The sequence below is a fragment of the Hesperophylax consimilis genome, chromosome 11 (assembly GCF_061612785.1).
Source record: "Hesperophylax consimilis isolate HC1 chromosome 11, BYU_Hcon_1.0, whole genome shotgun sequence".
Lineage (NCBI taxonomy): Eukaryota > Metazoa > Arthropoda > Insecta > Trichoptera > Limnephilidae > Hesperophylax > Hesperophylax consimilis.
In genome coordinates, this window is record NC_142846.1 from 14,938,770 (window position 1) to 15,082,948 (window position 144,179).

The 144,179-nt window shown below is 34.4% G+C and overlaps 4 protein-coding genes across 4 annotated transcripts; 3 read left to right on the top strand and 1 right to left on the bottom strand.

The window, feature by feature from the left end:
• Window positions 1-5,671: 5,671 nt before the first annotated feature.
• On the bottom strand, window positions 5,672-29,790 carry Ctr9 (RNA polymerase-associated protein Ctr9). Its single transcript, XM_089637340.1, has 18 exons — window positions 29,637-29,790; window positions 29,453-29,551; window positions 29,073-29,312; window positions 27,836-28,104; window positions 27,119-27,314; window positions 25,725-25,952; window positions 22,666-22,872; window positions 21,906-22,228; window positions 21,196-21,410; window positions 18,544-18,830; window positions 17,530-17,792; window positions 16,842-17,046; window positions 15,912-16,129; window positions 14,661-14,790; window positions 13,724-13,902; window positions 7,038-7,247; window positions 6,553-6,779; window positions 5,672-5,808 (listed from the first exon to the last, which is right to left on the bottom strand). The coding sequence occupies exons 1-18, from the start codon at window positions 29,676-29,678 to the stop codon at window positions 5,804-5,806; spliced, it is 3,543 nt and encodes a 1,180-aa protein (XP_089493466.1). The 5' UTR covers window positions 29,679-29,790; the 3' UTR covers window positions 5,672-5,803.
• A 219-nt stretch (window positions 29,791-30,009) lies between these two features.
• LOC149419850 (acylphosphatase-1-like) lies at window positions 30,010-30,827 on the top strand. Its single transcript, XM_089637059.1, has 3 exons — window positions 30,010-30,337; window positions 30,415-30,524; window positions 30,664-30,827. Exons 1-3 carry the CDS (start codon window positions 30,119-30,121, stop codon window positions 30,785-30,787), a joined length of 453 nt encoding a protein of 150 aa, XP_089493185.1. The 5' UTR covers window positions 30,010-30,118; the 3' UTR covers window positions 30,788-30,827.
• Window positions 30,828-38,842: 8,015 nt separating this feature from the next.
• Window positions 38,843-56,128, top strand: LOC149419851 (small ribosomal subunit protein mS39). The gene is made up of 14 exons (XM_089637060.1): window positions 38,843-39,022; window positions 39,150-39,338; window positions 41,443-41,671; window positions 42,493-42,731; window positions 44,527-44,623; window positions 47,327-47,488; window positions 49,308-49,479; window positions 50,179-50,306; window positions 50,603-50,806; window positions 51,282-51,468; window positions 52,134-52,332; window positions 53,117-53,303; window positions 54,263-54,447; window positions 55,755-56,128. Exons 1-14 carry the CDS (start codon window positions 38,988-38,990, stop codon window positions 55,888-55,890), a joined length of 2,349 nt encoding a protein of 782 aa, XP_089493186.1. The 5' UTR covers window positions 38,843-38,987; the 3' UTR covers window positions 55,891-56,128.
• A 2,772-nt stretch (window positions 56,129-58,900) lies between these two features.
• narya (RING finger protein narya) lies at window positions 58,901-61,926 on the top strand. The gene is made up of 8 exons (XM_089637553.1): window positions 58,901-59,059; window positions 59,250-59,314; window positions 59,426-59,545; window positions 59,724-59,898; window positions 60,179-60,288; window positions 60,558-60,638; window positions 60,734-60,819; window positions 61,811-61,926. Exons 1-8 carry the CDS (start codon window positions 58,954-58,956, stop codon window positions 61,869-61,871), a joined length of 804 nt encoding a protein of 267 aa, XP_089493679.1. The 5' UTR covers window positions 58,901-58,953; the 3' UTR covers window positions 61,872-61,926.
• The last annotated feature ends 82,253 nt before the right edge of the window (window positions 61,927-144,179 follow it).

Sequence of the window (144,179 nt, forward strand, 5' to 3'; positions counted from 1 at the left end):
TTTAAGGTACGATAAACGTCTGACCATAATTCCAGCTGTAGGAATATTAAATTAGCTTCCAGCATTCTGACGTACTGCTCCTACACAAAATTATACATGCATCAGTTGATACACCAAACATTTTATCCCAAATTAACATCAATATACCATCAAGAAAATCAACAAGGAGGATGAAAGACATTTTCTATATTAAAGCCTACCACACAAATACAGGATATTTTTCCCCTGTACCGCGAACATTAAGAAATTATAACATTATACATGGCTCTAATAATGAAATAAACAGTTTTAATGACCAATTTAAACACTTAAAAAAAATGTATTACCTTTAATCATATAAGCGCACTTGAAGTGAAATGACACTAAACTGCGCTATATAAATTCCATGTTATTATTATTATTACTAAGCTGATATTGTGATGAAGCCCTTTATTTAAAGAGAAGCAACATTGTACCTACCTAATCAGTGTCTCGCGATGTCTGGATGGGAACCCGACTCTTTAAACTACTCAAATATGTCCAGGGTATTTTGAGTATGTGCATCCATGTTAATGCTTTGATGTGTCCAGGTTTCCATGACATGACAGAGAATAGAGAAACAACAAAGGCTTCTATCCATGTTAATGCTTTGATGTGTCCAGGTTTCCATGACATGAGAGAGAATAGAGAAACAACAAAGGCTTCTATCCATGTTAATGCTTTGATGTGTCCAGGTTTCCATGACGTGACAGAGAATGGAGAAACAACAAAGGCTTCTATCCATGTTAATGCTTTGATGTGTCCAGGTTTCCATGACGTGACAGAGAATAGAGAAACAACAAAGGCTTCTATCCATGTTAATGCTTTGATGTGTCCAGGTTTCCATGACGTGACAGAGAATGGAGAAACAACAAAGGCTTCTATCCATGTTAATGCTTTGATGTGTCCAGGTTTCCATGACGTGACAGAGAATAGAGAAACAACAAAGGCTTCTATCCATGTTAATGCTTTGATGTGTCCAGGTTTCCATGACGTGACAGAGAATAGAGAAACAACAAAGGCTTCTATCCATGTTAATGCTTTGATGTGTCCAGGTTTCCATGACGTGATAGAGAATGGAGAAACAACAAAGGCTTCTATCCATGTTAATGCTTTGATGTGTCCAGGTTTCCATGACATGACAGAGAATAGAGAAACAACAAAGGCTTCTATCCATGTTAATGCTTTGATGTGTCCAGGTTTCCATGACGTGACAGAGAATAGAGAAACAACAAAGGCTTCTATCCATGTTAATGCTTTGATGTGTCCAGGTTTCCATGACGTGACAGAGAATAGAGAAACAACAAAGGCTTCTATCCATGTTAATGCTTTGATGTGTCCAGGTTTCCATGACGTGACAGAGAATAAGAGAAACAACAACGAAATAATTCAGATTAATAAATGTTTTAGACTTAGGTCACAGTTACAAAGGTGTTTTTTTCATAAAGATACAATCTCTATAGTTTGCGCAGCGATTTCGAGTTGAATTTTACTCCCACTCTACCCATAGATTGTCATACCACTTGACTGAAATCTGTAGAAGTTATCTGATATGTTTCATGATTGAAAATTTTACAAGAGCACACTTTTACTACTGGGGAATGAATGTTTGTAGTCGACTAATGTAATGTGATTTAGTTTTAAGCGTGAAACCCGAACACGAGGCCGGGACTGTCATTTTATTAAATATAATTCATTTTGCTAGTCAAATCTACTGAAATACACAATAAATACCTACTGTTAACAAATGATAAAATGATATGTTGATTGTTTGTATGATAATAAATAATGTGAGAATATTGTTTTGGTTTTATTTATTAGGTTCCCATTATGTCGGTTATGTCGATGAGGCTCGCTATCCATCACATCGCCAACCCTTCGGTGGCGCAAAGAGGAGGAAGGAACTCGAACAATGTTGAATTGGTACGTGGAATATTAGAGGAGGTATGGAAAGAAAGATGAATGAATTGTGTGACACAATGGTTAGCAAATGTTTGGACATACTTTGTGTAACAGAGAGTATGAAAAAAGGAAGCGGTACAATGCAGCATAATGATAGGCTCGTCATTTGGTCTGGGAGACCAGATACGGAGAGGGTGTCAAGGTGTTGCAGCAATACTGTCTCCCAGAATGATTGAATGTATGTTGCAGTATGAATGTGTAAGTCCGAGAATAATGTGGATCAGGTTCAAAATCGGATTGACAAGGGTGTTTCTTGTTGTTTGTTATGCCCCTGTCAATTCTGAGAGTGACGAAGAGAAAGATGATTTTTGGACTGGTGTGAATGATGTAATGAGACTGAAAAATATTAATGAAAGGATTATAATGTCAGGCGATTTGAATGGGTGGGTAGGAATTAGACGTGACGGATTTGAATCAGCCTTAGGTATGTTTGGGGATAAAAGAACGAATGACAACGGGAACAGAATACTTGAAGTATGTTTAGAGTGGAACCTGTTCGTATCCAATACTTTTTTCGATCATAAAGGTATCCACCAATATACGTGGGAAAGAGGAAATGAGAGGTCAATTATCGACTTTGTAGTAATTGACTCTAGGTTGAGAGCCGTTACCGAGGACACGAGAGTTTTCAGAGGGGCTGAGGTTGAAACTGACCACTTTTTGGTGGTGTCGAGAGTAAACCTCTTTCGCGGTTGGCGCTCTAAAGTGAAAACGGTAATAACTCCAACAAGAGTCAAAATAGAAAAACTGCAAAACGATAATGTGAGAAGTAAGTATGTGAATTGTGCAGAGATAAGATTGAATGAAAAGAAAATGGACGGTCTAGGCATAGACATAACATGGAACCACATAAAAGTGAGTCTTTGTGAATCTGCTAGAGAGGTTTGTGGTATAAGTACGCAAGGTAGGAAGAAAGGTGATGCATGGTGGGATGATGAGATTAAAGCACTGGTCTCAGAGAAGAAGAAAGCATGGTTATGTCTGATTGCGGCTGGCAGTGCTTCCAGCGAAGAGAAGGATCGAGCAAAAGAAGTAAATAAGGGATGTAAGAAAAAAGTAAGAGTGGGAGTGAAAGAACGAAAGAAACGCCTGGAAGAGGAAGAAGGAATGAAAATGACAAACCATTTCCAAGAAAACATTAAGTTGTTTTGGAAGGAAGTCAAAAAGTCCCGGTGTGGCCCAGAAAACGGAAGCATGAAAGTGATAAAATCGAAAGATGGAAAAATGTTGACGAATGAGGAAAAAATAAAAGAGAGATGGATGAAGTATTTCGAGGAAGTCTTCGAAAGCGAAGTGAGTGACAGTGATTCCAGCGGCGAATCAAATATGAGTGATGATGGAGTGAATGTTACCGAAATTAGCATGGATGAGATAGATAGATCAATTAAGTGTATGAAGAATGGTAAGGCTGTCAGTTTCGACAATATTGCTGCTGAATATTTTAAAGGAGGTAGCCATATAATTCTCACATGGTTGTGCAATCTTTTTAACCAATGTTTAAAGGAGGCTTACACGTCCTTAGATTGGAGAAGGGCAGTGATCATGCCATTATACAAAGGTAAAGAGTCACGTATGGAAAGTGGGAATAGGGCTATTAGCCTGCTAAGTTCAGTTGGCAAGCTGTATGGTAGAATTTTGATTGAAAGGGTAAGAAAGGAAACAAAGGATAAAATATGGGATGTGCAAGGTGCTTTTATGAGTGGAAGGGGGTGCATGGACCAGATCTTCTCATTGCGTATGCTCACCGAGAAGTTTCTGGCAAAAAACCAGAAACTTTTCTGCGCCTTTGTAGATCTACAAAAAGCATACGACCGAGTCGACAGGAAAAAGCTATGGAAGGTGTTGTCCAAGTATGGAATGAATACGAATCTGACTCAGGCAATTGCGTCTCTGTATGAGGGAAGCGTTGCATGTGTTAGGGTGAACGGTGGTTTTACGGGGTGGTTTTGGTTTGATATCACAAAAGGTGTTAAACAAGGCTGCGTAATGTCACCATGGTTATTCAATCTATACATAGATAATTGTATGCAAGAATTGAAAGAGGTGGGATTGGGCGCGAATTTGAGTAAATTGAAAGTATATTGCCTCTTGTATGCTGATGATGCGATGCTGATTGCTAATAGTATGGATGATCTGCAGTCTCTCATGTCTAGGATGAACGAAGTATGCATGAAGAATGAGTTAATGATGAATGTAAGTAAGTCTAAAGTAATGGTGTTTGAAAGAGAGAGTACGAATACAGTGTGCAATATAGCTGTGAATGAGGAATACTTGGAGCAGGTGGATGAGTTTGTGTATTTTGGAAGCATGTTTACGAGAGATGGGAAGGCTGACAGAGATATTGAAAGAAGAGTAAATGCAGGTAACTCCATTAATGGAGGACTAAACGCAGTTGGCGCTAACAAAAAATTGTCCAAAGAAGCGAAGTTAGCAGTCCACAATGGAGTGCTGGTACCTACCCTGATGTATGGAAGTGAGGCATGGAACTGCCAAAGAAAGGATGAAAGTAGATTGTATGCTGTTGAAATGAGATCCCTGAGGCGTATGTGTGGTAAAACCATATATGATCGTGTGAGGAATGTGGAGATCCGCAAAGAGTGCAAGGCTGATGTAAGCGTAATGAGTAAGATCAAGAAAGGGACGCTTAGATGGTTTGGGCATGTAGAGCGAATGAGCGAAGAAAGGAGTGTAAGGAGAATATACGATGCAAATGTGAATGGTAGCAGAAGTCGGGGACGCCCGAGGTAGACATGGCACGACCAAGTGAATCAGATACTTGAGTCGGGCCATGTCAAGAGTCAGAACAATAGAAGAGTATGTATGAGATGATGTATGAATGTGAATGAGGCAAGGAGTGTGTGCCAAGACCGAGTTGTTTGGTGGTCCGTCCTCTCTGTCTACCCCTGCGGAGAAACGGCGTGATGGTTAGTTAGTTAGTTAATATTTCCTCATGAGGCTCATACAAAACTCAAATAAAAATATTTTATCAAAGTTGTTCCTCAATTTCAATGTCACCCTATTTGATGGAAATGAAAAGTATGTAATTTTACTTAATGTAGAGAAGAGCGGACCGTTTGATAGATTCTTCTATTTTAATAGCTTCGTACAGACCTGCACAAAATGCATGTGAGCTACTCCCAACTAGCGAATAAATAGCAGTCAAAAGGGCAAGTTTATGAAATCAATTATGACTATAATAGCGTTTTTCCCATCCAATTGTCAAGTACATATTTATTTATTTATAGTTACTTTCTTGCTAATTGGGAACGGCTCATGTGCATTGTGTGGAGTGTCTGTACGAAACTAATGTATAGATTGCCATAATAATCAGATACAGGCTTTCTTAGAACTAGCATCATTGATTTGCGTGCCCAACAAGGTACATAGTACACGGTTGACATTTCCCACGAGAAGATGAGTACTTTTCACGGCTCATTCTCGTACTCATTGACTGTTGAATGGTTTGCCGATATTTATGTTTCATTCCTCCACTAGCACGATATTGTGTTATTGAAGGAATGGAAAGTGTTATTGGATTATTCGTTTCCATACAGCATGTGTTAGCTATGACATCTTTATGCTGTGTGAAATTCGTCATTTTTATGGATAATATATATGTAACTTTTTGGTCCTGACAATGTATTAGGACGAGCTAACCCCCAGTACAAAGTAAAAATCGATAAATTGCGATAAGTAATATTTATTGATTGACTGGTTCACAAAATATCTATGAAGAACATCAAATTGTTGTGGTCACAAAATAGTAGAACAGAGGTTTTCAACAAACTAATATAAGCCGTAGTAATCAGCCATAAGTGTGTCTTCAACCTGAAAAGAAAAGTAAAATACATTTAAATTAAATTCAAGTAAATGGTACTTATGGTTGTTTGTGCAAGTGATTTTTGTTGATAATAAGATCATTTTTGGCTCTCAAAAAGGCATCCTACATTATGATTATTGCAATACGCAGTAAATACATATATCGACGGTCCCGAAGAACAATGTCGGATGTGCGAATTTGTAAGTTTTGGCAGTATAGTTGTTTATAGTTTTGTTTCTGCATTTTTACAGTATTTAATATAATATATTTCTTCAATTAAATAAATAGGGATTAATGCAAAATATCAAACAACAAAATATTTCTTATTCTAAAAAAACAGTAAAATGCAGAAAGGAAACTTTAAACAGCTCTACTGCAAAACTACAAATTTGCACATCCGACATTGTTCTTCGCGACCTGATATGCTTTGGACAACTTTTACTCAGAGCTTTATGTTTCGCAACCAGAGTTGAGTGGAACACAATACTCAAATAGATGATTGTATACACTTCTCCCATTCTCACAAATAACAATAAATACCCGCAGGTAGAATTGTACACAAATATCATCATCACATCAATACACAATCCCAAGTTTTTTTGCTTATAAGCGTGCATCGGAATTCAACAAGTTTAACCAAAATTTTGAAACTCCAATTACTAATAAATAAATTTTCACAATTTGAGAATTGAAGAACACAATATATGCAAAAAAGCAAAAACTCATAGGACTTGAATTTATTTTATTCTTACCCTCATCTTCTGATGCAGAAACAGACTTCCTCGAGATGGGGGTGTCGGGCCTCGATCCACCCGACCCCTTTGAATCCCGAGATCCGCTACGAGACCTGGACCCGCTCTTGGATCGGGACCTGCTCTTGGAACGGGACCTGCTTTTCGAGCGGGACCCGCTCTTGGAACGTGACCGGCTCTTTGACCGGGAACCACTCTTCGACCTCGAGCGGGATGCTCCTTTGGATCTGAAATAGAATGCAGATTTTAAATAAAATAATGTATTGTGGACACATGCTTATGATCTATGGTTATGTTGTGTTGCCATTTTTAGATAATTAAGTACTGTCGAAAATATTATTTCTTCTTTAATGGCATCTTCACATGGGTCTGTTATTGTTTCCACAAGGGGACCACTAAACATTGTGTATGTCTATATATTACATAATTTATCATACTAAAAGTTAATTAAAACAGTAAGCTTAAAATAGTTATTATGAACCCACCTTGATCTAGAGCGAGATCCACTCTTTGACCTAGAACCGCTCTTTGACCTGGAACGGGATCGTGAACCGCTCTTAGATCGTGACCTGCTCTTGGACCGTGATTTTGATCTCGATCCGCTTTTGGACCTGGACTTTGATCTCGATCCACTCTTAGACCTGGAACGGGATCTGCTTCCAGATTTGGAACGACTGCGAGAGCGACTCTTGGATCTACGGAAATAATAATACAAATTAAAATCAATTCTGATAAATGAAATAACCCTATTAATAATGATGCATCTTTAATTTATTAAAGATAGGTATAACTCAACGCAGGATCAATCCGCACCAAATCATCCAGAAAATTTTGGATTTGTCACCCACCATCTCAGATTGTGATGAAACTTTAAATTTTTAATCCTTCCATATAGATAAGAAAATATACCAAATTTTACCTTCCTACCTCAACTCGTTTTTTTTTTATGGGCAGTTGAAGTTTGGGCAAAATAAGCGTTTTTACATATTCCGAGCACTCCGGAAGAGCTTGTACCTTCAATGAAAAAAAATTGTATCTTTGTCATTTATAGTGCAAATGCAATGAAAATTTTCAATATTATCAAGAAAACTATGCTGATTGCAGAAAAAAATAAATAAACCCTTTACATTTATCTACTTGACTTTAAAAAATTACCAAAAGTAATTTTTTAAGTAATTTTTGGGACGGAAAAGGTACTTTACAAAAAAGCAATATCTCGGGAAGGTACAGTGTTAATGAAGTAATTTTTTTTTTATTCATATCTACAAATAGCATAGAATCACATACAAAAATAAAATTCATGGCATTTTACTTGCTTCAATAAATAAAATCCATTTTAAACTTTTTTCAAACTTTTTGTAATTTTTTTTTTTATTCTTATCTACAATAAACATAGTACAACCTAAAAAAATAAAACTCCTGGTATTTTGTGTGCTTCACAGTGTAGAAACGTTTTTAAAATGAGAAATCTTAATCATACAGAATTGTTCCAAGTTTTTTAAAATCTAGATACTGTATTTGCAAATAAAAAAAGTCAAACTTATTCGGTCCTTTACAACATGCTGGTAAGCTTGCAATGTAAGCTTAAGGCACCAACAAAATAATGTACCTTGTTCCTTACCCTGAATGCATACACCATAGCAATATTTTATAACAAGATCAATTTTTTAACTCTTTTCAATACAAAGTTAACTCTTTAAAAAACAAATACAATAAAAATAAAACAGGCAATGTAGGATTAGGTTAAATGAAAGTACATTACAATAATATTGTTTACAAATAAATGTTCAAGTTCATTTTTTACTTTTATTCTTGATCTGACCCATAAGATGGTTGAACTTTTGATCAGCATGATGAACGTCTTTTTCAAGAAAGTAGTAAGCTCTTCCTGAACCTTTTGTTGTGGGAGGGTCAACGATATTAAAAATATTTTGTAGTGGAACAAAACAAATATCTTCTTTTTGATGTGGCCAGTAAAAGGATGGAGCTGGGCCAAAAGGATGCATAAACTTGATTGATACATCACACTCGTCTTCATTTTTGGAAACCACAAGTCCAAAAAACCAATGGTTGTCATATACGCAAGCTACATAAGAGTTTGTACAAATTTGTACCATACTTAGTTGCTCAGAGCGATTTCGTTCCCCACTGAAGTTAAAAATCAAAGCATAATCTGAATCTGAACTTATCCTTTTTGTGCCAACTTCATTTTCAGACAGAGGAACAAAGCAGTGGAAACCTCGAGTGCCTGGTATTGTTTTAGCTTGTGAAAAACGCTACTGTAATTGTTGCCTGCAAGTGAATAAGCTTTCTTTTCTCAGCAAGTAAAAATATATATTTTCTACTCTCGACTGACAAAACTTAAAAGTTTTGTCTACAGTTGTGATAGTGTTGCCAGGGCCAAGTTGCAAACTTTCTCTAGTTAGAAGACGTTTTACTGTTCCACCTATTCCATCACAGGGAGATTTCCCATGACTCGTAGCAAAAAACGACCAACATGCTTTCAAGTTGAAGTCTTTTTGATGGTGACACAGATTCAAAAAGTTTTTGCAGTTTTTATATTGCGCTGCGCAACCATCAGTAAAATAATGAACACTTTGAATTTGGGGAAATTTTTGATTTAAAAATTGAGCAACAATTTTTTGAGTTTCGTAAACGAAACTTACATCATGTTCCAAGTCATCTGAAATTACACACAAGCTTGACACTGTGAGATCTTTGCCAGGCTCTTCACAAGTGTAAATTACCACTGGGTGGAGTGAACAACTGTCTTGCGTCCAGTGGTAACCCTGGACTTCATTCTGGATAACATAGGAGAAGTTTTCACTGAAGTCTAATAACACAACAGCTTCATTTATCTGAAGCTGTGCTTTTAGGGACTCTTTGAGATATTTTGATTGAGACTTTGTTATAAAAGAATGAGGAAGAAGTTTTACAAGACTCTTCACAAGATGTTCTACATATTCATGAAAGGGAACTGTAACTGAAACCTGCTGTGTTCTATCAGTAGTTACCCATGCACTGTATGTAATTTCATCTTCTTGGTCCCATTCTTCAAATTTTTCTAACAAATGTTTCTTAAGATTTTCACTAGATGTTGAACACTTATCGCAATGTCGAAGCATACAGTCTCTATTGTTCTTTGAGCACACTAAGTAGTCCATTAAATCATTGTACGTTTCTTCACTGTCACAAGCATTAAGAAGCAACACTACATTTTGATGAATTGCACAAACGCAGACAGAATGAGAGCCTGGAGAACCTACTGGCACACACCATTTGGGACGCAACCAACAAAATTTCGAAATCCCAATTTTTGAAGCAGGGTATTCAAACTTGAAGGTAGCATAAAGTTCATTCAGGTTACAAAGCAATAGTCTTTTTTGTTCATAAACATTTTTGGTTATGCTAACTTTATCTTTTTTCCCTGGCATAACACGAGAAAATTCATCGTTTTGGTAGAAATTTTTAACCAAAGTAACTGTTCCTTGGTCTAATGGTTTTCCTTTTTTTGGATCAGGTAAAGCAATGATACCATTTTCATTTAGTAGCTCTCGTGCTTTACGAACTGAGTATTCACCAACACTGAATTCTTCAGCAACCTTTTTTCTACTCCACGAAGTTGGAGCGAGAGTTAGAAGCTGAATTCTCTCACGGCGTGTAACTTGTGTTTCCAATTTTTTTTTAACCAACTCAACAAGCCTGTCCATGTCATTAGCTTTTTCTTGAATACATCTTGGTATTTTTGCATCACATTTTACTGGGGAAAATTCTTTTTCTAAAACTTTACTTACTTTTTTCTTTAAGGTTGAACAAGCAGAATCTAACTTCCGTTTAGCGTAACTAGACTTACTGTGGGATGGTATTCCATGTAGTTTAAATGGAGATTCTCCAATGTCAGTTAAAGAAGTGTTGATTTCTTGTAAAAAAATTTCTTTGTTTAAAACATTTTCAACTTCACTTATGTCTTCTTGAAAAGTGTTAAGCTCTTCAATTTCATTGTTAAGGTTTTGGCTCTTACTAATTTTTGCTCTGCATGCATTACAAATTTTTTGTCCAGGGATTGCTTTATTAGTTACTTTTAGAATGGTATTAATGTTCTCTGAAAATTCCAAGGATACTGTTCTTAAAGTTTTTGTAATTTTCCTTTTGTGGCTTTGGAACGGGTCAAAACAAGCTTTTTGAAATGTTTCATATTTATTTAAGTTAAATATTCTGTGGTGCTCACAAATGTTGAAAACCAAGTCTGTAGATACAAAACTTCTTTGTTGAATAAGCTTTTTTTCAAATTCACTTAACAAATCCACACTCGTTAATTTCTCTGACTTAGTATAACTTTTTTTGTGACATTCAGTACCATTATGTTGTCCCACACTACATTTAACTAAACTTGTTTCGATTAGAGACATTTTAACAACGTACACCATAACATGAAACAACTACTGTATTTATATAGATGATCACTGCTTTGAAGCTGACTCAGAACTAAGCATGTCAGAGGAAACAAAGCATGTAGTATCCTGCAAACTTAGTGATGAGGCAGATAGTAATTTTCATGTTCTGTCTTGTTCTTGTTGCAGATACATCATTTCCATGTAGTGACTTGTCTCTAGGACTGTTTCTTTGATATTAGTCCATTCATTCAACCTATATTACTAGCTATATACCTAAACTATAACTTGCCCAATTACAAACTAAAAATAGATATAAAAAAAATCACAAAAAGTTTGAAAAAAGTTTAAAATGGATTTTATTTATTTTTGTATCTAGATTTAAAAAAACCTAGAACAATTCTGTATGATAAAGATTTAATAATAATAATAATTGGATAATTTGTATAGCGCCGTTTTTGTGAAAAATCACCTCAAGGGCGCTGTACAATTTATTTCCTAGGATCTACATTTGTTATTTAGACCAACTGTGCCAGCACGAGGTTCGTCATCCGTTCAGGCATGTGTCTGCCGCCAATATAGCGCTGACATGTATCTGCTGCCAATAAAGAGCGCTGACACAACATCCTCACATAGACAACAAACCTTGGCAGCACCGCTGTGACGCTCGACGAAGACAGAAGATGGAGACTCTGCTGCAAGAGTCCTAGGTAGCGAAGGAACTGTACCAGCTGCTGCAGGGAGAGAGACTACCCCGTCCACCAACTGTGCCAGCACGAGGCTCGTCATCCGTTCAGGCATGTGTCCGCCGCTAATATAGCGCTGACATGTGTCTGCTGCCAATAAAGAGCGCCGACACAATATCCTCACGTAGATAACAGACCTTGGCAGCACCGCTGTGCAAAATCACTTCATCCTAGTTTACCTTAGTCTCTCCAGTCACCTCCCAGCCTTTCATGCCACCTAGTGCATCCTCTCGACCCTTTCAGACTCCTTCCTGGCTCCAATACATTCTTTCTATTGTCGTGATCCGACGATTTCACACCTCTGTCTCAGACCCTTAGGGCTCGCTTATCGCAGGCTATCATAAGCAAAATCTTGAACCAAAGTCAAAGTGAAGTTTATTAGTGTCATCTGTAACAAAATACATAAACAAAAACAGAAAATAAAAACAAAGACAAAAACTTTAAACAAAATATGGCTTATCTGTCCTCCATGCAGACATCCTCGGTTGAAAAGGTCCCGTAATTCCCAACACCACTTGACACTTGAGTCAGGTATAAAATCTTCGACTGCATTGAGAAATCTTCGTTCTAGCTTCACTTTTAAAAATTAATCGGTTTAAAATGCTATAATAATTGCAAATTCCGGCTAAACGGTAGAAGTTACGCACATTTCGTGAAATAAGAAGGTAAGCACTATATAAAACACGGATGCTGAACAATTTTCAGCGATCTCTTAGCAAGGGAAACCTTCTGAAAGGATCAAACAAACCGGAGCGGTTAAAACACGTCCGCCTCACAAAATAACTGTTGCAGCTTATTTTAAAAACGTTTCTACACTGTGAAGCACACAAAATACCAGGAGTTTTATTTTTTTAGGTTGTACTATGTTTATTGTAGATAAGAATAAAAAAAAAAATTACAAAAAGTTTGAAAAAAGTTTAAAATGGATTTTATTTATTGAAGCAAGTAAAATGCCATGAATTTTATTTTTGTATGTGATTCTATGCTATTTGTAGATATGAATAAAAAAAAAATTACTTCATTAACACTGTACCTTCCCGAGATATTGCTTTTTTGTAAAGTACCTTTTCCGTCCCAAAAATTACTTAAAAAATTACTTTTGGTAATTTTTTAAAGTCAAGTAGATAAATGTAAAGGGTTTATTTATTTTTTTCTGCAATCAGCATAGTTTTCTTGATAATATTGAAAATTTTCATTGCATTTGCACTATAAATGACAAAGATACAATTTTTTTTCATTGAAGGTACAAGCTCTTCCGGAGTGCTCGGAATATGTAAAAACGCTTATTTTGCCCAAACTTCAACTGCCCATAAAAAAAAAACGAGTTGAGGTAGGAAGGTAAAATTTGGTATATTTTCTTATCTATATGGAAGGATTAAAAATTTAAAGTTTCATCAAAATCTGAGATGGTGGGTGACATGGCCTGGATGATTTGGTGCGGATTGACCCCGCACTTGCTTCGATTTTGTGGTATTTTTAACTTTAATAAATGCTCCAAGCATACTAAAATAATTTTTATTTGATTAGCAAGGAAATGATCTATTTTACTATTATTCTAGCTTGTCGATTTGTCACTTGCAAACATTAATTTTTTATATGTGAAGAAGCATGTTGCAAATTCCGTGTCAAATGACAAGTTCATTTTTATTTGTGAATATGGAGACGTTGACATCACACTGGGCAATTTCGGTGCCAGCTGTCTTACCAGCCAGTGGCGTTTTCTACTTCATAATGACGTTGTAACCAGTTGGAACCGTTTCGGAATATATGTTCGGTTTTAGATTGTTTTTAAAATTACACATTTCTATTAAAATGATGAACATAATCAGAACAATAAACTTTAAATCTTCCACACATTATAAACGGTATTCATAGTTTGCGAAAATACCCCAATTCCCCCATACTATTTCCCCATAGACTTAGTCATTGGTCTGACCTGACCTACTGAAGACCCGAGATGGTCCCGGAATTCGGGCTCAGTGACTTAACTACTGTTAAAGCAATTAGGTAAAATAAATGGATTAGAGTGCTTACCCTTCACTATCTGATCGTTGAACAATTCTCTTCCTGGCGCTCATTTTGGAGCTGGACTGCCCCTTGTCACTGTCCTCAGACTCGCTGGTGGAGATGGTTGCTTTGGACACAATACGCATCTTCTGCTTGGCACTCAGCCCTTCCGCCACATCCTTCTTTTTCGACTCCTTGGCGCTCCCCTTGAAATAGAAACAAGATGAATCAAACGAATTTAGCTAATATTTTGATATGATAGAGTTATGCCATTTTTCCTGTTGTCAGATTAGAAAGTTTATCATAACTTTACATTTAAAACCAATAAATAAAAATCGGTGTCGCCATAGTAAAGAAAAAAAAAAAGTTCCATTTATATAATTTCTACACATTCTTGAAGCATTTTACATATCACATGAAGGAAATCCTATAAGTAAATACTAAGCTGCATCACATCAGTCAGTTGCTTGCACCAGACAAAACTGGGAAAAGCAACTTCAGGGGCTAGCTGCGATTGGTAGAGGGACATGGACACCGCCGAACTAACATGTGAGCAAAACTTGTTATCTCAATCAAAAAAAGCTATCAATCTGTGAGCTCCGGTGTCAAGAAATTTACACACTGAAATTTGTCTTAAATTTATTATGTTAATAACTGAAAAAATCAGCCAATAGGGGGTTAATATCTGCTCTTTTAAGATGCATCGAAGTGTAAACCCGGCACAATTTTTTTTTTAAACTCTTAAGTTGGCTCTAAAAAATTTATTAAAAGTGAAAAGATTGTGACATAGAATCACCAGTTTCCCAATTTCAATACGAGTTTATATATAATATTTATATATATTTTTCAATACAGTGTATATATCATAAAACAATGATATTCATATTTGTTTTGAAACTTAATGCGAGAAAAAAGGTTGTTGTTATATTGTATTTATGTAACATTTTTGACATTCGTTACATACCTTCTTTCTTCCCTTTTTGGTTTTTGGTTTATCACTGTCCGAACCAGATCCACCTTCCGCTCCCTTCTCCTTCTTTTTCCTTGTCTTCTTCTCACCGGGCTCCCTCTTTCTCTTCCTACTTTTCTCCGCACTGAAAGACAGATAACACAACATCAAAATATAACCAAGAATGTTTAACTTTTACATAAATTATTAGCAAAATCAGATAATTTCCTAACCTCAATGTAAGAGTGAAGCTGAAACCAGCCGACTGAAGTATTTTTACATACTGGCTATTCTCTACTTGCTGCAGTGAATTTGGAATCTATGCAGATACATATTATGTTACTAAAACAATGGAGTTGTAAGCCCTCTCACATGAATAAATTCAAAATGTACTTCAATTTATTTGGTCATCAAATAACAAAACAAATAATGTTCTGTGCACATCCATGAATCATACTTTAATCATTCAGAAGTAATGCAGCTCTTGAGATAATATTTAATGTGTCATTCTATTATTGAAACATAAATAAAATGTATAGGCTTGAACGACATAATAGTTTTTTAACCCTTAAGTTGCCGAAAAAAAAAAAGCTGCTGAAAAAAAAAAAGAGATTTTGTATTTGTTTTTTTTTTTTGGGTTCTCTACGTTATGTAGATTCAACAGTTTCCTGTTTGTACCACTATTTTCCTAACACCGTGATATATTGAATAAATTGTTTGTATTTTTTAAAATGAAAGTCAAACATTCCCAGATTACGAATAACATGACAGCAGTTGATTTCCTTCTACTACAATCATAACAATGAAAATGTTGCTTGTGTAATAATGGATAATTAGATAGCAGAGGATTGAACCCGTGAAGCCGCAGTGGGAACTCGAAGCTTTGGACCGCTCGACCAAGTAACCGATCATTCATTTATTTGTTAGATTTGTTTACAGACTATTATCCTATTATGACACAGCACAGAGTAATATAATCCAAACTGAAAAACAGTAGCAATGAACAAAGACAACGGTACGTGATAATATATCTTCTCTGCCTACCCCTGCTGTAAAACGCATGATGTATAGTTAGTTAGCTATATCCGATTCACGCACAATACTGCCACACTTATGATGACTCTGTGGAATGTACCAAATTCTATGCAAAAGCACTGATATGCAGATGTATGTAATTGGCTGGGTTGGCGTGGGCCAACTGGCTTTCACCTCCAGCTGTAGAATTCAAAATTAGGTTAATGAAATTTAAAATGGGGTTATTCGTACCCCGGTTCCCTGGGGGCCCCGTCATCCCCGCTGCCACCAGAATCCGAGACGTAGTCGTCCTTCCGGCCCCGGCCCCCGCCTCGCCGGTTCTTGTTGGCTTCGGCCGGCATGTCAATGACCAGCGCGTTCTTGGTCTTCTCCTGGAAGTCTTTGCGCTTCTGCAGCATCTCCACGGTGCTCTTAGCCATCTCCTCGACGCGGCGCTTGCGCTCCTCTTCCTGGGTACAAAAAACATTAATTTAATTCTAATAAATTTTGATCCTTTGAGAAACAAGATTTTGTGTGGTTGGAAGTAGTTGTTTAATTAAATGACTAATTTTGTGTCGTGAAAAGAATGAGGAAAAGAAAAAGAATAGACCAAATTAAATTTTTCTCAGTAATTTATTTGTGCATGATTTTTATCGTTTGTCGGTTTTTTATTTTTATTGATCCATATTATGATTGAGGCTTTAGAAATATGTAAACCCTGCCTAAGTAAATGAAAATAATGTCACAGATTTGAATTGCATTTTTTCTATTACATATTTAGTCAAAATATATTATGTAGATAGCTTTCATGAGTTGTAAGTCCCATCAAACATGCATGGCACAATATATGGTCCAACCGTTGAGAGCTGAATTGTAATGTAACATGCTGTGACATGTGTCATTCATGTGAAAGAGGGAGAGGTTGCAAAGGAACCATGGAACAAATAAATAAGTAGTGACTGACCGAAGTTTCAGTTTCGACCAGAGATTTCATGTATCACTCTTATATATAAATATAAATAAATTATAAATTACATACACTGTCAATGTAATTTTTAGTCTCTACTTCAGTAGAGTTACTACCTGTCCCTACTTCACAATAACACCACAATAAAAGTCCTTACCTGTCTCTACTTCAGGTCTATTGAACCTATTCTATTACACAATGAAAACAGTCCTAACCTGTCTCTTTTTGAAGTTCTCCTTCTCCACTTCCTGTTTGCGCCTCTGGCTGCGCTCCTCATCGTGAGCCCTCCTGGCTCTGGCCACGTGGTATTGGGCCTGAGACAGCAGGTCCTGACACTGCCGAGCTTCCAAGCCTGCCAACTGAGGGTCGTAGCGCTGACGTTCGCCATCGACGGCGAGGGTTGATAGGTAGGAGAAATACCTAAGTACAAATTTTGTTATAAGTTCTTCCAAAAGTATATAATAAAGCGGAATTGGAAAATTATTTGTTCAGAACTCTCTGCCTTTGTTTTTATTTCATTCAAATGTTAATGTATTAATTTGTATTTTAAATTTTAGAAGTGGAGGTTTACAAATGTTACCATGGAGTTTGTATGTATGTACATAAATAAAAACCTTGTAAATGAAAACGTATTCAGACAATAGGTCACAATCCCAACAGATGAATATAGGAGGTAAATAATGACAACTTCCTTTAGTGTGAGATTATTAACTGAGAACCAACTCTTTCACTTTACCTGTCAATGTTTCGTTCTTGTTTATTCCCTGTATTTTACCATTTCCCTATGTGCAACACCTTCTTCCTTATGGGAAAACTTTTTCACTTATGGCAACACTGTTCATTATGTGGCTGTTAAACACCACCATATAAATTGTAAATACATAATATAAACAAAGTTCTTACTTGAGACTTAGTCCCAATTCATGCACAGCCCCCAGGACGGTGTTCAAATTACTGCGGTCATCTCTCAGGACGTGGGCAGCCAGCCTCCTGAGTAACAAGGCCGTGCTGTACAGCAGCGCGGGGTCATGGGGTGCCACGCGTCTTGCGCGCAATAAGGCGGTTCGCGCCTCACGCAGTTTCCCTGCCGATGACAGCGCACGCGCGAGATAGACCAGTCCATCCACGTTGTGGTAGCGGTGGAATTTCTTAAGACAATTCTCGTACTGGGGAATTGAATAAATAATATGTTAAGACAGGTTCTGTGAAACTAAAAGTAAGGGATCAGAGAATTAGGCATAAACCTTTACGGCCAGTTGTTTCGCAAAAGTGAATATTCATCATAATTCCAAGTTAATATTCAAGTTCTATGAAAGTTGATATAATTACATGTTGGGTCAGTTGTTTCACAGAATTTGAATACTAAATTAATCTCAATTTTGGAGGCGGGTTTGGGTACTGTCGCTCCGCGAACCATTTATTGGATGACCAACACCTCTGTCACCCCAGTCAAGTCACCCCAAATGGTTATTGGGTGAGGTGTGTTCAGGATGCCCCTGCCCACCAGCTGCGTGGCGTGCCGGATTGGGAGAGGCTGGTTTGGGGACACCTTTTGACCTCTTCAACTGGACATCTTGATCCATCGCCTTGCGCCGCAGCGGGAGGGATAGATCATTCGTCCATCACTCCGGGACACACTGATTACTAGATTCCTACCCACCCCATTTGCCTTTTTTCTCCTCAGAATTGCCTCTCCTTCGTTTCCTTAAAAATGCCCTCCATAAAGAAACCACAGAGTTCTCTGTTTGGTGAACAATGTGTTCAAAATATCACAGGATGCACTGTAGGATGACAGTTGACCACATATTGTAAATAACTATTTCTTCCAGAATGGATATATAAGTTCGCCTGGCTGTCCATGGAATCCTGAGCATTCTTCTCCAGCACCACATCAAATCATAATCTTTTGAAACTCACCATTTGAATAGCGCTTATGTACTGTTTCTGCTCGACATAGATGTGCGCAATGTTCATCCAGACATCGCAAAAGTCTGCTGTGGCCTCGCGGACCTGCGCGAAGATATCCCTGGCCTCGTTGATGCAGCCCTTGTGCGCCAGGACGGCCCCGATGCCGTTGGCCGCCCAGATGTTCTTGGGGTCATTGCGCATCACCTGCTTGTACATAGCGAGGGCCCGGTCTTGGTGGCGCTTCTCGCGATCCTTGTCTTTGGAGGAGTTGTGCAGCGTCTGTAGCCAAACATTACCTGGAAGAATTTTTATTTTCTTTAACACACTATATAAGGGAAGGGAAGATCTGCAGATCCAAATTCAATGGCAGGAAAGGCATTGCTATCCCATATATTTCTATGAATATTGTATGCCAATCTTGTAAAGAATCAATTTCGTAAAGGTCCCAACCGCAAGCATAAAATAATGTAATACAAGTATTCCTCATCTCGTATTTATATTTGTGTCTTTCGTGTTCGTGGAAGGATAAACTCTAGTACAAAATATTTCCTACAAAATTTACACCAGTTAAATTTTCTACTGTACCGGTTTTACGTCAATTCTACAAACCAACAGTGACTACCCACTGTGAGTAGAAAACGAATACCATTTTATTTTTGCGTGATTAAGAGCACTAGAGTCACAATTGCCAGTGGAAATATGGAATACCCAATTTGGGGTATTTTGTGGGCTGAAGGATTTGAGGAAGGGAAGGAATACCATTTCAAGTAAAGTTTCAATTCGAATGGTGGTCTTTCACCAGGGCGATACTGATACTATCCACCACTTCGTCTGGCCATTGGTCTTTCCTTCAACATTCATGGCGATGCACTACGTCGTGTAATATTTTAAATTGAGCCGCTATCAATAACAACCCTTACGTAGATGGCGATAAGGTTTAAATTCCCGCTTAACACAATCCGCCTGTTTTGATTTATGCAAGAAAAAAACATGGCCAAAAAGTGCCTTTAATTTTATTTTGTGGATGTTCAGGCATAAACATTTAATTTTTTTTCGATCATTTTAAAATAACTTAATTTGCCACATTATACAATAAAATCATAACCGAAAATCGGTTCGTAAGTAGGAGATTTTGAACTTCAAAGCAGTTTTCATAGGCCTTATACATAATTTTTTTCTGGGCTTATAAAAAGACTTATCTAAAAAATACTCGATTATTTAAAGGCCAAGATGTATTCTACTCGCAGTATTTAATTAAAGCATCTGAAACATTTCTAGGCGACTAAATTTTCAAACTAAAAACACATGATTTTGCATTACTACGTATGGCATCGCCTTAACCCATTGACACACGAAGCCGGCGTGATATATTATGGTATTAAAGCACTAAGCCGGCGAAACGCCTTTCCGTCTTTGCGGAGGTACTCCAAGGGATACAAATTTTTTAATTGGCCGACTTGACCTTATATAATACCATTGCATTATATAAAAATACGTCTAATGTGCAAAGGTTGACATATAGCGACTATAGGATAGGTATTGCGGAAAGCATATTAGAGAATATTACGCTACTACCATACAAGAGGCAAGGAAGGGCATCTGGAGGAGCATGCCCTTTACGATTACAGGCTGTACAATGGGCATATTTCCCTAGACAAATTCCTGCAAATCCTGTCAAAAAAAAACCCGTCCAGGCTTTGTAAAATGTGTTCATTACTGAAAAAGAATAGTGAATCACAATAAGAATGTGAGAAATGCTTGGTGGCTCTCCACATGTCAGAATGTTTCAAAAAATACCATACCCTTCCAAAACTGCCTAGAGATGAAGATTAAACAAATATCAAAATAAAAATTATAGTTCTATGTTGTACCGTTTTAATTTTATGTGAAGTTTAGTGTTAAGGTGTCTTTGAAATCAAAGTTGTAATAATTAAAGTGTTGTTTCAAATTAAGTCATATTATTAGTGGTGGAATGGGTTAACCCCAAGAGGCCGGAACCCTGCATATGCAGTATTGAAGAATTGAGCCTATGCACGGTACGAAGCACTTCAATTGCAGTGTCTTATATGTACATTCATTTTGCCTTCAGATATTACCTCAACTAGGTTAGTTAAAGACAAAAATAAAAATGTCACATTATCAAGTATGGTATTGTCTACGTGTTGGGGTTAACAAAATATCTTTTTATTTATTGAAGTTTCTTGCCAGCCCGGGTTAATAAATTATAAATATTTTAAAAGTTATTTTTGGCTAGCACTAGAAAGCGGGGAAAATCAAATTGCGGCATTTACCTACATTTGAAATGTGTTTGGTGATTTTTGTTTTTGGGGTGTTATGCCGTGTTGTGCTAACTCCTTCTTTAGCCAACATTTCGGACAGCATTGCAGTGTCCATCATCAGGGCAGATGTGTTATTAATAACTTGTGTTGGCTGAAGAAGGAGTTAGCGCAACACGGCATAACACCCCAAAAACAAATAACAAAAATACTTTTGGCCGTGAAAATCTTAAATCATATTTGTGTTTGGTGATGTCAGCCTTTTGAATGCATTAACATTCCAATACTTGATGAACAATATAATATAATAACAAATTAGTGAGTGCTTTCTATCACAAATTAATTTAATAACATTTATCATAGAAACTAAAAATAAGAATAATACCTAAAGCAATAAGGGCATATGCGTCCGTATTTGTGGATGGATTCTTCAGAACCCTCTCAAACTTCTTCTGTCCCGGACCCCACTCCATTTTGGCAAGGTGAAGGTTTCCTAGAAGGGACCAGGCATCCGGGTGCTCATTGTTGATCCTCAGGGCTTCCTTGAACCAATCACTGGCCTCATAGATCTGGCCCTTGTCTCGCGCCATGCATCCCAATCTGTAAATTACAAAATTATTTCCTCGGCAACACTTTTCGACCCGCTTTTGAATTATTTAAAAGACAAAAATTCCCAGGTTATGAATAACTGGACAATATTTAAAAACACTCATATTATTAGTGGAAAATTTTAATTCTGCAATGATGGAGATTTAACTAACAGAGGAATTGAACCCACAACGTCTGAGTGGGAACCCGATGCATTTTTCAACTTGTCTACTATCTTTATTTCATAGTTGATTTTAAACACTATCAAAATTTACACATAAGAAGTAAAAAAAAATATTGTACTGAATGAAGTACCAACACGATCGTAACTAAATCTTAACTATAAAACCGAAATCTATTTTCCAAAGCAGAAAAATCTCTTGAATGGTGAATGGTGTAATTATGCATGCCCTTTTCCATTCTTCTTGGGAAGCTGTCAATGATCAGGGCAATCTTCACCCTGCAGGCTGCATCCCGAAACAACGCACTTATCAACGAAATATTCACCTCAGATAGCAATCCACATAATTAGGATGCTCCTTCAGGATGTCCTTGTACAGCTTTTCAGCCTTATCGAAGGAGCAGAGAGATTCGCTGAGGCGGGCCTGATTGTATGTGGTGGTGACCGCTATGGAGTTGTAATACTGCGGGTCGTGTTCCGCCTCCCCGGTGGACCGCTTTAGGGACTCCTCCAGGTTCTCCTTTGCCTCCTTCAGATTGCCCAGCCTGTAGTGAAGAGAGCCCACGTTGTTGAGAATCTCGGCAGGAATGTCCGCTTGCACCTTCTCTTTGAGAATCTTTGTGGCTGTCCCATAGGCTGCGAGTGATCCCTGGAAAATAACAGTGTCAAAATGCATTTAAAATTATGTTTGCACATTAACAGGTTTATCGCCGATAGCGTTTGTGCGTGATGAGGAGTGAGCGGGGCGCTGATAACAGTATGTTACTTCTATTCTTCAGTATCCCGCCAGTAAATTCGTGACAAAACGTTTATGCATTACGAAATTTCAATCCCAATGCCTATCAAGCACAAATACTTAATTTTTATTATCCCACTTTTCCAACATGTCCAAATATTTAAAATCATAAGATAATTGACTGTATTGTACTGTAATTGATAATTTTGACATTGGACCTTTTAGTATTTAGCCACAGAATATTATATTAAATCAGCTATGGTCGTTAAATCATCAAGAAAAAAATCAAAATAGGGCCGATGCTGTTCTATAGGTACTCTCTGTTATTATTCTCTTAACTTTTTAATTACCTGTAAATCAGTCTGCTCTAAAATCTGAGCAAGTTCAATCCATGCCTCCACATCATCAGGAAACTGGTCTGTGACCTTCTTCAAGTGTGTCCTGGCGATGTCCCTCTTTGATTGAGAAGTGGACGAGGCATAAAGCGAGCCGAGGATCTTCATAGTCTCGTAGTTGTTGGGTTGGACCTTCAGTACTTTCTCAAAACACTGGGCAGCCTGGAAAAGATAAAATAAAATTATGGTTTGTTGCTTTGACCTTCAATCAGAGAATGTGTATTCCATGTGGTTTACTGTGTTACCCCTGCATTATTCAGAATGATATATTTTTTATTTTTTTATAAAGTAAATACAGGATAATTTTTATTATACATGATATCCATTGAACATTTCAATTGCCCAGTTAGTGGACAAATCTCGGGTCTAACTGGGGAGCTGGTCTATTTACTAATTAAATAATCAAATCGTAAACTATTTGTTAAAATAAAATCTTTGCTATCGAAAGCTTTCTGTGCGTCCAGTGGCCTACCGCAAGGTAGTCACCTTGGTCCGGTTTTGTTTCTCATTTTCATTAACGATATAACAAATTGCTTCGACGATGTCTGTCGAGGTATTGCTCTTTGCTGATGACATCAAGCTATACAAAAAAATAACTGATGTAAATCATTGCCAAATACTACAGTCAAATATTAATAAGTTTAAAGATTGGTGCGTACAAAATAATCTGTTTTTAAATGTAGACAAATGCAAAACCCTGACTTTCGGCAGAAATAAAAATCCTGTTTTATTTTTATTTTTTTTATAGTGAATACCTCACAAGAGTCCAAACTGCTCCCGTCTGGAGCCAGTGAGACTATGGCATCCCCAATTGGGGGATGTTGTGAGGCTGAAGGTAAGTGGGGAAGAGAAAGAGGAAGGTGGGGAAGTACCTGGCTATTCAGATCTAGTCACTAAACACGGCTAAAGCCATTTGGAGCAACGTTTCAACTCTGAATGGTGGTCTTACACCAGGGCGATACTGGTAGTATCTTCCACTCTGGAACGTGCCGCAAATATACTATATATTATTTTAATTAATTAATTGTGAAATAACACAAATTAATCAAATAAAATTTTATTTGCGCACGCCGGGTTCGAACCCGCGACCTTCGGAATGGCAGTCCAATGCATTACCACTGGACTATGCCGGCCGTGAATATTCCATTAACAATACAGCTTTAGAAAGAGTCACGGAAATGAGAGATCTCGGAACTACTTTGAATGAAAAACTAAGTTTCGCCAATCATATCCACCAAATTGTAAACAAAGGCATGAAAACACTAGGCTTCGTATTAAGAACAACTAAAAGCTTTAACTCCATACAAGCCATTAAACTGTTATACATATCTCTAGTTAGAAGCATAATTGAATACAACTCAGTAGTTTGGTCTCCCTCTTACAAAATTCACATTAATAACATTGAGTGAATACAAAAAAAATTTCTACGTTTTATAAATATTAAATTAAATATCCAACTAGAAGACTTACAATATCATTTCTTATTAAATACTCTAAAAATACACACATTGGAAGACAGGCGTAAAATAAACGACTTAACTTTTTATTCAAGATTCTAAACTCTAAATTCGACTGTTGCGAACTTCTGCAACTCATAAACTTACGAATACCTACAATAACAACACGACAAAATACTCTATTCCACTGCAACACACATAAGCGCAATTACATTGCTAATTCCCCAATACAACGGTTTCACACTATGGGAAACCAATACTTAGGTGATGTCGATATATTTAATATTAACTTTGCGAATTTTGTGGATTACGTAAAAGACTTATTTCAACACTATTCCTAAATGGAAGTTATATTTTTGTAAACCAGTCAAATCGCTGTATTTTTTAATTTATGTTCTTGTTATTTTTAATTTTGTTTCTTGCATATATTATTTTTTAATGTAATTTTATTTTTATTATTTCTTTCTTATGTTTCAAAACTGTCATTAAAATTGTACCACCTACATGTAAAAGCCCTCTGGGCGTTAAATAAATACATAATATTTCAAAATAGTTTAGGTGGTCATAAAAAGTAGGCATCGTTATTACAACAAAAATACAGTATCTAAGTATTAAAAGGACAAAAGTAAAAAAAATAACAATACATAAATAAATTGCAACAGCGTATTTTTGAAAATCATCGATCATTGTGTAGGTTTTCTGTAAAAAAATTAATGTCAGTTGTTTTTTAATTTTTAAATAGTTTCTTTCACTTTTTATTATATCGGGTAAATTATTGAATAGCTTGGAAATTAAAACTACATAATATCGTCTATGTATGTTCAATACCGCGTGTGAGCCAATAATTTAAAAATACTTTTTTGGCACTTTCAGTTGAACTGCACAAGCCGCATTGATTGGTGCTTTCAAATTTTGAAAACCAATATGACTGCTTTTTCTCAGTTTAAGTCAATACCGCGAATGAACCATCCTCAGTACAAATGCAAGCAAGGGCATGTATATCCCTAGATAGTGTTTTGTCCCTCCTGAACATTTTTACAGATGTTTCTTTCGTAGTTTTGCACTTACACCGATGATATGTTATTGTGATTTATTTTTGGGGTATTATGCCGTGTTGCGCTACCTTCTTCTTTAGACAATGCTTGTGATAGAATGTTTTTGCGCCCTTGAGGTGATTTTCTCACGAAAACGGCGCTATATAAATAATCCAATCATTAGAAGATTGTGGTGAAGTGTGTGCTTGTGTATGTAGATGTGATACCCTTGTACAACACAGTATCGCACCTACACACATAACACGCTTCACCACAATCTTAATTAGGTATATAACATAATATGTATGTACTTTTGAACTGTAATGGCGTCCCACATCTACATACATATATCTTAATTATTCAGTTTCTTCTAGGATGGGGATATGAGAGCATTTCCTTATCCCCTTTCTATCTTCCTCTTCCTCCTTATTTTCCCTTTTAATCTTCCATAAATGAAAATATTTACTATTGTAATAAAAGATGTTTTGTTTGTTATAAATAAATAATGTAATAATACACTTACATTCTCCGAGTCACCCCTATAGATGTACATCTGCCCCAGGCCAAAGTGCGGCAATACGAAGGCAGCAGGTGCGAATTGCGTAGCCTGATAGTAGTACTGGAAGGCCTGATCGCAGTCGCCGTGCGCGTGGAACGCACGTGCCAGGTGGTAGCAGCTCTCCGCGCGCATCGCCTCGTTCTCGGTGTTGTGGAAGGCATGCAACGCGAGATGCTGCACTTTGCTGTAATCCTGGTAGTGGAATAATAATTACTGACCATCACACGTGTTTTGACAGAGAGGGTAGGCAGAGAGATTTGAACTAGATACGCCACTCCCTCCCCACTACCTTCAGCCTCACAACATACCACAATTGAAGATGCCATAGACCAAGGCTGCCCAACCTTTTTAACAGTTGGGCGAAGTTGACGATTTTGAATCACTGGTGGGCCACTGAATACCTGACGGTTCCTATTTCTATAGGGGGGGGGCGGGGTTGTTAGAGACTTTCTATAAAACATAATACCCCACAAAAAAAATTCAAAATGATTGCTCCCCACAAAATATTTGAAATCCATGGGGGGGGGGGGGGGTTGTTACGGAACTTCGCTGACAAAAAATATTCCGCGCACCCAAAGACATCATATGTGATTCCCCACAACAATTTTTCGAATTCCGTGGGGGGGGGGGTGGCTACAAGATTCTATTTCGGACGCAAAAAATATTATATCAAAAACCGGAGTATTTTTGTTTAAAAAGTAAGTTCAACAGGTTAGATTTTTTCGTCGCTGATTCTCGTTCTGAGTAGCCTAAATAGCGATAAATCGCCTTCGTTGGCAACACTGGTGACCGCGCGCAAGCTGCATTGTTTGTTTTACCGCGGGCCCGCGACACCTTTTCAAATTGGCGGGTTTTTTGAAAATGGTTCAAGCGGGCCACTTATAATTCGTTCACGGCCACATTGTGGTCCGCGGGCCTGGGGTTGGGCAGCCTTGCCATAGACTCACCGGCTTCAGTCAGTTGGGAGCAGTTGGACTCTTGTGCGGTTTCACACATTAAAAAAAAACAATTCAAAGAGAAATAAGATAAGCTAATAGCTGAGTGGACAAATATGTTACCCATGCATCGTGGGTTCAATTCCTCTTCTAGCCAAGTCCTTCATCATAGCACCAACAAGATTTCCGCTTATTATGATGGTATTAGGAGTTTTCCAAGATTGTCTGTTATTCATAACCCAGGAATGTTTGCATTTCTTTAAAAAAAAAAAAAATACCTCAATTCAAAAAGGTAGTAAAATATGGCGCTTTTTTCATAACGGAGGACTTAGCAAACCTAGGGAATGAACTCACAATGCCTGGGTGGGACCCGGACATGATGCCAACTCAGCCACTGACTGGTCAGTGGCAATCTAAACTTACCTTTTTGAAAAAGAAATGATTAGCCAGATGATTCAGCACCATAGGATTTTTAGGATCAATACTGTAAGCCTTGGACAACATCTGTACAGCCAGTTTGTTGGATTCTGGATCCTGGAGATTCAATTTCAAAATTGACAGACCAACCAACGCCCCAACACAAGAACTGTCCAATGCCAAAGCTCGTTCAAATGCCAATCTAAAAATGTTAAGAAAATAAAAGATAACAAACGTAAGGAAAATAGAAATACAGTCAATTTTGTTTTTAAACAGTTTTTTGAAGCAATTTTGAAATAGCATAATAATAAAGCATAATGCAAGAGCACTTACTCTCATGATATACGTGGGCTTGGCCTGTTTTACTATATCACTTGCAATACATTCCCATTAGGAAATATGGCGAGCGATATGGAGAAACAGGCCAAGACCACATATATCGTGAGAGTATAGAGCTTGTGTGAGACTAACCTAAAGGTAACATTCCTTCTAATTAGAATTATACATTTTTCCCACTCCTGTGCATGCACTCTACACTTATAATAATAGTGTAGTAATAAAAAATAATTTGTTTTAATTTTGGCATTTTGCGAGTGATTTTGATACAATAGACCCGTCTCCCATTATCTATACTTTATTTATAACGGATTTTTTACATGGTAATCCGTGGAATATACCCCCCGCGTACAGAATTAGGTGTATATGCCTGATTCTAATTCCTACCTTGCTTTTTCCTGGTTGTTGAGTTTCATGAAGCAGTGTCCCATTCCCAGTCTGAGAGCCGCGGGGCAATTGGGATTGGTCCGTAGGGCTTTCTTATAGAAGGCAAGGGCACCCCTATAGTCTTTCTTGTTGAATGCAATGCAGGCTTTACCCAGCAGCGAAGGAATATTGTTTGGAGACTGATTCAGCACAAAGTTAAACTGCGCGTCGGCTTGCTCCATCTTGTCACCCTCCAACAGACAGAAGTAAGCACGACCCAAAAGATGGTTCTAAAAATAAAATAACTTATTAGTTACTTATGGAAATTACTATTTGTTTCAATAATTGCTGCCAGAAACAACTATTTACATGCACAGTATATATAGTTTGGATTAACTAAGTAATTTATGCATATTTAGATTGAAATTAAACTTTCGCAAGTATCACTTCATACAAAAAAAATCCAAAGTGGCGGCAAATAGATTGTTATACAGGGTGTATCGGCACGTACCCGACAAACTTTAACCAGCTATTCCTTAGCATATTTGGAGTAAAAAATCTTATGTGCACTTTGCTGTCCGGTAACGTTTTTTTTTAATAAAAAAACTTACTATTCATATTTTCACCACATGTCACCACTGTTTATCCTTTGTCAAAGTTTGAAAACTCATCTGGCAAATATTTTATTCGAATTCCGTTGAATAATGCACGTGTGTACCTATATTGGCGCACTTCTACAATCACAACGAAATGGCACGGCACCATTCGTCTCATTTTTAACTATTATTATTTAGTGTGTGCGAAAGAGCGAAGACGCTTTTTGACATACTTGCTTAAAACAGCTGTTGAACACGAAACGCAATGCCAATGACAGTGATGTAGTGTGGAAATTTTTTTGTTTTTAATTGAAAAAAAAATGCTACCGGACAGCAAAGTGCCCATAACATTTTTTACTCCAAATGTGCTAAGGAATAGCTGGTTAAAGTTTGTCGGGTTAGTGCCGATACACCCTGTATAAAGTAAATTTTGAACTTTAATTGTAATTTTACCACTTATACCGACATAAATAGTTGTTTCTTGTAGTAATTAAGTTGAAACGAAGTTCAATTTCCTATTAAAAGTGCGGCGGTTAGGGAAATATTTACCAAATCAAGTTAACGTAATGTTATTGGAAATATATGTAGCCCAGTTATTTCAATCTTAAGTTTCACTTGATGACATCGAAATTAAAATTTAAAAAAAAAACAGGATTGCTTACCTGGTCGTACATGATGATTTTGTCAGCGGTGGTATACAAAAGAGTAGCTTTTGTGAAGAGGTCTCTTTTCTTATCTTTATTCTTCTCTCTGTTGGCCTCCTGGACGTAGTATGCAGCCAGCATGTCCAGGGCCCGCATCTGATCTTTTTCATAGTCCCTGTAGTCAATGTTGGCATCAATCCGAGATGCCTCCAAAATCTTGAGGAAGTCTTCGATCTTGCTTTGCTTATAGTATGCAAGCTGAAAACAATAATAAATTATGTAAAAGATGTCTACAAACAATTTAAATGATTAATATAAACAGGAAAATACATGTTCGTTTGAGTTGCTTTCTTGTTTTGAAAATAAATACATAATGTTAAAATTGTTAAAATACATACCGATACACTAACCCAAGTACTGAGTTGCGATCTTTCTTGTCGCAAAATACCCAGGACTTCATCTCCGTGTGGTAGTTGCTCGGGATCCAATTCGATAACCTATTGAAGAATAAACAATGTTAGGTTAGACGGCGTAATTGTCGAATGTCATAATCTACATTTATACAGAAAAACACATATTTACCTCATCCGTATCACGGAGAGGGATCTCTAGTGATCCCGACATCTTAGTGGATTGTTTAATACAAAAGTTTACGCATAACTAGACGCTAAACGAAAAACAAAAATAAAATTAGAAACACAGCTCACAAGTTTTGTGGGAAATGCTCACAAATGTCAAAAACATGAATTTACTGTTTCAGATCTTCAAACGTGTCTATGGTTATTGTATGTTTTCGTCTATGGTGATAGTACCATAGCCAAACATGGCGTTACATTAATGACAAGAATTCATAATACGTATACAATAGTAGCTCTTATCGTAAAATGCCTAAAGGTTAATTTTGATGTAATTTTTTTTTGAAGTGGCGCTACATGGGCTACGCAAAAATATTGATTATGAAAAATGCGTCTTCAGCTGTCAAAATAATTATGTCACGAAATGTCCGAATTTTGAATGTCAGCAGTATCAGTTACTAAACTCCCGATTTCTTCGTCTCAAATCTCATGGTTTCCATACTGCCATCGGCGTACGCGGTTTCTCCTGCTCATAGTGCTTATTTCAACGGCATTGTTCCACTACAGTGTAGTTTTGCAACAAATTATCAGATATTTATGTTGCTTTCTTCTGTTCGTTCTTTCGCAACCGCTGTAAAAATGTCAGAAAACCTTTTGTCGGTAGATTTTGAAGTATTTGGGATTGTCCAAGGAGTATTCTTCCGAAAGGTACTGTGGAAAGACTGGTTTTGTGATATTGCATAAGTTTTCTTTACTTTAATTTTATTATTATATTATGTTTACAGTGCACTCAAGACCAAGCAAAATCCCTTGGACTCAGAGGATGGTGTAAAAATACTCCCGAAGGAACTGTGCAGGGTCAAGTCGAAGGACCTTCAAAAGAATTACAAATAATGCAAGTAAATATTCTGCTAAAAAATGATAAATCGAAACTTCAATTTTTTTATATCTCCGAAAAGAGAAAACAGGGATAAGTCGTCTGACAAATAATTGTGTGAATAGAAAATGGTGATGATTTTGTATTTTTTTTACAGGAAAGAGTGGCTTACCAAAACCGGAAGTACCCAGAGCAAAATAGAAAAAGCAGTATTCAAAAATGAAAAAAAGATTGATGAATACTCTTTCAAAGATTTTGATATAATCAGGAGAACCAGATAAATTAATTAAAATTGTTCTTTGAATACTATTTGCCTTCTTTTTTTATTATTAAGTTGATATTTAAATTATTTAATCATTAAAACACTCTTTATCTCTTCATTTTGTCGAATCAGAAAGAAAATTGGGTTATTATTTGGGATCACTGGCCACGCTTAGTAAGATTTTTTTTTAAATAAAACTTTTTGATTCACCTAAATTACTCATTTTCTGCATCTGCATTTGGGAAATTTTGATTTTAACATTCTTATTTTTAATTATTTATTAAATGAATTTTATTATCTCTCCCACAAATATTATGGTTTGAAAATTTTCAATTAATTTAATTTTTTGTTATGATGTTATTCAGTGATAATTATTCCAGAAAACCAGAAGAGTGAATACCTGGTAGATATTTATTTATTATAACTAATAAAATGCAGAATAAAAACAATTTCAATGGTTGTTGTCCGAGACATGGACAACATCAATAAGAAACTACAATGAAAAATATTATAGCTTGAAAATATATTTATATAGGTCAACAAAAGCTGAAGCCTGTGACCGACTATATACTATATTTTCGTGGCTTGGCCGATAGTTGATTTATGGCTTGGCCTATTTCAGCATAGATTCCCTTGGTAGTATATGACGAGCGATATGCTGAAATTACCAAGCAACGATACGTATAGCGGAGTCGCTTACCTGATTCTGAAGATTTGAGTTTTATTATATATTATACGTAGTGTACAGAACATGAAAAATTATTTTATTGCATTTAATTTTAATTGCGGTTAAAGCGAACACTTGCAAGTTTGATGACCCCCTTTTCCAAATCATAATATTTACCAGTTGAAAAATATATCAATCTGTTACCAGGCGGCAAAAAGACTGAATCTAACATGAAACAGTTCGATAACCCTATTTTCTAAAACGAAATTAAAATATAGACAAAGCCAGTCGCTGGGCGAAATATTATTGGCACTAAAAATACCTGCCTTTTGAAAATCTAAACATATTTTTGCAAGCTGACGTCACACAAACGCTTGTAGAGGACATTATAAATAGGCACCTTATAATAATAATTTGTTTAAATTTTTGTCAAATATAATTTAACCACAAACACAAGATTCACTCAAAATGAAGGATTGGTGGTTCCGAAATGTTCCCATAAATACGGTGAAGGAACCCTAAACTATAAACTTATTACCCTAAACATGCTTCGAGCGAAATGCGGATCTGGAAACCTTATCGTCAATCTGAGCAAAGAGTTGGCCTAACGGCCTAAATACTGTTGGAGTATGGTTGGAGTGTGACATGTGTTGCGTCAAATTTACAGTCATGGCGACTAACGCGAATTTCTCCCACTCCCTTGATACTAACACATTTTGCTTGTTGAACAATTTTTGGGACATCGGGGGTATGTTAACAGCCGTCAAAAGCTCGGACAGTTCAGCAAGTCCAATTCCTGCAGGAGTCATCCATGAGTCATCCCCGATACTGCTGCTACATTGACGTCCATGGTATGTTTAGGTTTTGGGTCGCATGTGTTGACTGTAAATTTGGCGCGACACATGTTACATTCAAACAGTATTTTGGACATAAGGCCAAATCTTTTCTCAGATATGACAATAAGATTTCCAAATCCGCTTCCAAAAGGAGGATGGTCCGATATGGATTTCAATTGGTCAATAAAATAAAAAATGTCGACGATACGTCTTTCTTGTCCTCCTTCGGCTGTATCATTTTTATCTAACCTAGAAAAGCAAAATCAGCGTTAAAAATGGACACCAATTTATGAAAGAATACACTGATTTAAAAACTATTATAAAATTTTGAATGCTTGTATTACTGAAGATTATTTTTTCCCATGAAGCAGATAGTTTGTAGATTAATAATTCATCTCTTTGGAACATATCGTTTATCGATAGTAAAATAACAAACATTAGTAAAATAGATCACTATTTACCACCACTATTTATCACCGTTTGTCAATGCATTGCGAAAAACCACTTCGGTCGATAAGTTTCTTGTTTTTGGCCTTGTTTTGGTTCTTGTTTACGTAGACACGTACATTAGATAAACTGTAAAAAAAAAATAAAGTAATAAATAACAAAATAAATATTTCACAACACAATAATTTCATCGAAAATCTTAAATCCGTTTCACCTTTCTACATTTTCTATATTCTCCTTAAGAGTATAATCCTTAGGTAATGCCTTTTCAGATTGTTCGTGGAAGCTAGAAAAAAATAAAATCATTGATTATAACTGCACTTCAAGTGACCTTTTAAATAACAGTAAAGGGCTCAAATGATTTTATTATTACCTCCGTGCTTTAACATCTTTACAAGACTCGGGCAAAACATTCTGTAGCGGAGTATAGATTTCACATCTGAAACATAATTAAAGAGTTTATTGAAAATAGAACACCTAGGTACGGTTAGTCAAAAAACGCACAATTAAGTTAATGCTGGGTAGAAATTGTACAGTTGACATTCAGGACAGGTTCACTCCCTCCTCATCAAAAAAGACCATCTACACAGCATTCTCAAAGATGATTCAGGGCCTCCTCCCGACATGAAAAATAACATCATTGAATTAAATTAAATTCCCCACAGTTTCAGAACTTTCAATAGCTGTTTTCGCTCGCTCGTTTGTTATTTTTCTAGCTTGCACGTTCAAGTATTATTATTTGAAACAGATGGCCCATATATTATTATTACATATTATATTATATTTCGGACATCGTTGCAGTGTCAATCATTAGAGCAGATGTGAAGTGACGTGTGTGTTTTTGTACGTAGAAAGTTAATTCACAAATAAATCACGATCACATAGGTTATCCTCAACAAGCAAACTAAATTAATAAAGAGTTACCCCGTAATTTCTAATGCATTGGAATTAGTATTATTTCCTAAAGTACGTATTCTGAAAAAAATAAAATAATAATTTTTATACCCTTTTACTACACAATACATAAATAAAAATATGAATTACTAATTTTTATAATAAATTATCGTTTATCGTATTCTGAAAAAAATAAAATAATAATTTTTATAACTTTTTACTACCCAATACATAAATAAAAATATGAATTACTAATTTTTATAATAAATATAAGCTTATAAATCAAATATTGTATTTTTTTCTTCTCACCTATTAGCAGAGGCGGATTTGCCCTTAGGCCTATGTAGGCCCGGGCCTAGGGCGGCCAGATATTAGGGGCGGCCAATCGTGACAAAAAAGACACAGATGATAACAAGAAATTTCTTTCTTAGTACCTAAATATTCTACTTACGAAATAGCGATATTTTATTTATTTATTTATTAATCTTAAGTTAGCTCACATCTTCGTGCGTGCTAATAGTTTTATAAACATATAAACATGTACATTGTTTGGCAAACATAATCTTTCTTTAAATATTTCAATAAAGTCACAAAAAAAGAAACATTTATAATTGAGATAGACATATTTTCTTAATTCATTTTTGAACTTATTAATAGTTTCTATCACAGCAATTTCCTTCAGGATTTTGTTATAGAGTTGAACGGCCTGGTACATCAGAGATTTTTGGGTGCTTGTTTTTTTTCTTGTTGGCAATCTAATTTGCTTAGAATTTCTCGTCCCGTGTCCGTGTATCTCGTTATTGTAATTTATTTTTCTTTTCAGTTCCTTAGACATCATCCCTAAGTTAATTTTATGTATAAAAATAAGTACATTCAAATACACAGTTTGCTTCACCGTCAAAATATTCAGCTCCTTTAACATGTCTCTTATCCGTGTGTATATGTTGCGCTTAAGTATTATTCGCATTGCTTTATTTTGCAGTATTTGCATTTTTTTTATTTTCTCTTTATTGCAGAGAAAAAGAATACTTGAACAGTAATTAAAGTGTATGATATGTAATGATATGCAAGAGCGTGTTCACACACAGCACACAGCGCGCCCCCACGCCCCGCAGCCGCCCTCGCCACACCTATGATGGGTACTGAGAAAGGGGCGGCTACATGGTCTGGGGCCTAGGGCGGCCAAGACTGCAAATCCGCCTCTGCCTATTAGCTTGCATCATGCGTTGAACCCTTTGGAGATATATTCTTTTCTTTGAAATACGAGATGTCTTTCGCGTATTTCCCATCTTTGAAAAAACAATATTTATTAACTGATATACTTTACAAGCGTAAAATTATCTTTATAGGTTCAAATATTTGCACGTAATCGCACGTTTGTAGATCATAGAACGTTGAACGACACGTCTGCTCACAAAGCCCTCGAGTTGGCGAAAGAAGATTTGCAATGAAAAATAGGTTAATCTTGTAATGATCTGCCCTTTTTACTTCAAACTTTTCCTTCTCTTCTTTCTACGATAATTTTCCTTAAGTCCCGTAGGTAACTTTTCCATAAGGCTTTGGTTATATATATATCCGGGGAGGGAAGGTCCTCCCTGCCGTCTTTTCTTTATTACACACCCCTTCAAGAGTGTACATCCTAGTTTGTCTACGTGACGTACGACCTTGAACGTACTCATTTCACGTGACGGTTCAGTATAAAAAAGGCTTCACCGAACGTTGTGTTGGTTTTTTGTTTCTCGGTTTAGAAACCTAGTTATTTATGTATGTGTGGTATCCCTTGGTTCTTTTGAGATAGAGTGAGTTGAATCCATTACCGCTGTGTTTTAAAACCATTTTATAAACCTTATCTTCTAAGTCGCCTGCTCCCCCCCCACTAGCTACTCGATTCTACCTATCGTAGGGTAATGTGAATATAATAAAGTGTTAGATTTTATATATGTGATATACATACGATAAGTTTATGGTGTTAGTTGTCGGCGCCATCCATGTATATATTTTGGGAGGGGAAGGAGAGGAAAGGAAATGAATTTTTTTCAAGCTAAGATTGACTCCTCCTCTTACCAAACAAAACTGATGGATGATAATTTGAGCAAGGCGATCGATATCTGCGTGTCTGGATATCACAACCGGCCGGGTCTCCCCTTGTTCCAAATCGGCAACCTCCACGCCAGAATAAAGAAAACCAGGTCTCATCACCAATTTCAGAATTGCCCCAATCTCAAACACCTCCAGGATAACCTACTTTACTGAGTGTAGAAGGGGAAAGCCATGACATCCCTTGTCACGAATCTAGTCGCGAAAATGTGACACGTAAGGTCCTAAGTTACGAGCCACCTCTAGAAAACATTGTAACTCCCACGCCGTCGGGGATTTACATCCCTTTCTAGGTCAATACATAGATAACACACGACGATCTTGTCGACATTTAGCCCGCTTTTGAACGATAGGTTGTGTGCCTACCCATTCAGCCAATTATCATGTGAGATATATGTAAGGTCTACTCGAAATGCCAAATTTAGGATGAGGACTGTCTGTATTTTAATATTCGGTTCTAGTAATTATTTTATGAGGTTACTAGCATCCTCGTGTATTAGGTATGGGTAACTCCTACTGAATACCTATCCTCTCAGGTAGGTATAAACGGATAATTGGTTTGATTTTTGCATTTAATTTAAAGAGGCTGCCTACCTCTCGAAAGGTACCTGTTGAGAAAAGTTGTTCGGTTGGTAGTTTTATTTCGGAGATTACCATCTCCCTCTTTTGACTTTAGATTTGTTTTTGTGCATCCCAATTCGTAACTTAGAAAGTCAAACAATAGATGAAAAGTATTAAATTAGAAAGTCAAATAACAGAAGAAAAGTTTTCATTTTGTTCCGTCTGGTTGCATCCGATCGCTTTCAATTTGGGACGGCATACGCTAGCAAAACTTCCCCTTTGACTGACTGTACACCGCGCCTTGTCCTATATATGAAAAGGTCGTTGACTCGTCTCTCGCTCACAGCTGATTGACGGTTCGCCTAGCACATCCCTGTTAATGATAACATTATTTGGGCGGCAGGTGTCGTAAACTTAGTTCCTGTACCTCGGTTGTATCCGTCTTTTAAAAAGGTCCTCTGAAATTTAATAAATAATATAAAAAACTCACCCAGTTAGGCACCTCTCATTCTCAGCGTGAAGCTTACCTGGTTACACTATATAGCTAAATCACTTTAATTTTCGACCTCCTCCCTACGCATATAAAAGGGTAATTAAATATTCCTGTAAATAAAATTGTACCTCCCTAATCTGTTAGGATTCGAACCCACAGTTAATAATCTATTTGATTCTCTGGTTTTCGGTCTCCGTGGATAGAATGCCATCTCGCCAAATCAATAACTTAGCCCGATTAAACACTTCCTGCCTTTAAGTACATTCACTCTGTTTTAAAAACGCAATCATTATTTTATTATTTTCATGTTTTTAAGACAAGCAATCTAGTTCGAACTGTATACGAAATCACGTTTAAATCAACACAACTTTATAACACAATCGCGATTGCACAACACCTGGCGCCCCTGAGGTGGGTTTTTACAAAACGGCGCTCTACAAATTATCCAATTATTATTATTGTCATTATTATTAATTGTTTTCCCACTGAGTCGAACCACTTTCACTTCACACAAACACCGGATCAATAATCTTTCACTTTAATTCAATATTCCACAATATTCTCTAATACCATTTGAATTCAATAATTAACTGTAATTTCAAACAACACTTCTGATTTGTATCCCTTTCTCGGGGCTGTCAATGCACCCAAGTTCAAAACTCGACTGTCCCTCCGGTCTCTCCTTTCCCGTGGGAATCTGTTTACTCCAGGCCTGTCTGTCAATAAATCTTCCGTCGTTGTCTAAACAAAAAAAATTTTTGAGCACGTTCGTTTATTATTTATCGTTTATTTTTGTGGATATTCAAAACATCACAATCTTCATGTCGAAGCGAGCGCGCTGTAATAAATATGATTTAAAAGCAATAAGCGTAAGCGACAGTTGTGAAAATATTTAATTAAACACGACTTATTTACAATAGAGCAAAAATTTCTTCAAAACACCTAAAGTAGCATTTAAAGAAGCGATGTGAATTTTTTCATACAACTATACTTGTAATATAACAAAAACAAATATGTAAAAAATAATTTTTAGAGCATACTTTGCAATTTTTTTCTATCGAGGAAATTTTATGTAATTACCGTTTCGGCCCTGAATATATTTAGATAATATCTTGAAAATAGCATATATTTTTTTAAGAACTTAGAAACTTAAAGTGTTCAAGGGAAATATGATACAGATCGGTAGAATATCGGAATTCCGGCCCTTAATTTTGAGGGTGCCGACAGATTATGCTGAACGCATTAAATATTTTTTTATAGCACTCGCTCGCCATACAATCCCACACAGAACTGTCACACCAGGTCACTCCTGACAGATGATCTGTTATATGTTTCGATGATGATATGCCATGATCTGCTAGCCAGGCAATATTTGAAAAGGATGCAACCCTCTACGGCAGGAGAAGGGGTCAGATCAATGTAGGGAGCGCCGTGATCGCGCGGCTGTCAGCTGTCAAGGTGGCAGCATTTATGGGTGGCAGATCCCGTACAAAGAAATCATTTTCCGCGGGAGCTCCCCAAGCAATCTGACCCCCTCTCCTGCCGTAAGGAGAGAAGATTGTAGCGTGGTGTCACACCTGTAGGGGTTAAATAAGCATTGATACGTATAGAATAATGTGTCTTATGCTTGAATGTAATTTTCACATAAATGCATTCTCTTCCATTTCTGGTAATTTCAATATTTTTCTTGCAGTAATTTAGTAGAAAGGAAGTATTGTTTTTGTCAATGAAGACGTATCTAATGGTCCAAACGGTCCAAAGAGTAAATATTTACCAACTTTGTATCAATTCCAAATTATTTCTCCAAGCCTTCTTTAAAACAGATAAGAATACAAATTCTTTCGGTAAGAAAATCACAATGTTTTTAAGATTTCGTAAGCTAATGACGCATTTACTCTTTTTCGTAAAGCTTTGTCTTTAAAATTCTCCTTGTGGAGCAAGTGAACAGAAAAAAATCCATTCCGACCAAGTCAAGAATAAAATAATATCTGCAGAAAATTACACATACCCGCACATACCCCATGGTTGGTAGAAATACATTTTCTAAGAACCTTGTGCATACCCTATACATGGCCATAGACATTATTTTCAACAACCATAATTTATTTTTATTTACCTGCCGAAAAATTGTACGGAAGTCTAGACAATTTGAATTAGCCATTTGTTACTATTTTTTATGAAATAGTATGGTTATTTTCTACAACCTAAAAGAATAACAGTCAACATGAACAAATATTCTCCCTTTCTTCGAAGCTGGAGGTAAATTATCTCAAATATGAAAAACATAACCTATAATATGATTTTATAATTTAGCCGATATTCTAATTTTACTGCTATTATAAGATTGTTTTGGATGAACATCGTTTATATACGTTACATATTTTAGGTCTAAGAAGGGTCTGCAATCATGCAGAGTTGTCTCAATCCCAAGAGGAAAAACTTACTCTACTACAGCCGAGCCTTCAGAAAAATCTGATGATATTGTTATCCCAGCAAGAATACATCGGAGCCCTACTGACATCTTACTGGCACTATCCGGCACAATTGGACGCGATCCCACCGCTTCACACTTCAAGTAATTTACTTACTGCAATAATTAATTGCTTTTAACTGTCATGCTCCATATGCACCCTCGTTCTTACTCGATATCGAGTAAGTATAAAAAAATTATGGCTCGATGGCTCGCTTCAAGCCGGCTCGAAGTGATTAGGAACTCCTAATATCTTTCGTTTGTACTCGCTTCGAGCCATCGAGCCAGCCTCTAGAGTGTGTATATTACGTCGAGTAAGTTAGCAGTAGCCGTTAGGGCTTACTTTGAAATTATTGCTGTATATTGAAGGTCTGTGTAAGTTCTTCCAGTTGCTAGGTACCGCAACTTTACAGATCATCTTTCGTGAGGTGAAGTCGATTGCCTCATATGGGTGTCATTTTTTCTAATTAACAGGGCAACCATTTGCAAAAAAGTCTTCTGGCATTAATTAACTAATTTTGAAAATCGGCAGGATATAATGCAGAAATAAGCATTACGTGGCTGTAATCTGCGTGTCCTTTCAATCACTCCTTCACCCAGTATCTTTTCTTTAGCTTTATACTCATTTTATGAGCAAGCAATGCGACACTCTAAACAGAGCTACTGCTGCTTCTGCGTTACTGACATGCTGAGGTACGAACTGTTCTGCGCACACTGAACATCGAGCCAATGTCGTTGAGTAAAACCATATTTGTGGACATCGCCTCGTGCCTTCGTTCTTACTCGTCGCTTTACATGATGGAGTAAAAACTAATGTTCGTAATTAGTCCGACGGCTGGGATGAAGCAGGACGGCAAGCAAGCCGAATACTTCTTCGGACAGCTGTTTAAAGTGACGTACCCCACAAGGGAGGAATGGGACACGGTCTCAGGTCCAAACTCCAAACATCTGGTTCACAGACGGGTCCAAGATGGAGGAAGGAACAGGGGCCGGGGTCTGTCTACAGGGATCTAAGAGGGAACTCAGTATACCTCTAGGAATGCACTGCACTGTGTTTCAAGCTGAGATGAAAGCCATCTTAGCCTGCGCACAGGAGAATATGAGTATCGGGTACAGAAATAAGAACATAAACATATGTTCGGATAGCCAGGCGGCCTTAATGGCACTGGAAAGTAACCGACACGACTCCAGACTGGTGATGGAATATGCAGGACTATCCTTATAGAACTGGCGATCATCAATAAAGTAACCCTGCTCTGGGTACCAGGACATAAAGGTATTGAGGGCAACGAGCGGGCTTACGAACTAGCAAGGAAAGGGGCGATCTGAGCCGGCCGTAGGAGTAGCAGCTTGCCACACCAAACTACATATCAAGAGGTGGGTCAAATCCCAACACTGGAAGGAATGGAAGAAGGCACCCGGAATGAGGCAATCTAAAGTACTCATAAACGGACCGGACCCTAACCGAACCAGGCAACTACTCGATATGGACAGAAACTCACTGAGGGAACTGGTAGGACTATTAACGGGACACTGCCATCTCAGGAGACACATGCAACTGTTGGGAGTGGAAAACACCAACATCTGTAGGAAATGTGAAGAGGAGGAAGAGACTCCAATTCACCTATGGTGCCAATGTCCCGCTCTGCTGGGAATAAGGCTCAGATACCTGGCAAGACACAGTGTGGAACCAGAAGACATCGCCACATATCCAATGACAGCCCTGGTTAACTTCATAAAAGGGACCGGGTTACTGGCAAGGGAATGAGGTAAAATGGGAGATAGTACAATGGGCCTATGGCCTATGTGCTCGCGGGGAACGTAAGTAAACCGCCTCCGACTAAAAAAAAAAAAAAATGTTCATAATAAGTTTTACGGTGATGATTACTCAGCATCACATTATGTTATGAAAATTCTTTTTCATTGAAGAATACCGGAATACAAAGGAAATAAATAGGAGCCAATATCGGTAGGTATGCTAAATTTGTGGTAATATGTAATATGAACACCATGTTACCATATAAATAGGTTTTTTTCACTGTGACAGAATAGAGATAAAATGGTCAAATATGATTTACACAATAATGGATTGCTGTCGATGATAATCTGATATAGTATCTATATTTATATATGTAAATATACATAAATCTTACTGTAAGTTTTGACGTCTGCTACAATACCGTTATTTAAAAAATATGAATGTTGCTAGATATCACGATGATCCGTATCTCATTCCCACTTCAAACTACAAGAAGCGTGTGTATGCCATGGCCCAGGAGTCTGGTAGGAAAGCTGCCCACTGGATCCGACAAGAGCACAAGGACTTCTTCATGTATTCTGTTTCGGATCCACCATTGAAACTGAAAACCCCTTACATAAATGCAGAGCCTCAGATTGCAGCCTATATACCAAAAGCAGTATATGATGACAGTAGCGAGGTAATTTAACTTATTTTATGTGTTGTATGAATTAAAGACTCAATATAACATAATTCAGTTAATAGCCAAGTGGACAAATGCATCAGGCTCCCGTCCCGACTGTTAGCTATGTCATCCATCATTGCACAAGCATTAATATCCACTTATTTATTTATTAACGCCGATTATAGCGGCTTTTACAAAAGAAAAACAATTGTTTTACATATGAATACAGAATATACATATATAAAAAAAAATATAAATATAAAATACATAAAAGAGAACAATAGAAATAGTAGTATCAACATAAAAAAGTACAATGAGTAGGTTATTATAAATACAATACAACATATTATAAATCCCGGATATTATGTAATGAGTGTTAAGAAATTAATACTTTGAAACTGTATTTGATTATAGTCAATCTGAGAAGCGCTGACAGACAGTTTTAATTAAGTAGTGTTTGTATGAGGTTAAACTAGCAATGTTTATAGGTTCATCCAAAACATATTTATTTCCAAGTACATGCAGGCGATTCATTATGGAATTGAGTTCAGCGTTAGATCCTGTATTGTTGCAATGATAGGGTAATTTGAAACGAACTGATCGACTAGGTACATGGAAACATATTAACGAAAGAAGTTCAGGGGAGTTCAACAGGTTGGTAACGATTTTAAATAAATAAAATAGGTCTGAACAAATTCTTAATGTTAGAAGTGGAAGGATTTGAAATATTTTCAGGTTATTCGTAATCCAGGAATGTTTGTCACTCTTCATAAGAATGAGAAAAATATATTTTTCTTTGAAATTGAATATTTATCAATTTGATTTATTCTATTCAGGTTTGTGAGGAAGATCTCAAAACATGCATGCGCAACTCATTGGTGTCTGATGCCAAAAAAGTTTACGAGCTGTTGGCAGCTAAAGACCCTGACAGCATCGGCCAGGAATCAAAGCAACAATTCCTGGAGCTTCTCTGTTTCTTCAACGACGAGGATCCAATCGCTGAAGAATGGATGGAGGAGAGGCGTTTCCGGCAGGGGAAGTGGATGGGAGCTGATCGACATATCGTCCTGTGGAAGTAAGTCATAAAAACACATTGATTTTCAACTCTTCGGGGACCTTCTGCTATTCAGGAACCCACCGTGTTTCACCAATTAACGGTGTTTTTGAAATTATCAACATTTTTTAAAATAATAATTATCAAAGTGCCCCTATTTTATTTATAAATTTTTGTCAGTTTCACGGAACTTAACATTCGACATCACAGCATACAGACGAACGACTTACAATTTTCATAATACATATAATGTTATATTGAACAGTGAATTCTCGATTTTTCCCGCATGTGTCGTTTATTTACAATATAATCTCTCAATTATTATTATATTGAAATCCTTTTCTCTTATTTCTTATTCTTATCTCTTTCTTTCTTTTACATCCTTTTCTCTTTTCTATTTGATAAAATTTTGTTACATATAAAATTTTTATTTTGTTATATTAAAAAATAAAAATTCTTTTCACTATCATTACACTCTCTGAAAAAATATGTTAAATTACTATTTACACGCGTTTCTCCGCCTTTTTAACACGAGCATTTGCTCTAAAAAAAGGTGTATCACGATGTACTGTAATAAAAAGAAAATAATCTTAATGTAATGTAATAACATGTAATTGTAAATTTAATATTAAATAAAAAAAAAAATAAAAAAATTTCTTCCGATTCTGAATTAATTTTTTAATTTCATTATTTTACCGCATTAATTGTTTTAAGCAATTTTTCCAACCTTGTCGTACCTGCGCACTAGTAAAATATTGATAAACATTTCGCGGACAGGCTGACGACTAAGATTCTACTGATTTTACTAGAATAGTAATGATTTTTTTCACAAAATGTACTAGCCTGGGTTATTTTTTTTCAAAGATTTTAATTAAATATAATCTGGATGAAGCTAGTAAGAGGATCAGCGTCCATATCTTTCACAGAACGGCAGCTGGGAAACGTGGATTAAAGTACGCAGATTTGTACCATGTATTTTACTCGATCAATCGCTGCCATTGGCCGCTTCTGATATTAGTTGTCGATAGGCATTCAAACACAGCGGTGCGCACATGAAGTAATCTTTTTACTTTATAGTTTTTGAGCATTTCAACCTTAAAATGAATTGTCCTGTGAAAATACTCTTCATTTACATACTTGCATATTCTTCAAGAAAGATTAAAAATGGTCGAAGAAGTGAAAAAAAATTCCGCTGATGTATCCAAGCATTAATTATAAATATCATTTTTTTATAATCCCGCATCCATTTTTTCCCGTATTCATAGTTTATTTCAATATGACCTTTCAACAATGATAGATAGTAGTTTCACTGTATATACAAAAGTACCTTGATTATGTAAATTAATACACAGCACAGTAACAGCGATCAAATTAAGAAACCCACCTAATATTTTTCTTATATTGTAACTATAAATTGAATTAATCCAATATGTTATCATGTACCCTGATACAGTGTTCCTTAATTGCATATTATTACATGTACCTTGATAAAATTTATCAGGTGTTTTCATAAAAAAAACTAATATTCGGGTGTACAAATATGTCTGAAAAAGTTTTTATTTTGATTACTTTGATAAATATATATGTATATAGACTATATTACTAGCGTAACTATTAATGTAAAGTATGGAAATATAATTCATAACAGCAGCGTGTACAAATGTTAACTAAACCAGGCAATTTGGCTGTCCTAAAACGGGAAAATTTCCTAGTTGGACAGCCAAAGCTTCCTTAATATGTATGTAATTATTTGTATCTAATAAATAAATAAATAAATAAAATAAATAAAATAAATAAATTATTTGTTAACTTCCAGGGGGCAAGGTGCGGCACAGTCTTTTTTCGATGGTATGGAAACTAAAACGCCCGAAGCATACTGCACAATGATTCAAGGGATGTGCAAATATTATCAGGTAAGAATGTATTTATATTAATTTGATCACATTCTGCTATGTTAGTAGTGGTGGCTCGTGATCTGTGAGTGAGCTGTGTAGAGTGCAAAGATTGAAAAATACGACATTATTGAAGTTTTTGTTGTAGCCACAGACATATGAATATATAGACTAGAAATTAAAGGTGAGGGGTAAAATCAACTGTTGACGAACGAAGGGGGTAAAGCTGACTGTGATTCGTCAATAAATCAATCTGACATTATATAAGCATCTCGCATTTTAATATCACCATTTAGTTCTTAAAAGTAAAATCTGCTTTTGAATGAATAGACATTTTTAGATGGGAGCGCGAATTACTCGCCACGTTATGAACAAATTTGCGAAGTCCAAATTCGGCAAAAAAAATTTCTTCTATTTTCAGAGTCGAATATTTTGTTTACGTATTTAGTTAAGACACTTTTATAAGTGTTCATAATTTACTTCCCAGTAACAACGATGCGCACACTTGGGAATCGCTACATTCGACCAATGTTGGAGGGTTGTCACAACCGCTATGTTCCTATTAATAATAAAATATTGAAATCTTTAAGAAAGAAAAGTAAAACAACTAAAAAAACAAATGAAATTATATACACACAGTTTTTACCAGCGATTCCTAAGAGTTATTTGGAGTAAAAATTTGGAGATCATTTTGCCTTCCGATGACACTTTTTCAATTAAAAACAAAAAACATGATTTTCTATCACACATCGCCACTCGGTATAACCTAGCGCATTACGTGATATGCACTCCTTCTCGTTCCAGCAGTACCGTACATACGAAACAAGCGCGTACCTAACACGTGGTACCTAAAGTGCAAAAGGTGAAGGCACATCCCTGATTCTTATTCAAACGGCTTTGTATTTTGCGTCCAGATGTATCTCGATGTGATAGTATATGTTTCTACAACTGATCCATATTATACGATGTGAATAAGCTTAAAATAATGCTTACATATGGAATGTAATATGACAATTGGGTTTATTCTCTTTTTCACATCTATTTTTACAAGTTTTCATAGCAAAAGCCATCATTTTGCCGTGTTATTCCGTAAAATGCCTCGACCATAGCTCGACGCTAGTTCGAACAAGAATGATGACGTCACATTCTCAAGATTCACGGGAAGCCATACGCGAGCCCAGCCGGCTCCAATGGAACCGGTATGGGGAGTGGGGAATAATACGCTTTTAATCACTTAGGGCAGGTCTACTAATAATCATATGTCTATGGTTGTAGCCCTAAATGATTTAATTTTTGATCATTCAAGAAGAAAATAAATTTATACGAAACCTGAAACAGAAAAACACGTAGAAAAATAAAAAGGTAACTGTGTCAACTGGGTACCGAATCCAGGATCTCTTTCTTACCGGGACAACATAAAATAATATCTAAATGAAACATGAATCAAAACAAGACACAGAAAAATAAAAAGGTAACAGTCTCAACTGGGAATCAAACCAACGATCTTTGTCTTACCGGGAGAGTCCCAAGAGTCCCAACTGCTCCCACTGTCGGTGGGCTTTGACATCCCTAATGAGGTTGTCTCCTACAAATAATTTATCATATTAATTAGAGTATGCTGAGGACAGAACTATTTGAATTTTTGGAAAGTACCAATTAGTACCGAAGATAATAAGCCAGCCGATAAGTGTGTGACATCACGGTACAAGTGCGGCGGTATTGCAGCACTGCCATTTGAATTATGATTTGTACTGATTCATGTCTCGTGTGACGTCAGGAAACACCACTGCAAACGTTTTACCAAACTTCTTTTTGAAAGCTCATAACTTTGACATTTTTCGAGATATCGAATGTTAATTTTGCTTTCGTTATTAACTTTTTAAATATACCCACTCGAGCTATGGCTACCCAAATTTGGGTTAGTGATTATATGAATTGTAAATTTAACAATACAATTAAAATTATTTTGATAAAACCTATTAAATATAGGATAAACGGTGAAATGTAGGTGGATTCATTTGTTTTATCCCCTAGGGCCGGAGCCCTGCATTTGTAGTATAGAAGAATTGTGCCCGTGACTGTCGCGAAGCGCTGCAATTGCAGTGTCCACCTTATACATACATTCATTTTGCCTTTGGATATTACTTCTATTGGGTTTGTTAAACACAAAAATCAAAATGTCACTTTATCAAAGCAAACATGTAGGCCTTAACAAAAATGTACATTTATTTATTGAATATTCTTGCCGGCTCCTACGGCAATGAGCAGTTTGTATTTTTTGAAAAGGGAGAGGAAGGTTGGGTTAGGTTAGATAGGATATTCAGATATATAGGATATTCAGATATTCAGATAAGCATAGCTAAAGCCATTTCAAGCAACTTTTCGATTCTTTCACCAAGGCGATACTGAGAGTAACTTCCACTCTAAGATGTACACAGATTTTCACCTCATCTTATCTTCCCCTTGTCTCGTTGTCTCGACACTGCGACTCCAGGCGTCAATGTCCTGTGCTATTTCAGCGGCCTCTCACATATATGTACATTAACCTCATCTCATCTTCCCCTTGTCCTGTTAGGGTCGGGGACTTATTGTTTCGACACTGCGACTCCAGGCGTCCCTGTCCTGTGCTACTTCAGCGGCCTCCGACCAAAGCAGCCTCTCACATTTATGTACATTCATTCTTTGAAATTGAAATAACATAAATAATTGATTGTATGATTCCAGGCCGAAAAAGCTTATGCGTTATATCAAGAGTGCATGGAGAATAATATTCCCTTAAACACCAATGTGTACAATGGACTGTTGAGCATTGTTGGCTTTTTGAAAGAAAGCCCAGAACTCAGATGGCAGCTGGTAACAGATCTTCTCAATGATATGAAATCAAAGGTATGTATAAAGCAAAATGATTATCTATTTTATATAACACAGGTTTTGTGGATCAACACATTGTATATACGATGTTTGTTCAGAAAGTAAGTGGTGGAAGGAGCCGGCGCACAGTGGGCTGAAAATCGCCTTTCATAGACATAGAGACTTGAATTTTCAAGGGTATTTTTTTTTGCTAGAAATGGATTCTGCTGATCATTACTATACTATAAAATGTCATACGAAGCAATTGCGTGTACAAATGAAGGAGTTATAATTTTTTTAAGAAAAATTTGTATGGCGCTGACATTAAAAATGAGGCTATCTCTGGAATCATAAGGTTGGCCGTTCTATCCTTACACACAGATAATACTACTATTTATTTGTATTTTTTTGACATACTTCATATTGTGGCGCAAGGTGCGATTTTTTTTTTAAAAATCCTCAAAGTTGAAAAAAACCCTTTTTAATGTTGATGATTCATTTTAATGCTTAAATGCTTTTAGGCTTGCAGTGTAAATAAAATATTGTAAACTAGACAAAGCATACTCATATGTAAAGCATTTAAGCATTAAAATGAATATTCAACATTAAAAAGGGTTTTTTTCAACTTTGAAGATTTAAAAAAAAAAAATCACAAGTTTCGCCAAAATACGAAGTATGTCAAAAAAATACAAATAAATAGTAGTATATTTGTGTGTAAGGATATAATGGTCAACCTTATGATTCCAGAGATAGCCTCATTTTTAATGTCAGTTCCATACAAATTTTTCTTTAAAAAATGATTACTCCTTCATTTGTACACGCAATTGCTTCATACAAAATTTTATAGCATATTAATGATCAGCAGAATCCATTTCTAGCCAAAAAAAATACACTTGAAAATTCAAGTCTCTATGTCTATGAAAGGCGATTTTCAGCCCACTGTGCACAGTGTTTTGGCTTGCAGTGTAAATAAAATATTGTAAACTAGGCAAAGCATGCTCATATGTAAAGCATTTAAGCATTAAAATGAATCATCAACAACAAAAAAGATTTTTTTTCCACTTAAGGATTTTTTTTAAAAAAATCGCACCTTGCGCCACAATATGAAGTATGTCAAAAAAATACAAATAAATAGTAGTATTATCTGTGTGTAAGGATAGAACGGCCAACCTTATGATTCCAGAGATAGCCTCATTTTTAATGTCAGCGCCATACAAATTTTTCTTTAAAAAATTATAACTCCTTCATTTGTACACACAATTGCTTCGTACGACATTTTATAGCATAGTAATGATCAGCAGAATCCATTTCTAGCCAAAAAAAATACTCTTGAAAATTCAAGTTTCTATGTCTATGAAAGGCGATTTTCAGCCCACTGTGCGGCGGGAATATAAAAATCTAGTACACTTAATTTCTGAACAAGCCTCGTACTTTACACTTGGCTATATCAGCGAGATTTTTTTTCACTTCCTCGACCATTTTTAATCTTTCTTGAAGAGTATGAACTTTTTTCACCAGACGGTTCATTTTTATGGTGGAAACTAGTACTGGACTTTGAAGATAATTCCATCCAACGCTGATTTGGTTGAAGACTTTGAACTTTTGAAAATTACTGTTGGAAATAACCCCTGCATTATTTCTGCTGATTTATTTATATTATTTTATTGTAGCCCAATATACATTATTATTATTTTATACAAATATCTACCCACATAAGTAAAAAGAATAGGTAATATAATTAATAGGTATTACACCGTGTTACTCTACCTCGTACAGCATAACGACCCCAAAAATAAATCAATCTGATACTGTGAAAATCTCAAATCATATTAAATGTATACATATTGTGTTTCAGGGACTGACCCCAAACCTTGGAACTATGAATTCAATACTGGAAACAGTTTCCTCGATGAATAACATGAAGAGCAAGCAATATTGCTTGAGCATTTTGGCCGACTTTAAGAAATTAGGGGTGGAGCCCTCTTTAGGTACCTGGTACCATGTCTTAAATACATTCTGCAAAGAAAGTAAGCGAACTTAATTCTTTGTTATTATAGTAGACTTAAAGTAGAAATATTATTACACTTCATTAATTTAGAATCTATGCATTTGTAACGCCCATTTATTTGTACGTGGCCAACAATGGGGCGCAATTAGCAGCCTAGCAGAAACACTAAACACTACTTCTACCTACCATCGAAGGAAAATACATAACCGAACTGCTAGTTCTGTCAACTTGTGTTTGAATCATCAATAAACAGTTATACATACAAGGTGTTAAGAGACGTACTTGACTTACTTTAACTAGTGATCCCTGACTTTATTTGGTGTCAAAAATGTTAATGAAATTTTTGATGTTTTTTTTTAAAACATAGAAAATCAGTAGGAATTGGACAGCTAGGGTTGGTGTGGTAGGTTGGGCGGTTACTCGGTTTTGTGACCAGTGACGAAATATAGTCAAATTTAAAAAAAATCACCAGTTACTCAAAATAACATCAGATATCAGTGGTTAAAGTAAGTCAAGAACTTCCCTTAACACCGTATATGTAAATAGATTTACAGACCATTTTTTGACATTCTCCTGCATAACAAAATAACCAGGGCATAGTTTGTTTCTATTAAAAATTCGGTAAATGAATATTAGTAGGAGGTTCAATTAGAGTACAGCACAAGTTAATCTTTTTTTAACCTTTTCACATATTTTTTATTTTCTTGTTAATTTACAGAAGGACCAAGGAGCGATATCCTTTATGCCATCATGGACCAACTAGATGGAAAGGAATTTAAAATTCAAGACTCTAAAGATGTTTTCTTCTTTGTAACTGCCATGGGCCTTTGTCGCTACCATGTAACGGTAAATAATTAATATTTAATCTTTTACTTAATTTAGGCCGGTTTTGAGACAAACATTAGGGGTTGTTATTCGCCATTTAAGAGGAAAGGCTCAAGAAATGGCCCCAAATCCAAATTTAAGTTTTGTACGAAAAAGGCCGCGCAGCTGTTCTTCTTGAGCTTTCTATCTTACTGTATTAATTAGTAACTTCTTCACCCATGAAAGGCTGGATAAAAAACACCATTGACCATATTGTAAACTATAAAAACCTTTGAAAATATAAAGTTTTTTGTTTCTGTTCTGTTTTTTCTCTTTAGGATGTTAATTTGGCTGAGCGAGTCCACGCGTTACTGTTTTTGGGTTCAAACTACGATTTGATTGGAGATTCGTACAAAGAGAGCATCTACTATCGCCATTACTTCTCCCTGCAATGCCGCTGCCAACCTCTGGATGTCTTCATGGAACTGTACCATGACTTGGTTCCGCATGTATACATCCCTGAACCGTCTGTCATGAAAGAGGTATGAATCTTTATAATAATTGTTTAATTATTTATAATTGTCCTTGAAAAGTAATTTTTTTTAATGCAAACATACTCTTTCCCTTCTCCTTCCCTTCCCCACTTTATTCAGCTTCACAAATTACCCCAATTGGGGATGCCATAGCCTCCCTGGCTTCAGAAATTTGGGGCAGTGCGGTATTCATATAAAAAAACCATGTTGCTCATGAAAATTTCAGTACAAAATCCATTACAGTCTCTTTTTACCCCACTCAAAAGTATGTAACGAAGGATAGGTAGAACAGTTATTTAGTCAAAAGTATGTAACGAAGGATAGGTAGAACAGTTATTTAGTCAAAAGTATGTAATGAAGGATAGGTAGAACAGTTATTTAGTCACTAGTTTTTTTTGTTTGAAGTTAGTGAAAAACGGATTGAACTGAACTTAGGGTTATTGTTATGTTATTGCATCGTCAATTTAAATATTTGTTGTTCTAGGTTCTTCGTAATGTGGATGCTAACGGGGCATGTGAACACTATGCCCTGTTATGGTCGCACATGGTCATGTTTGGTCAGTCCACAATGCCGATATTGAACGAATTCCTTTTGGATTCCATGGTTCGCAATCTACCCCCTGTGACGCCTGAACCTGAAGCTCCCCAAACTGCGGCTGTAGAAACTAATGGTTTGTTGAATATTTTTTCATCAAATTTCAACATTCATTTTCTGGTTCTGTGGAAGTACTATTCAAGTTCTGTTATTATATCATTATAGGCTAGTTGCTTGACAGAAGAATAATAACAGAACTTGAAAGATATTGTTCTGTGAAAGAATCTTTCACAGAATTATTCTATTTATTTGGATTTTATTGAAAAAAGGAAATGTTCCGACCTTCTGAAGGAAAATGTCAGAGGCCTGTGGGGTTAATCTTCTGGTGAGGATAAAACTCAAAAAATTAACAACAATTTGTAAATTTTTTTAGTTAAAAAATAATTTTTTTAAACAATCAAATAAAATATATCAGGGAAAAAGGTAAAAACTTCTCTCGAAAACCTGGAATTTTGAAAGCCGTTTTCTGTGGCAACCCTGATAAATGTGAACAAAGCAAGGAGAGTTGTGTGTTGGTCCATTCCCTGCTTACGCCTGCAGAAAAATGTTGCCAAGTTGGACCAAACACAAAAGACCGTCCCCAAGCGTCGTCTGGCATGGCAAGCCACCAACGAATACCAGTGAGCAAGAACCGTTTGTCTGCACATCTTCTTTTGCTTGCGGTCTAGCTGTAGTTAGTTGGTCATAAATACAACAAATGTATAAAATAACTTCTCTAACTTAACTGTTTGTATTTTCCAGAATTGCCAGCGGAAAGCAGCATAAACTTTGCTGAATTAAAAACCCTGGGCTCTGCTCTGTCTCTGGGACTGGGCAGCGTTCAGAGTAATTATGGAAAAGAAAACAAACCTGTCTCTCTGGAGCAGACTTTTGCCAATATTGCTTGGGACATTTGGACACAGGTGGAGAGTCAGTCCCCTGAGAAGACAAATAAGGACGGGTAATGATGAACACCTAATTAAAATGCTACACAGTAATGTTCACAAATAAGATTCCCAAATTTAAGAAGCTTTATTATTTACTCCGCTATCTTACAAGGCCTTGCGTCCGAGCGGCGTCAATTTATTGCCCTTTGACAGCCTGGAAAAAAAGTCCATATTATCATAGAACCCTCAAAAATGACATTTTATATTTATTTATTTCTATATAAGTAGAGTGATTAAAAATCAACAATGTGTGCAAAATTTATACAAAATAAATGCAATAACAAAAAATTTATGACTTTTTTACTACATCAGTAAATTCAGGACAAGTTTGCAAAAAAAAGAAAAAATTGTTGCTGTGGTCAGTTTCAGTCAAAATAACTTTGGGTAGGATAGGTTCAGGAGTTTTACTTTTTATGTCTCTTGAAAACTGACATCAGCGAATGGCAATCAAATAATGGCCTGTTTGTAATGGGATTCTCTGCCAAATTACAATTTTTTAATATTAAAATATAATTGCAGGGTGTGAATTGTCACCATAATTGCTCCATTATGTTTAGTTAAAACACTGTCATCCATCATCTACAGTTTCATCAGTTGATAATTAGGTATAATCGATACTGTGAAGGTCCGCAATACCTCTTCTAAGCACTTTTTTCTCTACCATCCTTCTTTGAGAGTAGCCCAGTCACCTTAACAACTCGTTTGTCATTAGATATTTGGCATCTGAATCTTCTTTCCACTGATGCAGGGACCTTGGCACAATAGATTATCTTAATTGAGAACTTATTATAATTTCAGTTGGACTGGAGCGATGTTGGGCAATGTGATTCAGATTCTGGTCTATGCCAAGAGGCTGGATGATGCCCAGCTTGCTGTAAAGAAGTTGAACACAGACGGCGGTGCTTCGGGAATCCCGGCTTCTCCACAACCGCTGTTGGACTTTGCTCGCCTTGCCATCACAGAGAAGAAGCCTTCTCTTGCCGCTGTAAGGAAATACTAATTGATTTTTGTTTACGTCCATATATCAGTTGACCTTTCTAATTTACCTATCTAACCCAATCACATTACAATACATCTAGACACCTTATCATAAATAAACCACGCACTAGATCGATATCTTCGGGCTTTTGTATTTTATTTTCACGACATAAGATTTTTGACATCAAATGTTTATGTTGATTTTTTACCTGAGAAATTCAATGCACTTTTCCGGCACCCCACCGCCATAGCCTTGCTGGCATACTACGGGAGATTCATTGAAAGTCAGCCACTTTTTGACTCTTATCTCCGAATGCGCTGAAAGCAACCCGAGCGTAATCTGCAAAGTAATTTTCAATCAGGGGGTTCTGCCACTCTCTACTATCTTGTAGCGGTTGTGGAAGATTCCAGTGGTACAAAGTAACCCACCTGTATTTTGGTTTGGACCACCGGCTCCTATTTTGTGTTCGAGATGTCTATTATTCAAGATCTTGACGAGATGTCAAGATTAAGCGTTGGCAATGCGTAATTTTTTAACAAACTACTCGGCCTTTTGCTCCCGATTGAGAACTGAGAGCCATAAACTGATGGACATCTCGCTAATATCGAATAAACAATATATTCAAATCTGCCAAATCTCTACAACACAATTGTGTGCTTCAAGTTCAAGATGTCAAATGAAACCACCACAGATCCACTTAGCCAGTACTCCAGCTGTCAAGATTCAGAGTTTTTCATTGGATCGATAACTTGGTAACATTTCAGACCACAGAGATTACCGTGTCTCTTTTTCGGTTCCAATTTTCGATCGGAGTTATACCCCCCTGGTCGAGAGCTTTGATTACGATTTCACATTCTGGAATCCATAGAAATTTAATCCTTGACTTTGAAGTTTTTTTTTTCTTATTGTGAATGAATAGAATTTATAATTTAAAAAAAAAAAATTTAAAATAATTTTGTTTTCAGCCCGCCCTATCATACCTAGTGGAATGTGGCTTCCCCGATGCATCTGAAGGAGCTATTGACATACTGGGGATATTATTGAACAAAGACCGCGCTGAAATTGAAGAGCTTGCTAGCCAGACCGAAACTAAGGACACCGCTTGGCAAGCTGATACCAATGTTTCCAGTCTGCTAGCCATTGTAAACCAGTAAGGGACCTATTTTAAATTAATTTATATACATTGCAACAAAATAATATTTTGTCTATGGATTTTGATAAATTTGTAATAATCTCTAAATAGTAATAATAATAATATAATATCTTTACTGTGACAAATTTTCAAACTATAATATAACTACAGAAATACATGAAAGACTGTTTTGTGTACATTGGTTTATAAATTAGATGAGAATATAATTTTATCAACGGAAAGTAATATATAAACAGTAGGTAAAATAAATGTAAATAATAGAAATGTTAATGTAGTTATGTGTTAAGGTTTATCATAGCCCGCCTCACTAGGCTTAGCCTGTGTTGAGGCAGCTATTTACCAAGTTTATTTATAGTACTATAACGTACCTACAATTATATAAAAATACAAACACTCAATAGTTAGGTAGCATCAATATCAATACATCATTTACCAAGTTCGTTTATAGTCCTAATAATATACCTACTATTATATGAAAATACATACAATAATTAGGTTGCATCAATAACTGCGAATTTAGATGAGTGCACCGGTAAAGGCCGTATCATTACTTTTGATCCAAATTTTTACGCTATCTTTGAAATTTTTTTGTGAATGACATGTTTTTATTTTATCAGGAAGAATGTTGTAAAGTCTTGTCGCAAGATATCTAAAGTTTCGTTGACCAAAAGTAGTGTGCGTTACAAGAATTTGAAGTAAGTCTTTGTTATTGCTTCGAGTACAAAATAAAGTATAAAATAAAGGCGCTATCCGCATCTGTCTGTTTGTGCGCTTAGTTCTTCTAAACAGATTTTGATAGGGTTTTCACTATAATTTAGAGAATTTCTCCCGAAAGGTTTACATATATATAATGCATGCATGTTATATTTATAGAAAGTAGAGAACAGTCAATGTTTTAAGCAGTAAAAATATATTTTCGGGCACTACATTGTTAACGCTGGCTAAACCTTGACATACATCAAATAATGTAATACGGAATTGTATATCTTAAAAAGGCCTACAGAAAAGTCCACGATGGTTTATGTCTTTGTCCTAAGGATAAACCCCAGCAACGCTGGGTACACGTCAGCTAGATTTCTGATAAATAATAGAGAAACACTGTCAGGAATTTATTAGATATAAATTGTAATTGTTAGATATAAATTTTCGTTACGGAATTGCTCTGAAAACATTGCACATAGAATTTTTTATCTTTTTTTTTTAACCAATTCTCGAAATTTTCTGAAACTAGTTGGTTCTTCCAGTCCGTTCTTCAGCCATTTTTTTCCTGAAATTAATATGTATTATATAAATGTTTTTTTCAGGAAAAGTCTCCGGTCAGATTTTCAACGAAATGATTCTCAATCCAGAGAGAGTTCAGAGAGTTCAAACAGTGATACGAGTGACAGCGACTCTTCGGATGACGAAGGAGTTGCCATCAAACCCTTAGCTAAAAAATAGCAATAAAGATTCAGTAAATGTAAATGTAATGTACCAATAAAGTAGTAATTTTTTGTTATAGGGCTTCTATTAAGCATTTACATAATACATAATATACCATTTTATGGACCTTACCTTCAAACATAATAATATTATTGATATAAACTTTTAAGATTTATAAAACAGGCAAATTGACATGATGTGTTTATATTGAAATGTACATAGTATTATGATTAAATGTTTTAGTATTTGTAAGAAATGATTGTTTTAATTGTGAGTATTTTCCAGAAACAACAATTTAAATGGGGACACTTGTAAATACATAAAACGGTTGGATAAAAAAGTGTGCATTATTATTTTAATACTACAAAAAAATACTCTTACAATAATAGTGTGGAGGTAAGTATGTAGCATAAATAAACCACTCACATAATTATGTAGGTTCTCCATAATATAATATTTGTAGCATATCGATGTTCGATTTGTACGGCGCAAAAATAAAATAAACATGATTTTTTCATTTGGTATAATATGGGTTTGGTTATAGCAGAACATAAATGACTAAGTTATGAACTCCAGAGAAAAATATTATGGGTTTAAAATATATATTAGAGATGTGCCGATTATGACTTTCGCCGACTAGCCGACTAGCCGATTAGTTGGTTGTAATAAGATCGACTAGTCGGCCGACTAGTCGGCTAAGCCGATTACGGTTTCGGGGATAGTTCTAGGTACCCTGAAATGTCGCGCATGGCCAAAGTGTACCTCTGCTGTCCCGCAAGTTCTGTTTACAGTGAGAAGCTGTTCTCAGAGGCCGGAAACATATATGAAACAAAAAGAAATCGATCGCTACCAGAAAGGGCAGAAGCTTTAGTCTTCTTACATCATAATTTACCCTTAATTAAAAAATATAAGTAAGTTATAAAAAATATAAGGAGATTATGATATTTTTGGTTGTCACAATTGTGACTTTGATTTGATTAGATTATGTAGGTATGGTTATAAGAAATATGTTTTTTTCATTTTTTTTTGTTTTTATCAAACAGTTCATGTTTAGAATTTTTGGATATATATGTATAATTTATACATATATTACTGTGCATCTTGTACATACAATCTTGCTTTAATACATATAACTGAGTTTGTTAATTTAAAAAATCTACTTTTTATTTTAATAATAAGAAATACTTATAAATGTTCATTGAAGATAAGAAGATATTATGTTGTTTTTTATGTTAGTTAGGATAGGTACTAATTTTGTTCAATAAATGTCATAATTATGTTTTCTTTACAAGCAAGTAATTTTAAAAACTGATTACCAAAGGAAAGATTGCTTTACTTTTTTTAATGTATAAGACTGATTATAAAAAAAAAAATATATATATAATCAAGGTTTTTATTTCATGTAGTTCCCCCGCATTCATATTATTGAGAAATACATACAACGTAAGAAGCCGGATAGTCGACGCTCTTTGCCGATTAGTCGCCGACTAATCGACGACTACAATAGTGGCCGGATAGTCGGCTTTACCGACTAGTCGCCGACTAGTCGGAACATCTCTAATATATATATTCATATAGAATATAGATCATAGAATACAGAAGAACATAATAAATGCCTTGTGGATGTGTTTCGTGATCCAAATATTTGCACATCGGGGCTTAAATTACCAATACAAAATTCAAATGGGAAGAGATCTTTGATGTCTAGTGAGTGTGTCAGTGAAACAAGTGAGACAGAGCGCTGGGCTATTGGGCTAAATGGAAAATTTGTGTCCGTTCAAATTTGTATGTAATGGAGTTTTCTTCTTTATTCTTTGATACAGAAATACAAATGCTGATTCTGAATATGTATAAGTTTTATTATAGAAATAATTAATCGTTATTTAAAAATGAATAAAACCCATCCCATCAAAACGGCCTACTTGGTTGTCATCGCTGAAACTGTATCATGCCAGTACGCCATCATGGCAGTGTCATTCTGGTTTTGTATGAAAATTTTTATCTATCATTTTTTATAGTTTTGTTTTGATGTTAAATATGTATCTTCTTTAGTTTTGATGAAATTGAAAATTAATTTGGGTGACGTTAAGCTATATGTTGAATATGAATAATTATTATTAATAACGAATATGGGATATAATCAATGACCAACCATTATTTTATACAAAAAATTAACAGTTTCTTGTTTAAATTATTGCTCTTCTCTTATTTATAACTATTTTTTGTTACAAACAATATTATATTCTTTAGTCACAGACGTTATTGAATTGCCGAATTATTTTTTGATGCTAGGTCGCTCCAGAGTGGAAGATATTCTTAGTCTCGTCCCGGTGTTAAGACCACAACTCAGAATTGAAACGTTGCTTGAAATGGTTTTAGCCATGTTTGGTTACCAGATCTGAATAGCCATGTATTTCCCCTTTCACCTTCCTTTTTCTCATCTCCTTCCCCTCCCCACTACCTTTAGCCTCACAACGTACTCTGATTGGGGATGCCATGGTTTCACTGGGTACAGACGGTTGGGAGCAGTTGGGACTCTTGTGCGATATTCACATTAAAAAAAACTCAGGTGCACTGATGTGATGACATTTCTTTAGATCTAGGGAAAAATTTATATAACATTGAAAATACCAACATAGGATTTTTTCATATATTGAGAAGGAATGACGTCAGTGCACCCCTCAGTGCATCATCCATCAGTGCATTCTCTCAGATATTATCTGAAGGAAGTTTTTCTCCCTCTTTTAATCTCTGATTTTTCTCCCAATTAATATAGGCCAAGAACCGCCACTGTATTACATAATTTATCTAATTCCATTATGAAAATTTAGAAATTTCCAACCATTTAAATAAAACAATAAAAGTGAACTGTACTGAAATAATCAGGTACCTACCGCAAAATAGTACCTACATTTTATTTATCATTTATGAAATATTTGCAGAAACTAGTTCTTAAATAGTCATGAAATTTTTGAATATAGAACACTTTCAAAAGAAAAAAAACAAACAATGTTCTTGTGATTGAAGTTTGTGTCCATTGTAAGTTTTATTACGCCTACTGATTTTTTAAATGTGAGAGTAATGGATTGGATCCATTGCAATATCTGCTTTAGACAGCCGTCTAAAGAAAAAACATTTTCCCTAACCAGCTGTGGTCATATGTACTGTGCTGATTGCTTAGGAAATGGTGAGCATGATGTTATTATTTCTCCTGACTAATGTCGACATTATTTGATAAAAACATATAATATTTTTTTATACATTCAACTTGATTGCTGGTTGTACTAATATTATATTTATGATAACAGCTGTTTTGGTGCTTAAGGGTATCAATATGGAAACAACATGTTTTTTTGAAACACATTGTTATATTGTAGGTACAGAAAATGGAATGTGTAAAGTATGCAAAACCGGATGTAGTAGTATTCAACTTGTGCCCGATGTAAGTAGTATATTTTAACAAATTAACATTGAGTGGCTTACTTTAATTTTATATATTAAAATTAAATTATCGTGCATCAGAATGTACAGAGTACAATTATTCCTGTTTTAGATGAAATCTGATGTTAAGGAGTTCTTCGCAGAGCCAGACGAAATATTGACAAAACTGATGCATGTTTTGGATTTTCAAAAGCAACATCGCATGAAACTAACAACCCATTGGATTTCATTGGTATTACAACGCATATTTAAGAATGTAATAGGAAAAGTACTTTATGCCAGTATTTTGTGTTTTCAAGAATTCTTGAACATTTATTTATGTCGTAGATACTTAGCAGATTGTACATTGCTGTATCAATGATATGAGCTACAATTAACTTAGGTTTTTAATTTGAAATTTTCATTATTAGAACCGCAAGTATCAAGGTGCTAAGACCGAAATAAAGCGCTTGCAAAATATTACTGAGAAGATGTACGGAAACTTGAAAGAACTGCACAAGGAGAATAAGGCACTTAAATGTGCTTTTAATGGTAAGAATACTCTGACTGCCAACAGATCACCCGCGGAAAAAGGGAAATACAGAAAATTTCAAACTAAAATTGATTGATGAAAATGTATGTTAACCTCTGCAGTTCCCGATTTCCTTAAAAAGTATTAAAAACTACTCATAATATTTGATTCATGAAAAAGTATTGTCAGTTACATTTGATTTATTTCACTTTAAGTAACAGATTCCATTGTATTTTTGGTAGTTTGGAAGTAAGGAAAAGCGTAGGTGCATTGATCAAATGAACAAAACTTCGACTTAGATTTTAATATTGTGTTGAAAACTGTTAAATTTATTTGTCGTGTCCAATTTTACAGATAGGAATAATTCTCCATTCAATGACTCCCTCCACTTGGTTCCTTTGCATTGCTCTTCGGCTAGATCTCAGATGAGTATACCACAGAATACACCGATACGCTCCAGCCAGGTAGAGTAAAATAAAAATAATAATATATCAGCAATATATAAAATAATTTTTGATGGCTGACCACAAAAAAAACTTACTCCTAACATTAGGAGTAACTGAGTAACTCTACCATTACAATCGTCGAGATATAAATGGTAATACTTACTACTACATAATAGTGTAATGGTTCAATAATAATTTAATGAATGGGGTAACTCAGTGACCGTCCATAGTTATTATTTTCCATCTTGGCAAGTTGACGGTTAACCTTTATAAGTTTTCCCTTTCAGGATTTCAAGTCAAACCTCGTGACTCCATTAAGGGTCAGCAAGCAACGATATCCGAGCAACAACTATCCAAACAGAAAATTTGTAAGTCAGATTTTCACGAGATAAACAAAAAATTGAAAACTTTGTTAGACCAGTAAAGAAAATACAATTTCTTTATCTGACGTAAATGATTTCAGTTGATGACTAATGGAATAGGGAGCGCTCAGTCACACGGACGTGTTTCTACCTTTTTGACTCCCCCTTTGGATACACCAGGATCAAAGTAAAATAATCATATTTTTATCTTTCATTGTTTTTCCAATGTCTCTGATAAGATACCACGGAACAGATCGACATATTTAATTTTGCAGTCGATGGCTTTGCGATAGTTTGACTAAAAATAAAAGAGCGTTTCGTTTGACTGGTCGGTGGCTGAGTTGACATCGCGCTTGGGTCTCACTCGGGCGTAGTGTGTTCAATTCCTCGGCTGGCTGAGTCCTCCATCACAACACAAGCAACATTTTCCGCTTACTGGGGTGGTAGTAGGAGAATTTCAAATATTCACAGGTTATTCGTAACCTGGGAATGTTTGAAGGAGTTGTTCTGGGAGTGTTTCTTTTAAAAAAAAAAAAAATTAGAGCCGTCTAGAGTGAAGCGCGGTGCGGGAAGCAAGTGCACCATTGCAAACTACCAACGAACTACTAATAAATCACGTCCTTTCTGTGCATAACAATAGACGTCTATCTTTGTGCACACCTTCTTTTGTTTGTAGTTTAGCTAGTGTAGATTTAATGGATTTGTATCTGTTATTGTTTAGTTATCGTGTAGTGGAAAATTATGAAATAAATAAAAAATAAAGATACTCTGGCCTCCTACAAAGATAAGTGTGGCAAGCTGCATCTTAAGAGTTGTGCTTGTTAATTTAAATCGACTAGGTATCGTTTAAACATGTAATTAACCAGGTACATAATTATTGTTTTCACCATCTGTTGGTCCTAAAAGCAACATGCGCTAATGTTTCTCTATCTACACACACAGACTGAACCACAGCAACGCGTGGCGGAGTACAGTTAATATATAATAAATTTTTAGCATTTCTCATTTACTGTTTCTATGTGTTATTTGTAATTTCTGTAATATTATATTGGTGTACAACTGTTTTATGAATACTACGAAAAACAATGACATTACTTATTTGTGAAGACGGCTAACAAATGTAATGAAGCTTAATCTACTAATAAATAATTATTATAATGGAGCTTTTCTTATTCCAGGGAAGCTTATTCTCCTGCATGTGACCCTAACCACCCGTGTTTTAGGGGTTTCAATAATTAACGATTTGTTGATGAAGATCTGCTCATTTGAATTCTACTTTAGCCTTAAGTAAAGCATTATTTTATTATTTTGTTGCATATATATTAAATTAATAAAAGACGATTAGGAAATTTGATCGAAAAACCTATTTTTGATAAAATTTCTTTATCCTATAACTATACTGCCGTGGTGAATAAAAACAGTGTATTCATAAAGAGTCTCAAGACAGTGTAATTTTTTAGTTACCGCGGCAGTACAGAAGTAGGTACTATTATAATTACGAGAAACATTAAAATATTTTTTAAACAAAGTAAATAACTTTATATTACAATATTTTATTATAAATTTCATTAGTCGATATTGATAACCTAGAAGAGGCTATTTTATTAGTTCACAAATAAAGCCTATCTATTGAAAAAATAGGAGGTATGTAGATGAAATATATTAATTATTTTGTTTGATCATGTTTTTATCATAGGAAACTAGAAAGTATCTAGTAATTTTTAATAAATTAATGAAGAAAAAAACATACTTTTTTATTAGAAAATCATGCATTATTTACCTACTTCCCGGTTGAAAAAAACTTTAATTAATATTTACAACACAATAAAGAAGACGTAAAACAATGAACTTTAATCAGAATAAAATAATAAAACAGTATAACACAAGTTTCTATCAAAGAGCAAAGTCATGGCGGTTTTCCAATGCCGCGTTCGCTCCAGTTATTAGCGGAATTGACATAGAATTCAGCTGTCTTCCGACAATCGCCGTCTAAATGATCTGAATGTAAATAAAAACAAACGAGGAAGTATTGTCGACTGATTAGCAGAGCAATGGAGACTACTCTTTCCTCTCTGTAATCTCGGAGGAATGGTCTGGGGTAATTGATTGGTTACAAAGCTCGTCATGTTTGTTCTAAATTGGCAACAGAATGCAGTCAAGTGCGGCCTCTAGGATGCACGCGTGCTAAAATGAAAACAATGTATAGGTATATGCAGAAGGTACAATATTAATGTTTAGGAATGAAGTTTCTGACCACATAAGTGAATATAAGGTGGACGTAAAAATTAACGAGGAGAAAATTTGAGGATAATATATTATTTATTAGGGACTCCTTCGCCTGCATAGTGTATGTTGATCCGTAACATAATGTAATAAAAATATATTATAATGACCATAATATTATTATTGTCTGCGAAGTTAATAAATCATGTACCTACGTACATGCCAAAAAAGTACTTAGGACGGGTTGTTTCGGAGAATTTGAACAATTCATCAAATTTCAACGTTCATTTCCGGGTTCTGTGAAAGTCCTATTCAAGTTCTGTTATTATATCATTATAGGCTAGTTGCTTGACAAAACTGAAATTAAAACAGAACTTGAAAAAATCTTTCATAGAACTGGAAAATGAACGTTGAAATTTGATGAATTGTTCAAATTCTCCGAAACAACCCGTCCTTAGTTTAGTTAAAAGGGGGTAGAAATGAAGTACAGTAATTATTGAAACCTAAAATCATTGTAGGACAGAGTAAGCCAAAAATTAGAATAAGGCCGTACACTTGCCGATGAAAAAGTATGCTTTTGGCTAGTAGCTGGCATGCTAACGCGTGTTTCTCAGTAAACACACGCTAAACTCTTGGCGAGTAGCTGGCATGCTCGCGTGTTTGCAAGTCAGTATACACACGCTAAAGCTGGGTCCAGACATGTTCTTTTGTCCGTACCGTACCTCCGTTTCGTACCAGCGTCGCGATCCAAAAACTCTGGACGCATCATCTTTTGTCTGTACCGTACCTCCGTTTCGTATCCGCGTCGCGATCAAGAGCCCGTATCTCCGTAACGTCGCTGCGATCATCGCGTGTTCATTTCCTCCCACCATGTCGTCGACTGCGGAAGTGTTTGAGAATTTGACGATTGCTTGCGCGTCCTTCATTGTTATTCACAATAATATAACGAAAAAAAAACAAAAAAGGCGACGTTGGTGGGAGTTAGAATTGTTCAAAAACAGAGAAAGATGTAAGACGCCGCGAACACGTCCAGACTGGCGCCGACCCGTACCGTATCGCCTTTGAACGGGTCGAAAAACCGACTCGCGATGGATCGGAGCGTACCTCTATCCGTATCGAGACGCCGTACCACCGTACCGTACCGAACGGGCGTCCAAACTAGCGTTCTTGATCGCGACGCTGATACGAAACGGAGGTACGGTACGGAGAAAAGAACATGTCTGGACCCAGCTTAAAGCTACTCATATCTCTAGCTTCGTGTTCTTTATGGCTTAGGTGGAGATGCCGGAAGAAATAGGGAACGAACTCCAATATTATTTTTGTAAAGCGGCAAACCTAGATCTACAAGCACCAGTAGCTGCGATAGTGTAAAATGTAGTTCAGAGACTTTTCACCGACCCATTGAGCCATTTTGATCGCAAGAATATTATCAACTTGCAAAAAAATAACAAAACAGCACACACACGCGTCCACTATGCTTGCTACTTTACTGGCAGAGAGTACGTGCAGACACGATATGCGTCCCCCAAACTCCCCCCACCTCACACCACATCCCAATGGCGTACGAGCTGCTAGCATGCGAGTTACTAGGAACGACGGGATCCACTGGCGCGCTGAATACAATTACTGGCATGCTTTTGAGCGAGTTACTAACATGTATATTTGCAGCTTACGCAAAAATATTATTCCACTAATCTATTTAATTGCATCTTGATTTTTCACAAAAATGGTGCTATACAAATCATTATTTTTTATTATACATTACAAAACACATTTTATAATAATTCCCACTAAGATGAAAAACTCATTCCGAACAAATCAAGAATTAAATATTCAAATAAGCACTCAAAGCGAAATAAGTGTTACTTATGAATTACGTTTATTCTTTTTATATTATTTTAAACAGATATGTACCTACAGCCTACAAGCCCATCATAAATTCCGTAATGATTTGAAAATCATAAAATTCATTTAAGAAACGCACTCAAATCGTATTGTATTTTTTAGGCATCTTTAAAGTTTTATCAAGTCCTCCTTTATTCCAAAAAGCAATAATTTTGATAAATAACTTAGTAATACGGTGTCAATGGTGATTGCTATCTCATTTTACGAGGACTGCAGGAATACCTCACGTAAATTATTTCGATGGTAAATAAAACATATTTAATACAGTTTTAGAGATGCTTTTTACAATACCAACCGCATTATATTATTTAATCTAATTAATACTGAATCCGAATCAAATTAAGATAGCCGTATCATAGAAAGTAATGTGCTTAATTGTGCATGATAAAATCATTACCTACGTTCTACTTCTAAATAATTTATTTTCACGACTATTTTTATGCTAGTCCTGAGATGTAAACACTAATTTACATTTTAAAGTTGGAAAATCTGTCTATGATGGTGGTAACTAGGGTTTGTAAATAACCATTATTGTAAATTTAAATTACGCACTTTTTTGAAAATATATATTTTGGGACATTACATTGAAATAATGTTTCAAATTTCAAAAACAATTTTTAAATTTTATACGGTATCAATCATCATTAGTACTAATATATTTTTTTAAAAAGATAATGAATGGGTAACATACTAACTATTTTATGAAGACTTTGATAAAAAATAAGATTGTACAAAACATAGACGATGGAGAGTCCTGTCACCCATAAGCAAACGGATATTTGTGTATATAAATCCAACAGCGGAAAACACTCTTTGTACTTCTACAGTTACTAACTAATTACTCGTAGTTGGTGGGACTGTGATGAAGAAGATGTGTGATAACTGAAGTTATCTCTCTCTATTACCCACGTTCTCAAAAACCGACATACGTTTCTTAAGGTCTTGAGTTTTCCGAGCTTGAGATCCGGGTCTATGCTCAACATCCTATTCCTAACGTCATGTTCAGTTCCTCTTTCATTGTCAAAGATTGACCACAGCTTATTAACACAAACAATTTTTCGTGTAATTTTTTTTTTTAAATCCAACAATCCCGCAAACCAAAATCATGCAGATCCGCCGGATCAAATATTGCAGAAATCTCGCGGGATTTAGGAATGCGAGATTTCAAACCCTAGTGGTGTCTGGTGATACATTTAGTGCATATACGAAACATTGAAATCATCCATAAGATTTTTTCTATTAATGGTGAATAGACACTTAAGGTTAGGGTATTTTAAACTCTAGACTATAAAAAATAATCGATTGAGCAAGTTTGAATTTTTGACATTAGAACGCTCCTCCTACACAAATTGTCTGTACATTCAACTTTTGAAAGAATTGTGATAAGCTGAGAAGCATAACAACATGACTATTATGCCTGATAGCTGACCACAATTTGCACCAGCTGAAACGCACCGAGAATCGACGTTTACCGTCATATGTAAAAAAAAAAACAAAACGGTACTGATACAAAAGATTTTCAACACGATAATTTAACAAATTTTTGTGGGATAGAATCCTTGCTTACATCCGTAAGATTTTTTTCTGCAGAAAAATACTGATAAAGTCCGTGCTTTTAACGCAGTACCTACCTACCCGAATGAAGAAAACGCAAAGCACATCAATCGTAAAACCATTTGTAAAGGTACACCGGGCACGGTCCTCACGGAAGAATGTGGAGGGCAGTGTGCCCGTTCGATAAATAAATAACTTGATAAAGAGACACGCTTAATAATTCTGCGCTGACTGTACACAACACACGGGTACAGATCGACACACATAACTTTACAGCCGATGGCGATACCACCACTGTAGATGTTATAGAGGATACCACTGCAAAACAAATCCCTGGAAGTTGAGACTAATTGAATTATGAAAATAATAAGTAGGTTTGATGAAAAAATTAAAACATATAATCAATCCATCAACTGTACATCGTAATAATAAATTAAAAAAGTGAATTAAAATACGTTATCATCCCCGAATACAAATCTAGATGTCGCGGAAAATTTGCGGCACGTGCCAGAGCGCTAGATACTCTCAGTATCGCCCTGGCGAAGACGACAATTCAGAATCGAAACATTGCTTGAAATGGCTTTAGCCATGTTCGGTGACCAGATCTGAATAGCCAGGTAGGTCAATTTCCACGGTCTTCTTCCACATCTTCTTCCAGTCCTAACAATAGTCTGACTGTTAGTCTACTTCTACGAGCAGTTGAGACTCTTGTGCGGTATTGACATAAAAAAAGTAAGGAAACATTGAGCTTTTTCCTGGCACAGACACACCTACAACACAATTCTGTCGGTTTTATATTTTCAGCGAAAGAAGCCTTATTGTAAATCTGTATTTTAGCCAAATAACAAAAAAACATGGCGTCTATATTCCATTTTTGGCCGCCTGCAGATTTAAATATGTCAAAGAGTACAGCGAATGGCAACCACCAAATTATGTTCATTCTCCTTTTATTTTTATATATTATATTTCAATCATAAATATGGAACATTTAAGTGTTGCGGTGAAACTTTAAACAATGTGAAAGTTTTGCAACGTTGAGTTTATGGTCCCCCAAAGTAACAATAGTGTTTTCTGAAAATTTGTGGCTTTTGAACGCCGACTTTTACGATGTATCGTGCTGCCTGAAAATTATTTCGTCGATTATTTCTACGAAATGAGTTAATTCTTTTCGTGGCATGTTTCGATAAGTAGGACAAACAAGGAAGAAAGTAAATCGGAATATTATCTACAGACTTACTACTTGTTACTTAAAAAGAGAATATATTTTTCTAAAATTCCTTCTTAAAAAGTGTCAGTTTTCTAAAAATAATACTATTATTTTCAATTAAGTAGGTACTTACCAGGGGGGTAATAACTCCGATCGAAAATTGGAACCAAAAATGTGTGACGTCATATGATTGCCTAACTATATTAACCAATGAAAAACTCTGAAAGTCTATGGGATAAACTTTCAGAGTTTGTGATTGGTGTAACTATGTATATCTATGCTTTTTTAGGACCAATTTGTTTGAAGATATCGATCTAGTGAGTGGTTTGTTTATGGTTCTTACCTAATCGACGTGACGCTACGAATCATTATAAGTTTTCTGCAATATCTCGGTAGGTACTTTCAACATATGGGTAAGGTAGGTAGGTAATACGTGAAAATATTTGTCACAATTTTCAGTACGGCCTTCTAAAATCTCGCTATAAAAAAACAAATATATCAAATCCTCCTACCGAAACGTCCATTGTCTGTCGCTAAGAATGTAGGTACACATTTATTACTAAACGTATTTTATTGTTCGCTTATATTTAATGTCTATAATTTTGTATGCATACCTTGAAAATTATCACTTACACAAACATTCATCAGTTTCACTTTTATGTTATGTATGTTGTGTGTACATAAGCAGCAATACATAGATTTTTTAAACCATACGACCTACAGCCTGTCGACAAATTCTAGAAAATGAATATTTTTTCTCATTACGATGACAACACTGGGTAACACCGATTTTAGAACCAAAATGTAAGACCAAATGCTTGGAGGAGTGATATGTGTGGAGAGATAGTAAAAAATTACTCAACTTATGCAAATTGGTGAAATTTCTCTCTCTCCAAAAAATCACGCAGTATTTCGAAGAGAACAAGAGATATAACAAAAAGTTTCCAATAACCGCCTGTGGAAACTAAGGTATGAAGTTTGGAGGAAGTATATTATATTTCCTCCTAGGACATGCAAAATGCACATTAGAAAAGAAATACAAAAACGTTTCAATATAATTATTTTGCTATCTGTTAAAAACAAACTAATTAATGTGGTAGGTATATTCAAAGTATTTAATTTTCATGTAATTGAAATGACACCACAAAGTAATTTTGCAACAATTGAATAAGAAATAACAACAAATAAGTATTAGATTTCCTTAGAATATGCTTAGAATCATTTCCTTTCTGAAAGTACCTACCAGTAGTTTCTGAACACTATTTGATATTGATGTGAAAAATATACACTTGAACCAGAGTGTTGTTGACAGACTGTAGCTGTGTAAAGAACTATTCCACAATGTAGGGCAATTTAAAAAAAAGTTGAACCACTTGAAAAACAATTTATTTGTTTAGACAATTTCAGAGACAAAAAATATTACGACATGCTAATAATATTGAATTACCACTTTGAGTCATTTTAGAACAATGCAACTTACAAAATATAAACTAAGTAATGTCCTGTTTCATAATAATTTATTTTGAAAAGCGTCGTTTAAAATTTGTTAGCAATAATTTGACATTTTTTAAATCATTTATTTCATTTTTTTAGACATTGAATTTGTTTCAGCGTTAACTATGTAACACAGATAATTTGTGTGCTGAATCAACAAAATCTTTAACGATGAGCTCTGGTGTCATGAAATTTGCACAGGCTTTTATATTTATCTGAATTTTCTAGGTCAATGTAACTATTTTCAGTTCGCTAAGTGAATTCCATCATCAACTATGGAAATTTAAATATCCATTGACCTATAAAATAAGTTAATAACGCCATATTGCTTGGTACCTACTCGATTAGAAAAAAAGTCTGGTTTCTACTATTGGAAGTTAACTATCATCTTGGCAATGTTTTCTAACTTTACTCAAGACGATAGGTACCTATTTAATTGTCTTTATAGTTTACCTATCTAACTTCACTTAGGGCGGCTTGCACCATAAGTTAAATTTGATTTAAATATAATTTTAAACACATTATTTGATTTAAGTCGACTTGGCGTCTTGCACCACAAAATTTAAGTCGTTAAATGCGTTTAAAGAACTGTCAAAGTTAAATACCCAAAATGGGCTGTTTAACCGAGTTAAACGCGTTTAGCCCGACTCATAAAGCAGTACTGTCAAAAATTGTTTAGGTTATCCCTTAGATTTTTGATTGTGGTTAAAATCTATATCATTTTAATTTGTATTCACAATGAACATTTGGGATTTGTATTCTGACGATGATGAAGAAATTATAGAGTTTATAAGTAGACCGTTTATAGTCAGAGAAGTAAACACAAGAACAAATTTATTTGAAACACTCAGTGCCAAGAAGTTTCAAAGAAGATTTCGTCTCTGTAAAAAAACGACATCATAGTGCAAGAAATTAAACCTCAGTTAAAATTCAACACCAATAAAAACATCAGCGAGGTGCTCGTAACTTGAAGCTAACACTCCTTATCGAGGAGTACTTTGCAAGGTTGTAAACTTCTAATCATACCTACAGCATTCTTATAATACTTTAAAACAATATAGTACCTATGTAAAAGAAATAAAAAACAAAATTACTCGGATAATTGTTTTATTTTTAATTCCAACAACATAAGCTCTTTTTGTCTTATTTCATCATTATGTCTATTTGCTTTAACTTTTTCTTCATAAAATAAATGAAAACACTATTAAACCACACACACAATCACAAAATATTTTGACACTTCAAGCAAAATGAAACATCGTAGCTGTTTTATTTACGCGTTAATGGCGGTAACCACGCGGTAACTGTTTTACCGACGCGTTAAACACGTTTAACTAAAATTGCCACCGAACTGCGTGGTGCAGGACGCAACTAAACGCATTTAAGTTAAATGTATTTAGGGTCTTAAATACGTTTAGTTAAATACAATTTAAGATAAAATTTGCGATAGTTGGTGCAAGTCGCCCTTAGAAGTGTATGCCTATCTAACTTCATTTAAGAGCGTAGGTACCTACCTAGCTTCCTTTAAGAGTGTAGGTATCTATCTAACTTAGCCCGTGAGGGTTGGTACCATTCTAAATTCACTTCAGAGGGTAGTTACCTATCTAAATTCACTTAAGAGGGTAGGCACCTATCTAACTTAACAACAATCTTTTATTCCAACTTCTCTGTGTCGTCGGGGGAGTCACTAATGTAGATATTGGGGTTACCAGTGCATTCTCTTAATTAATTAGTTTCGCTTTTCCTCACTTGTACACATCAGTTATCAAATATCTAATAATCTAATAATTTCAAAAAATCCACGTATGTATGAATTGGGGTCATATAGATCCAAACAAAACTACTTCATACACGCATCCTTATCTTGCCCCACAAAGAAAAAACCCAGAACAAAATCGTTTCACAATAACAAGTGTGTCGGATATTTTTACTTTAAATTGTCACGCCTTTACGCAATGCCGGAGACGAATTCATCCAATCGCATTGTTTGTTTTTTTTTTTGCTTTGCCAATGTCGAATGTCGATTGTGGTCCCTTCACCACCTGGCCGAGACAATGCCGTCATCGGATGAAAGGAAAAAAATGCTCTAATGAATGCAAGTTTCTCCGAGAACAATGGATGGATGTTATGATCTTCTTATGTTATCTTTTCTTTGAGGGGTGCGGCCAAAACCTTACTTCAACAAACTATATACTGGAATTAGTGTAGTGTATACAGAATAGGGATGCGATAAAAATATCGATTAATCGACATTGATGTTTATGAATAATTAGATTAGTTTATGAATACGCTAATTCGGCATGTCAACTTACGTCATTTTTAACTGTTTTATACTTCGACTGAGAGCTGCCAATATTTTCTTATTACGTATAAAAAAATATATTTGGCTGCTATCTTTATGTTTTTTTTATTGTTTTTATTTTTTGCTAGAGCAAACCTATGAGTTACAAAACTCATTGTAGGACGAGATGAACTTACAATACACAGATGGGAGTTAATAGGTACAATTTTAGATTGGTATTTTGGTATCAAATTATAAGTTTCACATACGAAACAGTGCAATAATAGAAATATAATTAAAATTACAATTTTCACATAAAAAACAGTACAAAAATAGAAAAAAGGAGGTAAAACAAACAAAAATTGAAACAGACTTTTAAACTCCTGCAATAAGAATGTCAATTTCTTGGTGTACCTGTTTGTGTCCGGAAACTAGTATTACAAACGGAAGACTGGTGAATTTACATAAGGAGGATTGTATAAATTTTTAGTTCTAAGCTTTCATTTAAAAAAAACAAAAAAAGTAAACAATAAAATCTGAATGCTCAGCTCGAAAAAATAAGATTTTATTGGGTACTCTATGTGATGTGGATTGACCAGATCCCGCTTGTATTGCGAGTTTCCGGACACCGTGTAAATAGGCTTAGTTTATAATGTTGGGTACAGAGACATCAATTGTATTTAATTACATCCCTGTTCCATTCACAAATTCACTGTGTGGTGTGGTGTCTTGCCTTATAAAAAAACACAAATCAATTATGCGAAAAGGGGTGTCAATCACTAGTCGCATTTAAATATGGTTTTCATTTTATAGGTTACACGTCTTGTACGGACGATGCCGCCTAATTAAATTATTCATTAGACCTTCATAAATAAATGAAAAATAGGCCACTTTTGAAAATTTGCGTAATGTGACGTGTCGGCGTGATTACCTAGTTCCGGAAGATGTACCTGATGCGATGTGCCGAGATGTTACCCGTGGAAATTTGACGCGATGTGTCGCTGTGAACACTATTCACGTGTAATCGAAAATGAGAATAATGTTTTTAGATTGTTAAGATTATTACAGTCGAATAAAGTTCGAGTATCTCAACATTTAAAATATGTAAGTTATAAAGTAATAATAATGTTTGACGTGAATTTTTTTACAAGAAACAATTTTCAGCGTATTTGGGTGGACATAATATGGTATTGCATTGTGTATGTTTCAACCTTCCAGATACTAGACAAAGTTTATTTCTATATTTTTTAGAACTTCATCCTCTTGTGAAACATTTGTTTCTTCTTCCTAAAAACTACCCCCGACTCTCTTAAGATTTTGTAAATCCCTTTAGGTGTAAAAATAAATATTATACCTAGCAAAAACCAAGCTGGCTTTTAAGGCTTAAAAAATGCTTTGACTAAGTATTGAACCTTCCTCCAAGAGAATTACAAAAATGATTGAAAACCAAATTCTAATTGGATGTTACCTAGATTTACTTTTTTCGCATTTCATTCATTCATTAAGTCATTAGATCAAAAGAACAAATAGAAATATTTAAAAATAAGACTCCCCATTTACTCGTCAAAAATCACGTTGTTTCGTCTACGAAAAATGAATTTATTTTCTTTTTTATTAAAAAATAGATGTACCTACATATAAATACAAATTAATAAAAAAAAATGGCACGGCATAGAATCGAATCTGATCTACTGCTTGGAAGGTAAACATGCTCACCATTTCATTACACCACCACTGCAAGAACAGCGGTATAAATTAATTATACATATGTGCTTAAAATAAAAATTACGAGTACGTATTTTAGATCTTTAGAATTTTAAGTACATCCACAGAATAAAGAATATCACTAGAAGTGCCTTCCAAATCAATTTGAATGAAAAGAAAGGTTCCGATTAGCTGAATAGCCCAGCGCTCCATCTCACTTACACTCGCTTGACATCGCAGATCTCCATCCCAATTGAATTTCGTAAATGCAATTTTGTGTTTGAAATTTAAGCGTAGATTATTTGCATATCGAAACACGCCCACAAGGCACTTCTTGTATTATTCTTTATCCTATGATTACATCACATCCGAAATTATGATATTTATGGTGAAAAATTGGCTCTCCGAAAAAAAATTTACTTTATTATAAATGAAAAAATGTTGATTCTGTAGATATAAGATGTAAATTATAACTTATAAAAATGTATATGTAACTAAACTTTAAGCACCTGTTGACAAGCCAATTCAATTGGCTTAGAATGACTTGTTTGTTGATATGTATTAACTATTTATTCAATAAAAAATAAAAATTAATAATTATAAATATTTCTAATAACTAATAACCGCTGGGGAAGACATTTCTTTTTCTAATCAATATATTAATAATATTAAAATTAATGCCAACATTCAAAGGCACTTTTCTAAATAAAAATATCTGTAACAGTTATTGTTATATTGTATATTCGTACTTCTTATCAAAACCTTGTACTGTAGTACCGCCAGCATAAAATTTGCTTTTCCTTTCCTCAACACGCTCAGTAAAAAACATAGATATATACATATATTAAACAACTAAATACCGGAAAGTCCAATAATGTCCAATTTTCCAATTAAGTCCTGTATCTAAATTTCGCCAATAAACAATGTTAATTAAGTGTTAACCTCACGCGACCTACCAGGTAAGTATGGTATTGTATATTATCGCCATATATAGTTAGTACAAACATAGATCATTGTAGAAAAAAACTAACTAACTAACTAACTAACTAACCATCACGCCGTTTCCCCGCAGGGGTAGGCAGAGAGGACGGACCGCCAAACAACTCGGTCTTGGCACACACTTCTTGCCTCATTCACATTCATACATCGTCTCATACATACTCTTCTATTATTCTGACTCTTGACATGGCCCGACTCGAGTATCTGATTCACTTGATCGTGCCATGTCTTCCTCGGGCGTCCCCGACTTCTGCTACCATTCACATTTGCATCATATATCCTCCTTACACTCCTATCTTCGCTCATTCGCTCTACATGCCCAAACCATCTAAGCGTCCCTTTCTTAATCTTACTCATTACGCTTACATCAGCCTTGCACTCTTTGCGGATATCCACATTCCTCACACGATCAAACATGGTTTTACCACACATACGCCTCAGGGAAATGTATTATATATTTGTAAAGCGCCCTTGAGGTGATTTTGCACAAAAACGGCGCTATACAAATCATCCAAATCTTATTATTAGCAAAAATCTTTCTTTTCGAAATAGATATCTTTATTACGGCCATCACTTCATCACTACCGTGAAGTACAAATAATAACATTATTTGCAGTCAGGTGCACTGATTTCTTTTAAAGTTACGGATAAAGATGTTTATGTTATATATGTGTGTGTGTGTGTGTGTGTGTGTGTGTGTGTGTGTGTGTGTGTGTTAATAAATAATTGCAGTAAAAGAGTGCGACCATAAGCAAGAAGTGGATTAAGTTTAGATAAGCGATTGCGATGAAGAAAGTAGGTGATGTTTAATTGCATTATAAAAATGAAACTCACATTACAAGCACAATAATTATTTTAAAAGCTAAAATGGCGGTATAAGAAGAGTCGTATAGATAAAAGACTTTCTTTATTATTAATTGTAGCAGCAGCCATCTTGAATTTTCTTCTGGGTTCCACTGCAGATACCTACCTCTGATTATTGTGTGGTTATTTAATGGTACATTTATTCCTACAAAAAGGCCATGCGGTGCAGTAGTAAATTAGGTAAGTACTACTATTATCCATTGTCTCTATGGAAAGGTTTATTTTAATTTTTTTGTATTTTTTTCATCGTAGAAGAGTAGGTACCAATAATAGCTCCCTACTAGCTAGAGACAGTGATACTATGGTTTTCACAATTTTTGTGTGGCCAGGCCCGACTTAGCCAAATTAATCTGTCTTATAGTCCTATTCTTGACATATTTCCAGTTAACCGCTCTGTTCTTCCTGGAATTCCCGTAATTACCCCTTCCACTTTGTCCACATCTCCCTCAAACACTTAACATTTTTGTATTTATGTGTCAATATTTTGTGTAGTAGATCAGTTTTAAATATTCTCCTGACGAAGGAAGGGATCTTCCGAAACCGGTAGAGTGAAAATAAAACTATCGTGGTCAAAAACAAATTTATGTGTTTTTATTATAAATTATGATGAGCCACAAAGTGAATGCTTTTTACAATTACGTATTATTTTCTCTTTAAATGTATTATGTAGATTATATTTTCATATTATAAAACGAAGGCCTCAGCACGGGCAAGCCACCCAGTGAGGCCAACATTACTGGAAAACTTTGAAATGTAAAAAAATATTGTACCAAATAAATAAATAAAAAGGCTGCACAGAACAAAACTATCTTGCTATATAAATATTATCTCTTTCCTCATTTCTTTCATATGTTGGTTTTTTTTATTTTACATTGGTCGGTAAATCTTGAAACATGTTCACTGCCCTATGAGATTTCTGAGATTTTGATTTCAAATAGAAATCTTATTTTATTTTTTGTCAACGTATATCATTTTGGCATCATTCTGGCCCTGAGTAAAAACATTGACTCAGGACCCATTGGGAAAACGCGTTCGCCGCCAAGACATAGACAAACCTAGAACTCGCAGCGAACCACTTGGGATGATCTATGGCAGTGCTCCGCAACCGGTGTTCCGTGGCACACTGGTGTGCCGTAAGCTGGTTACAGGTGTGCCGCGGTCAAGTTCAATGTATTTGACATTTTACAATATTTCATTATGTATATAATACACAATGACAAATTATTTTTCATAATATTGTCTCTTTTTCAAAATGTAGTATAGAATCTTTGGAATATTCTGTGCTGAAATGAGAGCCGAATATGAATCCCTATTGTTTTATACTGAAAATCGTTGGCTATCCCGAGGCAAAGTTTTGGCTAGATTGTTTGAGCTTCGTCATGAGGTGCGTGAGTTTATTTTAAATCAAAATATGCATGAACTGTATCAGCGCCTCAATGATGATTACTGATTGATTGAACTTGCATACATGGCTGATATATTTGAGCATTTGAATGAACTTAAACCAAAGGACCAACCATAGTACAATTGAAAATAAGCAATTAATTGTGGATCTGGCCCAACAACATTAAGTATGCTTCAGCACAAATTTGATCTGTATTTTTGTTACATTATTACGGAACAATAAGATTGGATTCGAAATCCTTTTGCAACCAATGCAATAATTTTTACGTAAGCACTGCCTCTATATAATTCGAGAGGAATTTACAGATTTATATAATGACATGTCTTAAAAACTTCACTTCTCCGAAGTTCCATTAGATGTTTTCTGGATTTACATTATCCTATACGAATATCCTCGCATTTTCGACACAGCAATCTTAGCACGACTTCCATTTTCAACGATATATTTACGTGAACAAAGTTTTTCAACGTTTGTATTAATTAAAAATGATGCGGTCATGCTTAAATGTCGTGTTGTCAAAAATCGAGCCGAATATAAAACTTTTGTGTTCATTGAAATGTGCAGGTATCACATTAATTGATTCTTATTTTATAATAATTATTAAATAATTAATAAATATTTTATAGTTATATGGATGTATACAATATAATTCAAATAATAAAAAAAAAAATTGTGTATCAATTTAATACCTATATATTTTAGCTTTTGGTGTGCTGCGGAATTCCAGGAAGAATTTTAGTGTGTCTTAGGTGAGAAAACGTTGCGAAGCACTGATCTATGGGACACTTTCTGTGTCCTTACATTTTGTCATCTAACAGGGGCCCCCTCCGAAGTGGGGGAAATTCATAGAAACATTTCTTCCTAAGCCCTACGTCTTCAATATGTACCGTTTAGTCACCTAGCCTAGGAAATGTGTGGACATATTTATCTAAGTCCGGCCCTGTGTGAGGCGGAATGAATTGCGTAGGGGAAGGCGGCAAAATATGTTAACCCATATTTCGCCGCTATCAGTTCCCGTGGTCAGATTTTGATGAAATTTGGATATGTGGTATATAAACACACAATTAAGAAAATAAAAAATTTAAAAAAATGAAAAAACTTATACTTACAAAAATATGAGGTGGTGCATTTTCGCACCGTCAGCGAAATAGGGGGGTAAAAAGTAAATGTATGAAACCAAACAAGTTTATTTGAAAGTGGATTTATTTCTCTTCATTTATAAATCATATTACTAATATTAACTAAAATTATAGATATTGTATATATAAGTAGGAAAGTGCACCTTTCTAAAAGACACAATAGGAAATTAGCAAACACAAATATTATAATAAACACTATTTTCCGGTATGGTATAATTCGTTACATTTATGGTGCAATGCCACATTACACTCTGGACACATAAAATATGTGTGTGAATGACATATGCGACATCTTTTTCTATTTTCCCCCTTATTTAAAAAATGACTACTCCCTGTTATACTTGACCTCGATGTTGTCGCAAATCTACTGGGTCTGCCAATAGAAGAAGAATTTACTTTTGACGACTTCATGAGAGCGGTGGCCACACTTCTTCTAAAATTCAAAAGGCTCATATTTTCTTCTGGATGAACCATTTGGTATAGTTTCCATGCATTACAAAGTGCCACATCATAGAAGTTGGAGAATATTGCCCACCACCACTTTTTACCACGAACCCTTTTTCTATAGTTTGAAACGAAATTATCCGCTAAATCAACACCTCCCATAAAACGATTATACTGGGTAAGAGCGCTGGGTTGAGTGACATTTATATTTCTTTTTTTAATATTTGAATACCTCGATACGTTTTTAATGGGCTCTACGTTATCAAAATTAGATGCCACTGTAACTACAGCACTATCTTTCCATCTAACGACCAGTATCTCATTGTTTTTTTCGAATCTATAATCATATTCCCCTCTTTCTAATTTATTAATTTGTTTGGTCGTTTTTAGTGTACCAATGTTCTTTAGTCGATTTTCTCTTATCGTACGAGTACCGAAAAACAAATAATCACTTAAATATTTCAAAAGTGGGATCGATGTAAATAAGTTATCGAAATAAACAATGTGATTTCCTGGAGTGTCTACACTTTTCAGAAGATCCTTCACAACGTTGCCTCCCATACCCAAATTATTAGTATTTGACGGCACTTTGTTTTTTCCAGTATATATATCAAATGCATAAATATATCCATCTGCAGAAGCCAATGTCCACGACTTATATCCAAATTTGATTGGCTTGCCATGAATATACCTTTTACACGAATGTTTTCCTCTATAAGGGATCATTTGTTCGTCTATTGACAGCGCATGCCTTACAATTCCGAACTGTTTAAAATTTTTATTCAACAAGGATAAATATGGTCTAACTTTATAAAGTTTTTCAGTCGTATTGATATTTAAATTGTCAGCCAAATGTAAATTACTCTTGACGTCACGATAGGTTTGTCTGGTCATGCATGACCTTACAAAAGGATTTGTAATGTCCTTATCTAGAGACCAATACATTTATTTACGAGGTAACCTATGATACCCAGTGTATAATAAAAATCCTATAAATGTTTTTATATTATTGATCGTCAACGATGTGGCTACTTTGTTTTTTAATAGAGCGTAACCATTTGATTGTTCTACAATTAAGTTAATAAGATCATCATTAAAAAATAGTTCAAAGAACTCGGTAGAAGATTTACCCACTAATTTTCTTTTCACATCTTCGACGCTTCTATTCTCAACGTTGTTTGGCACTCGCGAATAACTAGGTTTCGATTTCCATTTCCCTTGGCATTGATGACGAAGATGTTGATGGTTGGGGTTGGGATGGAGTTGTTGAAGGTTCACTTATCAGCCTCTTGGAGTGGACTTTCAAAGTTCCTGCCGTATCTTGTCATCAAAATCCTCTTCATCAGTAACTTCGGCGACTTCAGGTGGTAAAACGACCACATCTGGAATATCTTCTTCGCCGTCTTCATCGTTGACATTCCAATTCTCTGTGATAAAGTCAGCAGCCTCTTGTGCGGTAAAAAAGTCCTTTGGATTCATCCTATTCAGAAGAAAAAACACAGTATTAGCGATTGATGCCGGTAATTATGAATAAAATAATGCCAAGGTTTTTACCCCCGTATTTCGCTGACTGTGCGTTAATGCACCACTTAAATAAACTATGTAAAATGAGTACCTTTGAAATTTTTGTTTTTTTTAAAGTGTTCAAATTATTAAATACGAGTCAATTCTGTATTAAAAAATGCTAGAATATATTAAAAATTTTAGTCATATGTTAAATATAATAATTATTTAAAAATTGCTTACCTGAGTGTCGTATTTTGTCCGACTTTGAGGGCGTCTACAATGCGACTGAAGCAAATATATTTCTACCTGTTTAGTTTTAACGGTAAAGTCAAACCTTTTCTATAAATACCTGAAAGAATAACGGTGAATCCTTATCAAGTTATCAAAATATGACCAAGCAACCAGGATGGTGCGTTTTTGAACCGTCAGCGAAATATGGGTTAAAGCATAAACAATGATAATTTTATAAATATAGAAGAAATTTAGAGATAAATGTGTATGTTGTGACGAAGCGATGTCAGAAGGCCACAATGGAGATTGGAGATGATATAATACCATTCCAGAAAACATGTGATGTAGTGAAACTTGGCATTAGCAGAGGAAGGACGAAAGTAAACTGGATGCAGTATAAATTACATCACTATAACTTGCAATGATTGCTAGACGAAAAATAAGCGACAGGAGCCCTACTTACGTCACTTATATCGAAAGGATTTAGGACGACACAAACCGAAAGTAGATGAAAAGATAAAACTGACACAGACTCCAGACTTCAATTACTCTCTTCAATTACAGGTACCGTCAAGTGCTAAGGCTCTCGACTAGCATTCCGGAGATCAACGGTTCAAGTCCAGCGTGCGCAAGTAAATTGATTAATTTGTGTTTATTAATTTAAATAAAAATTAATAAAAAAAAATATATAAATTATTCTTGCGGCACGTTCCAGAGTGGATTACTTGCAATATCGCCCTAGTGTAAGATCACGATTCAGAATTGAAACGTTGCTTGAAAAAGGATTTACCTGTATTTCTAGACCAGATCTGAATTGCCAGGTAGTTCCGCATCTTTCTCTTTCCCATATTCATCCTCTCTCCACTACCTTCAGCCACAGACATACCCCAAAAGGGGAGGCTATAGTCACACCGCCTCCAGACGACGGGGAGCGGTCGGGACTCACATTTAAAAAAATCTTCTCATTGAGAATCTACTCGACTGTCACTGACTCTTGACATGCCCATTGCCCATTCTATTGCAGTTATCATATTTAAGTTCCTAATTAAATTCCCTACATGGCATGGGTACCAACCTACATAAAAAGAAATCTTTTTCTGTATTCCTATCACAAACATGTACGACCTACATCTATAAAGGTATAACCAGAATGTTAAAATACACTACTCATATTCAATTTTCAAACAAAATTTAATTTAAGCTTTCAGGCCAAAATACCCAACAAAACAGAACAATTAAAAAAATCTAAATGTAAAGTAAATTTCTAGTACGGATGTGATTCAACTTTTGTAATATTATTAAATAAAAAAAAATCACTTCTTCAAATTTTGAAAATTCACTTTGTGGCACCATTTTATTAATAAAATAATCTGTCATATTAAAATGCTGAAATAAAAAATAAAACTAAGTAAAAGATTTTTTTGGGCCGAAAAAAATGGTAATAAAGTGGCAATTTGTAATTTAAAGATAAGCCAATCGAATTTTTTTAACACTTTTTTATTTTTTTCATCAAACATAAATTTAAATAATAATATATTATTTAAATTATTCAAACATGCCATCATGAAAAATGTAACTCTTTAATGGTATATATATTATAGTTGAAAGAACACATGCGTGTATACTAGATGTTCGATATGAGTTTTGATTATAACAAAAAGTATTCAAATTTAAATAAAATAGATAAATTTTTAAACACCTCTATTTAATAAAAAAGGCTTGATATGTTCCAAACAATAATTTGTCAGGATAAACGTATTTATTTATTTAATTATTGTTGAAGAAAAAAAAGGATTTTGGCCTAAAATACAAAATCAAGTTTTGTATGAAAAGGTCGCGCAGCTGTCATAATATATAAGTTTGCTAAAAACATATATAAGTGTATTTGCGGACTCAATTCTGATAAAACATGCTAATAATGATCATACGTCTTTACCATGTAAGGCTTGAAAGGCGAAATTTCGAAAGTGTTATTATATTATGATAATTTAAGCGACCCTTTTAGGCAGTTCCTCCGTTACGCGTCACGTCCCCGGTCTCAGGTGAGAATAACTCTCTGAGTAACCGTTGTTTCGTTGTTCCGTGTTCCGTGGTCCATGTTCCGTGTACCAATTCCTTTCCACGTAAGTTGGCCCCCGTGAGATGAATTGACTGAGAGGCACTAATGGTTGGAGAGAGCCCGAACCTGCCTGAGTTTGTTAGTGTATAGTGCAGCATCTGTAAAATATTCATATTTCTGAACATCTCCAGGGTTGCCGAAAATTCCTGAGGACTTTTTAAAAGTACGTCACCTCTTTGAGTAGGGCTTGTGAAATGCTCTTGACATTATACCTAGTTGGATTTGGTATTTCAAAATATAAAAAAAAAACACTTTTATTTTCGGTAATGTATGAATGCAAATCTTGGAATTCCGGAGATTAACACACTTCCCAATATTCTATCGAGCTGAAACTCAGTAGATATACGCTGTACAGACGGTAGATGACGATGCATTTTATCACTTTTTGGTGGCAATCACGTGCGTATGTGTGTGTACGCGAACAAATACGCAACTCTCTGAAACATATACGCAACTCTCAGGCTGATTTGATTCAGTATCATTTGTTTTGGTCCTACCCGATAGGCATTTGGCGAGGTAGTGTAAAATTGTTGACTCCAGTTCCCGGAAAGGAAGGTTCAATCCGTAAAAACCTCAGTCAAACCATAAAACTGTTTTTTTTGTATATTTTATTTAGCTATAAAATTTATTTTTTCTTACTGACCTATTCTAAAACCATTACAAAGATATTCTATTATCTACGTACTAATATTAAGACTTCACAACATTGAGACACAAAACACTTAAATTTAAAAATAAAAGTACCTATAAAGTTAAAAAAAACTTCGTTTTTAACGGGTTAATTTTTTTGAACTTTACTTTTTACATATTGGAGCAAAATGGAGCACTGGGGTCACTTTTGACAGTGAGATTTTGTGTCATTAAGTTTGCACTGCTTTTTCTGTAAGGAACCGCTATGTGTGTAATAATTCTGGGCAACCTCAGAATATTTACAAATTAGGGTCGATTTACCAAAACAAGCAAAACTTAAATTAGTAGGTTTTTTACATGGACCCCATTTTGTTTTCATTTAGAAAACTCGAAACACTATGGAACAACATGGAATAAAGAAAAACACTAGAAGTGCCATTTGTTTCATTTAGCCCAGTAGCCCAGCGCTCCGTCTCAATTCCACACGCATTACATCGTAGATCACACTTGAATTTCGTGAACACAGTTTTAATAACAATAATAATAATAATAACTGTTAAATATATGGTCTATTTTGGTTTTCCTGTTAAAAATGGGACTGCAGGTCTTTAACGAATGAATTGAAAGAGTTCATAACAAAGTATCAGTTAAAGGCGATTGTTTTATGAGGATGACGGAACACGTGTTCATACAAATACTGACATTATCGCGTTACGTCATCATATTTACTAGTAAAAGAATACGTGTTGTCGATATATTCTGAATTACTAATATTTTATCCGGACATTGGCATGCTATAACTGTTTTAACAGGATCATTTTTCTCCGTGTATGTTATGTTTTATTCCATGTATTTACTGTACTTCTATTATCTAATTAATTTATAAAATTTTTGTGAAAAACGATTTTTTTAAATTAATATTTTTGTGCTATTTGACTATAGTGAAAAATGTTGAAGTGAGACTAGTGAAACAACGCTGAAGTGAGACGCTTTTCCCAGCCCTGTTACGTGATCTTGATTGAGTGATTTGATAGGACAAGCTTACAGTCACGAGCCTTCAAGATGTCCCTATTCTCATTATACCACTACCACTTACAAGTACCTACCTACACACATCTCCTCATATAACGCGTTTTTGCACTACACTGACCTTGTAAAAACGAGTGTCTTTAAATCTAAAATCTTCATAATAAATTAGAAAATTTGTTTTTTGTGTAAGCAAAAACTCTCAAACAGTGAGCTATTAATTTGCACACTTTAAAAAAAAATACGGTCGACGTAATATTTTTTCAGTGAGCCATGTTGTTTTAATCATTATCTTTGGAGCTTTGAAATATCTTTATTTATTGTCATTAAGTTTAATTTGTAGAACTCCATTTTAATTTTAATTTTTATATATTCAATAATATTGTTATCGGGTTTATAAAAACAGTTTATTTTTAAACAAGTTCTGCTGTGTAATTATTATTACGCGTGACAGCTGTTTCGCCCTCTGAAAGCATTATCAAAACAGTTTGATAGTGACAGTTTGATAATGCCTTCAGAGGGTGAAACAGCTGTCACGCGTAAAAATAATTACACAGCAGAACTTGTTTAAAAATAAACTTTGAAATATTATTCAAATTGTCAAAAAAATCAGACGTGATAAGGCCGCACCGAGAATATTTATATTAATATACTTGCCACAATATCTACCATAGGAGCGCACCGACTGTACGGATAAAACCAATATTAATACAACATGACAAAATTAATTTTGCAGTTGGAGGCGCCAAAAAACAGATTTTTAAGATAGCTACAAAAATCTATAAACCTACAATGGTTTATGAAACAAAAACTACGTTAAAAAGTTTATTTAGGTTAGTTTTTTTTAAAGATGTGTTGAATTGTCGTTGTGTTGAGTTATTATAGAACGGTTTATTTATGCATGGAACTGTAAATGTACATCGACCATAGATTTTATATTTGACAGATGCTTTCCCGCATTCTATGGCCACGTGTAGGTACCTATTTATTACGTTTATATTAGAGATGTGCCGATTATGACTTTCGCCGACTAGCCGACTAGCCGATTAGTCGGTTGTAATAAGACCGACTAGTCGGCCGACTAGTCGGCTAAGCCGATTACGGTTTCGGGGATAGTTCTAGGTACCCTAAAATGTCGCGCATGGCCAAAGTGTACCTCTGCTGTCCCGCAAGTTCTGTTTACAGTGAGAAGCTGTTCTCAGAGGCCGGAAACATATATTAAACAAAAATAAATCGATTGCTACCAGAAAGGGCAGAAGCTTTAGTCTTCTTACATCATAATTTACCCTTAATTAAAAAATATAAGTAAGTTATAAAAAATATAAGGAGATTATGATATTTTTGGTTGTCACAACTGTGACTTTGATTTGATTAGATTATGTAGGTATGGTTATAAGAAATATGTTTTTTTCATTTTTTTTGTTTTTATCAAACAGTTCATGTTTAGAATTTTTGGAAATATATATAAATATATTACTGTGCATCTTGTACATACAATCTTGCTTTAATACATATAACTGAGTTTGTTAATTTAAAAAATCTACTTTTTATTTTAATAATAAGAAATACTTATAAATGTTCATTGAAGATAAGAAGATATTATGTTGTTTTTTATGTTAATTAGGATAGGTACTAATTTTGTTGAATAAATGTCATAATTATGTTTTCTTTACAAGCAAGTAATTTTAAAAACTGATTACCAAAGGAAAGATTGCTTTACATTTTTTAATGTATAAGACTGATTATAAAAAAAATATATATATAATCAAGGTTTTTATTTCATGTAGTTCCCCCGCATTCATATTATTGAGAAATACATACAATGTAAGAAGCCGGATAGTCGGCGCTCTTTGCCGATTAGTCGCCGACTAATCGCCGACTACAATAGTGGCCGGATAGTCGGCTTTACCGACTAGTCGCCGACTAGTCGGAACATCTCTAGTTTATATTTTATTTTCATGTTTCCTCATAAATATCTCGATGCTAATTTATATTTTAATTTTCAATGCATATTGTTTGTATGCAACGGAGACGGCTTGTTTCGTCCCATTAAAATTACACTTTCGTTTTCTCCCAACGGGAAATTATGCAGCGTGCGGATTTTTGATAGAATATATTATTGGATGTGTTAATTTTTTAATGAGGAAAAGTAAAATGCTACTCAGACGTATAACGTACGTTCAAGTGTCTAGAATTAGCCGATTAGCTTGTTTACTCGCTTTTTATTGTGATGTGCAGTCGGTAATTTACTTTTTAAACATTGCGCGGGTTACCCGTGCCGTACAAGTATTTAAATAATTTAAACGAATGTGAGATAGTAGTTAGTACTGATTTAAAAAAATTACTTATTAGGTGCATGATATTTTGTTACATAGGTTTGTAGGTAGGTTCCTGCAGCTGACACTGTTAACTTTGTAGTACAGCTGAGGATAGCAATGGAAAATAAATTCCTGGACTCTACTGGAAAATATAATTATTTTCTGAAAATAAATGCTAATCTCATTTAGGGTGAAAATTATAAAGAAATCATCAAAACGCATACATCTATTATTTCAATTTAAATTTTTTAAACTTTTTATGTATATATTTTTATACATATTTTAAAAGTTTAAATTTTTTAATGAACATTTTCAAGATTCTTTCTATTCTTGTCTTCATAAAAAAATTGAAAAAAGATAAAAGAAATCAGTTACAACAACATCATTAATGCCGTATGCTTCGATCTCACAACTCTATTTTTAATTTTATTTTATATTATAGAAACAAACAGTACATGATATTCAAAGATGAAACAATATACAGGAATAAGATATTTCATGTTGGGTACCTATGATATGTTTCCTTGTAATGTCTGCTAAGTGGTATGTTTATTCCTTTATTACCAGGCGACGTGTGTAGTTTATAGATGTGTGTGTGACGTGTGTGATGTAAGGGTGAGTGTTTGTGTGTGTTTGTGTCTGAATGTATGCGCATTGAATAGTTTACATTATTGACATGATGCCACGTTTGAATTTAGGCAGTGAATCCGAAAAAATGTCAATGTTAGAGTTAAGTCTAGCTAAATGAAGTCACGGACCGCCACTGGTAGGTAGGTAAGTTTACAAAACACATGTACTAATGTAGGTAGCTAGGCACTTACCTGCATGATATTATGTAATAAGGTATATAGGTCGGTTGGATTGTTTCATGTTTTGAGTATTTTCAAGAAAAAGTAACAAATTATTTTTAATTAAAATTCGCGATTTTCTGAAATTGAAATTAGAAGGAACTCTCAGTATAGTCTTAGTGAAACACCACCACTCAGAATCTAAATGTTCTTTGCAATGGCTTTAGCCATGTTTGGTGACCAGATGTGATTAGCCATGTATTTCTACATCTTTCTCTTTAAGGCGAAGCTTAATGCCAAAACACTATTTTGATTAATCTTTATAACGAATTGGTGTATATTATGAATACCAAAAAATATGTTTAAGATAAATTAAAGGTCGTTTCACTTGAGTAGAATACAAATAAAAAAATAAATTACTCAATAAAAAATATAAACGTAAACTACTAAAAAAAATATTTTTTCCATAGAAATGTGTGAACGCATAAAGGAAACAACTTTTTAAAAATACAGTATTATAGCTAAGATTATCTATGACAGTTTCACTTGATTAACTTTTTTGCTTTCTTATAAAATTATTTTCAAATGAAAACCAGTTTTGTGTTTGAAATCGAACGTTTCTATTTTAATGCCTATTACCTACGATATAAGGTATACCAAGAATTTACACATTTTTGGCTTGTAGCTTCCTTTTAACTGTATCTTCCATTTTCCTATACCTTTCAGCCCCACAACATACCTTGGGGATGCTTTAGGCCCACAGGCTCCGATTACCAGGATTCACATAAAAAATGGTGCATATATTTAGTTCGTCTTTTGGCCGCTTGCAAAGATATCACTGTCAAATTATACTATACTAATGATAAAAGAGCCCCCTTTTAACGGGCTTAAATAAATACATAAAGTAATATAATTCTCAAATTTATTTATTTATTTCTATTCGCCTTTTAAGTACATAAACCAATAAAATTATATATTTAAAAAAAATACAATTTTAATTTATTTTTATTGAAGAATATACAGATACAGACAGTAATAAACATGACATTAAAAAAACATTAATTTGAAATTATCTAAGTATAAAACAACAAAATATAATGCCATGATTAGAACAGGCAATGCAAACTAAGGTTGACTGGGCCATAATGTATTCACGCCCGTATTGCAGCTTATCCTCGACGTACATTTTCATAGTGCACTTATCCAACATCTATATATACTTTATTTGGCTTAATATTTTACTTATATTTTTTCTGAACCAAATGTACAATAATTAATAGATATTATAAGTAACGGAAGGAAATAGACTAACACGGATGATTCATAATATATTTTGTCACGGTTTGGGCAACATTATTACAGTCATGACTCATTTGTGTATATGTCATGATTTTTAAATCATTAGCAAACAACTCACAATATAAATAAAGCTTAAATTCGTGTATCTAAACAGCCATACTTGTCAAGCATCCGTGAATTACTCAGCTTCGGTTAACTATAATGAATACTATAATAATTAAGTATCTAAAAGTCATTAAGATACTCGCTTGTACCTAGATTACACGCAGTTGGCAATGCTTTATCAGCAATAGTAGATGTGTTTAACTGAACGTTAGTTACAAGAAGGCTATAATAACAAACCACATAAATAAATATCCATGTCATCTTTTATTATTATTTTGAATGTGTTCTATTTTATAATTCATTCAACAAACTTTACTTCTTTAATAATGTTCCACAACATTATTTATTAAAGCCTATAATTTTTCATTAAAATGTTTGTAAAAGCCAGTATGAGCGTATTAATATAAATAAATAAATAATGGTCTATTCAAAAGCACGTGAGTAGGTGGACATAATATTTAAGAAAAGGCGGCAAACGAGGAACTAATTACAACGTTTATCTAACACGCCATTTTTTTTTCAAGTGTTGTCCAAACTGTCTGGAGCAAGTGAGACTTTGGCATTCCCAATAGGGGTATTTTGTGAGCCTGAAGGGAGTAAGGAAATTAAGGAGGTGGGGAATAGAAAGGTTGGGAAGTAGCTGACGCTCATTGTGACGAAACTCAACTCAACGCAGATAGGCTCGCTGACGATGACAATGTATTCTATTTGGTGGCAATGTTGTCAACTCCAGTTCCTCAGTAGGAAGGTTAGTCAAACCTATTATATATTTATTAAGTTTTAAAAGATATTTAAAAATATGGGGATTGTGGTAGTTTTTTTTCAGGTTCATTATTTTAACACCTATAAATGGAATCCATTACCGAGAAACAAGACAGGGTAATGTAGTAAACATTGAATGTGTTTAAGACTTTCAGAAAAATCAATTAAACACAAATCAAGACAAGGAAATAACACCCACATTACCAATACATACCTGCATTTACAATGGACTATCTCTCTCTCCGGATGACTGCGAATATCGTAGCGTGTGTTCATTATCATGTTACTAATAATAGATCAATTTGTTATAATGCCGTTCCCATGTAATATTCCTTCACGAGAGGAATTATTTTACCCACCCAAGGAAAGAGTGAGAGTATCTAACTGTCTAATAATTTTTTAGAGTACATTGTTCACACGTCAGCCAATTAGGGACTACCAAAACCTAAGCCCCAGTTCGAATACTTTTCGAAATAAATAATTAACGAAAGAAAATACGAAAACATAAATCAAAGGTTAATGGTGCTTGGCGATCAGAGACATTCGCATTTATTGCAATGATTCTATCTTATCAATTCTTACGTTAGACACTATACAGGCTTTGTCCAGTAGGAGGTTAATTTTTATGAGAATAAAACGTGATTTATGTAAAGTGAGATGCAATAAATAAAAAAATACTGCAATGAATACTGAATGCACATTATGTATCTAACTATCCGATAAAGCAGAACAGCTTGTTGTGAAGTCAGAAGCAATGAAAACTCTCGAATGTAATTTGTACATCTCTCTTGTCTTAATTTATTTTAAAAAAATAGTTCGAAGCAACGTAATTTATTCCATAATATTGTTTATTACATACCAATTTATTTTTCAATACAAAATAAAGAGTGTTCAAATTCAGGCGAAGCCAGGTATGTATGCAGATTGACGTATCCGACAGACTTTTACCAGAGATTGCTTAGCTAATTTGGAGTTAAAAATGATTGATGGCATTTTTGTTAAGAATAAATAAAATTATCAAATCGCCTATCCGTGATTTCGAATAAAGATTGTTTTAAATAACGTTTAGAGTTACATTATAATATTTAAAAAAATCTCGATTCGAAATCATATGTTTCGATTCGAATTTAAAATTTTGGCCAACTCTACTCTAGTACGTTAAAATGACAGCGGCACAATGTAAGTGGTTTATTTATGGGTACAATCCCCCGATTGACTTTTCGTTTCATACTTCATAACAGGTTCTGTTTATTAGACTAGTTATTTCTAAAATATATAAAGTGGCAGTCAGTAGACATACAGTCGATATTGACGGGCACTTCTGTAGATAATATGAAAGTGCTACGGGTCAGTTGTAAACACATTTCACGCTGCTTATAACGGCGTTCAGAACAAAATAAATAACAGACAAGCCTCATATGCCTCATAAGTCTTAGTAGGCACCTGTACGACTGGACTTGCTGTACCTACTTAGTTATTACAATAATTATAGTTTAATTTATGCGTTATATGAAAGTCTGTTTAAATAACAAGGAATATTGTACATATATTTTTATGTGAATACTGCACAGCAGTCCCAATTGTACCCAAAGCCAGTAGTACTATGGCATTCATAGTTGGAGAATGTTGTGGGGCTGAAGGGATAGGTACAGGAAGGAGATGGGCAAGAGTAGGTTTGGGAAGCATCTGAATATTAAAATAAAGTCATAAAACACGGCTAAAGCCACTTCAAGCAACGTTTCGAATCAGAATTGTGGTCTTTCACCAGGGTTTTACTGAGAGTACCGATAAACATTATGAATAATCACCTCGGTGTCACCACTTATAGATGATTACTATTAATTTGTATTATAATCTCGTGATCGATATAGAGTGTGTGAATTATTTATCAAGTGAATTTAGTAAATGAAAGGACTCCAAAGTTACAGGAGATGATTATATTTACATGAGTAAGCAACAAAGATTTATGAATAATATTACACAAGAGGTTCAGTTCAGTTTCAGTGCCGGCAACCCGGGCGTTTATTTAAGGTTGGTTCTGTACAGATGTTTTTTTTTTTCATTACCCTCCTCACTAGACAAAGTCTGTTCTGAGGCTGGTAATTAACAATTTATATATAAACCAAATGTTTAGTAAAAAATAGTAAAATAAAAATAATAAGAAAAAATAGTAGTAAAAAAATGAGTAATAGAAAAATAAGTGTAGTGTTGTTGTTGTTGTTGTTTTGTAGTATGTGTTGTTGTTATAAAATTATGTATAAAAATATGGAATGAGTATTTCGTATTATAATTAATTGTAAAATTTTGTAATTTTGATAGAATTTGTGAGCAGTATGTTTTGTAAAGTACATTAGATGTTTAGAATATTTCTAATATCTGTTCTTTCTTTTACCATCAACCAGTTTACAAATCTTTTGAACACCCAATTCAAATTATTTGGTAGGACGTAAGTTTTAGTTTGGGTTAGGAACATGTTGAATATGTGAGGAGCCAGGTAAGATTCATGTCTTTTGGCAAAATTTGATTTGATATACGGTACTTGTAATTGTTTGTGTGTAATTGCTCTCGTGTTTTGCGAGTGAGTTATGTGATGTGGTAATTTTTTTATGCAGTTTTTGTAGATGATATTTTTTATGAACAGTTAATTTATGTCTAATAAGTTATTTTCAATCATTAGCTGTTCTGTCGGAAATGATAAGGCTTTCTAAACATAAATCGAATTATTGATTTATGATTAAATTTAAGGGATTTGAGATGAGTGTCTGCTGCTACTCCGCATACTGAAAATAATAACATGAACTGAACTATGTAGGAACTAAGAATTATTACCGAACTTTTATGTTTTTTTTTACATTAACCCCACACAGGAGGACCTGAGGAAAATAATTTCACTTAGGGCCTATGTCATCTTTTGGGATGCTGTTTGCAAGGTCTTTTTTAAGGAAAGGAGGGAGATGAAGTTCTGGAAGTTAAAAGGTATGAAGGTTGGGTAGGAATCTAGGGATCCAGGAGTCCAGGAGTGACGGAAATATTAATATATCCTTCCAAAGCGATGGGTCGAGAGAAAAGTTAGAGAGGTCAAAGGGTCTCCCTAAAACCATCCTCTACCGATCTGGCACGTCACACAGCTGGTGGGCCGGCGCATCCCTGCTAAATCTCAAAAGGTAGCTTTCCACTCGGGATGACCTATTGCAGAGATGTTGGTTATCCAATAAATGGTTCCCGGGGCAGCAGTACCTACCCAAACCCGCCACCCAAATTTATGTAAGAGTACTGAGATTCTAAATATTTAAACTGAAATGTAATTACTTACTACCCTGAAACGTGCCGCAAATACTATCCTCCTTAATAAACAAATAATAATAACAAATTAAATTTAAAATGATAAATTTCACTGAAAAACAAATGGTTTGCTATAATCTAAGGTACTCTCTTCCAACTTATTTGCCCCATTTTACAGCTCATAGAAAACTCATTATAAATGCGAAGTAAAGCGTGCGTTGTTTATATATTTATTTGCTAGAAAAGCATCAATTTAAAATGCAAAATAATGTATATTTAGTTAATTGATTGTCAGTAAGTTAGTATTCTAACAATGGCGGCCGCGGGCACCTTTCCAGTGTTGTGTGGTGTCCGGCGCTGCATATTCATGTGACGAATTAAAATATGGAGCTAATTATTAAATGGAGTGTGGGAGATATAGTTTCAAGCTTGGCGCCCATCGCGGCCATTGCTGCTTACATTTGGTGGGATTACCATTTTAAAGCAAGGCAATCCGGCGGGAAAAAAAGCGCGGCTTTCTGTTTTTGAAAATATGCTAATAGGGATTAGCGTATGTGTTACAGATACGATCTTTACTGGGAAGTGAGGTACTTACTCGAACCTACGTGCGCGTAAATAAATGTGCATTACGTCTGGGATCTAAACTAGTGACTAACTAACCGTCACGTAATTTCCGTGCAGGGGTAAGCACATATTTTGGAACGCCATACAACTCTGTCTTGATGTATACAAATATAGGTACAGATCGCTTCATTCGCTTCGCATTCATTCATTTCGCATACATACCCTTTTATTATATTGGTTTTTGACATGACCTACTGTCGAATTTGGCAGCCATCTCTGGTCCGGAGCCCCTAAATACCTGAAAAAAACCCTTGACTCTGTGCAGAAACGGGCGGTCCGTTTGATAGATTCCCCAATCTTAACAAACGGACTGCAATCTTTAGAGCACAAGCGTCAGGTAGGTATGCTGTCCTTGTTCTATCGGTATTACAATGGAAGATGCTCTGAGGAACTAGCGTCATTGATCCCTTCGGCACCGGTGCGTAGTCGGGATACACGCCAAACGCGCGCCCAACATTTGTACACGGTTGATATTTGTCACATGAGAACGGGTCGCTTCTACGATTCGTTCTTAAGTTCAACAGCTCGGCTGTGGAACGAACTGCCGGCCTCTGTGTTTCCTCCCTCCTACAACATGGGACTCTTCAAGACCCATGTTCACTCCTTCCTCTCCACAAAAAGACCCTCCACACAGCATTCCCAAAGATGACATAGGCCCTGAGGGAAATTATTTTCTTCAGGGCCTCCTGTGTGGAGTTAATACAAAAAAAAAACTAGAGTATCCGATTTTATTTTATTTTTATTTGTTTTTTATGTAAATGCAGATGTCCCAGCTGCCCATCTGGAGCCAGTGAGACTATGGCGTTCCCAATTGGTAAAAGATGTTAAGCTCATTTTAGTGGGGTGAATCTTAGATTCTAGAACGTGCCGCAAATATACTAATAAATTGTGAAAAGCACTAACCAGTAAAATAAAATTTACTTGCGCATGCTGGGATTTGAAACTCCGGATCGCTAATTTAGAGCCTTAATACTCGACCATGGAGGTCATGTTTATGTAATAATATACACACTAACTCTGTTATCTCCCATTCTTCCAATTTCATGCCTTACTGCCATGAAAATGTGGATTGGCATCAGATCATGAGTTCGTGATGAGCGGCTTGACTTCATAATTTTGTGGATTGGCATCAGATCATGAGTTCGTGATGAGCGGCTTGACTTCATAATTTTGTGGATTGGCATCAGATCATGAGTTCGTGATGAGCGGCTTGTCTTCATAATTTTGTGGATTGGCATCAGATCAGAAGTTCGTGATGAGCGGCTTGACTTAATACTTTTGTAGATTGGCATGACATCAGAAGTTCGTAATGAGTAGCTTGACTTACTACTTTTGTGGATTGGCGTCAGATCAAAAGTTCATGATGAGCGGCTTGGCTTACTTCTTTTGTAGATTGGCATCAGATCAGAAATTCGTGATGAGCGGCTTGACTTACTACTTTTGTAGATTGGCATCAGATAAGAAGTTCGTGATGAGCGGCTTGACTCTTGATAAATGTCAAAAAAACATTTTTTTCGTTTAATTAACTCCTTTTCTCCTCTACGGTATTTCTAATTTCACTTTGATGTAGAATTATGACATTAAATATTAAGTTCCTACGCATGAGGGCATTGATGCAATAATAAATTAATATTATCATACAAATGTGAAGGTACCTACATACATTCTAAAAAGAGACATAAAATAACAAAATAATGAAGGTACAAATTAAATATGAATGTGTAATGTTTGGAAAATCATGTTTAATTAGGCTGGTATGAAAATTGTGGTTTTTACACTAAAATGTGTAGAAAATGGAATTCTTGCTTGGTGTCACATCTCGCCCGTATATCTTGTCTGAAAATAATAAAATGTCGCTTTCGGCACAGCTTTCTACTGATATTTTAACGAATTTAATCATAAATAACGGATTTCCCTGACGTGTAATGATGCGTTCTAATTCGTTGTTATATCTCCCTTTCTATACCTGTGTTCTTCCTCAGGAATACGAAGAAAAAACCATATCTCTTAATTTTATGAAACAAATAGCCGCTGTCACGGGATTATTAAATAAATGCACAATTTAAACGGTGAACACAATTAGAATTTTAATTCGGTACAATCAATTTACAAGTATGGCACGGTATTTATATAAGTTCAACAATAGTCAGTATTTTATGGGTTCACTAAGGAACAGGTTACACCTGTATCGTTCCTCTCAAAGGAATGTAATGTGTTCTCTTAACCCTTTGTTTTACCAAAAGGGTTTCAGTGAGTATTTTCTCTCTCTTGGTTAGCTGAACTCCAAAGTAGACGGTTTACGAAGCGTCTGCCTGCAAAACCTGCCAGAGGGCCACTAAAGTAGCGCGGAAGGCACCAGGAAGCAACTGCTCTCTAGTATTGAAACATCAACTATTTTAGGTCATTTTGGCTGCGTCATCTTTTCGGGAATCATGTCTGAAAGACAGAACGGCAGGGTGAACAAAACTAACCAATAGCATCCCTCACCCTAATTAGTAAGGGACAAAGCGATGCGGAAATGAGAAAGTATTTGAGATCCAAGAACTAATCAATATATTCTTGGGAAATCTGCATCCTATTTTATCTGCTAGGTTGCAATTATTTATTCCTGCAACAAATACTGCAAACGTAGTGACAGGTTTGGTGGTCTTGTCATATAAAAATATCCCTTTGCGGTGTAAAATTAATAACAATTTGATTGGAAAAATTAATTATTACGCAAATAAATATAAGGTATATTTCTACTCCAAAAAATTTCAACTAATTAATTACCTAGGGTGTTATCAAGCATAGAATATATTTTACAGGGTTTTCCAATAAGAGGTGTTATTTTGATATTCAATCGTACAAGATCAATGGTTTCGTTGCTTGTGTAGCACGTAGCGCCGTTTTTTTGAAAATAAACGTTGTCCAGATCAATACCATCCAATTTCGGCCATAAAAAATCATTAATCATCTCTCGATAGCGCAATCCATTCACCGTAACTGTTGCTCCAGCCTCATTTTCGAAAAAGTAAGGTCCAATGACTCCGCCGGACCATAAACCGCACCAAACAGTCACACGTTGAGAAAAGAAAGGTTTTTCAACAATAAATCTTGGGTTTTCCGAGCCCCAGATGTGACAATTTTGCTTGTTGACGAAGCCACCGAGGTGGAAATGGGCCTCATCTCTCAAAGATGATTTGCATTTGATTCAATCAAGTGAATTTTAATAATTTCAATGCATTGTTGAAGCGTGTACCGTTCCATTTTTATAAATGGCGTAGTTTTTACTTGTCAAATTTAAAAAAATGTCAGCTTTAAAAGTAACATTTACCGAAATGGCGGACTATTCAAAATAACACCTCTTATTGGAAAACCCTGTATATGTGGAAACAGAAGTGCGGCGATGAAAGGGCTAAATGCCACGAGGCGTAATAAATAATTACTAAAAATACTTACGTTATAATTGTTGAGTGGCCATAGAGAAGCGAATAAAAAATAACTTGTTTAGGTTGTTCTACTCGTGCTGAACGTGTAGTCGTGGCTTGATTAAATTAAATATAATGCGCGTCGTAAGGAACGCATGAATGAATTTATTATAAATGATAGGCAGTGCTCAAACCTACTTATTATTATAATTCGGAGTATTTCTGGTGTGGACCAGTTATTTTAGGTAGATTTATAGGTAGGTTTCAATTGCAGATCCGATAATTTAAGCACCGAGTAGATTTAATCTGATGGGCTCCGTAGCAGTGGCGTTCTGTGAGTTTTCAAATACTGAGATATTCCATTATTTTTTTGTTCACTAAAATATTTTCTTTTTTATTTTTTTTGCTCCCATCCGTCAGAATCGAGTTACACAATCTCAAACTTTGTGTATGTTTTGAAGCTGAAGGTACTAGGGAACGGGAGGGGAAAATGGGGGAGTAAACAAAAACACGGCTAAATTCATTTCAATTCTGAATATTGGTCTTAGACCATTGGTCTTACACATATTACACTCTGGATCGTCCAGCAAGTATACTATATATTATTTAAAATGAATACATTGTAAAATAACATTAATTCATTAAATAAAGTTTGGCACACTTGGCTTGTAAAAAAATCGCGTGGATTAAAAGTCGTTCTACCAAGATTTAGAAAATGTTGATAAAAAAACATAAACGCACATTTTATAGTAATAAAATAAACCAATTCCATTTACTTAGCTTTTGACGTCACCTAATGAAAATTTCCAGTATGCTATTTTTTTAATAAAATTACCCAATGATCATTTTTTTATATAACAACACTCAGCCTTCCGTTGGCTTTGACTATTTGCATTTAACATCATTTCTTATTTTTTTGTGTAGTCTGAAAACCGTATTTTTCGAAATTGTAAAGTAATCTTATGATTTGAAAAATGTTTCAAATTGGTTTGGGTCATTATGACAATTTGCAGGAAATAGATTAATTCACGATGACAATCTTCGCATAGCCATAAACCTTCCATATTCTTTTCTCGGTCGAACGAAAAATGTTTTTTCTATAGCAGCATTAATTTGGCACAAAGACCCTAAGGTATTTAATAAATTCTCATTTAAATCATAAAATACAGCATAGAGTTCGCTTCTCGTCAGAGTTTTGAGAGTTACAGTGACGTGAAGTTGGCACGTTTATTTGGCTTACATTTTTTGGCTATTTTTTTCGCATCTATTAAAAACGATGCCCGAACCTTACGGTTTATAGAAATATTTAATCAACTGTTATCAATAATATCAGGATGATGTATTTTTGTGTAGCGCCGTTTTTTATGAAAAATAATCTCAAAGAGGATGTGTTGGGACTGTTAGGTGTTAGGTATTATCAACCCCTCGGCGCCTTCGCAAATCGGTGGAGCGAATTGAGCAGATTGCTCCAAATGCGCCCGCATAGGGCCGGCACTGAACTTGCATGCAAAATATGTCAACCAAAATTCTTCTGTTCTGAAACATTGCGTTAATCAAAAATAATATTTACAATTTCTCAGATGCAAACAATGAATTATGTTGTTTTCCACCAAAATAAAGACGTGTAAAACATTTAAAAATGGTCCTAAATTGTATAGTTTAAAAAAACCATAACCCGTCCATTGTGAACTGACTTATACGTGCATAAAAACATGAATAATGTTTTATATAACCGTGATATATATGCCGAAGATTGGCATAAATGCTACAAGTACTAAAACTGATGGAGTGAAACAAAAATTGATGAATTAATACTTAAATAAAAATAGAAGAGAAATGAAACTCACAACCGAAATGTTGCTATTGCTTAAAGTGACTTAGCTAAGCTGAAAAAAAAAGTTTCCCTTTTCAATATTGCTTCAACCATTTTTCCTCCCTTTCTTGTGAGTTGCAATTTGGAGCCCTAATGTCCAATACAATTTATTTCGAACGGCAGGCTTTCTTGTGTGGTATCATACCGTTCATATATATTACATTTATTCCCTTAAAGCTGTCCAGTTATCCCCAGCCATTCTTCTTGAGTTCCCGGACCTTTCCACCTTGCTCCTGTCTTCTTCTACGCATTCAAAGAAATAACAAGTACTTAATTGGTATATTAGAGCATATACCGTATAGTTTGTTTAAAACGAGACACTGTACGCGCGCCGTTGGGAAAGTGGTGAGGTCTCCACAAATATAGTGATTAGAACAAAGCCATCTCAATATGAGCATGAAATTGTCAGCCTACTATCAAACACGATTCAGTCCACCTGTCCCTCGTTCTGCCTCTAGGATGCTTCCTCCAGTGCATCCACTTGGCGAAGGCCTTCGGTGTCGTATTATAATATTGAGGTTTAGTTTATTACGTTCAGGTACAGAGAATTCACTATAAATCATCCACATTACTTTTCCCACACGAGTGAAATGGCAGTGAGAAGCTAGTTGATTGGGAGGATTACCTACAATGCAGTTTAGTGGCTTCTCTATCTCCTCTCGACTTACATGCAATGGTTACGCCAGTTGCTTCCATATTTTATTTGATTTATCATATCAGCTTAGCGGACCCAACTAGCGTTGCGAAATAGAAAACGAGCCGCAAGTTTCTGGAAAACTGAAATAATGACGGCCTCCGTTATCGAGGGGTAAGTCTCTTGACTGGAGTTAACCCGCGGATTAATTTTTCTTGTTAATTAATTAATTATTTTAAATATTATACATAATATATTTGCTGAACGTTCTGGAGGAAAATATACAAATACTCCATTGGACCCCACCACTTTCCCAAAGGCTTTATAAGGAAACATATGGTTTCCTCCTTCACCGCAAACGTTAAGACTCTATTTTAGTTTATTTAAGGCGATGCACTACGTCGTGTAATATTTTAAATCGAGCCGCTATCAATACGTAGATGGCGTTAAGGCTTAAATTCCCGCTTCACACAATCCATCTGTTTTGATTTATGCAAGAAAAAAACATGGCCGAAAATGCATTTTATTTTATTTTGTGGATGTTCAGGAACATATATTTAAATATTTTTCGATCATTTTATAAATAACTTAATTCGCCACATTATTCAATAAAAAATAACCGTAAATGGGTTCGTAAGAAGGAGATTTTGAACTTTAAAGCAGTTTTCATAGGAAATATACATAATTTTTTTTTAAAGGCCAAGATGTATTCTACTCGCAGTATTTAATTAAAGCATCTGAAACATTTCTAGGCGATCAAATTTTCAAACCAAAAATACATGATTTTGCATTACTACGTAGTGCATCGCCTTAACTAAGTTTCATTTTTTAACGTCTCAAGACCCTCCAATATCCCCGAATAAGGGGTTAGCAAGCAGGATCCAGGTACTTACATACTGAGTTTAATATTACATCCAACGCAATCTAAAAATATAACAACTTATAATGTAAAAGACAAAAAAGGTTATCTAAAATCAAATATGTAAGTATACGAGGTTATGAACTTGTATCATCGCAGCCAGTTACTTCCAGACCTTTCTTTTTTCCCAACTCCTTACCCAAACTGGGGATGCCATAGTCTCACTAAGTCCAGACGGTTGGGACTCTTTTGCGGTATTCATATAAAAAATACAGTGTGTGGCAAGCCTACACACGACGGAAGTGAAACTTTTAGTATTCTTCTCTCTCTCTTTTCATTTCATTCTCTCTTTTTTTCTGTCTATTGACATATTTATAAGTAGCATGTGATAAAAAAATTAAAAGTTATAAAAATATGGGATTCGAACCCGGGTCCTGCATAACGAGTGTCGAACGCTCTGCCTCTAGACCGCGAGGAGAGGTATCTCGCGCGACGAGAACCGCGTATACAACGTGTACTCCTCAATTGACTGAATTTGAAAACGAAAAAAAACTTGTCACGCACGTCTGCGAGGGTAATTAGTCGCGTTATCGGCCTTGATTAGTAATTTTAATGATTCAAAATAAAAATAATTAATTAAAATACCGAGCGACTCTACCGGCTCGATTTGCAAGCTATATTTCGACCAAAATTTCATATAGTCAAAATATCTAAAAGTCGCAGCACGAGAGCATTTTATCACTTTTCCTCGTATTAAAAAAATCACAAAAATAAAAAAAAAATAGTTAAAGCGGGGATCAAACCTCGGTTCTTCACGACGACAGTCGGGCGCTCTGCCTCTAGACCGTGAAGCTGAGTTTGGAGAGTGACCTAAACTAGGTATATAATATTAGCTAGGCTCCTATAGCGAAATGATCACGGTTTTTCGTGACGGTCATGAGTCGGTTTTACTCCGGTCCTCGAAATTGCATGACGCGCGTAAAGAAGTTTCACTTAAAAAAAAAATAGTTATAGCGGGGATCGAACCTCGGTTCTTCACGACGACAGTCGGGCGCTCTGCCTCTAGACCGTGAAGCTGAGTTTGGAGAGTGACCTAAACTAGGTATATAATATTAGCTAGGCTCCTATAGCGAAATGATCACGGTTTTTCGTGACGGTCATGAGTCGGTTTTACTCCGGTCCTCAAAAATGCATAACGCGCGTAAAGAAGTTTCACTTCAAAAAGTGACACAATTTTCTTCGCAGCTGTTTCTAATGAATGATCTGACTGAACTGACAAAATGAGCTGACTATGTAAATCCCATAAAACACACGCAATAAAATTGATTTTTGGCTGGATTTTCTGGAGCAATATGGATTAGCCATTCCAGCCACTAAATGAAAAATTTACAGGTGACGATAAAAACGAATATTTTCAAATTAGTAAAACTAATTACAAATCTTGAAGCTTGTAAGAAAGAGGTTATTTATTTTTCAAATACTATTTATAATCATGAGAGATGTGAGGGTTGAGTAATTTCATCTCCAATTTTATCGACAAACCTGTAATCTATAAATTAATCGTATAAATTTCCTTTTTTGTCTTAAAAATGTCAATCAACAAAACTTACCTTACCATGTCGTACTTATTCTGTAAGAACCTACTGAAAAGTAACATTCCCAAAAAATGTGGCTTTAAGGGTTTTACCAAAACACAGTCGAAATGTTGACACCAAATTAACCATACATAACTAACTAACTAACTAACCATCACGTCGTTTCCCCGCAGGGGTAGGCAGAGAGGACGTATTGCCAAACAACTCGCTCTTGGCACACACTTCTTGACTCATTCGCATTCATACATCGTCTCATACATACTCTTCTATTATTCTGACTCTTGATATGGCCCGACTAGAGTATATGAATCACTTGGTCGTGCCATGTCTTCCTCGGGCGTCTCCGAATTCTGTTACTATTCGCCTTCGCATCATATATTCTCCTTACATTCCTTTCTTCGCTCATTCGCTCTACATGCCCAAACCATCTAAGCCTCCCTTTCTTAATCTTACTCATTACGCTTAATACATCAGCCTTGCACTCTTTGCGAATCTCCACATTTCTTACACGATCGCACATGGTTTTACCACACATACGCCTCAGGGATCTCATTTCTATAGCATTCAGTCTACTTTCATCCTTTCTATGCCAGTTTCATGCTTCACTTCCATACATCGGGGTAGGTACCAACACTCCATTGTGGAATGCTAGCTTCGCTTCTTTGGACAATTTTTTGCTAGCGCCAACTGCGTTCAGTCCTCAATTAATGGAGTTACCCGCATTTACTCTTCTTTCAATATCTCTGTCAGCCTTCCCATCTCTCGTAAACATACGGGTTGGGGGTAAATAAAATCAGAAATTCATAAGTCACAGTTTGATAATGGCATTGAACATCGAAACAGCTGTCAACAATAATAAAAATAAAATACTTAAAACTTTGATTTATAAAGAAAAAATAGCACATATTTATTTATTTAGGTGGTATTATTAGTATTATGTCGAGTATAATTAAAAGTACTAATTTGGGTTGTCGGTGTTGTAATGATATTCTGTGTAATGCGTGAACTTGAAAATTGGAACTACTTTTCAATATCAGACAAGTAGGCATCAGGTAAAGTATGTAGGCACCAACAGGTAAAGTATGCACCAAATTGGAACTACTTATCAATATCAGACAAGTAGGCATCAGATAAAGTATGCACCGAATTGGAACTACTTATCAATATCAGACAAGTAGGCATCAGATAAAGTATGCACCGAATTGGAACTACTTATCAATATCAGACAAGTAGGCATCAGATAAAGTATGCACCGAATTGGAACTACTTTTCAATATCAGACAAGTAGGCATCAGGTAAAGTATGCACGATATTGGAACTACTTTTCAATATCAGACAAGTAGGCATCAGGTAAAGTATGTAGGCACCAACATAATTTTTTTGTGAATTAATAATTCTTCAATCGAAGTACGAGTACATATTTGATTTGTTTATATTTTTTACAGATTTTGATATTATTTTTCACAAGTAAATTTCTAATCGTTTATCTATTTTGTTGATATCTTTAGTTTAAGGCATGAATCCTGATGTAATACTATCTCAACACGCCGAGTATACATGCGCTAAAATTGCCACAAGCATTACGACGAACATTTCCACAAACATTCGAAAAGGGGGCGTTCCCATCCACATTTTTGTTTGAAAACGCAATGTTTGTGTTTTTCGTGGCTGACGGAAAATATTCTCCGCGCATTTGAAACGGGGAAGGCAGAGGAGGAGATTACTTCATTACATAAAACAAAAGTTTTTAAGGTTATGTGCACTGAGCGAGCGTGATAATTATGGGTTTAATAAACTGTAAATACATAATGTCGTACGGATGATTGTTTCCATCGTGAACTCACCTTTAAATAAAGCCCTTTAAATCAATTTTATAGTGTCCAACAAACCTCCGTAACAATTTTTGATATCTGTTGTTTCGAGATTCTCAAGAATATAAATTAAAATTTAGAGGTCGAAGGTACGGTCAAAACCAAAATCTCTGTTTCTCACCATGTGTAATAATTTCTGCCATCGTTAAAACTGCAAGAACTTCCTTCTCGTAAGAACTCATCTTGACAGTTGATAGCGACAATGAGAGTACACACGTCTTCCTCATCAGACATCTACAAAATAATGACAAAATGTCTATGGCCACCCCTACCATGCCCCAATGTTTCAACAAACGGAATGTGGAAGAAAAGTAAAATGTCTGCCATAATGTTTGAAGTAATGTTTGTGGAAACAGTCGCAGGAGACTCCGCTTAAAAAAGACTTAAAATTCTTTGTTTAAAGGTGAATATTTTTAATGAATAATGAATATAAATATTTTTTAATTCGATCGTTGTTGATATATGACAAAAATAGACATTCAATGAATATGTGCGTATGAAAGAAATAAACGATAACGGGAGGCGTTGTCGTATTTGCTTCGAATACTACATTTCACATTACGGGTGTACTGAGATAACAGGATGCACTTACTCGCTTAAACTATAAGACAAACACGGAATACTGTATGAGACGAACTACTGCTACTCGGTTGATCTTCTTATACTAATGTGTTACTATGTTCGCTATATCGCTTTCTCTAATGGCGCTGAAAATCTTCGGGAAACAATTGAAATAATTGTATTTTTTATAATAATTAATTAAATTGTCTGTAATTACGAAAAATCTCATTTATTAGCTTTTACTATTGTTTGAAAAAGTAATTAAAATATGCAACAACATCAAACACACGAGGGCACTTTGGCACTTTTTAAATTCGATTTACTTAGAGGTGGCACACGACTTGGGGCAGTTTAGTACTAAAACTGGAAATCGAAAGCACTACAATTGACTTGCTTTTGGTTTGTCAACTTGAGATTTCTACAGCATCTATGTATATTGTAACGTCATTGGTTTAATCTATCAAATGCCATTTCGAGAACCTACACATTTGTGGTTGCGCAGTTCTCGGTGTTCTGGCTCCGCGTTAGGCGCCACGGAATGGTGACTGCATTTAAAATAAGCTCATTAGTTTTGACGCCAATTAAACGAAGCTTCCGATCTGCTCTGAAACTACACAGGGAACTATTCGCTGTGTTGTGCTATATGATATACGCTGTACGCTATGTGGGTGTACCGTTGTGTATGTTCTCTTACTGTAAGCGAGATTTTCTGAGGCTTAACTCATTCGGAACGAGTGCTAACCAAACTAAATGTTAAATACATTTGATACAACTAGTAGTTACTAGTTACTACCCGGATTCGCCCGAGCTTTATCACTCTTTTTTACACATGAAAAACTTTAACACATGGAACAAACAATAAAACTACTCGAACTTGTAATTATTTGACAGTCTAATGCATACTTTAAAAGGATCGTTTGTTAATCTTTTCATTGGGAACGACTAATGAGACTTGAATGATAAAATCAAGTTAAAAATAATGCTTATCCACATATTTATTTTAATACTACAGAAAGACATGTGCCATAAACATAAGTATAAAGTGTAAACAAGTATAAAATGTCAACAACAAAAATATAAGTATAAGTACGAAAAGTTATAAAAATTAACTTGTTGTGTTTTTATTGATGTAGATAACGTATTATTATCCGATTCAGTATTTAAATAGAAAACATGGCTAAGAGATGTGGTTGGGTGTATTCATTTCGTTAGAGCTCATTTTGAGTCATCTCCTTTCCCTGTGGTACAGTTGTGTAACTTTTTTCTGTGAATTCCACATGCAACATGTAAAACGAACATGAGTCAAAATCCGAAGCTGGTAATTTTGAATCAATCAAAATCGAGGAAAAAAATTTGGATATAGAGAAATTTCAATTTTGGAGCAACTGAAAAAAATGACACACTCGTAAATTGTGATAATTTTTTGCCAACATTTCGCATCCCAGAAAGAAGACGTTATCTGCCTTATTGGAAATGACCAAAAAAGGAAGTTGGGAATGAGGTTTTTTGTGGTTTAAAGAGAGTGCAAAATTTTAAGATTTTACCAAATTCTGCTTTAAATCTTTATCAAGTATTTCACGTTTTCCGTGCAACTTTTTGCGGTTACCCAAAATGGCCAACAACGGCGGCGTTTTAAACGATTTTCAGGAAATCTTTTTTATAGGTACTTCTTCTTCGTATGTTTTTTCACATGCAAGACATGCGCGTCCTAAAGCAAAAAACATTTTATCATATCACGAATCCACGAAGCCACGAAATAGTTTGGAAAAAATAACATGTCATCGTACACAACTGGAAGGCAAACTCAGTTTTTATATATTAACATTTAATCCTGGTAAACAACTATAATTTGTCAATTAATTATACAAATTTCTAAAAGTTCCAACAAATATATATATACGAGATCCATAAAACTATTAAATACATTTTCAGACCCCCCCCCCTTCTCCCTTGCTTCCCCCAGGGCCCAACCTCCCCCGATTTGAATGCTATAACTACGCCACTAGTAAAACATCCATAAAAATCATGTAATCCCTTTTGAACCTGAAGTTTTTGAAGACCTTTATAAGATATTTTGAACGTTTACGCAAAATAGTAAGAAAATATGTATGTCATTTATATACAGTATTATTTTATGTAGGATAACATGTTATAATATTAATTGGAATAATAATGGGTTAATTTTCATATCGCCGTTTTTTGTGAAAAATCACCTCAAAGGAGCTGTACAAATGTGACTTCTTTGGCTCTTTCTAAATAGGTATACAAACAGACACAGAAAACATACTTACCTAGCAGGTCACTTCAGATAAACACAGTCTCAATTAGTATGTATGTCATTATTCATGTTTAAAAGTGTATTTTTTGCATATATTCCCATCGATCAAATCTCACGTATCGAATATGCCGAATTTCACTTCGATGAATAGGCAGAAGTATCCATTAAAGATTACGAAGTTTTTGTGGCTGTGTATAATTAGTTAATCTATTAATGGAAAATTATCTCCGCATTAAGAGTGTATGTTTTTGCAATGGAGATTTACTTGGAATGCATGTGGTAGATTTATGCACGCTTTGTTGGTCGACATGCAAAGTCACCACTTATTATATTCTTAAAGTATTTTAATTTCGATGTAACGTAAGAAGTATGAATTAAAACTGGTATTTAAAACAGTTTCTAAAATCCTAACTGTTCAAATATTAAAAAAGTTCTATGGTGCAGGTTGTCCAAGATTCTCATATTATTTTATTTTATATTATAGAAACAAAAAGTACATGATTTACGGAGATGAAACAATATACAGGAATAAGATACTTCATGTTGGGAACCTATGATATGTTTCCTTGTAATGTCTGCTAAGTGGTATGTTAATTCCTTCATTACCAGGTGACTTGTGTAGTTTATAGGTGTGTGTGTAACTTGTGTAATGTATGTGTGAGTGTTTGTGTGTATGTGTGTCTGTATTTATGCGCATTGAAGAGTTTAAATTATTGACATGATGCCACGTTTGAATTTGGACAGTGAATCCGAAAAAATGTCAATTTTAGAGTTAAGACAAATATTATTTAGAGTATGAAGAGCTCGGTTCTGAAGGAATGCTGCATTTGTTTTATAATTTAGCTCGTGGAATAGCACTGTTTGTCGTGTACGTCCCAAAGGTATGTTAAAGTTAATAATGGACAGAAGTTCAGTACAGTCAATGTCATTGTTTAAAATTCTGCGTATAAATATTGAGTTAGCTACTGCTCGTCTTTGCTGTAAAGTTTCAAATGTACACTAAAAGTTATTGATGAATTTGTAGGTAATATATTTTATAAATTTGTTTTGGATACGTTCTATACTATCTATGTAAAGTTTATATTGTGGTTTCCAAATAGGCGATGCATATTCCAGTGTACTTCTGACTAATGCGAAATATAACATTACAATTGTATGCGGATTACTGAATATTTTACATACACGTAGCACGAAACCAAGCATTTTATACGACTTATTAACGATTGAGTACTACATTTAAAGTAATTCATCGAAAATAAGTGATAGCGATCAACTATTAATTAATCGTGCTTTTTGGTGATGGGATGATCAAAAAAAAAATCAATGAAAATAACGAATATTTTATTACTTCTGATGTCGGTGTGAACTCCGGACAAAGAAACCGAAATCTTGAATTGTTATTGAGTTGAGTTATCCATTATTAGTTTTTTTTCAATGAAGTTATCATGTTTATTTACCGAATTAAATACTCGTGCGAAATTCAATCTCATCTGTAAAGTGTCACGTTTTCTTTCAACAGACGGGATTAAGTAATTTATTATTGTTGAAGAAAATTATAAAACAAAGCAAAAAAAAACGATTTATTTATTAATCAACTTGAATTAACAAAAGTCTTTCTTTAAATTTCTTGTTTACGAAACTCAATAACCGGAACCAATAAAGAAAATTTACCTTCAATAAAATTTAAGGTATTTTTGATAAATAAATAATATAGCGAAGGTACATAAATATAAATTTAAGGTGAAAAGAAACAGAATGCACAATTTATTGAAGAAATTTGTTCTTGTTTGTAAAAGTGTTAAAATTAAATTAAAATAATTGGAAGTTGCCTGGGAACCATTTTAACATAAATTAACATCAGGTTTTCAGTGTGAATAATTTATACGACCAACACATTTTTGGGGATTCCAAATAAATAAATTACATTATAAAATATCAATATTTATAAATCTATTAATATAGTGTGAACTGAAACTAATCGGGTGCTTGAAGCATAACCTGTTTTAAAAACATGTTGTCTAATTAAGTAGCAAGGTAAATGTATATATCTGAGATATATTTTTGACAGACCCCTCGGCGTCAGGTGAATAATTTTATTCTTCCTTGGTAATATATTTTTAATTCCAGATTTATTAGAACCCATTTATCTACACTATTAGAAAAAACTGAACCTTAGTTGGCATCCATTAAATTCTGTTTACTTTATATATAAATTGTGTTAATATACATTATTAGTATACATTGTTTTAATATTAATTAAATTCTATTTACTTTATAAGTATATATTGTGTTCAGTTAAATATATATTTAATCTAGGCTCAAAATAATTTTAACTAAAGAAAACATCTTAGTTTGATGCAATAAAATTTATAATCTAACAATCAGCTTTGACGTCATTTTTGCATAGCTATTTAGTCTTGTATTTGTGGAAAGCAATGGAACGCTTTTTGGCTGAAAATTAATTTTACATCATGCGCTACGGAGCTTTGAAATAATAGTTTTACTGTATAAAAGCCACAGAGATATCTTGATTATTAGTTAAAAATCATATTTTATAACATGTGGGTAATTCTCCCGAATGTGGTCGCGCGTGTATTCATGTTCAATATTTACTATAGTATTAGCATAAATGGCGTTAAGTTGTGGCATTATTAAATAACTAACTAAGTTCAATGTATCATTTTAAAATCTTAAATTTTTTCCGAAATACTCAATATTTTGTTGTCCACTAGAGTGAATTTGGTAATCAGTCCATAGAAGTGATTTTTGAACCACAAAATAGTGATTATTTCAGAAAGTTTTAAAGATTTTCTAATGAAACTTTAAAATTAGTTAGTTCTTTGGTAATGCCACATCTTAGAGCTACTTATGATAGTAATATAGTAAATATTTAACATGAAAACGATGGGAACAATTTTGACATGCTCGAGGGAATGTCCCATATATATCCTGAGTGAGGCAGATTGTAAAACTAGTTCATTAGTATAGCACTAAAAAGTTTTTGAACAACCTCTTAATTTAATTAGATCACTTTCATCAATTGATCCACAAACAAGATTAAAATAGATGAACACCGTTATTGCTGGTTAAAGAACACAATTTAAATGTGATGATAATGAGCAATTAATTATTTTGAATCGAAACCTGCTGCGTCGATAGGTACCTACTGCCGAAAAATGGCAAACTGTCATCGGTTTGACATTATCATAAAAATATTAACATTGTAAGCACTATTACCTGTACCGAAATTGTGTTTTGAGGCTACCAAATGATGCAGGGACGGATTCACATCTTTTTATAAGACAATGTTAACAAGGTTAAAAATCAATGAGAATAAGGATGTAGTAGTATTCCGTAAGAAATTAACCAGGATTAAGCAGAATATATATATATAAAAAAAATAAATATATATTTTTTTAATATATTCTAAAATAATCGGCTGGAGATCGCCTGTTCAAATCCCGGAGATCAATTTGTGTTATTTCACAAATTACTTATTTAAAATAATGTGTTTTATACTTGAGGCACGTTCCAGAGTGGAAGATGTGACCAGATCTGAAGAACCAGGTATTTCCCCACCTTCTTCTATCCCATCTCCTTCTCCTCCCCGCTACCTTCATCTCCACAATATATCCCAATTGGGGATGCCAGTCACACTGGAACCAATAGGAGCAGTTTGAACTTTTGTGCGTTTTCACATTAAAATTTGTTGTTTTTGCATGTAAGAGGTTATGTACTCAGGTTTCAAAGAAGTGTGTCAAAAATTTCTAAAATTGTGAAAAAAATCACCAGAAAGTCACCGTTTAAGGAATTAAATTTAATAAACTTTTACTTGAACATGCTTAATGCCTAGACGTTCTTTCTGTTTTATGGCAATACCGCTGATATATCCGTTCAAACCTTTATCATCTTCTAATAAACTAAGCATAGCGGAGCTCTTAGAGGTAGGATCATCCTTCAAAAGCAATGCAAGATAAAATTATAAAAGCTTTTAAGAATATATTTAACTCTTTTAAAATTAGGTAGTCTCTCATAGTGCGGAACCCCAGTAGTACGCGCATTTTGACAACCGGTAAATCCGCTCCTGCTCACACGTACACATGTCGTGTGTGGAGGTTTTACTTTCGATGACTTTCGAAACGCGTACGGTGATCGGAACTCAGATTTGATTGGTATGCTCGGAATGATTAATGTACTTATTCATCTCGTGAACAGTTGTGACTCTCTGCTACCGCAACCAAACTCCCAATCGGGATAACCTTGCTATTGTATTTTAATTATATCGACTCTTCATAAAAACTTGTTTACATATTTTTACATTTCACAAGAAATAAATAATTATAATACAAAAATACGAAAACGTAGTAACAAATATTAAGTAAAAATAATTGTTTAATTAATTCATTTACACAATTTTGTAACGTGGAACAAACGTAGGTATTCGAGGAGTAAATAAATATAAAAAAACCCTGTATTCAATATTATCATTGTTTGATTATTTACTTTACTTCACTTATCTATTATTATTACCTTATTAATATATACTTAACTTATCTATTATTATAACCTTATTAATATGTACTTAACTCATCTATTATTAAAACCTTATTAATATGTAGCTAACTTACCTAATATTATCTACTTAATTTACTTATTATAAATTGACCTAATTCATTTTTAATTTACTTTGTTAATAATTATTCATACTTTTTTCTTTATTTATTCAGTGCATTGTTTCTCATTGGTAGATAGTATCAAATTATTCAAAAGAACATATCCTGTATAGAATACAGAAAAAAATAATAGAAATATAAAAAAGTATAAAATATAAATGAAAATAAGGAGTATAGAAATTAATAAAGAATATAAGAAGCATGTATTTAAAAATATATATACATGGGCATATACTTTCAAATTAATGAAATAAGACAAAAATAATATGTGCGATATTTTATATGTGCCACTTACGGTGTTTATTTAATGAACAATTTCAAAAAAATATTTAAAAGAATATATCAAGTACAAATTATGGAACAATTTAAAAGAATACCTAAGTATAAAATAAAAGTATGTATTAAAAACAAAATCAAGGTAAGCATATAAAAAAATGATTAATAGTAATTTCACATTAAGCTTCGCCTTATTGAAACCAGAAGGTCTCCGCGGTTGAGTGATTATATTCCTTGGCTACGAAACCGAAGATCGCAGGTTCAAATCACGGAGTGGGCAAGTTAATTTTATTCGATAAATTATTGTTATTTCACAAGTTACTAATTAAAAATAATATTTAAGTTGTACTTATACCATATCGACACGTTCGAGAGTGGTAGATATTTTCAGTACCACCTTGATGAATCACTACCATTTAGAATCGAAACGTTACTTGAAATGGTTTTAGCCGTATTTGGTGACCAGATCTGAATAGCCAGGTACTTTCTTACATTCATTTTTAATTTTAATATTCCTTTCCTCTCCCTACTACCTTCAGCCTCATATAATACCCCAATTGGGGATTCCATAGTCGGTTAGGAGTAGTTGGGACTCGAGTGGAAACTGAGAGTCGAACTCGGACCTCTACTCTATCTGGTAATAACGCATCTGCCAATTATTGTAACTTTTTGTATTACATATATATATTTAAAATATTGCTTTTTAGATGTAAGGTTCCAAACCCCAGTGTCAGGTATAGAAGCCAATGAGCTTGCCTATCTAGCACGGAGCTGTAATATATTCGTATATGTATTACATCAGATAGTATAATTGATTGATAGATGCCACTTTCCCAGTTATGCACAACATTAGGCGTAATGAGCTAAAGCTCATATTATGAAATATAAAATTCAAAATACAGTAATAAGTAGGTATTAGACACCATTATGAAAACGATTCAAGACTCTGATAGGCAAATTGTCATTTGAAGATTCAGTGATAGAAATAACTGACGTAAAATAATATTTCTATTTGGGCCCACACAAATCAAAGTAGCTACTTGGATAGTCAAGTTTAGATTTTTTGATTACATACCTACGACTACTAACTACACAGGTGTGGGTGGAATTGGGAATGTGGGTTATAATGTTGTAGTTGATCTGATTCTTGAAGAGACCTAAATTTTAAATTGACAGGTTGGATAAATAATAGCGAAAAAATCTTTGATGTTACAACGAAAGGTGTGGAATAAATTAATTTAGTTTGAATGATGATTCATTGGACATTTTTGAATACATTTCAGCAGTGTATTAAATTCCTGTAAACTATTAAAAATGGCTTAAAATAAGGTCACATTGTTTTGTCATCTTATTTTTGGTTATATCGGTCTGCTCCCAACTGTCTGGAGCCAGTGGGTCAATGGCATTCCAATTGGGGTATGTTGTGAGTCCAAAGGTAGTATGGAGGGGAAGGAGATGAGAAGAAGAATATGACTATTCAAATTTGGTCATCAAACACGGCTAGTACCATTTCCAGCGAAGTTTCCATTCTGCATGGTGGTCTTGATAATTTTAAAAATATAATAATTTTTTATTTATATTATAATTATGAAAATATGTTTTACATTATTTTTAAATGATTTATTCGCTAAACGCACATTAATCAAATAGAATTTACTTGAATATATCGGGAATATGAACTCAGGATCACCAGATTCGTAGTCAAGTATAAAGTCAAGTCCCTCGACCTCGGAGGCTGCCAGTATCCGCAGGGTTTACGTAATAAATACTAAGTTTATTAATCGCATTTATATAAGGTACCAAAAAATTGTCTCACCATCAAACTGGGCACAAAAATAAGTAAAAGAAACAAGTCGAATAACTGTGCTTGAAATGTAAATTCCTCACCAGAATGCAAGTGCTACATAGCATGCAGTTCTGTTGCATTCATCAACATTCTGCATTCTTACGCAGCCGATATTGAATACGTGAGACCAAGTCAGGCTTCGCGGGTCACATGACTTCTGCATTCATTATAATGATATTTCTCCTGATTCTTATTTCAAAATTCCGGGAGCGGAAACATCGCCGGAATTTCCAGGTGGTGAGTCCTGATGAAACTGCGAACATATGATTTTTCCTTATATTTTTGAACACTCATCATCTGTGAATCATCAATATTTCATTGATTTTTTATTTATTACGTTGGTTACGAAACGCAAGGCTTTCTCCACAGGATTCTCGTGAATCATCTACGATTACACAAAATCAATCTGATTATCATACTAATTGGTTATTCAATGACGATTTCAGTCACGTTTAACACTTTACGTAACAAAGAAAGCAGATAGTATGACTGTAAACATCTCGTCAATGGTGTTGAAAATTGAAGAAACTAAACATGTAAATGGTCGAAATACGTTCTAAGATAAAGTAAAATCTAATAAAATTTTAAAGATTCAGTGCTAATTACTCCGATATTGATTCAAATCAATGTATCAATGATTTTATTCGGAAGATGCTCGTAGCATCGTGAAGCCCAGCCGACCAATAAAATAAAGGTATATATTCTCGTGTTATTATTAGTCTTCTGCGAACTTTACTAAAGGAGGAATGGAGAGCCGTGAATATAGGTAACAAATGCAATAAATAAATTATTTTTAAGATTTACTAAAACTTTATTTAAGAAATTGCACTTTGAAAATATACAATAACCCATTAGTATCTGTTCAGAAAGTTTCTGCCCCAGAATTTTCCAATTTTTGTCTAGTAAGGTTTTTAAATTTAGCGCCATGTGAGAATCATCAAACCGAAGTCAAATCTATACACCACTGAGCCACGGAGGTCATATTGAAGGAACACGAACATTTGCTCTTCATATTTGGTCCCTAAACATGGAAAATCATTCAAAAGCAAAGCTTCACTTTTAAATGCTTGTACCAGATTTGCTGATAACATTATAATGTCCTTTTAACAAATTATAAATAATAATAGTTGACATCAACGATACTTTCATCAGATGCATCTCAGTATTATTTAGACTGGGTAGATAACGAAACGGTTTAACGATAAAACTGACTAAACTTCCTGAAAACAAAATGATGCTAACTCATTGAGAATCTCTTCAAATTACTGGTATTCCTGTTAAAAACGGGATTGTAGGCCAATAACGAATAAATTTAAAGGTATTCTGATAAACTTTAAGTAAAATACAAATGTTTTGTAACGATGTCCGAACACGTGACATATTATTAAGACAAACGTAAATGGAAGAATACGTGTTCCAATATTATTATGAATTTACTAGGGAGCAGCTTACAGTCCGAAATTTGAACGGTCGGTTGCTGAGTTGACATCGCGTTTGGGTCCCACCCAGGCGTAGTGTGTTCAATTCCTCGGCTGGCTAAGTCCTCTATCACATCACAAGCAACATTTTCCGCAGACTGTGGTGGTAGTAGGAGATTTTTAAATATTGTCAGGTTAGTAGTAACCGGAAATTTTTATCTTTCTTTAAAAAAAAAGGAATTATTTTTAATAAAATCATCGTTACTCTTTTTTCTCAGTGTAGGATCAAGAATGGAGAGAGTTAGGATAATCATATAAAAAGATTGATAGGTTATTATTATGGCATCACGAGACTGGAATATTATAATGAAGGCCATTATTTGCTTCTTTGGTGCACACGGAAAAATTTGAATGGACTGGATTCAATAGAAACTTTGAATGAGATAAAGGCACCCGTACCATCTCACATTTCCCATCAAAGATGACGGAATAACAATACCACCATGTATTTCATATTTCAATGGTAAGATGCCTTGAGATAAATTTCTAGTATGCTCTCTTTCTTCAATGGGTAGTTACATTAATTTAAATCTTATCAAGAAACCTCCACACTAAACCAAGCATCAACGTTGAAGATAAAACCTTTCAAATACTTGGACAAATGAGGTAATTTTGGTATTAAGGCGATGCCCTACATAGTAATGCAAAATCGTGTGTTTTTGGTTTGAAAATTTGGTCGCCTAGAAATGTTTCAGATGCTTTAATTAAATACTGCGAGTAGAATACATCTTGGCCTTTGAAATAATCGAGTATTTTTTAGATAAGTCTTTTTATAAGCCCAGAATAAAATAATGTATAAGACCTATGAAAACTGCTTCAAAGTTCAAAATCTCCTACTTACGAACCCATTTTCGCTTATAATTTTATTGTATAATGTGGTAAATTAAGTTATTTATAAAATGATCGAAAAAAAGGAAATATTTATGCCTGAACATCCACAAAATAAAATAATAGGCTCTTTTTGGCCATGTTTTTTTCTTGCCTGAATCAAAACAGGCGGATGGTGTTAAGCGGGAATTTAAACATTATCGCTATCTACGTAAGGGTTATTATTGATAGCTGCTCAATTTAAAATATTACACGACGTAGTGCATCGCCTTAAGATCCTTTTTAGATTGGCTAAACATTACAAAATATTCAATCTTGGTCACATTTTTTTTCCACGCAGGAGGCCTCGAAGAAAATTATTTACCACACGGCCTGTGATCTTTGGAAAGGCTGTGTGGGGGGTCATTTTAAGGAAAGGAAGGAGAGGAAGTTCTGGGATGGAAAAAGGTACGAGGGGTAGGTGTGAATCCAGAGGTTAGTGTGTCCAGGAGTGACTCCATCCCTCCCGTTGAGACCATCACCGAGATATGAACACACCTCACCCGATGAACCCGGCTCCCCTGCTAAGTCACCAAACGTAGCGAACTACATGGAGTGGACAAGAATGTCCAAATAAACAAGACGATTTCACATTTGAAATAGAAAATTTTTCTGAACCATTATTAGTAATATGTATTAATTCCGGTATGTGGGGAGGTTACTGCAATCCCTCGAAACGGCCGCCATCTTGAAACAGAATGGGAACGTACAAAAAAATTACAGACAGACGAAATGCTAAACGGTCGATTGAAAACAAGTCTTCGATACGCCCTCGCACAGTCAATCAAGCAAAGTTGATTCCAGCTTTGTAAAATTTTGTGTCAATGCTGGTCTTGTGAGAAGCTTATCCGTATCTTACAATGTCAGCTGCGCAATGCATCAAATCTCTATTTCATTCTTTTCAAATCAGTTCCAATTAAATCACTCTTTACTACACGAATAACTGATTCGGAATTCCATAAATGCTGACATGTTGTATCAATTGGGATCACGTTGAACGAAACCTGTCATAAGCAGTCGCGAGATAAATTTGAATCATGCACGCTCGTACTTGCATGGGAGAAGACAGTTAATATTGTATCCGCTGTTTTTACTAGACGGATTTCCTATTGTAAAATATTGCTCGTAAAATATCGGGTTAGCGGTGAGCTAGGTGAGTGAGGTGAGCCGTGTACGTATTATAATACCTACTATGTAAATGCGATCGTTAATCGAAAGCGCATGCGACCTAATAAGGGACTAGATAAAGATTGACGGCGTTCGCGGGTGATTGGCGCGTCACAGGAGTGCCCCACTGGCGGCCATTGGACGGTCAAGGAAGGTTGAAAATGTTAAAAAAGTTTAAGTAGTAGTGATTTCTGGATTGAAGGGTGATTCAAGACTTGTTCAAGACGTGTTTGGTCAAGAAATAGAACTGTATTAAAAGTGCCTCACTGGCGGCCATTAGAGGGTCCCATTAAATATTTGTAAATGCGATCGTTAATCAAAAGCGCATGCGACCTAATAAGGGACTAGTTAAAGATTGACGGCGTTCACGGGTCATTGGAACGTCACAGGAGTGCCCCACTGGCGGCCATTGGACGGTCAAGGAAGGTTGAAAATGTTAAAAAAGTTAGTAGTAGTAAAGTAGTAGTAAAAGTAGTAAAGTTAGTAGTAGTAGTGATTTCTGGATTGGAGGGTGATTCAAGACTTGTTCAAGACGTGTTTGGTCAAGAAATAGAACTGTATTAAACGTGTCTTACAGGCGGCCATTAGAGGGTCACATTAAATATTTGAATCACATGTTTGTATGGCTTGAAGACGGACAATTAATTGTTAGCTAGATACCTGCATACGGAAAAGGTTTTTGAATTTTGAATTGAATGAATTAAGAAACGCAAAGATTGTTTTCTTGTTTTTTGGATGATTTTCGGAGCAGAAGTTTCTCGTTGAGAGCCATTGGTTCCGTCAGTCCAAAGGGCAACATAAAACGTGTAGAATAAGGAAGCATAAAATGTTACTGTAATAGTGTATTCAGGCCTTCTCATCGATGTATTTATTAACTTACTTGCTAGTTTGGAGCTGTACAGTGCGTTGTACGGGCGTCTTGTGGACAAAACCACTGAATTTCCAGATTTGGATCAATATTTGAAGAGTAAAAAACTATCTAAGTAAATGATTTTCGGCTGCAGAATGTAGTGAAATGGGGTTAAATCGAGCTTTCAAGATAACGGGAGCAAATAGTTAAGATAAACATTTGGATACGAAATTTGAATACACTGACAAAAAGTCTTTAAATGCTTTACGATTGTGAAATTTTTCGTAAATTTTAAATCGACATAAATAAGCAAGAATTATACATTTAATTGCATATGTAGGTAATGGCTGTTAATATTAAGTGACTGGTTCACAGTTGGAAACTTGTTAACCGGAAAATGTATATCTTTTTGGTTTATATAAACCGTCAGAATTTAAAAAAAAACAGATATACAACGCGTGACGTTTGTTGAAATATGTCGGAAATTAGTGATCTTTACGTGCTTGACATTAGCAAGTGTTATACAGAACAACATCTCTTTGATCTTAAACCGATTAAGTAGCTACTAACGAGTTGATTGGCCATTTAAGGAGGACAAAAAATGTCTTGTGGGAAAACGGACAGTATAATTATGTTTTTCATGTGTGAGTTCCTCTCCGTTACTAATGAGACACCCTTGCCAAACTTTATCGTAATTTAACTTAATTTTGTTCGAAATATTTCGGTTTTATATTACCCGCCAGAAATAGTTTCACATAATATTCATTATTATGCTTTTATTCCGGGTTATATTAAGGGGTTGTGCAACGCAGTGAAATCCACATTGGCATTACATGTAATAAAATTTAAAGACATAAGAATGAACTAATAGTTCCTTATTTCGATTTTTTCGCACGGAAATGTATTATGAGTAGCCCTGCGAATTATGGAACTATAATTGGCATGCCAGATACAAACAATCACGAGTGTACTACAAATATCGCATACATAATACTGTTTGAACTCCCATGTTACTGCAGCTCCTTGACGATGTTTGGCGAAGTTTGTAGGTTAGCTTCTTTCACGAGAAATCTGTAAGAGTATTCATCGTTCGGTAATCTTTTCGATTTATTAATATTGTCTTCTTCTTCAATGATATATTACGTTAATGGGTATAAGCTTCAAAAGTTAACTACTTTAACCATTTATTTAATCATAATGTCTTCATTTTGTTTTACATTTTATAGTACGAGCTAAATTAATTAATTAAATATATATATATTGATATCATGAATAAATGATCTGATTTCTTTAATATGGCACGATGAATGCAACAAACACCACACAATATTTAGATATATTTACTAAGGCACGATGAATACTACAAACGCCACACAATCATTCTACAATATTTAGATATATTTACTATGGCACGATGAATACTACAAAAGCCACACAATCATTATACAATATTTAGATGTATTTAATATGGCACGATGAATACTACAAAGGCCACCAATCATTTTACAATATTTAGATATATTTACCATGGCACGATGAATACTACAAAGGCCACACAATCATTATACAATATTTAAATGTATTTAATATGGCACGATGAATACTACAAAGGCCACCAATCATTCTACAATATTTAAATGTATTTAATATGGCACGATGAATACTACTAAGGCCACACAATCATTATACAATATTTAAATGTATTTAATATGGCACGATGAATACTACAAAGGCCACACAATCATTATACAATATTTAAATGTATTTAATATGGCACGATGAATACTACAAAGGCCACACAATCATTATACAATATTTAAATGTATTTAATATGGCACAATGAATACTACAAAGGCCACACAATCATTATACAATATTTAAATGTATTTAATATGGCACGATGAATACTACAAAGGCCACCAATCATTCTACAATATTTAGATATATTTACTATGGCACGATGAATACTACAAAGGCCACCAATCATTCTACAATATTTAGATATATTTACTATGGCACGATGAATACTACAAAGGCAACACAATCATTATACAATATTTAGATGTATTTAATATGGCACGATAAATACTACAAAGGCCACACAATCATTCTACAATATTTAGATGTATTTAATATGGCAAGATGAATACTACAAAGGCTACACAATCATTCTACAATATTTAGATGTATTTAATATGGCAAGATGAATACTACAAAGGCCACCAATCATTCTACAATATTTAGATATATTTACTATGGCACGATGAATACTACAAAGGCCACACAATCATTATACAATATTTAAATGTATTTAATATGGCACGATGAATACTACAAAGGCCACACACTCATTATACAATATTTAAATGTATTTAATATGGCACGATGAATACTACAAAGGCCACACAATCATTCTACAATATTTATATGTATTTAATATGGCACGATGAACACTACAATGGCTACACAGTCATTCTACAATATTTAGATATATTTAATAATTGTTATTTACATCTGATACTCGTTACAAAAGGCACCATCGACGCTAAGAAGATTACCTGCAAAAGCAAGTGGACAGGTGTTTAGTTTGGTTGCAGTCCACTGATATCAGACCCGGACAGGTACGAATCGCCGCTGAGATTTTCACTGTTGCACTTTTTTGCGCTCGTCTTCAAGAAAGTAGAGACGGGAATAAAATCGAGCGGAAAGCCTGACAAACTTTCTCGGGTACTATCAAGTGGTCTACTACCAGCGGACACTACAGGTTATTTATATAATACCAACAGAAATGTGTCAGCACAGAAATGCCCCTAGTTTCTATGTCTCGAAACCAACGGAAGCTGCTGATGGTTTCAGATTTATGAGGTCCCGTCCCAGTTTTTGTGGTCAGGCGAAATACACACATATCCGTAAGAAAAGTGAAGCATGCTACCTACAACCGTGTTTTGTGCCTCATTATTTAAGTTTATTGGCCTGGCTGTGACTGCTTCCTATAATCATATTTAAATTCTAGCCACTTGCGACGGGAACCCTTTGGAGAACGACGAACATGCTAATATTATTGAACATTCCTATCTGAAATATTACATGAGAAATAATTTATTATTATATTGTCGTTTTATTTGGTCTGGAAATTGCAATTATTGTTATTTATGAGAAATTTCCTCTTTTAAGCTAAGCTTTTACTTAGTTCTTGCTGACAAGCTGCTTGGAAGTATGTGTAGTAGCTTAGATCTGTAAGGTAGAAATTCCGTTGCTAAAACATTTATTGGTATGCATGAATGTTTGTTGTAAATTGTTCATTTGGTTTAAAGATGATTTCAGTATTTTACAATATTAACTTTTAGAAATTTGTTGGCTTGATTGTGTATTGTTCTTTTAATTATTCACAAATCTAATTATTTTTAACTCGTACTCACCCAACGGGATATTATAATAGTAGTATTTGTGAAGCTGAAAGTATTTATGAAAAATGATTTTGTTCAGGAAATCATTGCCTTTCAAAAACAAACATTTTCAATTTTATAGACGATCAGAAACATACCTTTTGATTGACCATCTTAAAAATTGACAACTGACAATTGACAACTTGAAAAATTATGTAATCCATAAAAAATTGAAGGAAAATAAAAACACATTTTAAATATAGAATTATTCATAAATAAAAAAAATGTTGGTACTTACTTCACCGCTTAATTAAATCGCTCTTCCAATTTTAAAAATAAAAGCAAATTCAATGTCTGGAGAACCGGAGTTACATACAGACATAGAGACACACCATCGAAATAATAATAATTTTGAATGTTGCAATTGCAAACATGATGACTCAGGGGATGCTCTTCCTGTGGTATGCATCCCATTTTATACTGTAAGGTTTTTGTAGGTTAGGTTATGTAAGTCGTGATGGTTAGGTTAGATTGAGTAACATAATGACTCATGTAAGGGAATTGTAATAAATTTGATCACAGCAGTTTTCAACGTAACAGTTTAGTATTTCACTAGTTATGAGGATGTGGGTTCGAATCCCATAGCAGATCTAAAGTATATTGCTTTATTCCCATATTATTGAAATTGTGACGTTGTGAAGATGTTTAAATCTACTAGCAGAAAGCAAAATAAACCTTTGTTTTAAATTACATTAACACAGGTTAGTAATAGGGAGGTTAAAAATTGAATTGAAAATGTGACCATGTGAACAATAAAATTAATATTTTAACGTGATATTCACGGAGAAAACTTACTGAAATGAAACTCTGTTAATCTTGTCAAATTATTAGTTTTCCTGTTAAAAATGGGACTGCAAGATTACAACGCATGAATTAAAAAAGCTCCTAACAAAGTGTAAGCCAAAAGCGAATGTTTTATTAGAATGGTGGAACACGTGTTCATACAAATATTGATATTGATATTGACATACCTACTGATATTGTCGCATTCCTTCATGATATTCATTATGAAAAGAAAAAGTGTTCTCGATATATTCTGAATGACTAATATTTTATCAGGTTGCTGTCACTTTTTTTAACATGATCATTTTTCTCCGTGTTCAATAAGGTCAGAGACCAAGAGTAACATTACTGAGGTGGTGTGAAATGTGGGGTTTGTGGTTTGAGAACCAAACGATGTGGCTTTCGTTAACGTCTAATATGTTTTAAGCACAGCTTCCTATATAATTTGATTTATATTCCAATACGACCGTTACATTGCCTTATTACATTACATCTCTTGTTACGGCTTACGATATAATAATAAAATATATGAACTTGATTTACGCGTAGCTCAGACTCAAAATCATGGAATATTATGTTGGTTAATCTAGTTAGTAAGTGAAATCTTACTTTACTTGTCAAGGTTAACCGGGAGAAATTAGAATAAAAGAAATACTAACACTAAATTTTAGAAATGAAATAATTTTCTTGTAAACAAAATATTATAGGTACCTACGTAGGTACTTGATAGCTTGTCCGAATTCTCGACACGTCAATTCAAATTTTGAAAATGACATTACAAATAATTTTCTGTTCACATATTATACAATATGCAGGTACTTTATCGCATGTCTGAATTCTTGACGCAGTCAGTTGCAATTTTTAAATATGTACTTTATCGCTTGTCTGAATTCTTGGCACAATCATTTCCAATTTCGAAAAAAAACTCTTAAGGCGATGCACTACGTAGTAATGCAAAATCATGTGTTTTTGGTTTGAATATTTGGTCGCCTAGAAATGTTTCAGATGCTTTAATTAAATACTGCGAGTAGAATACATCTTGGCCTTTGAAATAATCGAGTATTTTTTAGATTAGTCTTTTTATAAGCCCAGAAAAAAAATGTAAAGGCCCATAAAAACTGCTTTAAAGTTCAAAATCTCCTACTTACAAACCGATTTTCAGTTATGATTTTATTACATCATGTGGAAAATGAAGTTATTTATAAAATGATGAAAAAAAATATATTTATGCCTGAACATCCACAAAATAAAATAAAAGGCACTTTTTGGCCATGTTTTTTTCTTGCATAAATCAAAACAGGCGGATGGTGTTAAGCGGGAATTTAAATCTTATCGCCATCTACGTAAGGGTTGTTATTGATAGCGGCTTAATTTAAAATATTACACTACGTAGTGGATCGCCTTAAAGAAGTATGCTAGTATTTTAAATAGTTATAGATAATTTATACGTCAACAAAAAACTAAAAATGGCACTTTACGTTTTATTAACACCCATTATAATTATTTTTTATTAATATAAAGGAATGCTACTTGTATAAAGTATTGTAGCATTCCTTTACAGTGGCCGAATACTCACGAGTAGGATAAAAAAATAGTAGCGCGCAAAAACCCGCGGCCTTAAAAAAGACGTTTTACAACATCGAACATCACTGAAATTGGTGAAAGTCAATATGTTACATTATGATGGCGTTCTCGGGCCCTTAGCTGTCTTTATTATTGACGAAATAACTAAGCTGGGTGAGTTATATTAGTAATCAATGGAACTTTTGGCGGTCGGTGAAGAATATTGATATTATTTTTTTTATTTAGTGATAATACATTACAAAATAATAGGAACAATATTAATAACATATTATTCCCAGTGAGTTTAAAAAAAACTCATTTCAGGAAAGACTGTTAAATATGGAATTTGTAAAAAGGTGTATGCAATATTTTACTTACATCGCATCTATGGTCTTGATGTGTGGGACCTTTAAGCACCTACACATTGTAATTTTGCTATTGGTCAAATTGACAGCCCTGGAATGTTGACTTGGAGAGTTGAAGAGAACTTGGAGAGAACCAAACCGGAGGGAAGAAGAATCTGTGATTTGCATTGGAAGCAGTGGCCATTCTTTGATCACCAGCCCAGAGCAGTGGGCATTCCTCTTGGCTGAAGTTCGAAGAACACATTCGCCAATTTTTTGAGCATCAGCTTTTGCATATGGAGCATCGACTATTGGATTGGTTGATCCTGATTGGTTTGAAGAGAAACTCTTTTGGAGACCAGCGGTACGAAGCTATTTTGAAAAGGACTATAGCATTGTTTTTTTGATAAAATAAATATAAACTGGGACAATTGCTGTGAAGAACCGGAACCTTCTACTTCGCATCAAGCACCACCTTGTTATCACACCTTATAATTTTACCTATGCAAGCCCTTTGCCAGGCAGATTTAATAGTAGGATGCTATTTAATTTATTTTTATATTATGTTTACATTTATGGTTATATTTTTGTTGCAATACATTTTAGTATTCCTAAATATTTTTTTATTTCTAGACATAAACCCATCCTACATTCATTTGTTGAAATTTAATCCCACGGTAACAAAACTAGTTTAAAGTGACTTATTTTTACACTAGTTGTTGCGCAGTCTGACTGAGCAGATAGATAAATAATTACGTCAGAGGTGCCATTATATAATATAGGTATATGAAAACAAGGGTATTCGAATGCAAAGTTGTGTCAAAATTTCAAAGCAAACGGTGAAGAAATTTCGGAGATTTAAAATTTTGAACAAACAAACATTTACCTTTTTATTTATATAGATAGATAAGAAAACGAATTTAAAAGGTAGTTCAATGAACAGTGTACATAGATTTTAAAACAGACTAGACAGACTTAACACAGTTAAATGGAAAATATTTCATAAATCCATAAAAATAAATAAACACAGAAGTTCTTTTAGAGTTCCGATAAAAGAATGTGTCACTCATTAATAAAACTGCTGAGGAAATAGCCTCTAAGAGATTTTGCCAATGTTTTTTTGTTCGTTGCAGGAAGTTTTAGGTTACTAGATAATGCGTTGTATTGCTTATGTGAAATGTATTGTAAGGAGTTAATTCCAAATTTAGGTGACGATAAGTGTATTTGAATTTGTGATCGTGTTTTGTTAATTAAGAAATATGAATAAATCCCATTAAAACAACCCACAGAGAATACACAAACATACAAAATTTAACAAAAAGTTCTTGGTTAAAACAAAATGTACAAAATTTTATCATCAAACATACCAATTTTGATTGTTTGTGATTACTTGAAATATTAATCCGTAATGTAATACGTATAATTATTCACGATGAACTTTTAATTTTCTAAATTGCAACTGACTGTAGGAACCAGGCGATAAAGTAGATACCAAAATAATTTTATTTTAATAATAGTTCTATACTTGAAATACATATCTTTTTTGTTTAAATTTTGGACAGACCCAAATCTGAATCACTGACGGTTTTTGAAGTTTAATAACAGTGGTCATTAGAAAGGTTAATTTCTGATCGTCTCTCGTTCAGGCAAATATTTTATAAATACTTTCAGCTTTACAAATCCTACAATTATATCCCGTGATTTTCACAGGTCGGCTCTAGTAGCTCAATATCACCAAACCAAACATAACGTAACACAATTTATATTACAACAGTAATTAGAATTTTTATTTATTGTACAATTATGAGAAAATAAAATCAGTTTAACAATCAGTTTAAAAAATCAGAGACTTTTTTTAATCATGAAAAAGCTAGAATTCTCACTTACTGATGCTGTGGGGACGGAACGATGCATTTCACGTGATACAAGAGTGCATTGAAAGACACATATTTTTTTGTTTTTAACAGAAAAAAAGTCATCAGGAATTTTCGTTTGTTGGAATGTTGGTTGGTTGAAGTCTGTCGGGTACGCATTGATATATCCTCCGTATTTATTAAGTAATAAGTACCCCAAAAGAGAATAGTACGCTTTTTTATTAAATACCGATTATCGATTGTTGGGGGCTGGGGGGATTATGGCATCCTCAAACAGGGTATTAAAAAGTAGGGAAGTTTAGATTGATAGATGATTTATTTGACGTTATCAGCTGATTTTTACATAAGGGAGTGGGTAAACGAAGGACATGAATAAGACAATGTGATAAGTACCTGTTTGTACTGATCTCACCAAATAAAGCCATTTCAAGCAACGTCACGATTCTGAATAGCTGTCTTTCACTAGGGCGATACTATGAGTATGTACCACTCTGCTATAAAGATCGTCAAATCATGACATAATAAATATAGTAAAATATTGTTGTCATCGCTCTGCTGCTATCTCCGCAGGTCTATAGTCAGAAGTCTGAGTGATGTTTTCGATCTAGTTTGAGTTGCCCAGCAGAGAAATTACAGCATTTAAAATGTCTCGGACACACGTGACGTAGATCTCTTCAACCAACCGAAACAATGTCGTGACATATTTTCCAACCACTTTAATTTAACTGTAGAGGATGCACCACAACGATCAAATGACTTGATCAACGATAAAATAAATTTTGAGTAAATTTTTGTTGCATTTTTAACCTTAGAACACTGACCATCGTCGAATCGACAATGCCGAAACATAAAATTTAATGTCGTATTTAAAATAAAATCCTTTGATATGTGTGCTTAAAACTTTAATCATCCAGTATTAAAGATTGTGTGCACCTTGTCGGAAACATTAAAATAGCGTTCAAGCACACGCGTTGTTGAATCGATGACGGTTTGGAGAAACGTTACTTTTCACACATGAGTTCTTATATTATGGTGTGATGTTGCAAAAAAATTAAATTCACAAATGCTAACAACGATCAATGTTTGCTGTCAGATAATTTGGTATCAGTAGTTTTTTAGACATGATGGGTACTAAGCTTTTCTGACAATTTTAAAAGCACTCTGTAAATTTATACGTTTCAATAAACGAATGCTATTTTTATGCAGAGACCTTATATTAATACTAATTAATTAATTCGAATAAACAGAATTACAAGTACACTGTACGTATTTACCATAAATGTTTTAAAGCGTAGTCAAATCGACGAAGGTTTGTAATTCAGGGTTAAAAGTCGTAATGTCTTTTACAACACATCATGATTGTAGTTTATTAGTCACTGTATTACTTTTATGATATATTTTTGTAAATGTGGTATGGTTCATTAAAGCTTCCGATACTTGTTTCCTGTGCAAGTATGATCTTATCGTAGGATGTTAAAAGAGTTAGCGAGTTAGTGGTCGAGATCAACTCAAGCCAACCGGAGCACTATTCCGGATCATGAAATAAATCTCCCCTTCAGAGGTAGCTTTTCGCATAATATATATTGTTCGGGTTCAACTCATGTCAACCGGGGCGCTGTTCCACCATGAAAACGTGAAATCAATCGCTACTTCAATCAGAGCTATAATAATATTGATTTTTGAGGATCAACTCAATTCGACCGGAGCGTTGTTCCGGATCACGAAATAAATTGCTCTTTGAGAGATAGGTTTCTTCACACAATATCCTTTGTAAGGGTTCAACTCAAGTCAACCGAAGCGCTGTTTCGGATCATGAAATTAATCGCTTCTTCAATCAGAGTTAGCCTTCTATCCATAAAATTTAATGTTCCATTTCAATTCAAGCTAATCGGAGCGCTGCTATCACTCGTTAGAAAGAAAACTTATCCGCAGAATCCCCTTCTACCCATTAAACAAAAAAGTATAGTCAATTAGTTCAGAGTCAAAGAACACTAAATTTCCCCAGCAAATCGGTTGAAAGGAAATTTGAATACGACCTTCACAATATAATTTCAATCTAATCCTGCTTTCTTGCGGTCGGATTAAAATATTTCTTTAAGGATCTGAATAATAACAAACCACAAAGCATAAGTATTGTTACAAGGTTCAAACGATTCAACATTGTGTCATTGTCAACATCAGAAAAACCGAAAGTGTGTACCAGCTTTACTTAGTAATTTAAATCACAAAGAAAATTTATTACCTTGACCTAAAAATGACAGATGAACACATGGCACCTTGTAAATTAATCATCAGGTTGTACTCTTTGTGAAAATTTTAATTGTAAAACACCTGTATTGCTTAATCATTCTAAAATTGTTGTATTTCATATTTCATGTTCTGATTTTTTTATCAGTAGTATAGCGCCACGTGATTAGACTAGGAAAAAACCACTTTCCAGTTATTATTACAGAAAATTTAAGTGCAAAAAATGCAGCATGATTTAATAAATTTATTAATTATCTCCCTGCGGAATTGTCACCTGGCTTATGAATTTCCTATACACCTAACGTATCGAAAATTAGTAGGAATAATCTGACAAGCTATAATAGAAACGTACAAAGCTTGATAGCCGAGTGAACAAATGTGACTGGTTCCTACCCAGGCGTTGCGTCACGGGTTCAATTCTCCATCATTGCACAAGCGATTTTATCGGGTTATGATGATGGTAGTATAAGGTTTTATAATAATATTAATGGTCAAGTTATTCGTACAAAGGTAAAATTATATTGGTATGTAAGGCAAGAAGGATTTTATATAACAATAGTACGAGAGTATGGTCATACGTGACGTCATCGAAGATAATTTTAAATCTTCTTTCTCGCACGTCTTGTATGAAAATTAAAAAGGCAGAAGATACTAGAAACATGACGTTACTCACGAACTCTCTCTGGGACTACCATATTTTTTGTTTCTTATAAGTTTTAATATTTAGAAGTAGACGCCTTTCCATCGATACAACAATATGTGTGTGCGTGTGTACGCGACAGAAAATCAATAGCTAAGGTAGGAATTTATCATTTGAACTATTGAAGAGCCAAAAAAGGTTAGATTATACGACAACCATTATTGTAGATCAGTAAGCTCCTTGAATTATATTTGTACCCTGATCCTAAGTGGTGGATGCCTACTCTCAGTGTATCCCTGTAAAGAGATCAGAATAAAACGATGCTTTAAAAGACTTTAGCCATATTTGCTGACCCAATAAAAATAGACAGGTTCTTCCCAATCTTCTTTTTTATCTCCTACCTTTTCCCACTTCTTCCAGCCCCACAATATCCTCCAATGATTATTGAGAATATTGTGAATATGCGGGTATTCGAACAAAAAATTAATTGGTTTTTAGATGGGCCTAAGAAAAGTAATAGTTTCTAAAATGCATATTCCTTAAAAAATAGCATAACTTTTTAGATAGCCAAGGTTCGATTTCGTTGGCATAAATATTCAATAGCCACGCCACTGATTTGGTATGCAAATCATATTGTCACAGTGACAGTTAATTCGTTGTCCTGGTATGGAAATTATGTCACATCGCGCAATAGTGACGCATCTATTACTTCACGGAATCTATGGAATTGAGGCCGATATATCAGACTTTTGGGAACATTGCTGATTAGCGCTAAGAGGATGCAACTCACTTAGGTAGGTACCCATCTAATCAGTGTTTGTGGCTTATTAGTGTACCGAAATAGGTCAAACAATATCTAGTAGGAAGTATCAGGAAGTATTTGATATAATACGTAAAGACAACAATGAATCTTTTATATTCCGTAAAACAGTGACTCGATGTAAAAAAAATGAAAAGCATTTTGGAAAGTGTTTGTTCCGTGTTTCTTTACCCACTTAAATATTTAATTTAGTTTTTAAAGCTTTTATGTAGATAGGTAAATTAAATTTAAAATTTATTAATTTAATATATATTTCGAAAATTGTATTTTTTGGTGACTGGATCTTAACATCCAGATAGTTCCCTGCTTTCATCTTTTCTATATACTACCTTCTGGAAAATGTTCATTTCCACTGTCCAGTTAAAAACACACGGTCAAATTCACTATTCACTAATAACACTATTCCACATCCCAAACACAAAAAATAACTGCACACAACATTAATTTTTCAGAAGGACATGCATAAAATACAATAATATTTTTTGAGACGCCGATATTTTCCATTCTTCCTTAGTTCAGTTTACTAAATGCATCATATTGGAGAAAAATTAAATCAAATTGTTAAATATGTACCCTTTCCCCCTGCTGTGTGTAAGATATAATCTTTAGATATCATAAAATAGTTATTTTTATTCAGCTGTGTTTGTGTTTTCACTTTTTGTTTTTTTTCTTTTGAATTTAACATGAACTTTACGTGGACTCTACTGGTTACTAATTACATGTAAAATGTAATTATTTATTAAAAAAATATATCTAACTGTTTGTTTTCCCAATAAAAATGTAGGGATTGTATTAAATTGTTATATTTTGCCTATCTAAGAAGTCAACTTGAGTATAATTCTCCTATCTGGAACCCACATTATAATATACATGTACAAGCTGTTGAAAGAATACAAAACAAATTCTTACGTTTTATAAATTTTAAAATGGGTATTCCAGTAATTGTAATGCTTAAATTGTCAGACAGAAGAATTTTCACTAACTTGGTATTTCTATATAAAATTCTGAATGATTTAGTTAATAGTCCGGTATTGCTAGAATTGATAAGCTTCCAGATTCCACAGCGTAATACTAGAAGTGTAAAGGATAGGACTAAAAGGATTTATTTCAGTGCAGAAATTCTGGGACTAACTACCATATGTATTCCTCTTTGCCCAGAATACTAATGGAGGGAAACAATTATACCAAGTCAGTGGACATCTTCAATTTATCTTCAAACAAATATAAAATGTTGTATATATATTATAATATGATATTATTACTCCCCACTCTCTTTCAACTTACAAACATACCCCAATTGGAGATGCCTTAGTCCCATTGGCTCCTGTAGCTGGGAGCAGTACAGACACATTCACATTGACATATAAAGAGGCTTCCTTATAATAAACCATTATTATGCAAATATAATAAAATGGCGGGAAACAACGGGAGAACAGGCCTGCGATTCTGGAGTTAAACGATCAATCGTTTTCGTATGCGCCGTCTTCGAGTGAAAAACTACTAGTCGTCGCGACTAACTTTTTCGAATGTTTCAATTTTACGTATTCTTGAGCGTCGAACGGTCGAAGTTGGTAGAAGAGATGATTATATTGGCACCCCTGTGAATATTGTCTATGTTCCTGATGTTTTTGGGATTTCTATGGTGTGACTGTCAAACAGACAACAGTTATTCGTTATTCAAAACAGAAATGGCTGCTGGACATATTACAAATTGCCAAAAGCAACTCTTAATTAAGCTTGTAAGCTCCGATAAAGACTTAGTAAGTGGGAAATTTTCACCCACTTTTACATTTGCGGAATCCGCGCGGTAAAACAAAAATTGACAGCTAGACTAGATTTTGACAGCCAATTCCATAGAAACGCCAACAACCTACCACTCGCTGCCCTGTTTCTACTGGTTGTACCCAGTAGATGTTGTGTGGTATGACTTTTGACGTTTGGCGTCAAAGTATGTACCTTCGACCAATTTCGGGAATAGCAACGACGACCAACATACGTACTTTCGACGGCGATTACGAGCGCCCTCGATTCAGGAATAGAGCCCCAGGGCGCGTGTAACTAAAGGCGGCCAAGATTCTTAAGAATAATATCATTTGGTTAGTTAGTACCTATGTTAGGGTTTATAGCGAGAAATCAAAATCCTTTCTCAACAGTTTTCAATTAATTTAATCCTTACAGGTAATTTCTTAGACCTAATCCATTTTTAAGGTCCATTCACACTGTCGCCTGGTGCACCATGCTTTCCGATTATCAGTCGTCCGTCATCGGTATCAGACACAGTCAGGCGCAGACAGTACAAACACGCCGCGTTGCATAAATGTACTTGATATTACTAAAAGGACGGGACATGACCCGAATACTGACTGGATCGAATTTACAAATCCATGATGAAAGAGCTTTGATGGAAGTGTTAAAATTAACAACAACAAAACCAATAGTCGTACAAATCTATGCTTTTTCTCCTAAGGAGATCTCAAGGGTTCTCTCAAGATTTATGTCACGTTTTAGAATGTTGTGTTAAGAGCCATTTTAAGGAGAAAAATGATTGAACCTGGTTTTTGATGGTCTCTGTTGCCGAGGGATAATTCTCTCGATTAGCAATACGAAAGTCATATGTTCAAATCCCAGTAACGAAAGTAAATTTTATTTGATAAATTTGCCTTATTTCAAAATTTATTAATTTAAAATAATAAGAAGTATACTTGCTGCACGTTCCGGAGTTGAAGATACTTTCAGTATCACCCCGGTGTAAGACCACCATGCTTGAAATGGCTGTAGCCGTGTTTGGTGATCAGATCTGACAGGTCAGGTACTCCCCCAACCTCCTCTTTCCCATCTTCTTTCCTCCCCCATTACCTTCAGCCTCACAAAATACCTCAATTGGGGATGATATCTTCAGGCAGTTTGGAGCAGTTGGTACTTGGACATGTAAAACGTTTACGAATATTGGAGAGCAGAGCATCTTCCACAAATGTATCGGTAGAATAAACATGGCAATCTCAACAGCTGTTTGTATTCCGAAGATGGAATGAGATTTGGCAGAGAATCGAGATTTTGATTTCAGGAGCATGGCCTCGAGCCTCGAGACTAGATTTAATGGCGTCTTGCGATTGCAATTTGTGTCGATTTTAAAAGTTGTACCTACCCATATTCTTTTAACAGAGCTTCTGGGAAGCTAACTTAAGGCACCGTAGTAAGCGATCAAAGATGGTTTGAGAGTGAGATATGTAAATGCGAATTTAAGAGGAGCGCGATAATATTAACAAAAACGATAATAATTAAGGCGATGCACTACGTCGTGTAATATTTTAAATTGAGCCGCTATCAATAACAACCCTTACGTAGATAGCGAAAAAAACATGTCAAAAAATGTCTTTTATTTTATTTTGTGGATGTTCAGGCCCAAATATTTTTTTTTTCCCATCATTTTATAAATAACTTCATTTTCCACATTATACAATAAAATCATAACCGAAAATGTGTTCGTAAGTAGGAGATTTTGAACTTTAAAGCAGTTTTCATAGGCCTTATACATTATTTTTTTCTGGACTTATAAAAAGACTTATCTAAAAAATACTCGATTATTACAAAGGCCAAGATGTATTCTACTTGCAGTATTTAATTAAAGCATCTGAAAAATTTCTAGGTGACCAAATTTTCAAACCAAAAACAGATAATTTTGCATTACTACGTATGGCATCACTCGTTTGAAATAGAGCAAGAATCTTTCGAAATGCTTTAGTTGCATATTGAAAAAATAACAAAACATATTTTTAATAATTAATGTTTCGGCTTAACAAATGTACAGATATTATCGTTAAAATTTACTTAAAACTTAATGAATTTAACAACGAGAAACTTGTTATAAATCGGTAGAAATAGGGTATGCGGGGTGGGGGCTTAAGACGATGCACCAAGCCGTGTTTAAATTCCCAAAACGTTTTAGTATAATTTTCTAAGAAACTTAATTTGCCACATTGTACATTAAAACACTAACCGAAAATTAGTTCGTAAGTAGGATATTTTGAACTTTAAAGTTGTTTTTCATAGGCATAATACTTAATTTTTTTTCTTGTCTTATAAAAAGATATATTTAAAAAGTGCTCAAATAATTTAAAGGCTATGATATGTTCTACTCGCAGTATTTAATTAAGCCTTTAAAATATTTCTAAGCGGTAATTTTTTCAAACTAAAAACCAATTATTTTGCCTTACTTTAGTGCTTCGCTTTAGTTATGTTTTCAAGCCCCCGTTGTAGTTAAGTAGATCAACATTTAATAATAATAATAATTAGACAATTTTTAAAGCGCCGCTTTTGTGATTTATCACCTCAGGGGCGCTTGACTAATAATGGCGATATAAATATAACTTATCCATTGAATTTATTCGTGTAATCTGAAAAGGTGAAATATGTATTGTCATTTTGATGGTGTTTTAAATATTTATTTAAATATCGTCCTCTACAGATCTGTTGTCCTGGTCCGAAATCAGCGTATAAACATTGTCTGCCCAGACAATAAATATCACCACGATTCGGCAAAACTAAAGAAAAAGGGACCAACACCAACAGGTTACGGGTAACAATATTAACGCGGTGCCGGTGGTCCGCTGTGCCGGGAATTCGTATTGCCCACGGTGGCCCTTCAATGAACCTTTAGAAACCAACAAATTGACCGTGTAGACCGTGTTGACCGTGTTGACTGTGATGACCGTGTTGACGGCTGCCCAGCACGTGAATCTATTTGATAAAATACCAACTCTTCAGGTACCTACCTTGACTATCGATTGATGAAGCATATATTATACAAATAGTAACTTTTTTTTAAGGATTGTCAAAATGAAACTGAACCGAGATGAAAAGATTTATAAAAAAGGGGAAAATATGTGTTTCACGCTCGTACCGTAATATTTCAAGGAGTGATTATTTATGAAAATAAACAATTTGCATTTATTTTTTTGTTATTTTTTTGGGGTGTTATGCCGTGTTGCGCTAACTCCTTCTTTAGCCAACGTTTCGGACAACGTTACAGTGTCCATCATCAGGGCAGATGTGGACATGAATGATGGAAAATCGTTGTCCGTGAAAATCTTAAATCAAATTTGCATTTCGATAACAAAGCGTTTCCATCAATATACCTTCTCTTCTCAGATATTAGTTGAACACTAAACTTGCCAACACGATTGTCGAGGGTAAACTTTAGTAGAAATTATAGCTAAACAAAATATGTAAAGCTCACATTATAGAACGATTATTAAATATTCAAACATAAATCATTCACTCGGTGTTTGCTCTGTGAGCCCGAAAAACTGTGAATCTCAAAGAATGTACCAATATGAAATTAAGGTAACATAATGCGGTAAGGCTTTATACTAGCAATCCGGAGGTCGCCGGTTTCAATCCCGACGTGCGCGAGTAAATTTTATTTGATTAATTTGCTTCATTTTACAATTAATTTATTTGTAATAATATATACCTTCCGGAATGGAAGACACTCTCAATAACGCTTCTTTTAAGAACCGCATACAAATTCAATATTGTACGTATGATTCAATCCAATATTGTATTTGTATGCCTCTCTTGAAAAAATTGAGTTTTTATACGGACAAACTATTTATACATATTCAAATTACGTATGTACGGGCGCAAATAAATACTTCGACTTGACATTGTAAAGCATAACTCGCAAAAAGTGAATTTTAATAAAATAATTAAATTAACGCAATCTATGAACACGTAGATTATAAAAAAAAACGTCGCATTTAACATTAATAAAATAGGTGTATTTTATAATAATTAGAATTAATTTTTTTGTTTTTAATACCACCTTATAACATATAAAACCAACCGGTTTCGGTTAACCCTGAACCTTCAACAGGGAATAAAATCATATGTCGAATATTACAAATTAGAGTAGAATTGGTAAATTAATTTTAATATTTTGTCTTATATCTAGTCCTGTTGTAATTTCTTTTTTAATATATGTTTCTCTTACGTTTTACTAATTTTGCTTCATATTCAGTTTTATTTTATTTAGTTTTCTTTTTTTTTTAATAATTAAATAATATTTTCTCATTATACTTGTAATCACAATTTAACAATTGTGTATTTTGTACCTACTTTACAATGGATTACATCTATTTACTGTCAGTATTTCCTGTATAATACAGATTTTCTCCTATCTACACTGCATTATGTATAACTTTTATGTAAAAGCCTTTTTAGGCTATACATACATATATATTTATCTAAAAAATAAAAATAAATAAATATTGTTTCACAATACACATAAAAAGATGAAGATTCCCTGATGGAAGTTCAGGGTGAACCAAAACCGGTTAGTTTTATATATCAAAAATAAATACAATAAAGTGGTATTAAAAACAAATTTTATTATTTTTTTCTAATTATTATAATTATGTATTCTAATTATTGTACACAGTGTTTACTACATGTGAAAATTTAGACGTATGCTTTTTTAAGATCTCAGTTCCGTAGATTTCATTTTCCCCTGTTCTCTGACAGTTACTTGACAGTATGATGTTGTTTTGCAAGAATCAGACTAATAACATTATGCGCATCTGCTATTGTTAGCCGCTATAAAAATAGCAGTATAGTTGTTTTTATCTGAAGTTAGTAATATGCAAATATTGCTATATTGCTGTAAAGTTTAAAATTATTCAGTTGAAATTTTAAGTTCATAAAATATTTTTTAACTGGTTGGTAAGTCTATATCTTTTGCGTTACGCCCATTTTCCAACTATTTTTTTTCTTCAACATCCCCCCATCCTCACCTCTCCATTGAAAAGTATTACAGCATATACGAAAAAAAAATTAAGAGAAAACTGCATGAATATTCTGAGATTCATTTTTGTAATGTTGAATTATTATTATTTAAAAAAAATAATTTAAAAATTTCAAATACAAAATATACTATTAATCACAAATTGAACGGTTCAAATGTAAGATTCATGCAATGGTCTGCTTTTTGGGTTCATTACGACAGTGTTTTTTATAAATTCCTCTGACCGCTATTTCATCCTTTTAACGCCTCCTTAAGTAAGTTTTAACTCCTCCTTAGTCTCAAGTCGAATTTGATATTTAAATTTGAATTCGTTTGAGTTATTTGTTCTAAGAAGAACACTGATATGGCGTTCCTCCCACACAAAACGCAGTGTTAGGCTAACCCAAAATATTCAGACCCTAAACCATTTGATTCAATTTTTAATGGTGGTCTTTCACTACGACGACAAGTGAACCACAATTTTTTTTGAGGTAAAATCGGAGAAATTACTTTTTTCCAGTCATCATAATGACATATTTTTTCATGCGTCACGAAGAGAAGGTTTTATAAAAACACAGATTTGTAGTTCCAGCTCGTTCGACGTGCTTACACCAAATAATATTTACATAATAATGAGATGTTTGCTTTTTAAAGAGCAGTGTGAATCACAAGAGCCTTGCGGTTTGGAGTTTTCCAGTGTCCCCACATCTCTCGTTACCTTTCACTCTTATTTCAATACAAACGGTATTTGCTAATTTCGTAATAATGCATACCGTTTCTGTAATTAGCACGTAGTATGCGGAGACCTTCATTGCAAACAGGGCTGTCGACTGAAAAAATTATTATACATTAATTTGTAAAGAAGATGGTAAAGAGTATTTCTATGCAACACACGTGTCATTTCAACCGAAGCCAGCGGGATTAAGGCACACCCAAAAAGGGGAATAAGGAAATATATTGGGCAGGAAAAGGTAGGAAAGTAACTGACTGTCTTCCGTCCAACAAAATATAGGGATTTTGTTCTTTCTGGGACGAGAATGCTGTTGAATATGTTTAGGTATTTCGGTAGAGAGCAGTTAGTAGCAATCAACTAAAATATATATAGATCTTATAAATTAAAAAAAAAACTCTACAATTTCCTTAAGCATTTTTTTCCTTTTTCGAGACTTTAAAAAACTACTACTTTTAAGGGCTTACTGTAGAATTAATAACTTTTTTAAAAAAATTGCAAAATTACTTTGTAGTATCATTTTACATTAAAAGAAAATAACCCTGTTGTTTGCATCACTATTTTAAATAAAAAAAAATTATCGACATGTTTCAAAACTAAATTTTCCCTCATCAGGATACAAAGCACTTTATCCTGTTGAAGATATTTTTTATTTTTGAGTATTAAAATACATTTAAACAAAACATACATTTAAAAAAAAATTTACAAAAGATACATTTAAAAAAATACATATTGTAATTTGGTTTTCTAAGTAAAGAACCAGATATTTGTGAACTTATGAAGAGAGAATTAAAATTTTTACGAATACTTTTCCATACAATAACACTAACAAAATTTACAAGAACGGTTTGTTTCATAGTATTTGAACAATTTATCGAATTTAAAAGTTAAAACTTTTGAAAATCCTATTCAAATTTTGTTATTTTCCAAGTACTGTGAAAAAACCGCCCCGCGATGAATTAATAACAGAATTTGAATTGAACTTTTACATAACTTGATGAATTGTCCAAGTTCAGCGAAAAAACAAAACCAAGAATAAAATAAATATTCTATTTCATTGAAGAAAAAGTTAATACTAATAAATCTAAACGAAACATGAAACAGAACAAGACACAGAAAAACCTAATTATTTGAAGTAATTTTTGTCGATCTCATATTTCAAATTCAGAATTAACAATATTATCTTGCATTGTCTCGGTAGATCCTGGGTTCAATTCCCAGTTGACTTCCCGTTTCCATTTCCATTTTTCTGTGTCTTGTTTTGTCTTATGTTTCGTGATTTATTAGTATTATCATCATCTGATATACCTATTACATTGATAGGTATCACCTTCAAAAGTTATTAAAAGAAGAGTTGTTCCAATAAAATTAAATATAGTATTATTCATTATTATATTCGTATTCTAACAGGATTCTAAATGCAATAAAAATATGTAATTAAAAATCCAGACTGGGAAAAAATATTATGTCATCATTGCGGTCGGATTGTCTGTTTGAAAAAAAAGGTTTACAGCAATAACTCACACGCGAGCAAATAAAATACTTTTACCGTTAAAATGCTTCCAACATGTGCTACGAAAAAAACCTAACTGGCTGCTTTGGACACTAACTACATACAACACAAAGAAAAAATAATTTGACGATAACAATGCGACGTTAAAATAAGATGGATGTCTTACAATAAAATTGACGAAATGCAAACAATGAAAAAAGTGCTTGTTATTATTACGCAATTAAATCCTTGCTAAATGTTGAAAAAAGTTATAACTACCAACGGAAATTACAGTATTGTTAAGTTCTAACATGTTTTTAAAAAGGCATTTTACACTGGGTAAAGTTTTCTCATTTCAAATTAGTTTTATCGTTTCTTATAACTTCTCACAAGGAATATTTAGTAAAATGTTTTACAGGTTTTGAGAAAAAATAGCTTTACAATATTGCATTTGAATCATGCAAACGATAAATAACATGAAGTGTGTATTAATAAATATATATTACGAGAATGTATAGAATTAACCAGGTTAATATGAACATATAGAGCTGACTTGATCAACAACAAATGAGAATGCGAAGAGTTGGCTTGACCAATAAGAATATTTATATTTAGAGTTGACCTGACCAATGAGAATATGAATGAGTAGAAGTAACTTGACCGATCAGAATATAAGTACATATGTAGAGTTGACTTGACCGATAGGAATGTCAGTATGTGGAGTTGACCTGACCGATAGGAATGTCAGTATGTGGAGTTGACCTGACCGATAGGAATGTCAGTATGTGGAGTTGACCTGACCGATAGGAATGTCAGTATGTGGAGTTGACCTGACCGATAGGAATGTCAGTATGTGGAGCTGATCTAACCGATAGGAATGTCAGTATGTGGAGTTGATCTGACCGATAGGAATGTCAGTATGTGGAGTTGATCTGACCGATAGGAATGTCAGTATGTGGAGTTGACCTGACCGATAGGAATGTCAGTATGTGGAGTTGATCTGACCGATAGGAATATGAATATGTGGCGTTGACCTGACCGATAGGAATATGAATATGTGGAGTTGACCTGACCGATATGAATATGAATATGTGGAGTTGACCTGACAAATAATAATAAGAGTGTATAGAGGTGATATGTCTAGTAAGAATATGACATATGTAGATTTTACCTGACAAATATGAATACTTAACAATAAATATGTAAGGTGGACCTGATAAGCAAATATAAGAATGCACAGTTGGCTTTACCAATAAAAATTTGCAGAGTTGACATGATCAATTATAATATTAATATTTAGAGTTCGCTTAACTAATGACGATATCAAAATGTAGAGTTGACCTGACGAATAATCTGATTACTCATATGAATATGAACATGTAGATTTGCATTATGAATAAGAATAATGATGTCTAGAAATATCCGGCAAATAAGATAAAATCACGTGGAATTGATCTGACGAATAAAAATAAGAATGTGTAGAAGTGAGATGACAGATAAGAAAATGAATATACAGAGTTGACCCGAAAATTATGACTAAGATGCTTCCAAAATACATGTTTAAGAATGTAATTTTTTATTGGCTACACAACGAGAAGCACTGGAGATTTCAGACTTCCGAAAACAAATTTGTCGGGAACCCAAAATAATCTCTATTTTAAAAATTCAAGATATTCAATAAACTACCGATGCATGTTAAATAAACCAAAAGCCTAAATGCTTTAAAGAAAAAAAAGTTTAAGATGCTTACAGGTTTATGCAAGAAATAAAAATGTCAAGAAAATAAAATAAAATCCAGTGAAAAGATATAAATAAGGATCTGTAGAAGTGACCTGTGTGACAATGCAAGATTTTGAAGAATATAAAAGGGATATCTTGGATGGTTGTGATAGCATAATTGCATTTGATTGGCAACCATGTTACTGAGCCGCCAGTGAAATCGGCCCAACGGGGAAATGCAGCCCGCAGCGGGCCCGCGTTGAAGTAAGATGGCAATATGCCGCAGGGCCGAACTGGACAAAAGAGCAAAAAATTTTAATTTTAATAATTGAAATAATTAAAATAATTGTAGACAGAAATAACTTTGAAATAAATTGTTACTTAAGTGATCTTAGTCTTTGGATATCGAGACTTTATAAATTCCATATTAACGCATTTTGTCCGCACAGCTATATTTTGGACATCGGGACTTTATTCAATTCCATATCAACGCATTTTGTCTATACAGCTATATTTTGGATATCGAGACTTTATCTATTCCATATTAACGCATTTTTTCCACACAACTATATTTTATTTAATTTTATTCAAATCCATAATAACGAATTTTTCCATACAGCTATATTTTGGATCTCGGGACTTTATTCAATTCTATATCAACGCATTTTGTCCATATCTATATTTTGGATATCGGGACTTTATTCAATTCCATATTAATGCATTTTGTCCATACAGCTATATTTTGGACATCGGGACTTTATTCAATTCCATATCAACGCATTTTGTCTATACAGCTATATTTTGGATATCGAGACTTTATCTTTTCCATATTAACGCATTTTTTCCACACAACTATATTTTATTTAATTTTATTCAAATCCATAATAACGAATTTTTCCATACATCTATATTTTGGATATCGGGACTTTATTCAATACCATATTAATGCATTTTGTCCGTACAGCTATATTTTGGATATCGCGACTTTATTCAAATCCATAGTAACGCATTTTGTCCATACAGCTATATTTTGGATATTGAAACTTTATTCAAATCTATATTAATGCATTTTGTCCATACAGCTATATTTTGGATATCGGGACTTTATTCAAATCCATATTAATGCATTTTGTCCATACAGAAATATTTTGGATATCGGGACTTTATTCAAATCCATATTAATGCATTTTGTCAAAACAGCTATATTTTGATTGTAATTTGAAAACAAAGAGAATAGTAATAACAACATAATTTTTTCGTAGGTAAATTATTTTAGAAATGCACATAAATTTAAGATTTTACGAAATGGAAAAGCAACATGAAAGATAGCAGGATAACATACAAGACAATGTTTATAACAAAATATATTCATAAGATTTCATTCATATTTTCTTAATTACAAAATTTTTGAATTATTTTAGCGTCTTAAAATATAATTATTTGGTTTTCATTGAATATGTGTTGAAATTTTATTTTATTATTTCACTTGACATCTAACTTTCTTTGAATTACATTTTTTCCTGATTGGTAATACTTTGTTATGTAGTAAGAATACATTTTCTTCATCTAATTATTTGTATTAAATTGTTTTATTACCTCTCAGTATCTTGAAACAGGACGATAAAAATTGCTACAAAATAATTATACATAATCAATGTAAGTGGCATTCGTACTGTGGAATTATACACGAATAAACAAGTGGTTATTAATTAAAAAAATGTGAAATTGTAATTGTTAACGTAGCGAAAAATTTCTGACACGATTCCAACAAGAATCTTGAAGTTTTTTTACAGAAATAATTAGATTTGTTCTCAAAAGTTTTGTAAGTAATTCCGAATGGCGGTCCTGTCCTAAAGCCCCCAGCTTCCCGGTCGATTCTGATCAGCCGCTTGACAGAGCACACGCGACTCTCCGCATCTCCGCACCTAAAAGCCGCACACACAGTACCCGGCACACTGTACACTGTACCCAGTGCACTGGACCACTCCACCCAGTACACTGTACACTGTACACTGTACACCCAACAACCAGGCAGCGTTCAGTAGTCAGGCCGCAGCAGTTCAGTCGACCGGTCGTGGTGCAACCAACAACTGCGCACGTGTGCTTCTCAATCAACATACTTTTCTCTCGAATACGAACGTAAACATTCGACGTTTCGCGAGTGTCAGTCAGAACTTATTTAATAAAAAATTTACACATATAAAAAAATAAGTTTCCAATTTAAGTGTTTTATATTTTTATTCGTAATCTATTCAACGATCTGATAAAAAATTGACTTTAAAATTATTTATTTAAGTGTTTCCTCTTCTTTATTTCTTGAAGAAGTTCTATTTGTGGCATCGAATCTGGTTACAAGTGACTTCGGTTGTTTTTTTCATCCGAAATTGTGACCACAAAGTGGTGTTCATGTTTGTTTCATAGGCCATGGGGTTACTGGCATTCTCATGCGAATCTGTGTAAAAGGTAAGATTGCTTTTACTATTTAATATACAAATATTTGTTTCCTGTATTTTGAATAGACACGGTTAAATCTTTAAAAAATATAATTATTGTTAAAATAAGAATCGAAAGAAAATAATTTATTTCTTTTTTATGGAAAAGTCACCCAATTTAGCAAATCATTCAAAAAAATCTTTGCTTTATTATTTTAGGTACCTTATAAAATAATTTAAAAAAACACGTAGAGAAAGCTGTGATTAAGTGAATTACATGCTTACAAAAAAAACTTACTAAAAGTTTATAATTTATGGAAATGAAAAAACATGTTATAAAAAACGCACAAAAATAAACACAAGAGAACAAAAATAGGCAATGCCTATATAAGACAAAAAAGCTATCACAAGTTACGTGGGAAACGTTAAATTTTGCTCATTAAATGAAAAATAATATGGTTTGGTTTAGAGTTAGCGTATATGCTTATGATATAGTAAAGTCAAACCAAAGAAGACAATAAACGTAGAAATTATACAAAATTACCGGTAACCGGATAAATCATCACAATGATAATTCACCACATCTTTAAAAAGTAATATAAAGTCATGGAAAGTGATGAAACAAAAACTTTATTAACTGAGTTATGTAGGTTAGGTTAGGTTAATTTTTTTTTCATCGTTTCTAATGACTTTATATCACTTTTTAAAAGTGTGTTGAATTGTCAATGTGTTGAGTGATCATGGAACCAAAATTACAATCAGTACGTTTATTTTGATTGAAAAAATAATTGAATTAAATTATATTGGTCTTGACTCTCGAGTAATTAATGTTTTTTTTCAAAGTTCAGGCGATCATTTTAGTGAAGATATATTTTCCTCTTAGATTAAAGTTGCTCTTAGAGTGGATGAACCAGGGACTGGACTAAGGTCAGTAGGAGATGAAGCGTGCTGCCATAAGGTCGGATGTGCCGTTCGATTATTTCCTGCTGCGTCTCGGATTGCCAATTATGTGAAATTACCATTCATGTAGATAAGATTTTTTTGTTTCCAACTGCCGAACATTTTTTAAGTGTTTTAAAATTACTGCTTATTACATTTTTTCACCTGAAAACAACCAACTTTATTTTATATGAGAAAGGCATTGTAAGTGCTAACTCTCTCACTAGATGGCGTCGAGACAAATTGTCTACATTTTTTGGTGAAGATACTTGAACTTGTCAAATATTAATTATTATTTTTTTTGGTAAACTAATGTTTAAGACAAGATTTTTTATGCATAGCACAAAGAGTAACAATTATTTTTATAAGCAAGCATCGAAAAGACACGAGTTCAAGTCCCGTTGGCGTCATGTATCTTTTATCAGGAGATTTTTCAATGTGGATGAGTGTTTCAGGCTAATAATTATTGCTTATAAAAATATTTGTTACCCTTTGTGCTATGCATAAAAAATCTTGTCTTAAACATTAGTTTCCAAAAAAAAAATTATTAAGACTGTCTGTAACTTGGAGAGATCCCGAACGGTGAAAAAATACCATAGAAAAACGAATCGTTCATGTTGAAAGTAACCTTCTAAAATTATGATCAAATAAAATACTGTGAACTTTGTGAACATCACTGTCATCTATAACCACATGCCAACCGGTTTCGGAACTGCGCATTAGTCGGGGCAGTGGGTACTTTAAATGCATAGTTTATATTTGCACTGACGAAGGAAAGATTTTGTGGAAACCGGTTGGCATGCTATTATAAATTAAAATAATGTACAAAAAGTTCAACGCATCATTGAAGAATGTTCGAACAAAAAGTTGATGATTTTCAAACCCGATTATATTTTATTCAATCACATCTCAGAACTGAGCTTTATTTCGTGAATACTTTGTTAAAGAGCCAACTAAAACAGCTAGTTTCTCTAATATTCGTCAAATAATTAGTGTAAAAATTGCTATGTAGTGTTAAGTATATTCCCAAAAAGAATTATTAATTTTGTGATTCAGAAGTTAAGTTATATGGCTATCCGTGGCCACACTTATCGGGCATTTTACGAACTGGCATCAAGGGTTATTGTCCTGAAAATTTATCAAGAACACTAATGCAGTTAGCTTTATAGTGGTCATCAAGGCTGCGGTGGACTGTAAAAGCTGGTTTTATAAAAATCTTCACAATAATAATTTTTGAACAATGAACGACTCAAGTCAAGGAAAATATACGTTTTGTGCTACAAATCGCGTGAGCGAATTAAATAAAGAGAATTGAATAGTGGTCATTAAAATAAATACACACATATAATGTATCTAATAATTTTTTAGGTAGGAAACTTTATCTGTGTCAATAATTATTATTCACGATGTTTATGTGAGTAGATATGTGCGGTAGGACAAGTGACAAACCCGATTATGTAGGGGTTGTGTTCTTTTTATTTTTAAATACGCCTCTTTGAATTTTACTTTCGATATCGTTAATGAATGAATGCAAATCTTAGAAACGGAAATTGACCCACTTCCCGACATTCGATCGAGATGAAACTCGTC

Bases quoted from the DNA above. Each gene is read 5' to 3' on its own strand.
- LOC149419850 (XM_089637059.1), top strand. From the start codon at position 30,119: ATGGTTTCCATACTGCCATCGGCGTACGCGGTTTCTCCTGCTCATAGT. The intron at 30,338-30,414 runs GTACTGTGGAAA...TTATGTTTACAG, and splicing joins AAGGAGTATTCTTCCGAAAG to TGCACTCAAGACCAAGCAAA. The intron at 30,525-30,663 runs GCAAGTAAATAT...TTTTTTTTACAG, and splicing joins TCAAAAGAATTACAAATAAT to GAAAGAGTGGCTTACCAAAA.
- Ctr9 (XM_089637340.1), bottom strand. From the start codon at position 29,678: ATGTCGGGATCACTAGAGATCCCTCTCCGTGATACGGATGAG. The intron at 17,793-18,543 runs GTGAGTTTCAAA...TCAATTCCCCAG, and splicing joins ACATAAGCGCTATTCAAATG to TACGAGAATTGTCTTAAGAA. The intron at 6,780-7,037 runs GTGGGTTCATAA...ATTCTATTTCAG, and splicing joins GGATCTCGCTCTAGATCAAG to ATCCAAAGGAGCATCCCGCT.
- LOC149419851 (XM_089637060.1), top strand. From the start codon at position 38,988: ATGAACAAATATTCTCCCTTTCTTCGAAGCTGGAG. The intron at 39,339-41,442 runs GTAATTTACTTA...GAATGTTGCTAG, and splicing joins CCCACCGCTTCACACTTCAA to ATATCACGATGATCCGTATC. The intron at 50,307-50,602 runs GTAAATAATTAA...TTTTCTCTTTAG, and splicing joins TTTGTCGCTACCATGTAACG to GATGTTAATTTGGCTGAGCG.
- narya (XM_089637553.1), top strand. From the start codon at position 58,954: ATGGATTGGATCCATTGCAATATCTGCTTTAGACAGCCGTCTAAAGAA. The intron at 59,060-59,249 runs GTGAGCATGATG...GTTATATTGTAG, and splicing joins TGCTGATTGCTTAGGAAATG to GTACAGAAAATGGAATGTGT. The intron at 60,639-60,733 runs GTAAGTCAGATT...AAATGATTTCAG, and splicing joins ACTATCCAAACAGAAAATTT to TTGATGACTAATGGAATAGG.